The 102,931-nt window shown below is 42.3% G+C and overlaps 1 protein-coding gene across 3 annotated transcripts; it reads left to right on the forward strand.

Annotated features, from left to right (window-relative positions):
* Positions 1-416: 416 nt before the first annotated feature.
* Positions 417-102,552, forward strand: DENND4C (DENN domain containing 4C). 3 transcript variants are annotated; one of them, XM_054987136.1, is made up of 34 exons: positions 417-580; positions 1,838-1,935; positions 24,081-24,402; positions 26,236-26,488; positions 27,593-27,662; positions 33,846-34,015; positions 34,389-34,630; positions 39,575-39,641; positions 40,495-40,553; positions 40,856-41,000; positions 43,591-43,766; positions 52,342-52,442; positions 53,511-53,729; positions 58,224-58,369; positions 59,135-59,170; positions 60,279-60,409; positions 62,160-62,292; positions 62,522-62,728; positions 65,659-65,787; positions 67,820-67,964; positions 68,238-68,384; positions 72,603-72,725; positions 74,533-74,679; positions 82,106-83,268; positions 86,314-86,497; positions 90,983-91,092; positions 91,563-91,738; positions 92,157-92,336; positions 94,420-94,615; positions 95,128-95,373; positions 96,846-96,963; positions 98,627-98,780; positions 100,237-100,301; positions 100,586-102,552. In XM_054987136.1, the coding sequence occupies exons 3-34, from the start codon at positions 24,098-24,100 to the stop codon at positions 100,720-100,722; spliced, it is 5,880 nt and encodes a 1,959-aa protein (XP_054843111.1). In that variant the 5' UTR covers positions 417-580; positions 1,838-1,935; positions 24,081-24,097; the 3' UTR covers positions 100,723-102,552. The 3 variants fall into 3 exon arrangements, with proteins under 3 accessions (XP_054843111.1, XP_054843113.1, XP_054843112.1); XM_054987137.1 differs by lacking the exon at positions 417-580 and adding an exon at positions 877-947; XM_054987138.1 differs by lacking the exon at positions 1,838-1,935.
* The last annotated feature ends 379 nt before the right edge of the window (positions 102,553-102,931 follow it).

Here is a 102,931-nt window from a genome sequence, read left to right on the forward strand (position 1 = left end):
TGGATTCTTTTTTCTTTCTTATGTGAGTCACTGAAGGACACGGTGTTGGATGCTCTGTTCTATCATATACAGAAAAGTGTGTGTGGGGGGGAGGAATCCACCTTTTTGCAGCAGGCTCCTATTCCTAAATGCTTATGGACTCCAAAAAGACTTCTTCCTTAGTAAGCACAAGGAGGCAGCTGACTCAGATAACATTCAAGGCTTGCGGAAACGCTCCCTGCGAGTCTGAGGAAGCCTCCCCGGGCCGAGCCTTCAGGCGGCGGCGAATACCCCGAGGCTGGTTGAGGAGAAGCCGCGAACTCTCGAGCGCCTCCTGGCGACGCGCCCGCGGGCCTCGGGGCCTCTCCCCGCCCTTTCCCCTCCATCCCGCAGCCGCCACCGCCTCTTGGGCGGGCCCTGGATCCGCCTCCAGCCGCTTGCGGGGGTGAAAGGAACATGGTGGCCGCTTCCTCCCTTCCGAGGAGCCGCGACAGCGGCGGATCTGCTCGCGCTTGAGGAGGCGGGGAAGCCAGCGCGCAGGCAGCGGCCGCCGCGCTTGCGTGAGGCGAAGGAGCCCCCGCGTTTGGCGCCGCCGCTGCAGGTGAGTCACCAAGCGGGGGGAAGAGGGGGGGTGACAGGCAACGAAGCGGGGAGGCGCCTGGCTGCTTCCCATGACCTGCGCCGCGACTTTTCGGGTTTGGGAACAGGTAACCCCGGCTTCGGTCCGCAAGGGAAAGCGAAGCTGGGGGCGGCCGCGGTAGTTACTGAGTAAACACACACGCTTCGCCTCTAACCTTTTCCCCCACCTACTTTCTCCTCCCCTCAGCGGTTGGGGGTTGTTTTGGTTTTAAACGAGGACTGCTGCGTTGATTGGCGGCCCGTGAAATGCGTGGCCCGTTTTCTTGAGGGATATGTTTTGGAAACCCGTGAAGGCGTTACAGCCCTCTCCTGCGCACCCGTCGGCCTTAGTGAGTTCAGCGGGACCCGTTCCCAAGTAAACGTGCTGGCTGCCTCATTGCATAATCCTCTGCCTGTCTTCTCAGAGTCAAACCCCGCTGTATTCAGTGAGGTTTATACCTAGGTAAGCTTGTACTGGAGCCTTGATCTCGTCTAGCTTCTTGTGAGTGGCTTTCTCCTCCCCATACATGTCTTTACCTGCCCAGGTTTCTGTGTGGTGGTTGGAAAGAGCAAGCCACTGAGAGAAGAGGTCTCAGTGTTGTATTGGTTTAATGTTTGTTCCCAGCCCCCTTACATATACTTATATGCAGGGCTTTTTTTTCAGCTGAAATGCAGTGGGACGGAGTTAGCACCTCTTGAAAATGGTCACATGGCTGGTGGCCGCACCCTTTATTTCCAAACAGAGGGGAGTTTAGATAGCCTTCCGCGCTGTGGCCATCAGCCATGTGACCATTTTCACTGGGGCGATGGTCCAGCTGACCCAAAGTGATGTCATTGTGTGGCCCCGAAGTGTGTGCACACTTTGCGTGTGCGCATGTGGTAGCAGGGGCACCACTTCCCGCCAGGAGTTGGTCCCTGTGCTGACAACCCACTGAGTTCCACAACCTCTTTTCCCAGAAAAAAAGCCCTGCTTATATGTAACATCAGTGATTTTGTTTTGGTGCTAAATGACATATGGGCAAGTGATTACTATAACCTAGCCTCCTATAGGTCTTTGTAACTCTTCTCCCCAGTCATCATCCCTGAACAGTTGTAAGGGACGTGGTATGTTAATTACACACTCCAGACTCTTCTATGGTCAAAATCTTCCTGGTGCAAGTAAGCAAAGTTTTAATTATCCAGCTGGATCTAAATGCCTGGTAAAATCCATGCTTAGATTTTCTTCTGCCTCTCCCTCCAGTTCTTGGCTTGATCTGTGCCCAGCAGATGGAGGATTAGTTAGTTGAAAGGGGACCTCCCTGAATGCCAGCACAAAAGATACAGACAGCAGGTGTTGAGGTAAGGTTCTGGCAGCTTTCTACCTTATCTGCTTTGTTTCTCCTTCTCTAGCCCCTCCCTTTAGCTCCTGTGTGATTCCACTTAACTCTTGCAGGAAATTGGGCAAGGAGTCCTAATTGCTGTTTCTTAGAAAACAACAAAAACAGGCTACTTACTATGTTTGTAAGTATATATTACTCTCTGTTGTATTTTAACTAGTAGAATCAAAATGCGATCAGTGAGAATAGTCCTTGAAAGTGTACTTCTCTATGCAGTTCAGGGTTTCTATTTACAGCATGAGTCTGGGGACCTGGTTACGTGAATTACTATTGTTAAGTGTGCATTTAAACTACCTTGAGGCAGCACTTGGCAGCATTGCATAATGTTTCAGTTTACTTTAGAAAATGTGAGGATGTTGGTTTGTGGTGATTTTTTGTTTACAATCTAGTTGCCTTACCTTATTTACTTACTTTAGTTAATATTGTTATTGCTTCTGGATCAGTCTTTTTTTTTGTAATTTTGTTACTTGCGGTTGTGGATGAACTAGGGTGTGTGCTGACCAAGTTAACTGACTATTTCAGTACTTACTTTGCATGAATGTGACAGCTAGGTCCATTAGTAGTTTGGGAAAGTGGAACATCTGGATGTGTATATTCTGTCTAGCATTGGTAATGCTTCATGCATCTGATCAAGTGGATTATAGTTCACAAAACACTTATACCACAATAAGCTTGTTAGTCTCTAAGCTGCCGCAAGATATTTTTTTCACTGTAAATGTGGCTACCCGTCTGGAACGGAGACTACTAAGTTTCATGGTTGCACAATGGCTCAAAAAGCAGTTGTCAGCTCCCCCATTCATAAAACGCCCTTAAAATAGATGTAGACACAAGACAGAGGAATAAACATGCAATTTAAGAATAAAAGTTTATACATTGTTATAGAACTCTGTATCTTTATAAGAACATTAAGGACTAATGGTGGTGATGGTGACTGTTCTGTGTGTTCACCTATGAGAGTGTCCTTATTACACACAAAAAGGGTGAGTGGTCTTTTTAAGAACAAGTGGGCTGTATAGGTAAAGAGCACAGAACCATCCTTCAGCCCCTGGCTTTTCTCTATAGCTAAGCCCCAATATCAGAAGCAATCTCTAGTGGACTATGGAAAGAGATAGCTGAGGGGAAGAAGATGTCACACAGAGAAGGTTTCACAGGATTAATCTGCAGACCAGTTTTGCTATTAACATCAGACTCTCTCTGCAACTGGAGAGCCGGCATGGAATTATCACAGCTGCACCAACTTTAGCCCTAAATAACCTTATTTACATTGTAGCACATTCTTAATAACTGAGGAACCAAGATTTTTGAGCAATTCAGTATCGGTATATACATTTCCACATTACAATGTTAACATTTTAGTACAATTGAAATGTGTTAGATAATAAAAAAACTACATGGAAACAATCCAAGTCTTCCAGACAAGCATTTTCGCTAGATCACCCACTAAATAAACCATTAGTCCTCTTCCAAATAAAATTTACAATTGAACATTGCTGATATGGCATCTAAATAGTTTCATTTGTATAATACTCTGTTTTGTCAACTTTTGTTTTATGCTATGAGGAATCTTTTTTTGGTTTACGTTGTCGAACATTTAAGAATGTCCTGTGGTATTCAGACATTAGTCTCTTTCTTGCTTCTCTTTTTTGTGGGATCCCCTCCACATAACTGGGCATTTTGCATGGAGTTCCTGGCTTGAATCTTGTGTCATCTTTGCATATCAGATGTTTATTGATATCTTGAATAAGTAAAAATGTCTAGCAAGTTAGCTAGTTTTTATCTAGCTGTATAAGCCTATATGCAGCTCATTAGGGTTGTGTTTGTTATGCCTGTTTATTGGTTTGTGAATTACTAAGTTGTAGTGTAGCATTTGTTTTCTGTGCATCAGTATATTTGTTGAAAGACACATTTTGCTATTGGGAGAGCAGAAATAATTTTGCAGAAAGTCAGATGACATGCTAAACAAAGCTTAGTTGAAGCACATGTGTCATAAGTCTTAAATTGTCTATAGCTGGTACCAAAGACAAGATCCTTTGTAGACTTTCATAGATCCAGAGGAGTTAGTTGTGTTAGTCTGTAGTAGGTAAAGGTAAGACTGCTGTGCAAGCATTGAGTCATTACTGACCCATGGGGGGCCGTCACATCACAACATTTTCTTTCCAGACTTCTTACAGGGTGGTTTGCCATTGCCTTCCCCAGTCATCTATACTTGAGTACCCCAGGAAACTGGGTACTCATTTTACCGACTTCGGAAGGATAGAAGGCTGAGTCGTCCTTGAGCCGGCTACCTGAACCCAGCTTCTGCCAGGATCAAACTCAGGTCATGAGCAGAGCTTGGGCTGCAGTACTGCAGCTTACCACGCTGTGCCACGGGGCTCTTCTCATGCATGCATCTGACAAAGAGAGCTGTGACTCTTGAAAGCTTATGCTACAATAAAGTTGGTTAGTCTTAAAGGTGCTACTGGACTCCTTACTATTTTGTAGACTTTCAGTTTCTATTTGACACATTAAAACTTCGTGTTGTTTGTATTTTTATGTTTAAGTTTAGGCCTAGCCCAGTCTATGAAATCACATTTTATTGCTTTGAGTGGCTGAGGTACCTAACCTGTCTGGATATGTTCAGGACAGCTTAGAATGTACTGATCTGACTTTGCTTATCTTTCTCTCCTTCCACAGCTTTCTGTCAAATTGTGAAGTCTTTTATGCTACTAAATTTGCTGGTGAGGTGCTGTGCTGTGAGAAGCCTTGAGTTTTTTAGTTCTTGCACTCTTCAAATAATTTCCAGAGTGTATCAAGTTAACTGACTATGGGGTTGTCGTTCAGTGCAATATGTCTTTAACTTTACTTGTGTGTATTCTTACAACATCACGAACATAACATAGTGCGTGCACTATGGTCTAATATTTTTGGAAGATAGCTACTTCATTACTATTTGCTAAGGGTATTTGTTTGACTAAAAACCCAGTGACATAGTTCTTCAAAGTCCAGAACAAGAGTTAGTAGTATAACTGCCAACATTTTGTACTTAATAGTAAATCTGAAAAAGTAAACAGATGATGAAATCAGTAGGAATTGTTTCTGTAGTGGGGAGCTGTTGTAGATCAATAGTAAACTACATCTTCTACATGCTGCAGGTGGTGTGATACCTTGCAGAGCCACTGCAGTCTTTGGTGGGCTTGATTGACCTGCGACCTGATACAGTACAACAGCTTCATATGTCCATGCAGAATCTTCAGAACTGAAGTGGCAGGCATAGATTTGTGTGTGTCCATATGTGTTTGTGTATATGTGTACACGTTTGTAAGAGAGAGAGGTGTAGGAAAAGATTGGAAATGAGGAACAAATAGCTACTTTATTTAGTCAAATTAAAATAAATACTTTAGTGTCAGTCTAGGTAATGCATTTTTAGTACAGCAGGTGCTTATGTCTTGTTTTTGGGGCTGTAGACCTCATTCCTCAAGCAAGTGTGTCATTTTAAGTGCCTAAAGAAAGGCACATCTCTAAAAATTATGTATTCTTTTATGACCCCCATTTTTCTGAGTGCTAAGAAGGCTTGGAAGACAAACTTTTATTGGGTTAGTTTTCTTGTGAGGAGTAGTTCAGGAGGTCTCCTGTAGTTTTGACATATTACAGATATACAAGTACTGTGTGGTGGGGTCAAATACAAACTTCAAAACTTGTTTCCTCATGAGTGAGATGTAACATGCATTCCGGTAGCTTGCAGTCAGCCCTCAGAGGGTAATAAGCAAACACTCTTAAGAGATCAGGCTATAAGAAATCCAAAGAGAAGGTCATTTTTACATATCCAGAGACCATGATTGCATTTATTTATTTACGTCATTTATAGTCCGCCTTTCTCACTGAGAATCAAGGCAAATTACATGGTGCGAGTTAGTACAGTCAATTTCAAGGACATTTCAATAAACAATGTAATAGGATATATAAATGCAAATTTGCAAAGATTTAAAACCAGCAGAAATCCAATACGCAGTTGAAGGAATGTTGAAATGGAGCATTTGCAATTCTAAGACTGATATATTAAATAGTATAAAACTATGTAGTAGGACCATACTTAAAGCAACAGATAGTACATAATAGTAAAGTGTATGGTTCCTATCTTTTTACTGATGCATCTTTTTGAGATTGCTACCCTACAGTGCAGCCCTCCTTTCTGAGTAAAAGTTCCTCTTGAATAATTCAGTTTTGCATCATTTTAGGAAAGCCAGGAGCTTTCCTGACCTATTCAGGTAGGCCGTTCCATAAGATGGATATCACCATAGAGAATGTATGTGTACGGGCAAGCTGCTGATTTTGCCCATGTGCAGAGTAGCACCTGTAGAAAGTCCTGTTCAGATGAGCAAATCTCATGACATGGATCCAGGTGGCAAGGTCAACCATATCAAGGTTAAGGGTTGATACCCAGGCTAGAGTGAGGTTGTAGAAAGCGTTTCTTTGCAGCTGCCTTAACTTGTTTTTCTAGCAGTAGTGCTGGATCCACTGTAACCCCTAGGCTCTTAACTGACTCTGTACAGGTCAGACAGACTCCATTGGACGTGGGGAGTACAATGTCCTTCAAGATCTTTCCAATGAGCATCTGTCTTGTCTCGGTTCAGTTTCAGTTTGTTTGCTTTCAGCTATGACCACAGTTGTCAGGCAGTGACCCAAGTTTTCTGCTGCCTCTTGTTGTGATTTGGATAGTGAGTTGTTGATATTATTATTATTAATATTTATTTGATTTATAGCCCGCCCTTCCCAAGTGGGCTCAGAGTGGGTTACAACAAGAAGTAAAAATAGAGAAATACAGTAAAATCACAGGTACCAAACACAAACATATCAAGAAGTCCACCTGCTCACCACATATAAAAAGGGTGGAGGACTGGATCAATATCTTATGGCTGCTCATGTGTGTGTGTGGGGGGGCGGCGGCTGGTAATATAGCTCCCCCCCCCGGTAGGAGACCGGAAGGAGGCTCATTGGTGGGTTTAATGTTGGCCTCAACCATATGCCTGGCGGAACATCTCTGTTTTGCAGGCCCACCAAAAAGATGAAAGATCTTGGCAGGCTTGGGTGTCTTCCAACAGAGTTCCACCAGGTCAGGGCCAGGACCGAAAAAGCCCTGGCCCTGGTCGAGGCCAGTCGAGCCTCCCTGGGGCCAGGGACCACCAGCAGGTGCTTACCTGACAATCTCAGCACCCTCCTGGGCATATACAGGGAGAGGCAGTCCCTCAGGTATGCTGGTCCCAGTCCGTTTAGGGCTTTATAGGTTAAAACCAACACCTTGAACCTGATCCGGAACTCCATGGGGAGCCAGTGCAGCTGCTGCAAGGTTGGAGTTATGTTTGCCGTGTATGGAGTACCAACCAGGACACACGCAGCAGCATTCTGGACCCACTGCAATTTCCAGGTCAGACTCATGGGAAGCCCTGCGTAGAGCAAGTTACAGTAGTCCAATCTGGGGATGACTGTTGCATGGATCACTGTCATTAGGTCATGGGTTGAAAGATAAGGGGCAAGCTGCCTGGCCCGCCAAAGGTGGAAAAAAGCAGACTGCCATGATCTGGGCCAAGACTCCTGACTGTGCCCCATCAAAGGCCGGGAGCTGGATCCTCCCCCCAACACCCCACGGCCCAAGTACAGGACTTCCGTCTTCGTGGGATTCAACTTCAGTCTACTGGGATAGTAATAGGGATAGTATCCATGCTCCTCTTTCTTAGCTAGGAGGTTTTAGTTTTTGAACTTAAAAATTGCTACTCTTCTCTACAGTACTTTCATAGTGCCTTAAAAGCATCACTTAGAATATAGAAAAACCAATAAAACCATACTGCAAAATAGACAAGAACAAGAATTGTCAGAAGTATCAGCAGAAAACAATGCAAATGGAAAACTAAGGCACAACATACCATACACAATGTGGACATGAGATTATAAGGGTAGAAGACAGTGCAGTAAAAGGAAGAAAATAATATACAATCAACATCACAATAGACTATGATCATGTTCCCTTATAAATGTGTCGTCCTGGACCATTCCATTATATTGCAATTCTAAGCCCTTTATGTGTAAAGGGGAAGTTACAGACAGCTGCAGTTAACTTGTGGGGTAGCACCCTCAGAAGGCTTTGCTCAGATGAGCTAAACTGTCGTTGTGGAGCTTAGTGAGAAAGCAGTCCTGCAGGTATGTAGGTGCAAGATGTTTAAGGACTTGGTAGGCAATGACCAATCCTTTAACTTGGATTTTGTAACTGATCGCTTACAGATGGAATGACTGTATAATGGGTGTTAATTTCATTCTCTGCCTGGCTCCAGATAGTAACTAAGTTGTTGCACTCTGTACCAGCTGGAGGTTCTGAGTTAACTTTAATGGCACACCCATGTAGAATTACAATAGTCTAGCCTTGAGGTTACTATGGTATGGATCCATGTAGTTACTATGGCCAGGTACGGAGCCAACTTCTGGGCTAAATGAAGAAAGGATTTTTTGCAGTTGCATTAATGTGCTTATCTAGTAATAATTACAGATGTGAAGGCCTGGGAAAAATAGAAAAATTGGGGGAAAGTCCCCCCCCCCCGTTTTTTTTCTGAGCACTTTATTCTGACAGAGAATTTGGTGGAGCACTGAAAAAAACCCCTGTTGCATATTTTATCTTTTAGAATGAATGAAGTGCTTCTTTAGACAAGGTTTTCACACACAAAAGGTATAGCATGAAATAGTATGAGGCCTTCTTCAGTTTTTCTAATGGAAAAAAATGGAAATTTGGGGGAAGCACTGGAAAAAAATTTCTATGATTTTGTTCTCCCTTTGGAATGAGTGAAATGAAAAACAAGGTTTTACTTAAAATATATAGCATGAATAAAATATGTAGGATAAGCTCCAGCACTAGGTGGTAATGATTCCTATGTATACAGTAAACATATACAACATATTGAAGATTTTTTTGTTTAAATGTAAATCATTTTGGCAAAGATTAATATGCTGTGTGTTTAATGACTACATTATTAAAGTGTTCAGTGTTTTCAATGCTATAAAGTTTAACTTAATATCTTAGTATTTAAAGTTTAACTTAATATCTTAGAATCTTACCTATTGTGACCTCCTGAGAGTGTTTTTGTCCAAGTAATACATTATTTTGTTTACTACAGAACTTATTTCTTTCCTTCAGCATTTAGGTTTTATAACCTCTCAGATGGCAAAAATTAAAATATACATGATATGGAAATATAGGATGCAACAGTTTCCCACTTTTTCCTCAAATATTTTGTATACTTGCAATTTTATATAAAAATCAAAGACATTTATATTTTTAAACATCATAAATATGCCAAATAATACAATTGTATATGTAACTGATTTATAAGTGGTGTATTTTATGTAGTTAAATGAGTAAAATAAGTTTGTTTGTTTGTTAGGAAAGTGTTGTGCATATTTCCATTTTTTCCAAAAGAAAAGAGGAGAAAAACGGGGTTTTTTTTGGGTGGCTTCAGAATTTATGAAAGTCTTGCATCTTTAACAATAGTGTAGGGTCCAGTATAGCTTCAAGGCTTGCAACTGAGCTAGCAGGTATCATCTGAACCCATCAAATGTGGGGTGCTTAATGTCCTTCAAAACCCCACCCTTCCTGATTAGCATCACTTCCATGTTGTCAGGGTTCAGTTTCAGTTTGTTCACCCACAGCAGTCAGGACCTTTATAGCATCATTGGGGATGTCAGCCTACTCCAAAACTGTGAATGATTGCTTCTTAGAAATTAATTTGGAATCCCACAGGACAGGTCTCACCCTGATTTACAAATGGTCTCCAACAACAGTCATTTGCTGTTGTGGTCCATAACAAATTGTTTAAACTAACACAAAGCAGTTCCTTCAATCTCTACTTCTACCTACAAAAGCCTCAGGAAGATGTCATGGTCCACAGTGTCAAAGGCTGCAAATAAATCAAGTAACAGCAATGGAGGCACAGCTCTTGTCTACGTTAAAATCGATATCATCAACGAAAGCCACCATCACCTTCTGGATAGTCTAGTCTGAAATCAGACAGAAATGGTCTAGAGCAAAATAACCTGAAGTTGTTCTGCAACCTGTCTATCATATTGACCAGAAAGGGCAAATTAAAGACTGGGTGATAGTTGGCCATGTTCTTTAGGTTTTTTTTTTTAATCAATGGACTATGTTAGTGCTGAGGAAAGGTGCCTTGAGTCAGTGACTGATTTATGGTGGACATCAGGAACTCATAATGTGATCCTTTCATTATTTCAATAATATGGATGGACAGAGATCCAAAGTGCAAGTGGTGGCCTTCACAGATCTGAAGATGCTGTTGACGTCCATCACAGAAAATGGATTGAAATGATCCCCTACACAGACCAGATGGTGTTCTGGACATTTTATTTCCAATTGGCCTTCACTGGAGATATGTAGTTCTGCTGCATCTCCTTGTCAAGTCTGATTGATTGATTCAGTCAGTCACTGCTGAATGCAGTAGAACTACACACCCTCAAAGGAGGCTGCCTGTTGTGTTGGATCTTGACTTGCCTCTCACCACAAATGTGGCATGCTCAGAACTGTGATATGCAGAAACACTGGGGGAGTGGCAGACTGGCCAGGATGTCAGCTTGCCTGGTGGCAAGTGGGCCCTGTGGGCCCCGATGAAGTGGGCCCCCTTAAACATTAGACAATATGTTAAAAATCCCGCGATTTCAAAGAATCCCACAGTGGGAGAAAAATGGCAGCTGCCAGGGGACATTCTAGAATTTCCTTCATCCTAATCTCTATGGTAACATAGAGTGGAAAGCTAGAGTGCCCTGGCTGCTGGAGGGCTGGTGGCTGCCTACTGTTTCCCCCCTCCCCCAGTTCAGAGCTGCCTAGGGGGATGGCAAGGGACAGTAATTTTTTCACAAAAAAGTGAAATGTACTTTAGATTAACTCGGCTACTGCTGATCTAGCCAAAATAAATATTTTTATTTAACTTTGTGATGAGGTTTAAAAAAGAAAAAAAAAGCTTTCTGCTGCTAGGAAGTTGTAAAGGAAAAAGGAAAGCAGGTGGCTGAATCACAGGAACAAGTTGCTCCATAGCAATCGTGAACAAATGGGACTACTTGACGGGCAGGAAACAAGAGTGAGTTAAAGCCAAACAAAACAATCCTTAACTCAAGTGGTGTTTTTGGAGGCAGCCTCTTTCTTTTTTTCTTCTATGCTTTTCAAGTCAGACTTTCCATCTTGACATCACGTAGTAACTGTTGTCCTGCAACCTTTAGAAATTACTTGGATTACTTAGTTCTGAGTCACACATCATAACCTGAAGTATAAAATGTCTTTGCTTGTAGAGCTGCAATTTAGTAGATTAGTTGATGAGTCTAAGAATTATGGCTATGCTTGTTTCCGGAATGTTACTGTAAAAGGAAATTTAAAAGAATATTAAATGGCACTTTTGTTAAATTGCCTTGTGGGTTATCTCTTTTTCCTTTATCTCACTTAAGGGCCTGTTTTGTGGTTATACAATGTAATATATTTACATTTTAATAAATGTGCTTAACTGAATTCTTGGTATATTGCCTTGCAAAATTAAATGCAGAATCTGTATTTTGTAAGATAAAAATGTTTGAAATAAACAGTGGGGTTTTATTTTTCATAAATTTAGTGCTGTGTTAAAAAAAAACCTGATAAACTGATTTCCCCCTCTTTGTTTGATAATAGTACACAATCACCATGTCATTGTGGATTTTTGGGAAGCAAAAGTACCTTCTGTCATTTGGATGAATGTGTTGCCTAAGCCTGTTCTTAAAGGAGAAAAATAGACTTACGGGACAACATAAAAGGAAGAATTATTTCCTGTACCTACTTGAATTATACTGTGGTCATGTGCAAGAAGCTTGCTTAATGATTCTGACAAACAAAATGTCCCTTCTGCAGAAACTCCTGTCTCCTACAGGAGAAGTGCGGATATATTTTAAGTGAGCATAAAGAAGTAGCCTTTCTTGTGACAATCTTCTAAATACTTGGTATTTTTTGTTTAATTTGATGATTTCTGTCAGTTTTACAGTTTTTCTCAGCTGAATAACAATGTAAAGCTGAGCTTTGACTCTCCCAAGCTTATACCCTGGACTTGAATCTTGGTGGGTTTTTTGGGGCATGTCTCCATTTTTTTCTTTTACAAAAGGGATCAAACTGACTTTTGTGTCTCAACTTGTTTTAGGCATCTCTGATTCTGGAAAAAAATTTCTTTCTTTCTGTGGAATGATTCATATTTTGGTATGAATTCTCTGACAGTGTAGATGTTCTGCATAGTAAGGATATTTTTGCTGTTAAGCACAGTGTTTATCATGGAAACGGTCGAAAGCACATGATGTGGATGACTTGTACTTACCATCTGGTGCTTGATAAGGGTCCTTTGACATACAGACAGAAAATAGTAACAGGATAATTTGCAATTGTGTCTTAACTGCTTTTATTAAGAGTTGGTTGCTTCCTTTAAAAAACAGAAGATTGTATCCTTCTTTGTGCTCATGGTTTTTACTGCGTATAAAATAGTGAATACATGGTAGGGCTTCTTGCATTTGTTGTTCCAAGAACCAAGAAGTTAAATGAAGGAAATGAGTCATGAAGGCTCTTTTGCTTAGCACTTTCTTATCCCAATGCAGAACAAAAAGAAGTTCGGAAGCGAGTCCAATTTAGAAAAGCTTATGATGGAATACATTCTGTTAGTCTTTAAGGTGCCACTGGACTCTTGTTTTATTCTGCTACAGATTAACATGGTTCCCCATCTGGAATTATTATCCTTTAACAATAACCTATGTCTGTTGAGCAAACTTTTGTAAAATGGAGTAAAAGTGATGCCAAGGAAGGAGTTTGCATGTTTAGTTTCTGAAGCAGAACTCCATCATTCTCATTATTGTAGCATGTGCTGCTATCAGAACAAAAAGGTTAAACGTCGTAGTGCAGACATCAATATGTACGTATTGCTAGTGTCTTTTGTATATCTGTCTAATATGTAAAAACTTGCATGGCATTTTTTTAGTTTCACTCCATTGGGCATGGATGGACTAGAGCTGTGAAGTTGGGAAAGTAAAATAGGAAATGGATTACTGAATCGTTGGAAATCCTGTCTGGCTTGATGAATTTGAGGAGGTCCTGTTGCTAAACTGAAAAAGGTTTAACTGGGGCAGAAACTTTATCTTTAGATTTGCCCTCTTTTCTCCCCCTCCCTTTTTATTGGGGTACTGCATTGTTGGTAGTTGCACCTCAGTTGTTAAGATTACAAGTTAGTATTGATTGAGCCTCTGTTTTGTTAATTTCCTAGCAGAACTAATCTCTGTGTAAAATGTGTGCTTGTCTGCTTATCATAAATGAAGAAAAGTTGCATGAGAGGTGTGCATTTTGTGTATACCATTTTCTTCCATTTTGACTCTTTCAAGATTAAAAAACAGTGAGAGTAGGTAGCAGTACCTGTGTAAAGAAAAGGAATTCTGTGGCAATATTTTTCTCTTTTTTTTTTTACTGGCATTTGTTAATTTTCTCCTTTATGACTGTTCTCACCGTTTCCGGTTGCTGCTGCAATCACACCAGTGGAATGTTTTTACCATCCTTCCCTGTCTCCCCCTGCCCCCCCCCCAAATCAGAGCAACTTTTATTTTGTCTGTAAGTGCAGGGATCAGAAGCAGATTGTTGCAAAAACAGGGTGGTTGTTTTGGGCTGCTGCTTTTTAGGAATACTGAGTCTTACACGGGTAGGAAGAGCTTTTTGTGTCAGTGGAATGCTGCTTGTGCTGGATGTAAGCCCCATCTTTAGAGGAATGGATTCATAGGATCCAACACATGTGAGGTTTGTGCATTTACAGTGGTTTTTCTTCACTGCTCTGCCAATGCAACTTCAGAATGTGATGATTCATGGGAAACCAATCTGACTCGAGCTGCAAGAATTTAATTAAAAAAAAGAGCATATAGTCAAGTAAAAGCGAGACAGGTTTGCACGACTGCCATGTACAGATGGAAAAAATCTGTTTGGGAGTTGGGGTAGTCTGGTCTACTCTCAATTATGCAGTTATCTTGGAAAATATATTCCATTTTGACACTTAGTATCTTTTCCTATGGTTACAGGTTGCTTTTTGAGTATGTTTCTCCCCACCCTCATCTTGTTTCATTCTCTGTAGTTTTAAACCCAAATTCCAGATGCATAAAGCATTCTTAGATTGCTTTCATTTCTAAGGTGTTAACTCTCTAAATAATAGTTGTCATTTTTTTAAAAATAAAGGTCGTGCAACATGCAGGTAAAAATACTGCTATGGTTTATTTGTGCAGAATTTTTAGGTTGGAAATGTGGTGGTGCTAATTTCTGAAGGTAGAAATTTAAGAGATGATAATCTACTTTATATAGTTCAAACCTGTGGTTATGCTCATAGTGAGTAGGATAGTCTGAATAGAATATGGATCAAGGTGAACGCTAAGGCTTTGGGGCATACTGTGGAAAAATGCCCTAGGTCATCTTGCTGAGATGAAATTGACACAGACATCCTGTAGTTGGCAGGTTGAACCTATAGCACTCTTGTCCTCATAGAGTCCTCCTTTTGGATCCAACCCAGGATATTGAGATTTAGTTGGAATTTCTTGGGATGAGGGTGCAAAAAGGCCTTCGACGTTTTCACTTCATTTAGAGGACTAGCTACTGAATTGTATCTCACTGAAGGAAAAGTCTATAGGGAACCCTTGCTACTTCCTTTGTTTTTACTGCTACTATTCACTTCCTTAATGTAAATACGTTGTGTGATAGTTATACAGTTGCATTCTACGTAACAGTAGCTTTGATGGTGCTAGAAGGAGTTTCATTTTGCCCCATGTTCTTGCAAAATTGTGTGGATTGCACTGTAGGATATCGCCTGTAGAGTCTTTAGAAGTGGCCCATTTGGATTTTTCTATAACTTTCAGGCTGTAATGTCACCATATTAAGCACAATAACTAATAAGTAAAGAACATAAGGAAAATGTGCTGTCATTCCCTGTTCGTGTTTTTATTAGTTTGTGTATGCCATTTTCTTCCATTTTGACTCTTTCAAGATAAACTGCCAAATTTTCTAGTATACATTAATGACTTATTCTAGGCAGGAAAAATGAAAACTGAGATGGCTATTCTCAGTTTGGGATGTAGATGCCATGTCTACTAACTTACATTGTTGGACTAAAGATACTAACAACATCCTGAACTTGGTTTTTGTTTGTTTGAGGTTTAATCTCAGGACACTTTATGTGAAAAAGTTTGTTTCAAAAAGTACTGAAGTATCTATCTAAAGAGCTTAGATATGGTTAGTAATTGATTATGTGTAGAACTGGAGGATTGCTGAGGGAGGAAATCTCTCCTGTAAAAACAGGTATATACCTTGAAGTTGGTAAGCTTCACAATGGTTTATCTGCTTGTGATTTTCCAGAATCTAAGTCTCTAGCAGTTGAGAGAGGGTATGTGTATATATGGTGTTGGTGTGTGTGATATATGTGAGTGAAATGAGTACTTAAACGCTTTCAGCTGTTGAGCTTTTTGTAGATGCAGGCACTAACTTGTTTGTATTGATCTAGCATGGATAATTTGATTTTGGTCTTAAGAGTAAGTTTCTAATATTGATGATATCATGACTTATGAGTGCTTATGAATATTACCTGAAATTGGTGAATAATGTTCATTCATTTATGAAGATACTTGGCAGCATTGAGCTCATTAATTATTTTGTTTTCACAGTGCTAGCATTGTTTCTCAGGTTTCAGTATATGTTCCTAATATGGGTTTGAAAAGAATTCTTCACGCTGCCAGTTTGTATCCAAACATAACATTACATTTTCCCCCCTTTCATCTAGAAGGTGTGTGTATATATTTGGGTAAAAATGTATTTTGGAAACTGTGTGAAGTCAATCCAAAATGTATTTTAAAAACAACAAAGTCAACTGTATCTTCTAGTGTTTGTATGTTTTCATTGCAATAGAAATTGAATGAAAAAATCTGGAGAGAAATATCTTTAGTATTGTGCTGACGTATAAGATTCCAATGCCAAGACTTTCAGCTGAAACTTGTCTTGTGATTCAGTGGCTTATATATGAAGGGATGGAAATCTTCTGTGAAATTAAAAAAAAAACTCCATGAAGTGAACTCTCCTCTTAAACATATCAGAAAGTCAACATTTTTATTATTATCGGTTGTTTCACAGAATGCTTGATCCAAGAGTTTTCCACTTCTTGAAATATGTTATCCTTTCCCTTCATTTCCACTTCATTGGATTTAATGTGGTGAATTTGGCAGCAGTGAAAGCTCGAGGTACACTTAGCAAGCAAGCAGTGATATAGTTATAATAACATAATATAATAACATTCGATTTATATACCACCCTTCAGGGTGATTTAAAACCCACTCAGAGCGAATTACAAAGTATGTTATTATTATCACCACAACAAAACACCCTGTGAGGTGGGTGGGGCTGAGAGAGCTAGAGGCTGTGACCGACCCAAGGTCACCCAGCTGGCTTCAAGTGGAGGAGTGGGGAATCAAACCCGGTTCTCCAGATTAGAGTCCCGTGCTCTTAACCACTACACCAAACTGGCTATTATTGGTGAATATGGAATTTTTTAAAATAAAACTTAAACTTTTACTGTGATCTTTCCTGTTGGATCCTGCAAATTATAGAAGGTAGACTTCAGCATTTTCTAAGTAAATGCTTAGTTAGTCATAAAACTTAAGTACATATCCTTTAAAAACCCTCTCCTGTGTTACTTCAAGATACACATAAGCATGCAGTGAGATCCAGAGCAAGCACCGTGCTTGCACCCTTCCTCCCACCCCTCCTCCCCCTCACTACATGAAGAAGTAAGTGCCCAGACTGGGACAGGCTATGTTTACTTGAACATGGAATCTCCTCCTTCAACCCTGTATATTGAAATCACTACAGTGAATTGAAGATTAGGAGAGCAGACACTTGCAAATTACTGTAGGATCTTCTGGTTCTCATCAGAGACGTCCGCCAGGGCTAGATCAAGTTATTTGTTGCCTTAGGAGGAGATTAATGATGCAACTCTGCATCATACTTGTATCGCTTATAGCACCTGCCTCAAGCCAACATCTGATATTTTTCACCAGAGATTTTTGGAATGTGGGAATTTATGATGATTTGAGCAGCATTTTTGACTTTCATCCAGCTGTAGCTCAGTGGTGACAGTATTTCATTTACCAATAGGATAGATTTTTGTATAGGTGGGGCTTGTTTATATAGGGGCTGTCTATATAGGGGTTTTTGTCTTTGTGTCTCAGTGTGTGTTCCGTGCTGTCAAGTCACTTCTGACTTACGGCGACCCTATGAATGAATGTCCTCCAAAATGTCTGTGATCATCAGCATTGCTCACCTCTTGCAAACTGAAGGCCATGGTTGCTTTCTTTATTGAGTCATGTCATCTCCTTTTGGGTCTTCCTCTTTTCCTGCTGCCTTTGTAGTCAGTACATAGCCTGATCTGTTTCTCATCTTTTTGTGGAAAATATAAAATAACTAATATCCAGACCATATGGAAGCAGGTTTGTCAGGTTTTTGTCTCTGCTGTGAGGAATTAATGTCTGTGTTTTAATTTAAAACAGGTGTTGTCTATTTTTCTATTACAAAAGTTGTACTCTGTGTCCTATTAATCAGACATGATAAACCGACTATGGATATGTGTTGTAATAGTCTGGAAGGAGAGTTTTAAAAATGATGATTCTTCAATTGATTTGAAAAACAGTTTGTAGCCTTGGTTCTGGCAGATTGAGAAGATTATAAATGAGTTTGTAATAGTTGAGTATATTACTACACATAGTAAAAAAAAAAAAAAGTTCCAAGAAGCAGAGCCACAGAGGTCTTCAGAATGTGAATTTCTCACACAGATCCCAGTTTATCAGGCTTTGGGCTGAACTAGCAGGGAGTTCCTTAAGAATAAGATGATGGCATGATGATGAGATACCTTTTTAACTACTGGCTAGACAAGCAAATAAGCAGATTCTTATTTTTGTGACTACAGGGTTTGCTTTCTTAAAGTTAGCCAATAGTGTTAGGACTCTTTGACACAATTTTAATTTAACCTGGGTCTTAGCAGAGGTTATTGTCCTGAATCTTGGGTTGTATCAAAGGGGCCATAGCGTCGAAATCGCAGGAGGTCATAGCCCCTCTCTATACTGCCTTGGTCAGGCTGCTTCTGGAGTATTGTGTGCAGTTCTGGAGGCCTCACTTCAAAAAGGATGTGGACAAAATCGAGAGGGTGCAGAGGAGAGCGACGAGGATGATCAGGGGTCTGGAGACTGAGCCCTACGAGGAAAGGCTAAGGGCCTTGGGAATGTTTAGTTTGGAGAAGAGGAGGTTGAGGGGGGACATGATTGCTCTCTTTAAATATTTGAAAGGCTGTCATTTGGAGGAGGGCAAGGAGCTGTTCCAGTTGGCAGCAGAGGGTAGGACCCGAAACAATGGGCTTAAATTACATGCACAAAGGTACTGGCTGAATATTAGGAAAAACTTTTTCACAGTCAGAGTAGTTCAAATGTGGAATCAGCTGCCTAGGGAGGTGGTGAGCTCCCCCTCACTGGCAGTTTTCAAGAAGAGGCTGGATGAATACTTGTCAGAGATGCTTTAGGCTGATCCTGCACTGGGCAGGGGGTTGGACTAGATGGTCTGTATGGCCCCTTCCAACTCTATGATTTTATGAACTGGCAAATATTCTCAACTTACGCACAATCGCTTCTCCATGGCGCTGTCAAAGACTGTGGTATCAGCCCTGCACACTTAATGGTTTAACGTATAGCAGTTGTGTGAGCAATGGAGCATGTGTGAATACTATATCAAGAGTTCAGAAGTGTTGCTGCCAAGAGACACATTTTCTTTTGTCATACGGTATTATAGTAAGTCTGTATTCCTGTCTTGTCTCTCCCCCCAACCTTCCACCCCAGGAAATCAGTTTCTCTATTGAGGCATCCTGTGCACAGACAGGAAGATGTTAATTGATACTGATCTCTTTTCAGCTAGGAGCTAATGTGAACAAAATGCTTAGGATTTTCTCAATATATAGCAGTGATGGCAAGCCTTTTTGAGCCCAAGTGCCCAAACTGCAACACAAAACCAACTTATTTGTTTTAAAGTGCCAACACTGCAATTAAACCTGAATACTGAGGTTTTAGTTTAGAAACAACAACTCATACAGTTGTCCAAACTAATTAACATATTTTGTCTTAAAAGAGCTCCCCCCCTTGCACTCATTCATTTTCTCTCTCTCCTCCCCCCCCCCGCCCCAGTCACAAATGAAAGTAAAGGAGCAGAGCAGAAGGAATCCAAGCAGCTTACTGTTCCTTTAAAGCCCAGCACCACTCGGCTTGCGCTCGGAGGAAAAGGAATCATGTGGGTGGGGCCAAAACACGCGTGACCTCTCTTCAGGTCTACTGGAACGCTGTTCCTGTGTGTTCAGGCTCCAAATGAGCCCTGGGAAAAGGGATCACGTGAGCGGGGCCGAAACCCACGCCTCCAAATGAGCCCTAGCTTGCGTGCCCACAGAGAGGGCTCTGCGTGCCGGCTGTGGCATCCGTGCCATAGGTTCGCCATCGCTGATATATATAGTATAACATTTTAGACATAGATAGAGAGAAGGGAGAAGTATTTTAATTGTCAGTATTTTAATTGTCAGGCATGGCATTTATGCCATTAATTCAAACAGCATTTTGAGCTTTCTAGAACTTCACAAGTCTTGTTTTCTTCTTTTTATTTGGCCATTGCTATTTTTTGATGGTACAGACCTCCACAAAATCTGCTGTTTGCTTTGCTTTATTACCAGGTTTTCTCTTGTTCTACTGTTGTGAGAGGAAGAAAAATGAATGACTATTAACCCAATATGCAGATATGCCTTCCTGATACAATAGTGGCTGTTTATATTCATAATTCGCAACCGTAGAGCTGCTTGCAAAAAACTTCCTCCTGATAATTCTGTGCTGCTATAGTTTGAAGGACAGTTATAGGGCATTTAGGGGGGTGCAGGTATTGGTCACAAAGAGGAGAAGAGGAAAAGGTGAATCTTAGATGAGGCAGATTTCTGAAATCTTTGCATGAAGAAGTTGGTGGGAGGGGAAAGGTTCTCTCTCTCTCTCTCTCTCTCTCTCTTTATTTGAAATTTGTATTCCGCCCTCCCCGCAAGCGGGCTCAGGGCGGATACCAACATATTAAAAATACAATTAAAATACAATAAAAATTCATATTCATTAAAAACAACACATTTAAAACAAGCTTGAATTCTAGCTTGATGTCCGTGCTTCGCTATGGTATTTAACTACTTTAAATCCAGTTATAATATTTATGGGTATGTAATATTTTTTGGTTTGTGGTGGTTTTTTTTAGTTGGTTTTGTAGTATAATAGCATAGTAGCTGAGCTTCACAAAGGTGTTTGAATAAAGTGAAGTGTGTTGATGCCAAAAACTGATGAAGTGAATTTTGAAATGTAACATTTATTGAAGAGATTTTCAAAAGGTAAAGATAATAGTGCAATAAATAAAGTGAAAAATACGTACAACCAATTTTTTCGACTGAAGGACTTCCTTGTAGACCACATTGATGGTTTTCCTCTCCAGTGCCAGGATCACCAGGCTGCTGGGTGAGCTCACTCTGGAGCAGGCCACGTAGAACTGCACATGTAAGAAGCAGTCCTCCCTCAAGTCTAATTCCTGTCACCTTCAGTGTCTGACCCTGGGACTTGCTGATTGTCATAGCAAAGCAGACCTTTGGGGATACCTGCAGTCTTTTGAATTCGAAGAGGTTATCTGATGGTATGAGTGGTATGCGTGGTATGAACACTGACACTCCCCCCCCCCCGAGTACAGCCGGTGAACAGTGTGGCCTCGAAGACGTTCCTGTGGAGGGCTTTCACTCGCAGTCTGGTGCCATTACAGAGTTTGGGTGGGTTGAGGTTCTGTAGCAGCATCACTGGAGCCCCTACTTTGAGGAGAACCTTGTGGGCTGGGAAGCCAGGAGGGTTGAATGTGTTGAGGAACCACTGAGTCTACAGATCTATACTCCATTTCTGCCCCTTTGAGGGAGTTAAGTTGTGTTTTATTAATGATGGCGGCTTTGTCATTCTTGGGGGTCAGAATGGCACTCTTGCACAGCCAATCCATGGATTTCTCTGTGATAATGGCGATATCAGGGTATATCGTGGCTGTTAGGTCTGCTGGGGTCATCACTACTGTGCCCAGGCCTGCAGGGATGGTCACCTTTTCTCTTGGACTCGGGGTACTCCCTGTCCCCCATTTTTAGTAGGAGTTCAGAGAATTCCCCAGCGGACACCTTGCCTCTCAAGTGGACCCTCAAGTTCTTTCTCAGTGAGAGTTTCCTGATGAGGGGCCACAGATATGACGCCTTGACACACATGGTAACCTCGTCAGCTCAAGTTCCCCTTGGGACTACTGGCAGAGTTTGCTGGAAGTCTCCAGCCAGCAGCACGATGACTCCACCCATCACTCTCTTGTTGCCCCTGACATCTTTGAGGGTTATGCTCAGTACCTCAAAACATCCCTTGTGTGCCATGGTGCTCTCATTTCAAACAATGAGTTTACAGTTCCGCAGCACTTGGGACATGTTGCTGTGTTTTGAGATGCTGAACAGGGGTGTTTCTGCATGGATGAGGTTAAGAGGCAGCTTGAAGGTCGCGAAGGATCATATTTATTTATTTATTTACTTAGATTTATAGTCCGCCCTCCCCAACCAAGTGGGCTCAGGGCCATTCCTGAGTGAGCCTTGACCTTCCATGGAAGTGAGCGCCTCTCTACTCGTCTTCCAGGATTGCTTTGCTCATAGAGAGACTTTGCTGCTCTGTGCACCTCAGGGTGATTTTGCTCGTACTTGGCCACTGGTGCTTGGTATACTGCAAGAACAGGATGTGCATATTTCTTCGCTGCATCTCTGCTTCCTCCTTTTAGCATCGGTGTATCTTGCACGATGTCTGCTTCTTGGGGGCAGTAAGAGGTGATGGTTGCAAGAGGTGTGAGGTGGAGTTGGACTGAGGGGAGAGGTGGCGTGGTGGGCACTTTGGCAGGTTCAGGTGAGAGGTTTGCATCGAAATGGCCCCTAGAAAAGTCATGCACCATCTCCCCATTAACATTTAAAAACTCAGTTGCCGTACTGACATTTATATAAAATCCCTATTCAGGAATCTTGTACCGTCTTTCTTCAATGGTCTGCAGTTTCCTGGCCTGATTTTTAGCTCAGAACACAAGAGTTCCACAGCAGACCAATTGGAGGGTGGGAGTGCAAGGAAGCAGCAGTCTGCCAGCCACACAGGAAAGCCATGCCCACAAAGAGATTGGCGGCCCTAGTGATCTTTTTGGGGAAGACTGGGAGGTGCCTTTTACCTTAGAACACATTCAATGACTCCCAATAGCAACTGCATACTGTTTAGAATGTTGGGGTGAGAACCAATCAGACCCCATATGCAAATATGCATATGCATATATTCCCTGGAGGACACTCTGATCAGGGGACAAACAGCTGTTGGTGGTCCCTGGCCCCAAGGAGGCCCGCCTAGCCTCAACTGGAGCCCAGGGCCTTTTTAGTCCTGGCTCCCACCTGGTAGAACGCTCTGTCTGCTGAAGTCAGGGCCCGGCAGGACCTACTATCCTTCTGCTGGCCCTGGAAGACAGAGTTGTTCCACCAGCCTCCACCGGCCTGAAAGAAAAAAAGGTGGGGGTGTATAAAATCTTAACCCTCCCTGTGAAGGCTGTCCACCATCCTGTTTTAAATGTGTATGGATTTTTATTGTATTTTAATGTTGTTTTTATTGTATTTTGTATTTTAATATGTTGTTATCTGCACTGAGCCCGTTTGCGGGGAGGGCGGAATAGAAATCTGAAAAATAAATAAATAAATAAATAAATGACCTTGAAAAGCTGGCTCAATCATGGAAGAGTGGCCAAGCTGTCAGTGAGCGGGGAGCGGGGGGGAGCAGGCAGGAGCCTGCCAGCCACACAGGGAAGCTGTATCCTTATGGAAAAGCACGTTTTACCCTTTTTTGCCCCCTTGGGGGGTGAATTTCTTAAAATCCCTTCTTAGTGGGTGTTTCATGTTTCTAGGTCCAGGGATTTGAGCTGGGCGGATGATGAGTCAGTCAGGACACTTGACTTTATATATAGATAGATATGCTAGCTTCCAGTATTCCAAAAGCTTGATTTGGGGATGTTATAGCACAGTAGCTTGGAGAATGAGCTGGAAATCTTGGAAGTCTTTGCTCAGCTCCAGATGAAACCTACCTGGTTGTTTCCTCCCACCCAAGTATCCTGCCATATGAAGATGATGATGATACTGTCCTTGACCTAATGAATGGTTGCAAGAATTCAGAAAAAAATATTTGGGGCAATTTGTGCATTTAGGAAAAACTGCATTACCCCCCCCCACACACACACACACACAAAAGAAAGTGTTTATTGTCTGAAGCAGGGATTTTCCTTCTTGTTCCAGAAGGAACTTTTAAAGAAGCAAGTTGATGAATTATACAAACCTCTTGCTCGCATATTGACTGTATGCCTGAGTGATGACATTTGCTGGCCAGATAGTGAGTGGTCTATGATAACGGATTCAAAGCTGTTCACATTTTGTTTTCAGATGAGGAAAAATGAATTATGCATGATTTGTCTGAAATGATTGCTCTGAAGAATTCCGTCATCTGCCATTAGAAAACTGAGTTTGGTTGTTGGCATAAGTTATACAACTTGAAATTTTAAGAATATTTTTAGATTGCAGTTTAGCAGTGCTTTCAGAAATATAAATTACATTCCTTTTTGTAGCGACTAGAATGTAAGCAGATAAAACTCCTGGAACTTTGCTCTCAAAAGTCCATCTGTGTCTTCCTTGCATTCCTTTGGGATGAAGTGAACATCATAAAGCCAGATTTCATTTATGAGTGTACAAATATCCTTTGAGCACTGGAAGACAAATCTGTTAACATGTTTGCTTAGTACACAAAGGTAGATTTAATCAGCATTCTGGAAAAGTAAATTCATATAAAGGAATCTCTCCTACCCTTGTCTCTGCTAGTAGAAATGACCTACTGACTCTATTGGAAACAATGTGTGTTAATCTGATACTTGTTTTTATTATTTCCTAGGAATTCCAGCCCCAGCTATGATAGAGGATAAAGGCCCAAGAGTGGCCGACTACTTTGTAGTGGCAGGACTCACTGACACGTCAACACTTCTGGATCAAGAAGTAAATCGCTTTGAAACAAAGTCGGTTGGTCCAAAGGCTCCAATCACAGATCTTGCTATCATTATTAAATCGGCGGGTGAAACTGTTCCTGAGGGTTACACTTGTGTTGAATCGACGCCCACATCACTTCAAGCCAACTTGAACTATGGAAGTCTTAAAAGTCCGGAGCTTTTTCTTTGCTACAAGAGGAGCAGAGAGAAACCACCTCTTACTGATATTGGGTGAGATGGTTTTTAATTGATTTATAAGCAGTTGGACCATGGTGAAGTAGAAAATAATCTGTTGAGATGCATCAGAGGAGGTCAGGTGTTGTTTAAAAGGTTTTAATCCTTTACGGTGCAGTTTTAGTAGTCTTGTCTAATTCAAATTGTCGATGTCGGAAATAAATGTTAGTAGGGATTTTACATATAATTCCCTCCATTGCCAAATTGGACCACATTTTGAATGTTCAGTTCAGGTCAAAGAGCAGGAATATGAAATGGGAATAAGTGGAAAAACTCAGAGCAAATTGAAGAGAGCAGTAGATTAGCTATGGTTTAGCTGTAATGAAACAGGCCTTGGGAACCCAAATGCTGAGTCAATCTAGGTGTCATTTGAAGACAGAAAATACCTCACTGAGGTTCTGTTGCACTCTTGCTATTATATATGAGCCCTGCACTGAAGCTTCTAATGTTGAAAGTTCTGTGAAATGTTTGATAAGCATTAACTCTGCTGGCTTTAGTTTTGATCTTGGAGTAGTCTACCATTATTGGGCAGCAATATGCTGAGGGACTATAGAGAAACTTTGTGCCTCTTCCTTTCACCTTATCTCCAATCCACACCTGTCATTTCCTGTAACCTATTCAGATACTATGGATCTGTGTGGCTGTGTTGGCGGAAGAGTGGCCAGAATGCCAGCTTGCACAGCCTTCTCTGATGTAGTGAAAGGGCTTTCAGGGGTGATGCAGAGAGGATCTAGAGAGGGGTCTGTCTGTTCCATACATATCTGACAACAGGTATGGATCCTGCATAGAACTAATGTGCTAGACCTGATACTGGGAAACAACACAAGTGTGTTCTTACTGGTACACCTGTGCTCAGATTGGGACAGTGGCTTGTACCATCAGCATAATACCATGTACTGCAATGGTGGATGTTGTGCTTATAATTACATTTAGAAGAGGATCGTTAGAACAGTATCTCTGCCGCATATGTCTGGAAATGGGATGGCTGTGTATAGTTGCAGGTCTGGGCTTGATTAGCCAAATGTTACTTTGTGTAGTCTAAAGTGTACTTTGTTCCCAGGCTGTGGTGTTCTTACATAGTTATACCTTCTGTCTGCTAATTAATTTTATTTTCAAAAATCTTGTGTACAGTTGTTAAAGATTACCTTAACTTGATGGTGGACCAATACGTGATCATCCACAGAGATTTTTCACATCAAATTTCTTTCCTTATTTTTTGTCTTCCTTATCAGCATTGTATTTTATCCCATTTACCATATACAACTGCAAAGTTTTTTAAAGAATTTTGTCTCAAAACCCTTTTTTGTTTAACTGTGTTAACAAAAAAATGCTTGCATTTGCATTACTGAATTACATCTGTCTTTTAACAGCTCCGTGTAGGAAGTCAGGTTTTTGTAAAGTTTGATTTAGTCCAGTGCAACAGTACCCTCACTGGAAAACATTTAAATGTGGCAAAACTGACTTGCTTGTCTTGAATTTTTTTGCCAACTACCCCACCCTTGTTTAAAATATTTCAGTGTGTGCAGTATAGCATTCTTGCTGTATTATGTGTAAATGCAAAAGGACAAACCACAGCAGGCGTAAGCATTGTTAGGGTACCTCAGTTATCACAAGGAATTGCTCCATTTGTTAGTAAGTTTTGAACCCAAACTTTTTTTAAACTAAAGGGATAACGCTATCCAATGTTTGGAATTCCTCATTTTAAGGATCCTTGTTTTCTACCTAAGAGGGTGGTTTTTGAGAGGGGCTTATTGTATAGTGCACTGATGAATAGCTTAACATTCCATGTGTGAAATGTTCCTGTGTCCCGTTTTTCCTTCCCCCCTACAGAGTTCTATATGAAGGGAAGGAACGTTTAATGCCAGGCTGTGAGGTGATCCAGGCTACTCCCTACGGTCGCTGCGCTAATGTCAATAACAGTTCAGCCTCTTCCCAGCGAATCTTTATCACCTATCGGCGGGCTCTTCCTGTGCGACCCCAGAACTCCTTGGCTGTTACTGACATCTGTGTTATTGTAACAAGCAAAGGCGAAACTCCTCCTCATACTTTCTGCAAAGTTGATAAGAATTTGAATTGTGGCATGGTGAGAAGAATATGTTATTTTGAAACATTGGCCTTTCAGGACCTGTTGCAGCTGCTAAAAATGTCAAAGATGTGTCTGCTGCCCTCTTGCCTAGTGTACTTAACTCAGAGAACAGTTTACGTCACTGTAGTTTCCAGAGCTCTGTATTTTTTCCTTCCTTTGGTTCTGCTGCCAGGATCAGATCTGTGAGAGTGCCAATTAATTCTCTCTAAGAAGTATGTGTGGGGTAGGGGTGGGGGTGGGGGGAGTCCAGAACTTATAAGGCTGGGGTGTGGTGTAGATGAAGGTAAAAGCTGTATTTTTTTTCTTTGTCATCATGACGTACTTAAATGGAAGTGAAAATTTGACTTTTTTTGTTAAAAGATTTGTTTTCTTCAGTGCGGGCAGTATGTTGGTTAAAATGTCTTGGTGACTTTATATATACTGAAACATCAGAGTAGATCTTCCTTGTCTCCCCTCCCGCACCATCTGCAGCTGAAAATGCCCCTCGTGCTGTTCCTATAAGATAAAGTACTCCCAGAATGAGGGGCAAGTCAGTTCTAATGCCCCCCTTCCATTAATGGAAATATTGGGGATCCAACTCACAGAAATGATTCCCCCCAATATATTCCTCCATAAAATTATCTTCTTTTGAGGTCACAAGTACGCAGATCAGTAGTAGGGCTGGGATAGTCATGCTACTTTCCATAAACTATTTGTGTGTGTGTGTGTGTATATGCATTTCATAAGAGGAGAATGTATCTAGTTTATTAGTATTGCAAGAGCTCAGTTTCACCTCTCTTGTAGCCATGATGCAGAATCAAAATTATGTGCCTTGGTGATACCGACAGTTTGTCTGTATCCTTATCTCTTAAGGGCTTCATCATCACATGGTGACCTATATGTGTGCATGAACCATTACAGCTTAACCACAGAGAGGACTTTGATATTTCATTAAGCATCTTTTCTCAGATCTGCTCATAAGCAACTATCTTGCGTGTGTGAACTGGATCCTTGGAAGATTAGTTTCTGTTAGCACTAGAGGGTTAAAAATACAAGGAGTTCTTATGTAGTGTTCAGTATGTTCTTTCTCATTATGATATGACCTAATTTGTGTCTTTACAGTGGGGCTCCAGTGTATACCTGTGTTATAAGAAGTCTGTTCCAGCTTCTAACGCAATTGCATATAAAGCTGGTAAGGGATTTACTTTCATAAACTGAAGCTATATTAGCAGATGCTTAAGCTTATTTGAAGTTACTTTAAACTTTCTGTCTCTTAAATAAATGCACTCTATTAAAGATCTGTGATTATTCCACTTAGGATCCATCCCAAGTTTTATTAAACAAAAGTTTAACTACATATGTAAGTCAAAATGAGCTTTGTAAAATTAGAAATCCCAGCCTCATTATACCATGATGGAAGCCTATGAGCATGTTCACTCTGTTATGAAGAAGCTGAGAAGAGCAATCTAGGTTTATTGTCCTCAAAATGCTGATGATACCAGCTTGATCTTGGAGCCGTCGCTGCGGCTGTTGCCTACTCCTACATAACATAGATCACCTGGCAAGCTGGTGTATGTGTGAAGCAGGGTAGGTGTTGAGACGTGGGAATAAAGTATGGAATTCTGCCTGACCTTCATATAGCATATGATTGGAAGTGATGATAAGAAGGAAATCACCTAAATTGATTTGGTGGACTGATTAGGAAGCACAGCATATGCTGTGGTGTGTTCCTTACCTTGGTGAATGTAGGGAGGGAAGCCAACAGTATAGAAGCATTTGAAGGTAGTCTTGGTTAAAAGTTGTGGCTCAATTGCTTTGCATGCAGAAGTTTCTGTGTTTAAACCTTGTGTCTCCGTGAAGTAAATCTTACGTAAATGTAAAAGACCTTGATTTGAGACTCTGGAGAGCTGGAGTTAGAGTATACAATACTGACTTTGACAAGCTGGTGGTCTGACTCAGTATAAGGCAGCTGAATGTGTTCATCTGGAAATCTGTATATTATCTGACTGCTGTAAACACATTGACTGTATGAAGTAGCTGGGCAAGTGTGGTGTGTGCTAATGTTTTGTCAAGCCAAAGAAAGGATTGATAGAATAACTTAAAGTGTTCTTGCGAATTGATACTTATTCTGTGCACATGGATACGTAGAAGTTGTGACTCTCGATATTTGGATGAGAAAGTAGTGCTGAGAGGAAAGTTTTAAATTTTTTAGGCATGGGGAAGCATTCTGAGGCAAACCTGTACAAAAGAGACTGGCTTTATTTGAACCAAAATGGAACCAGATTGTTGGTGCTTAATATTGAAAAGGTTGCAGAGCAGCTTTTAAACTATCTCCTGTGGCAAACATGAGGGAACTAGGGAGCCTCCTGTCTGGGACGACTCATCTCTAAGATATGGTGGGGAATGTTCAAAAGTAATGTTTGTGGGAGCTTGCTAGAAATTGAGAATGAGACTAGGGCAGTAAATGATGGTTGTGTGAAGGAGAGCTCATAGGGCTACAGCCAGTGGCAAGGATTTGTGGATGGGGAAACAAGCAACAGGTGCCTGTATACCAATGATAGAATCCTCTGAGGCAAGATGGGGAAGTGGAGTACTTGGTGCTAAATGGCATCATAGATTTTGTGGGCATTTAAGAAACATAGTGGTATAGGGTAATTCGGTGGTATACAGTTAGCCCTTGATATAATCTCTAAAGTCAAGACAGGGAAGGATGTGTTGGGTGTGGCGTAGCTCTTTGTATCAAAAAGGGCATGTAGTCAAATAATCATGATGGTTGGATACTGGGCCTTAAAGGTAAGCTAAACATTGGTGAATACTATAACCTGCCTGATCAAAACCATGAGGGTGATCTTGAGATGGTGAAGGAAATACAGAAGGGCAGCTAAAGCAGAAAATGTAATAATGTGCACGGTGGGTTTGATTTAAATCTAATCGATTTAAATCACTAGTCAGTAAGACTAGATTTAAATCATGGTTTTCTACATAAAGACTCATTCTTTTCTACATAAAGACTCCTCATGCTTAGCTTCTTGAGCAGATCTATTCTACTCCCAACAATCTTCTATTCATTGCATTTTTTGAAACTTAGCACTTAAGAGGTAAGGGGTTGGTTCTGTGTTCAAAGATTTGCGAAGGAACATTGGGACTAAGGTCTTGTTCTCAACTCTGTATGTTTATTTTATAACCTTTTTGCTGTGAAGAAGAGACGTGTGTGATCTCTGCAAACACAAATTCACAGTTTTGAGAAATGTAAAACCGAGCATCTGTGATAATATCTTCTAGATAGAAAAATTGCCCAATAATCTCACAGAAATCTCTGGAAGAGCAGGACATTGTGAATGGATTAATGGAATTCGTTTACCAAAAAATTTAAAACATTGCATGAATATACAGCCTCACGGTACAGAATTAAAAACTAATCCTTATTTCATGATGATAACCTTTGGACTATAATGTATCTTAAATAGAAAAGTACCTTTAGATAGATTTTTCCTCAAAAACATTTTATTTAAAAAAAGTCGATTTAAATTAAAAAATCCAATTTTTATTTTTTTTTAAAAAAATCATTGATTTTTAGCCACTCTGATAATGTGTGGCTTCAGCCACTCTCACATTGATTGGGTAAATGTATGCTTGAGCCATCTCATAGAGACAAGGTTTTTTAATATCATAGATGACTGTGCATTAGAGCGTTTGATAATAGATCTAACTAGAGCTCTGCTCGGAACAAATTGTGAGGTGCAGATAACATCCATCATGTTTAATTTCAAAGGAAGGAACTTAATAAAAAATGAGGGGCCTAGTCAGAAGAAAGCTGAAAGGGGAATCAAGCAAGTCAAATCCTTTCAGGATGTTTATAAGCTATTTGATGGTGGAGAGTGCTGTCAAGTCATAGCCAACTTATGGAAACCTTTCTGGGGTTTTCAAAGCAAGAGGCCAACAGAAGGTAGTTTGCCATTGACTGCCTCTGCATAGAGGCCCTGGTTGTCTTTGGAGGTTTCCCATCCAGTTACTAACTACGGTTGACGCTGCTTAGTTTTCAAGATCTGACAAAGTCTGACTTGCCTGGGGTATCAAGGTCAGGGCAAAAGCTATTTAAAACCCCACTAATTCAAGCCCAGATAAAATGCATTTATACCTTATGGTTAGAGAAAGTACTACCCAAAACATGCCAGCATGACAACCCCCAAGTGAAGGCAGCCATAAAAGTTATGATGGCTTTTAACATGTGGAAGGTTCCTCCAAACGAGGTGAACAGGAAGGCGCACAGGTTCTGGCGAAACACATGCCAGTTGCCAGTAAGGTGAGCAAAAAGAGAATGTAAAGAACAGATTGATTTACAACAAGTATTTCTTCAAATATACTGAAAGCATGGAACTGGACACGATGGCAGTTTGACCACTGAGTAACAAAGGAGTGAAATGATTGCTTAGAGTTTGTTTTCACTGAAGAAAACATGAGGCAGATACCCACGTCAGAGCCACTGCTTCAGGATGGGTGTCCTAACAACTCAGTCAAAAAGGGCTATGAGAGATGAAGTTTTAACACTAATGAATAAATTAAAATTTCCAAGCTTCTGGCTCCGGATGGTATATAATAATAACGGCATGTACCTACTGCTCTTCTAGACAGATTCGTGCTCCTCTCAGAGCAGTAAGCAACATCAGTGGGGCACTAATATAGTTGGGGCTGAGAAGAGTGGCTTACCCAAAGCCACCTACTGAGCTCATGGTAGTGGTGGGATTCAAACCGGTAGAGTGCTGATTTGTGGCCCATCCACTTAAGCACTGTGCGACAGCAGCTTTAGGGTACTTTAAAAACTCACATGTGAAGTTGTTGATCTTCTAGGCAGCATATGCACCTAGTTGCTAAAATTGTCCGGTCTGCTGGAGGATTGGAAAGGAGTGAATATTACACCATTTTTACAGAAGGGCTTCAGTGGAAATCCAGGAAATTACAGTCCACTTAGCCTAAAGCCTTTTCTGGGTTAGTTAGTAGAAATTGTTATTATTTTTTTTTGAAATTGTTATTAATGATAACAGGCTGTGTGCTTAATAATTCTAAGGGGAAATTAGCATGGGTTCTGCAAAGTGAAGGTCTGTTTCATCAGCCTTTTGGAGTTCGAGAGGGTGATCTGGTAGCCCATTGTATACTTGGACCTCTGACAGGTTTTTTGGCCAGCTATCACAACAAAGTTAGTCATGGGTTAAGAGGATGAGCCCTCTTATGGATTAAACATTAGTTTGACAGGAAGCAGAGGGTAGGAATGTATGAATTGTGCTGAAAAATGGAGGGAAGTAAGCAGTGGGGACCCACAAAGACTAGTATTGGGGCCAGTGCTATCTAATTTATTTAATTTTGAACTGAGTGAGGAGTGTAGTGTCCAAGCTTGCCGATGAGACACAATTATTCAGGATGATGAAAACCAAAGTGGATTGGAGTGCTCCAACAGGATCTTTAAAATGGGTGAGCAGACAGCAACATGTCAAATGAATCACAGAGTTGGAAGGGACCATACGGACTTTCTAGTCCAACCTCCTCCTGCCCAATGCAGGATGAGCCTAAAGCATCTCTGACAAATATTCATCCAGCCTCTTCTTGAAAATTGCCAGTGAAGGGGAGCTCACCACCTCCCTAGGCAGCTGAAGTCAAATGAAGTTCAATAAATCTGAACTGGTGGGGACTGAGAGGGAAAGAGATCTTGGGGTTATAATAGATAGCTGTATGAAAGTATTGACTCCTTACTGTAATTCATAATCTCTATTTTTAAATTATCTTTAATATTGTACTGTTATTGTTGAAATGAAGAATTAAAAAAATGAAAAAAAATGAAAGTATTGACTCAATTTGGATAGCAGTAAAAAGGTAAACCCCCTGCTGAGGATTGTTGAGAAATGGATTGAAAATAATTGTAACATAGCAATCTTTGTTGTGGAGTACTGTATACAGTTCTGGTTATATCTCAGAGTTGCTGTAGAGCTAGACGAAGTGCAGAAGAGGAAGTGATGGAAATGATTAAAGGTTGGAAAACCTTTCCTATGAAGGAGAAACTAAAAAATCTGAAAGTTTTTCAATTTACGGGGGGAAAGACCGCTAAAGGAGGGGGGTATGATAAAGGTTTATAAATAAGGGAGCTCTGACTTTTGAAAGCTTTCACTCTTACATTTTTTTGTTGTTCTCTAAGGTGCCATGGAACTCAAATCCTGTTTTTAAAACTATAGATGAGGTGGAGAAAATTAATATAATTTCTTTTCTCCCATTAATACTAGAATTCCGGGGCACCCATTAAAGCTGATTGGCAATAGATTTAGGATGGATAAAAAGAAATGCAATTTTACTCAAGTTAATTAAATTATGGAATTCCCTTCCAGTGGATGTAGTGATGGCCGCTAGCATAGATGGATTTAAAGGGGGATTAGACGGATTCATGGGGGACAAGTCCAGCAATGGCTGTTAGCTGTAATGCCTAAAGGAAACCTTCACATCCAAAGCTAGTCAATTCTTAAATGCCAGTGCTAGGAGATAACATCCTGAGATGGCCCTGGCCTCTGTGCTGTGGTTGTTGGCCTTCCAAGGCACTTGTCTGGCTGCTGGACTATATTAGAATTCTGAACTATTTTAATCATTTCTGTGAGTGGAACTACAAGTGACAAAAGGCACAGATGGACATTTGTTAGCTTCCCTCAAGTTTTGATGGGAAATGTAGGCATCCTAGTCTTGAAGCTTGGCTCTCTGATTGCTGTCTAATGGACTTTTCAACTGTCACTTGTCCAACATTCCACCAAGCTGCCTACATTTCCCATCAAAACTTGAGGGAAGCTGACAAGTGTCCAATCTGTGCCTTTTGTCACTTGTAGTTCCGCTCTGTGTTGCCTTTCCATCCAAATAAGAGTCTCTAAGGCAGTAAACATGGAAACATTTTAACATTAAAACTATACATGTAATACCATTCATAGAATACGTATAACATCATTCAGTAAAGATACATAAATGTACATAACACTAAAACCAAGGAGGAGGTTGATATAGCAGGGCACTTACGTTATTAGCTGCAAATGTTCACTTTCTTGTTTGGAAAATATCAGCCTTAAATGGCATAGGCAGATATTACCTGAAACTTTATTTAGACTCCTTATGGCTTAAAGCCAAATTTTCATTTTAAAAGTTGACAACGTTGTAGCCATTTGAGAAACTGTAAAAAGAGTTTTTTAATTTTTATTTTGCCTGTTTCAAATCTTGTTGCCTAGTATGAATTAATAGAGGTTTACCAATTTTTTTTTGTCTAGGTTTGTAGATTGGGGGGGGGGGACAAACTGTTTTGCAAATTCCTTATAGGAGAGAGGATGGGAAAACATTTTTCTTTCTCTTTTAAAAGGCTTAATCTTCAGATATCCAGAAGATGATTACGAATCATTCCCTCTGTCAGAATCCGTACCTCTATTCTGTCTTCCAATGGGAGCTACTATTGAGTGTTGGGACCCTCAAACCAAATATCCACTTCCTGTATTCTCCACATTTGTTCTCACGGCTTCATCTGGGGAAAAGGTACATTTGAGCTTCTTAACGTGCTATTTTAGTATGTTGAATCTTCTATAACTGTAGACTGCCTGTTGCAGAAATGCTGTTTTGCAGTTTGTAAGGAGCACACCCTATACCATCCAATACAGAGTAAAACTTTGGTTCAGGCCTCTTTACTATTTTGGTTCTGTGTATGAGGCTGGATCAACATATGCAGCTGAATGAGGTGACAGAATGTGGCCTACCACTCTTGAATACTAACTCATGAAATATAACTCCTTGCAAGTAGAAAATTTAGCAAGGTGAGAAGTTCTAACCATCCTGTTTCCTTAATGCAGACTCTTTAGGCTATTACATTCTAGTCTGTCTCCATTCACATCTCTCTCCCCGGTTATTCCAGGTGTATGGTGCTGCTATCCAGTTTTATGAACCTTATTCACGAGAGCTGCTAACAGAAAAGCAGCACATACAGTTGGACCTCTTGACTGCAGTAGAGAGAAAAGTGGATACCTCCAAATCCATAAATTCCAACAAGTGCATCTGCCTATTGTCACAGTGGCCCTTCTTTGAAGCCTTCAGAAAATTCCTCATGTTCATCTACAAGCTGTCTGTGTCTGGACCTCATCCTCTTCCCATCGAAAAGTAAGTGAGAGCTTTTCCCACAGATCCTTGTTTTTTGTAGTTGTGGTTCCAAAAGAGAGTGATTATGGTAATGTATTATTTTGGTATTTTTTACTACAACATATAGTCTGTGCCATGAATTGTTGTTGAAAAAGTGTCTGCATTTTATTCTGTCACGTGTGTGAGCAGATGGATTTATGGTAATGAGTGATTCATTTCACTTCTCAGCTTTCATGCACTTATTTATTGACTCTCGCACAATAAAAGCAAGTCGTTTAACAAATCTGCATATTGGGTAGCATGGACCAGGGTCTCAAAGCAAAAGTAATGGCATTTGTAGGAAGTTCATTCTGCACTCTTTCTTCTTTGCCTCCCTGTACTTTTGGTCTCAAGTTATTAAATGAGTAGAGCCTGTCGCTTTCTGAGCTTGTGCATTTTTGTGGCTTTTCTGCAGACAGGAATGCTGGTGGAGTGACCAGTCTACCCAGACAAGGTTGCCATTCCCATAGCAATGGCCATTCCAGTGCTTCAGTCTCTGGGCTGAAAACACTGCTGTCCTAGCTTCTTCTCCCTCTCTGCCCCTCAAGTATGTGTGTGAACTAGTTGAAAGTAAGGGAGTAGTAAATATGGAATAGCCAATTGCTTCAGCAACTGCAACATAATTGTTACCCCTGTTTTGTGCCACTGTAGATACAGCATCCCTTCTTCTTACTGTCCTTAATCCTGGTTTCTTTAAGATACTGAGGAAATTGATAGAGAGGCATCAAGTATTTAAAAATAAATGTAAAATACAAATGCCAGATCTAAATATTAAATGATATATTAGATGGGACAGCATTTACTTATGACGCTTTTATCGGACTAACATTTTAGAGATTCAGTATTTTGATGTGGTGCGTGTGTGGATTCAATCATTTATAGCCTGCCTTCCTCACTGAGACTCAAGGTGGATTAAAAAATAGGAAAAGCTATTCAATCAGATAGCAAAGAATTCAGATAAATAATACAGTAGCACTAGGATTACAGAACTGGAAGGCAATGCAAACAAAAAACTGAAGAAAGGAGTTTACAAAGACAGAGGACATTGCCATAAACAGGCAGGTGATACAATTAACACTGCAATACACTACAATACAGGTGACTTCCTGAGCTATTCCATTACAAAACTCTTCCAGTCTCTTTGTAAAAATTCCCTCCTGAACATTTCTGTTTTGATGTATTGTCGAAGGCTTTCACGGCCGGAGAACGGTGGTTGTTGGGGGTTTTCCGGGCTGTATTGCCGTGGTCTTGGCATTGTAGTTCCTGACGTTTCGCCAGCAGCTGTGGCTGGCATCTTCAGAGGTGTAGCACCAAAAGACAGAGATCTCTGATCTCTGTCTTTTGGTGCTACACCTCTGAAGATGCCAGCCACAGCTGCTGGCGAAACGTCAGGAACTACAATGCCAAGACCACGGCAATACAGCCCGGAAAACCCCCAACAACCACATTTCTGTTTTGCATATTCTGTGAAATGATAGCAGTTTGGGGGCCTTCCTGACCTCGGAACAAGATTACTGAACCCCTCACGTTCAAGAGGAAGAACCAGGCTATGTATAGATAGAGTTCAGTTAATATATCTGGTTGCTAAATTAATGAATAGGATCCAGCAAAAAGTAAACATTTTAAGCCCCATTTATTTCAATAGGAGAAGAAATCTTGTCTTACAGTCCAGTCCTAAGAACGCTTTCTTGGGAGAAAACTCTTTTGAGTGTGCTGGTTTAGGATGGCACTGCCAGTCTCTTTCCGTTTAAAACACTAGAATTGAAGCATTTCAGTTCAATGCAATAGCACTGTGCTGCCTATCCCAAGTCCCTTCCACAAAGTCTTTGAATTTGGGTAACTGAGAGTTGTATCACTTTATTTCTACATGTTGACTGCTGTTATGAATAGTTTAAGATACTTGGAAAGAACTTCTGAAAAACAAAATGTAGGTATCGGACTGCATGTCTTTTGAGAGCCCCTGACTGAGCACTGAAAGAAAACATTAATGCCATTAGTTTCTTTCTGTTACAGTTCATCAAGAGCTCAGTGATGCAGAATCTAGCAAACGCTGGTTTGGAAGCTATAAATAAAAAAAAGAGAACTGGATGTATGAATGGCAGTGTACTCCTTCGTGGTGTTCATATCAGTGTGCAGTTGAATACCAGAAATAAGAAAGAGAGAGATCTTTAAAATTACACATGGAAAGTTACTCATAAACTTGAGGCCCTTTTACTGGTTTATGGCCTCTGAGTAAGTGGAGGTTAACATTCTCTTGCACCATCAAGCAACTAAGAGTGTTACATTTGTATGTATTAACAGGCTGCCAGATTTGTCAAGCATGATGACTGGCACGGTGATTCCTGATTTCACTTTCAATACATAGAGTTGGAAGGTATCCCAAGGGTTATCTAGTCCAACCCCCTGCACAGTGCTCGAAATTCACAGCTACCTCCTTTCTTCACTCCACCAATGACCCCTGCTGTATGCCCAGATGAAGGCAAAGAACCTTCCAGGATCCCTGGCCAATCTGGCCTGGAGGAAAATTCCTTCCTGACCCCACAGTGACGATTGACATTACCCTGGACATAGAAGAAAGGGACACTGGCTAATCCCTTCATGCCCTCCCTCCCCCATCTGCATACATTCATATTGGATCATAGAATCATTATTGCTGTCAGGTGTCCATATAGCCTCTTACTGAATACCTCCAAAGCAGGCGAGCCTCCCACTTCCTAAGGAAGCCTGTTCTGTGGAGGAACTGCTCTGTCGGGATTTTTTTCCTATTGTTTAATTAAAAACTATTTTGCTTTAATTTTAATTTTAACCTGTTGTTTCTGGTCCAGTCCTGTGGGCAACCGAAAACCATTCCACTCCATCCTTTGTGTGATAGCCCCCCTCAAATACTTGAAAAGGGCTATCATATCACCTCTCAGTTGCTTCCTCTCCAGGCTAAACATACCTATCTCAACCTTTCCTCATATGTGCCCTCTGGCAATCTTGAAGTATATAGGCTTTAAAATTGACAAACCTTGTTTTTATTCTTACTCTTTATGATTTATGGCACATGGAATGACTTTTGTGAAACAATTAAAAAACTGAGTTGGTGGGGGGGGAGGTTCCATTTTAAATTAGAAATGTATTTACCAAAGTGTATGCTAGCAGAGTAGTTTAATAAAGTATGGTTTAGTAAAGTGGGTTTATTCAGAAAGGGCACAAAAAACCAGGAATTTATATAGCAGCCTTTCAAGAACCTAAATAAAGAGAAGACATTGCCAAGTTCAGCACTGGCAAATATTTGTGCCCTGGTAATATTCTCAAATATTCAAAAATATTTATGAAAGGTTTGAGATTAAAGAAAATAATAAAATGTTGAGCTGATTATATCAAATCTCATATACTCTTTACCTGTTCTTAAATAAGCTTTGGAAATGGGAAATCAACTGCATGCTCACTTGTGAGGTATATATTCAAGTTTAAACATGGAAGTTGCAAATGGCACAGTCAACTTTTAAATGCCCTCGGAACTGGGGATCTGAAGGACTATGAAATCTCATCATTTCCCTTTCTATAGTCAATACATGGCCTGCTATAGACATGTTTAAAGGGCTTTTTACATACACAAATGAATAATTTAACCAACTCTACCTGTTCACTCTAGTTTATCAAAACATTTGTAATTGTTTTGTCGGCTGTTATGTGTTGTATAAGTAGTTGGAAATTCCCCCAGGGGTGGGGTGGGAACTTGTGTGTCTGTGCTAATAACATCTTTGCATAGTTCTTACTGGAATCTTGCATTCCCTTGTATTTGAATGTAACAATATTATTATCCTGACACTCAAGAATTTCACAGGCAAGGAAAAGGTTGTCAAAAGTCTGACACACATTAGGGTAGTATGCCGTAAGTATATGTTGGTAGTTTTATGCTTTTACAAAAACTTCACCTTTTACGTAACAGTCTAATCATCACTCTAGAAGCTGGCTAGCAATATACTGAGATCATGCGGAGTATGCAGAGAAATAAAATACAAATTGTGGTATTGTAGGGTTTTTTTTTAAATGTACAGGCAGGAAGCAGCAAATTGCTGACTAGCACTAATTCTTCACATCTGTGTCACGGTTTGAAAAAAATAACCATGATTATTTCAAAATAAAACTGGAGAATCTATAAGGTCTAAACATTATAAACGTATGTGACTGAGCACAATATTTCAGTATTTTGTCTAGAACAGGTTTTCAGAGTTTTGACAAGGTGTAACAGCTGTTAGGGTGCCAGATCCGATACCTCCCTGCTCTATTTGATTAAATAGAACCAGGTTTAATCTCCTTTCCTTGAGGTCCTTTCTTGCACGTTCCTCATGGTTTTGTGGGTCCCTTTCTTTTTGCCATCTCTTAAGGTACTTCTTATTTTCCTCGGGGGTTGGTCCTGAGAAGCAGCCTTGTCTTACTCACTTTCCAGAACAGTCCTTCTTGCTCACGAATGCAAATGATTCAGCAATGTGCTGAGCAATTCTTGAAACAGGAGGCTATAGAAGGCACGTGATGGCTTCCATTTTTAAAAACATCTTTTAAAAAATTAAATGGCAGACAGCTGAAATAGAAGCAAGTTTTCATCTTGCAAGTTTCTGGATTGTGAATTAGATGTACTATGAGTTGGACAGTTTGAACTGAGTGTTTATGCAGGCGCTTAACTTAAAGTACTGAAATTAAGCACCTTAAATGGCTGTTACCGAGAAAGCAAGTATGTTGATGGTTACAACATTTCAAAAGCTTGAAGTAACTGAAGTGTAAAACTTCTGTTGTGACTGTAAATTGGCTAATGGTATCACTGTATGGGTTTGTAGCTTTTTTGGTTTGATGTTTAAAAATATTAATGAATAATCAAGTGAGTATTGCTGAATTCTGATGTTGCTAATTCTGCAATCGTTTATAAAAATGTCTTTTCAGGCACATATCTCACTTCATGCACAACATACCTTTCCCTTCTCCTCAAAGACCAAGAATCCTTGTACAGGTAATTGAAATGTTCAGTACAACTTAATGGGACTAGCCTTTTCTCTGAGTAATAAAGTTTTGCTTTTCAGTCATACCTACTGCTGCTTTCAGTGAGTACGATGTTCTGTTTGTTTGTTTGTTTTTAATTCTGTGACATTACACATTTAAGGGATCTTGGAAGTTAGTTAACAATATCGAGTCTCTTTTCTATATACCTGACAAAGTTGACTCTCCTGACAAAGGGGTATGCTAGTGCTGTTTAACCAAGAAATTTTATAATACTGTGAAGCAGGAATTCTGCAATTTAAATCTGAGCTGGTTAGGGCACTTAGTAGCTGGCCTTAGACAAATCACTGTCTCAGCCTTTTCTGTCTTTTCTCTGCAGTATGGAGATACTAGTGATGACTTGTGTTACAGGATTGTTGAGATAATGTATGTAATGTATGCTTTGAACACTCCAGTATGCTATGACTTGAATCCACCGTTAATTTCAGCAAATTGAAAGGATGCTGTCTGGGAAGCACAACTACCTCCCCCAGATACTGCACTCCAAGCAGCCCCCCCCTCGCTGAAATATTCTTCCAGAGGGACAACCCTCCCCCCCCGCCCAGTAGCATAAGAGGGGTGGGTTGGTGGTTTGCAAAAACTGCCTTCCTTCTGACCTTGGAAATCCTCTGGTGGATTGAAACCCATAATAATGCTGCTGCTGTTGTTCTTACTACTACTGCCACCCCCACCCCCACCCCCATCGCTGGTAGTGTTTGAGAGGAGTTGACCTGCTGGCTGTTTAATGAAAAACAATTAGTTGAAGTGAACAACAGAATCTTGGCTATCCTGGATGAAAACTAACGCTGGTTTTTGCCTTTTTGCAGCTTTCTGCGCATGATGCATTAATATTATCTCAACCAGTTTCTACACCTTTACCACTCAGGTAATAATAGTAAACATTATAAGTATTTTAAGGATGATGTTGATTAAATATACTGTAAAAGTTTGTCTCAGAGACCTGACTGGACTGAGCTGAAGAGATTGAGCTACTGGGCTGGACAGCTAAGCTTGTTTATAGAAGACAGCTGGAACAGTGACAGCGCAAGAAATCCTTGCCCTGCAGTTGCTACAGAAAGGGATAGGACGAGATTGTGTGTGTTGATAACCGGTATGTTTATGTTTTGCTTTTTAAAATTATGTATAATAGCCATTGCAGTCCTCGGCCTTTTGTTTTCTCATTTCTAGTGGCGCAAACTTCAGCACGCTGCTGATGAATCTTGGACCAGAAAATTGTGCTACTTTGCTCCTCTTTGTGTTAACAGAGAGCAAGATTCTACTCCACTCTCTCCGACCTGCTGTGCTGACAGGAGTAGCTGAAGCTGTGGTAGCCGTAAGTGTGCTGTGTTCTCTTTTAGCCTGACCCATTGATTCTTCTGCGGCTCAGTAGCATCGTTGTTTTTTTCAGTAGGTGTTGTGGTTCTGTTTCTGCCCTATAATATTTTTGCTTTATGTTGGTTGCAATGTTTGTCCTCTGAACTGTTTTCACTCTGTCCTCTTAAACTTAAAAATTATGGTGCCATGTGTTGTTTACAGAAGCAATGGCCCATTCACCTCATTTATTTTTATTTATATTATTTATAGTTCTCCTTTCTCACTGAGACTCAAGGCAGATTACATAGTTTGAGTTAGGACAGTCAGTTTCAAGGATGTTTCAATAAACAATGTAATAGGTTCTATAAATGCATATTGGCAGTTTTAAAATCAGCAGAAACCCAATACATAGTTGAAGAAATGCTGAAACAGAGCATAAGTAGTTCTAAGACTGATACATTGAACAACATTAAGCAACATAGAACTATCCAGTAGGATCATGCCCAAAGCAACAGGTAGTACATAGTAGTAAGGTTTGTGGTCCCTTTCACTCTACTGATGCATCCTTCTGAGACTACTTCATTACAATACAGCCCTCTTATCTGAGTAAAGAAGCCCTCTTGAATCATTCAGTTTTGCATTATTAAAATGGACGCTTCTGAGATAAATAGGTGAAGAGCTAGGAGTAATAATTCTTACCCATCTTGGGATTGGGGAGGCATTCTTGGAGAAGCAATTTGTCCAGCTCCCCTTCCCTCCCCTGCAAAGTGGGAATGACTATTATCTTGCCTTCTCAAGGATTTTATATTAAGAATTTTTTGTGGCTATTAAATTATTTTCTCCTTTAAGGAGACCTGCATCAGACCAATTACAGGTAACTGTTCCTTTTTTGTTATTGGAAAGTTGAAAACCAGGACAGTGAAAGTAATTGAAATGGTTTATTTAAATCCTAAAGTCTATTAGCTGTCAAAAATATCCATTGTGTTGGATCCTGCCGTTGTGTTCTGCTAGTTCTCGTGCATTGTTGCAGCACAAGAACTCTTCTGCGCATGCAAGATGCTTTTACACTGATATCGGAGGAAGGATCATCATGTTGAAGGAACATACGGGTACTGATGAAACAAAATGGTGGGATTTGGCTCAGTCCTGGGGGTAGGGGTTAGGTCAATCGCAAGCTTTAAAAACGAACACTTTTTAGGTGACAGAGTATTTAGAAAATATCACTTATTAACTACAAACCAAACTTTTGAACACCTGCACGATGTCACTTTTATCTGAATTTTTTATGTTTGGTGCTCTTGAAGGAATTAATCTTTTTATATATGTTCAGTTTCCCTGTGAAGGGCTGTGCAGTTTTACTCGGGTAGGTAACACATGAAGTCTGAAACTGACTGTTGGCTTCCGAAAATCTAGTTTACTATATCATAGTGCAGTTGTATGGGAATAATATATTCTACTTATTTACTTAAATATTTATATCCCACCTTTCTTTGGGCTCAACATAGCTTAAAAATTGCAATTTAAGACATACAGAATAAAATAAAAGCCCATTGAATCCACCTGCCTGCATAAAAATATATTTCAGGTTTATTTTTAAAATAGTTTTTACAAACTTTATTATATTGTTTCAGTTTAACTGTAAGCAAACTTAACTAATGATATGGAACACCATTAGTTAGAAAGAAAAACACTCCATTGCCTCTCACTACTTTTGTGGGAAAAAAGGAATAGCAATAAGAGATGTTTCTTTCTTAACTCTGTTACTTTTCTGTATATCTGTAATTTGTTCATTTATAAGCCTGCAAGAAAGACTTCTTTTTTTTACTTCTAAAATTACTTGTACAAGGTGCTAACTATAAGCACTTTCTAAGTGAACATTATTATTATTTTTTTTAATAACAAGATAGTTTTTCTATTTTTATTTAAGGCTTTCTTTTCTAGTTGTATATATCATATATTTTAGACTTATTTCTATGTAGGTAGTCCTATAGGCAAAGACTGTTTACCTGATGCTGTTGCAATGCTGTAAGAACTCAGTATTAACTCTTGCTTTCCTTGATACTTAGAGGGCTGGCTAAAGTTTATCATTTTACACTTCAGTAATATAGTTGCCAGCACAGCATATTGGTATTATTTACCTGATTGTTTCTTTGGTGTAGTGGTTAAAAGTGGCAGGACTCTAATCTGGAGAGCCAGGTTTGATTCCCCACTCCTCCTCTTGAAGCCAGCTGGGTGACCTTGGATCAGTCACAGCTTCTCAGCGTTTTCTCAGCCCCAGCCACCTCACACGGAGAATGTCGTGGGGATAATAATAATAACACATTTTGTAAACTGCTCCAAGTGGGCATTAAGTTGTCTTGAAGGGCGGGATATAAATCGAATGTTGTTGTTATTATTTGCCTTTAAGCAGGATCAAATTTGCCCTGCACCAACCCCTTAAAAAACCCTAGATTTTGCTGTAGAGTTTTGAGTTAACTGTTGTTATGATTCACAATTGTGCAAAACTAAAGATCTGCTGGTGGTCATGTTCTGATGTTCCAAGTTTAATTGATGTTACACAGTTTATGTTGTCTTGATAATACATAGGTTTAATTTCATTTTTCCTTCAGATGATCTTTCCATTTCAGTGGCAATGTCCCTACATCCCTCTCTGTCCTTTGTCTCTGGCAACGGTGCTCAGTGCTCCCCTCCCATTTATAGTTGGAGTTGACTCACGGTACTTTGATTTGTATGACCCTCCACAAGATGTTGTTTGCATTGACTTAGACACAAACATGGTGTACATGTAAGTTTTTGTTTTTACATTTTGTTTATATCCTCTGTTTTATGTATGTATGTGTTAAGGTTTTAATGTAAATTTCAATGTAATTCATTTTATACCATCCCTGGCATTTCTAATACATCAAGAGCCCATTAGACTCATATAAACACGTCCTCTTGCGCACTAGGCCATCCATGTTCTTCATTCCTCCCCCCTTTCCATTTTAGCTCCTTGTGTGATAATCTTCTCCCCAAAACTCTGGGGACAGATTTATTTGCCCATTTTAAGCAACAGTCTGTCAGTGGACGGAATGTGGATTTTGGCTGCATTCATCTTTCTCCAGCACTTTCTTCGGGTGTGCCCCCACCCAGTTGATCGAAGGACTATGGGACCTGTGTGGGTCAAGGTAGCTGCAGTAAAATGAGGAAACAGGGATGACCTCACTCCCTTTTCTCCTCTCTTTACTGTCTGGCCCCAGCCTGTGTGGCTGTTTGTCCACTTAGGTCCCATGAGTCCAGGAGTCGTCTTCCAAGGGTTAGAAGGGACTGCTGGGGGAAGGGGAGTTGGGCAAAAACTTGTTACTCTTGATCTAACCCATAAGCTGCCTTTTCCCCCAGATTGGCCACAAAGGATTTTACTAGAGCATTTAAAACAATTACACTAATGAAGCAAGACTAAAAGTCAGAAAAAACAATGATCTACCTGTCCGTTCTATTTACCCGTCCTAAAACTGGTTTTACAGAGCTTTCTGAAGGCCACATGGGTAGATGCATTCTTGACAGCTTCAGGAAGGCTGTCGCCGGCACATGGACAGCTGCAGAAAAAGCCTGCCATTAAGCCATGGCTGTTCTCACCTACTTAAAGAAAGGGATAGAGACTGGAGTGAGCAAAGCTGCCACATGGCTTCATGCTGACGGAGAGTGTCTGTCCAGTATATGGGTCCTGGTTGTGAAAGGCTATAAAAGCAAGTACTACCTCCTAGAACTGAACTCAGAAACAAGTACATATCCAGTGAAAGTATTTCAGAATTGGAATAATGCGCACAAAGTGATTGATATCAGATAGTAATAGAGTTGCTGTATTAACACTTGAGTTCTGATCAAGGGCAGCTTCACATAGAGCATGTTACAGTATTCTAGCCTTAAGGATACTGTTGCGTGTAGGTGGCATCGGGGATGGGGGGACCTGTCTTTTTGCAAGCTAGGGGAGAGGGGGAACTTGGAATTCATGAAGCAAGTATGGTGCTCCCCACATCCCTCCTTCTATCCCAGAAATACAATATCCAAGTAATAAATTCATTAGAAGTTATTATGAACTGAAATCAGTTAAGAGATTTTGGCCACTAAAAGTACAAGAGAAGAGAGAGAGCGCATGTAAGAGAAAGAAGAGCTTGCCTCTCTTCCAGAAGAGCAAACTAAGCAAGAGCAGGAAATGTAAAGAGTGAAATTCTGTTCTCTATTTTAATTAGTTCTCATTTGTACACTGTGGACCAGCTGCTTCTGTACTATATAAATCTTAATATACCCAAATTTTGAAACAAGTTCTGAAGAAGTATTTTTAAAAGAAACCAAACGAAAACCCAGAAATTTTGAAAATAGTGACTTATTCAGTGTTTGTGTTTTATATAAAACAGTAGAACTTGTATTCAGGGAAACTAGAGATGGGCACGAACCGAAATACGAACCAAAGTTTGTGATGAACTGGGCTGGTTCGTGGTTTGCAAACTGGCTGTTCGTCAGGTCCCATTTCTGATGGACCGCCATGAACTTTAGGCTGGTTCGTTTGGTTCATTTTTTGGTTCGTCATTGCAGACAGCCTGGCGCCAGTCAATCAGTTTCCTAGGCAACAGGGGATGGACTTCCTGCAGACCTTCTGCTGATCCAGAAGTGACCCTCTGTTGGCCCAGAAGTGATGTTTTGTTGACCTGGGTGTGACGTTTTCACGAACCAAACAAACTGGTTTGTGAATTGGAGCAGGTTCGTGAAAGTTCGTGGTTTGTGAAAAGTGACAAACCACGAACCTCATGGTTTGTGTTTTTTTCCGGTTTGTGCCCATTTCTAAGGGAAACAAATGAAGTGGAATTGAAAGGGAAAGATGAACACTTTAGCTTCTTTTAAATATTTGTCAAACTTTTCTGAGGGCTGGCATCAGCTTATCAGATTTTTTAAAACCTCATTTTGACAAGGAAGCTGTCTGTCCGCTGTTAGTTTCACAAAAGAGTCTATCCATGGTTAGGTAAAGGGTATACTTTGGACCCTGTGCTCTCCTTTCCTTGCTCTCATCAACAGGATCTTAATGTCTAATTTTATTCAAATAGTGCAGAATCTTCCCATGCACAAACGGTGATCTTTCTGCATCGAGAAAATCAAGATGTAGTACTAGCATGCCACAACATTGAAGTCTGCTTCCAGTTGAGTAACAAATGTGGTGGTGGAGAGTGCCCTCAAATCATTGCCAACTTATGGCAACCCCTGGTGGGGTTTTCAGGGAGACTATCAGAGGGGGTTTACCATTGCCTGCCTCTGCAACCCTCTCATTGCTGGAGGTCCTCCATCCAATTACTAACCAAGGCTGAGATCTGATGAGATTAGTCTCACCTGGGCTATCCACGTCAGGGCTGAGTAACAAATGTATATGGCTTAATATTGCACACAGTCCTGGAACCTACTACACTTAGAGTGCAGGCCTAAGAATGGGACTTACTTCTGAGTAGATCTGCTTAGGCTTGCCTCTGAGGAAGCGAGACATAGCTCCTTCTGCAGATGCAGGGCTTTGTCCTGGAAGCATAAAATTACTTTAATATCATGGTGAATGAAGTACAGCCTTATAGTATAGAAATACATACCTCAAGGACTAGAGATTTTTAATTTAAAAGAGTCTTCTCCAAGAGTAGAATTGCAGAATTAGTAGAGTGGTAAGGAGTTCTGCATGATAGGACAAAAAGGAGCAGCAAGGCTTTTTGATAAAAAGCACAGGACGCTGCCAACACTGTTGTGTGTTTAAGTTTAATATTGCTTAATCGCATTTCCACAATGTTCGTACCTATTTCCCTCACTCTCATGTGTACTTTTTAAAAACTTCCTTCCTTAGTATCAGGGCTTCATACAATGACAGAGTAGGAAAAAAAACAGGAAAACATTGCAAACTTGGAGAGATCAGACTGGCCAGTAGATATATTAGGAAGTGCTTTGTAAAATGTTGTACATAGCTTTGGGTGCTGAGTTTTAAAGTACATGGGCTAAGTTCTGTCCATTATGTGCTCAATGAGGTATGTAAATTCAGTATATATTATAAATGTGTTCTGTTTAACAGGCATCTTCAGTTTATGCTGTGTTCCATGTTAGTTGTTTTTGTTGATTCCTCATTGTTTCCAGAGTGGGGACAAGCCTGAAGGGGAGGGAGAGAAGAATGACACAGATAGGGGCGGCGCAAGGGTTTACCACGCTCACGGCCAGCCGGCCGGGTGCCCCCGCACGCACGCACGCACGCACGCACGCACGCACACCGGCCTGCATGATGACGTCACATGTGACGTCATCATGGGAGCGCACGCGCCGCCGCTGGCCTGATTGCTGTGGCGGGCGGCCTCCGAGCTCTCCCACTCGGTTGCCTGCACCACCGCAGATGCCGGCCCGCGGTGGCTGCGCCTGGCCGGGGGCTTGTGCTGGCGGCGGCAGCGGCGCGGGGTGGGAGGGATAGGAGGCTGGTGCTTTGTGGCGCGCGCTCCTGCCTGCCGCGCCTCCTCCGGCGCTCCCTCCGGCACCCCGCGCCTGCGGCCACTGCCTACCTGGCCTCAATAGGCCTGCCGACCCTGGACAAAGACATACTGGACTAGGAGAAAACCAGACCACAACCCCATAGGCTGAGGACAATGGGTGGAGCTGACACCAGGCCCCCCCTCCCCAGCCTGTTGGGGGTGATCAGTGAGACAGTGGATACAGCTGACAGATCAACTGTTGACAGCAGCACTCCCCCCACCTATCTGATGGAAGTAATCAAGGAAAGTCCTAGGGTTGGATGTGGTGAAAATTGCTGTTCCTGCCTACCACCAGCCTCTTGGGGGCATGATCAACATGCCAACCCCAAAGGTGGCTGTAATGCTCCTTACCCCCAGTCCCTTAAGAGGACACCTCTTTTAGGACCATGCAGGGAGCCCATACCTGTATACCCTGTACTATGTCCCCAGCCAATACCTCCAATAGGAGCCAGAAAGCTTAGCTCCCCCTCCAGTCTTTGCTGGGATCATGGAGGATGCTGCCAGATGAGCAGCAGATGGAAGGGGTGCTGCCCAGCCTGCCTCCAGCTACCTTGGAGCCTGACAGTCAGGTCTGTGGGCTCTGCCCCCCTGATGTATAGTTAGTTCACATATAGGTGATCAAATGAAGGTGGGCTGCAGGGAACAAGAGCCCTCTTGCTGAGCCAGTGCTGGGCACAATTGCCCAGGGTCTTTTGCTCCCTTCCCCTGTTTCCTCTTGGCCACAGTAATTGTACCAGCCCAAGGCTGTGAGGAGGCCATGCTGTTGTCGATAAATGGAATAGGATCGTTAACTGCAGGGGTAGAACATCATTAGGCTTCCTCCCTGTTCTGACTTTTACTCAGCATTATCCTTTTTTTTGGAAAGGAAGAGTAGCTTTTCTCCCCAGGAGTGCAATCAAGAAAAATAGGAAGTCATCTTAAATTCACATGTAAGCTACAGGCATGTGCATTAATAATTTTTTTAAACAACCATTTTGTGTATAATCTTTGAGAGGGGATTATCTTCCTTTTGAGTAAATAATTATGCTCCCCCCGAAGTAAGATGTATCCATTTTACATTACATAAAGTCCAGTGTTATTGTGGCAAGTCTTGAAAAGATAAGTAGAGTTCTACTTGATGGGTATCTAGAAAAGAAAATCTGACATATGATGGGATGGCAAAAATCCTTGTTAATGGACTGCATCTCACATGTGAGCCTTAAATTACCTACTTGCTTCACTGTTACAGTCGAATAGTGACAATGTATTTCTGAAAGCCAAAACTGCCCCCTCTGGGTACCATAGAGTTACCTACAGAAAAACTGGAGACCCATGAACAAGGTACCTTTGTTTTATATGCGAATTTTGTGCTTGATACTGTAGTTTGTGTGAATTGAATGTCTTGGGGTGGAAATACAAATGGTGTACCTCTTGCTATGTTTAGGAGGACGGCATAGGTGTGCCAGTGTACGTGCCAGGGTATGGTGTGCCAGAGTATCTCAATAATATGGCCTCTCTATTAATGTAAGCCCATTGCTTTTGAATTTCCACTGTGTGTAAAGTCCTGATTGCGAAGAAGTCCTTGCCCTAAGGAAGGGGGATGATGGCATTCTCAGAAGAACAAAGCACTGTCACACAATACTTACAGATAAGAGGGCTTTCTGTGTGTATTGCTAGTGGTGATATTATAGTGTAGCGATAGAAGCATTACTGACTACCAGAAAAATGTTGAATAGCTTTCTTTCACAAGGCTTTCTCTTCATTATCTGCCTCCAGAGTCAATTAGGAGAAATGACAATGAGAATCTGTTAGTATGAAGATCTGATTTGGATGGCAGGCCAATCTTTATCCTTCTCTTTCTTTATTATTTATAGAGTTAATGTTGCTTTCAAGTTAGTGTTACGGTTCCCTGAATATATCTCTGGTTTAGAGGGATGTAATTCTTATACTGGCCGTAATACATTATCCACCCAGCCCCCAACTTGCTTGGCAAATCAGGATGCACTCAGCTGTCACTAGCTGCAATTAAACTCCTGTCAGGCACAAACGAAGCTTGTTGCTGAGCTTGTGCATGTCCTTTATTTCCTGATTTGATCAAGCTCCAATTCACAAAGGATGGCCAGATGCATGCCTCTTCATGAACCACAGCAGCTTGGATTCTAAATTTTGTTTGGATCCCAGTTTATGTGACTATATTTGGACATCATGGATAATGAGAGTTTAATCAAACTCAGAAGTTTTGCATCAAGTACCAATGGAGGAGAAAGAAGTGAGGGGCACATGCAGGGCAACAAATTGCATCTGTGCTTAACAGATTAATTACAGAGTTTTTAAAAAATTAAAACCCTATTACTTTTGAGATTTGAATGCAGGTTCATCACAAGTTATGATTGATTCCTTACAAATAATGAAAGAGAGTTGTTATAAATAATTTTTTTTATGTTGGAATACAGGCTCTGTTTCTATTTCTGTGCCTACGAAATAAGAAACATCGCATATACTACCATTTGAAAGTTGTTACATTAGTTAAATTATCTTGAGATGATGCTTTAGAAGATTTGTGATATTCATGCAACCTATAAACGGTAGTAGGTGCAGTCTAGTAGGAAGGGTTATTGAAAACCATATAATGCTGTCCATTGGTTTTGTTTTGTGTTTTTGAAAGCATACCAATATCTCCTTTTAACTGTGGCAAAACAGGTATATTAACATCCTGAAACAAAATGGATTGGCAATTACCAAGATTTGCAAAATTTTTAAACACCTTCAGTGCTTTGGCAGAAACGTATACTACATTCACTCCTGGACTGGGTATGAAGATGCACTTCTACTTATGAAGGGTTCCCCTAGTGCAAGGGTATCATAAGATCTAACATCCTACTTTCATTGGAAAGGGTGAGGAGTAGAGATGGGCACGAAATGAACCATGGAACAAAATTCCGTACAGAATGGCTGGTTCGTTTGTACCGAAACATGCGTTCCGTGGGAACGTGTGTTTATGGAACAAATGAATTTTTCCAGCCGTTCCGTAGCTGGGTTTGGAGTTTCAGAGACCCTGCGCCAGTTTCAGCCCATTGGCTGAACCCAGGGCAGGGTCTGTGAAACTGACAGCCCCTGCGCAGGAGAAAGGGGATCCCTTCCTTAGTTACTAGGATTGTACTTTGCCTCAATCTGTTTACTTTATCTTGAGAAACAAGCACTAATTTAGTTGCCCTCCCTGTAGTTGAGTATGTGATTCTGAACTTCTAAGCATACATCCCATCTTTCAGTCCCAGCTTCAGTATTGCAGACAGAGGAGCTGTACTCATATTTTAATACAAAGCTACAAGCTTTGTGTGAATAATTGTCTTCTTCATCAGTGGCACATGCTATTTTGAAACAGTTTGGATTTGTTCCACACAACTTTCCAAAAATGGTGATTATAACTTGTGATGTCATGTGTGGGTAGCAGTGTATTGTACATGTACATGGTGGAAGAAGACAAAGTACATAGAACAATTCCTGTAAGGAACAGCATGCAAATGAGCACTGTAACAAGTTACCTTGCAGTACTGCATTGGACCTTTATATATACATCAGTTCTCATAGTATATTTGTCAGTGTTTTTGAAGGCATGGTAAAAACTAGGGCTGTGCACAGGTGAAACTGATTCGGAATACCCCCAAATTCGGGGTTCGGGAATCGCTTTGATATGCTCTGTGAAGATTCGGAGCATACTGAAGCGAGGGGGGGAACTCCCCACCACCACCACCCACCCTCCCTGGGGCAACCCCTCCACCCCCCCTGGGGAAACCCCTCCAACCTCCACCCACTTACCTGGGTTATCAGCTGGGTGGCGGTGGCGGCAGCAGCACAAGGCTGCGTGGCCTGGAGCCAGCCGGCTCCTCTGCCGCCGTGCTGCCACCCAAGCCTGAGGGGTGGTGGGGAAGGCCAGAGCCGCCGCCTCTGGCCCCTCCTGCCCCTCAAATGGTTTTAGCGTGCAGCGCCGCCGCAGCCATTTGAGGGGCAGGAAGGGCTTTCTCCGCCTCCTCCGGCCCTTCCTGCCCCTCAAATGGCTGCCGCAGCACTGGCACGCCATGGCCATTTGAGGGGCAGGAAGGGCCGAAGGAGGCGGCTCCGGCCTTCCCCACCACCCTGCAGGCTCGGGCGGCAGCATGACGGCGGCAGAGGAGCCAGCCTGGAGCCACTGCAAGGTAGGTGGCAGGGGAGATGGGAGGTTAATGTTTAAAGGGCCCCACCGCTGCTTGCAAGCAGCGGCGGGGCCCTTTAAACAAGCCCCGAAGCTTTCTGAAGCATTTCCAAATGCTTCAGAAAGCTTTGCTTCGGTATTCCGAAGCTTCGGGGAATACCGAAGCATTCTGAATTGGGTTGCTTTGGGTAACTTTGTACCTGAAAAAAAATATAGCATCTAAATCAGTTGTTTGATTTTATGTTCTTATGTATAAATATTTTTTGCATTTTATCTTTACTGGATCTTTGAATTTTACTAAAGCCTATAAAGCGGTATGTCTTATGATGTGTAACAGTGTCTGAGTAAACTACTTCTCACTGAAGAAAATAAAACTAAAATGTAGGAACTCATAAATTGAAATATGAGTCAAGTTACTTGCTGCTGGAATAATGCCTAGACGAAACCTAAGCAAAGCTGTTGTGAGTTATTCTGGGACTGGATCCCGATTCAATTAAGATAATTTCATTTAATGTTTAATATCTTTTTCCACAGGTGTATTGGATGTGGGGTGAAAGGAGGGAAAGAAGCAAGCTTTACTACAAGTATTAAAACCTAAAATGCACTGATAGGTTTTCTAGCATTAAACATTAGCTCCCTTTTGATTTTTGTGTATGCTTCTTTCAATAATTTAGATCAGATGATAAGAAGAGCATGAACTGGAAACAACTTCCCAAGAAGCCATGCAAAAACCTACTTAGTACCTTAAAGAAACTGCATCCACAGCTGGCATTAGGTAAAATAAAGGAAAGCAGCGGGAAAACCGATCTATGCAAAAGATTAATATGCAAAATTAATATGGGGGAGACTTTTTGAAGTTGACCTATTTGTTTCCCCCTTAGTTTGAGAAGTCTGTGCTGAATTTTGCTTAATGTAAAGCAGCAGTTTTCGTTAGAACTTACGGTTGCAGGTTCTCTGCTTTATCACACTTTCCCATCAGGATGACAGGAAGTGTCAGGATGGTGATTTAAAAATTTTCTTTTACGGTGTGATTAGGAGAGGGGCACAATAATGCCAAGTTGTAACTCTGATACCCACATTGATTAAGTAGAGTATTTCTGTTTATAGTGAGTGTGAGACAAGCCGTATATGGTTTGGGACCAACATACCAGAAGGACTGCCTACTTCCTTATGAACCTGCCTGACCACAGCGGTCATCTTGGGGTGGCCCTGCTTGCTGTGCCTCTGCCTTCTTGAGATTAGGCAGATGGCCACCTGGGAGAAGGCCTTCTCAGCTGTGGCACCAAAACTCTGTTAGTCTCTCCCCAGGGAGATTTGCATGTCCCCTTCTGTTGCCGTTTTCCACCTGTGGTAAAGACTTATTTGTTTCACTTGGCATTCCCTCAGTGATTCCGCCTTCCTCCCCAGTCTTTTAACTGTTGTTTCTATCTTTTGTATTTATTCTAAACTCTGTTTTTAAATTGTATTTGTGTACTGGTTTTAATCGTTTTAGATGATTTTAATCTCTATTTTTAATTTGTAAGCTGCTGTGGTGGTCGTATTGGGGCAGAAAGGCTGGGTAAAAATCTTGTTAATAATAATAATAGCTGAATGTCAGGGGTAAGACTGGAGGCTGTTAGTAAAATTGAAATTCATAATGAGCTAAGTTCTGAGACCCAAATGCCTTTTTGGATATGTAACTGTTGAAATAATTCTCTATTTGTGTGAAGTGTTCTCTCTGTAATGTTTATGTACTGGAGCTTTCCCTGAAAGTTGAGCACATTTGAAAACCTTTCTTGTAGATTCCTTCAAATAGCAGCGTTGGTTTAAAGCAATTGGTTTAATTCACTTCTCTTTACCGCAGTGCACAGAAAGACACAAGAAGGCTCTGCAGTTGAGATGACACCTATAGAGGCAGATTTCTCCTGGCAGAAAAAGATGACCCAATTTGAAATGGAGATTCAAGAAGCTTTTTTGCGTTTCATGGCATCTATCTTAAAAGGGTACAGAACGTTTCTTAAACCAATCACACAGGCACCTTCAAATAAAGCTACTGCTGCAGATTCCCTGTTTGATCTTCAAGGTGAGTCTTGAAGAGATCATTGATTTGGGTTGTATTGAAGTTCTAATAGTATTCATTAAGGACAATCTCTGTCTGTGGCTTATAGTTCGTGCTGAGAGATGCATCCAGTCACTAGCTTTAAGCTTCCTCCCGAGTTGGATATAGGAAAGAAAAGCAATGCAAGTGGTGGATACCTAGCAGGTTCTTGTTCATCTACAGTCTTTAATGTAGTCCCACCCTGGGATTGTGCTTGCGCTGGCCTGCTCCTCGGAATAGGACTTTTCTCATCTTACAGGCTATTAAGGGGGGGCGACCTGCCCCGCAACTACTCTGAGCTGGATCTTCCCACTGAAATGGCCATGGGATCGGGGAGGTCGCCCCCTTTCTACCCCAGTTCATTTTTTGCTGCTGTGAAGGACAGATGTCTCCAAAGCTTGCTCTTTAGCTATTCGGCTTGGCTTGCTTCTTAGCTTGTAGATAGTTAATAGATAGTTAGTTTATAGTTAGTGTTATTGATTAGTATTTTTCCCCCCGAGTTCTTTTTCATTGTTAAAAAGAAAAGAGAGGAAGAATGGAACACGGAGACTGGGATCAGTGAGTTGCGATTTTCCCTTTGTGCTCATTGTTGTTGTTGTTTAACCCGATCCCTGAGGACTTAGAAGATGGTGGACAAATCACTTTTTAAGAAGTGTGCCCAATGTAGCACTAGATTGCTAAAACAGATGGGCACTCTTTGTGCCTAGCGTGCCTGGGGGAAGGTCATATAGGGGGAAGGCAAACATTGTTGTCTCTTCACCCCCAAGGCAAGAGGAGACTGAGCCTCCCAATTGAAGGCAACGCTTTGGGAGAAGGCCATGTCCAGCACCAGTAGCCCAGCAGCAAAGCTATCTGCCCCAGTAGAGTGTACAGCGCGAGCCGTATCAGAGCCAGCACACGAATTGCATCGACCTCGGATCTGAAACCAGAGATACCGTCAGACCAGACTGCTCACCCTCGAGGTTGACAGTGGAAGCATTCCCAGTCTCAAGAGACTTTGACATAAGTTCATTCGGTTGCTAGTGTCGCATTAATAGAGGACAGCTCCCAAGGAGCAGAAGGTGCAGCTAGAGTGCCAATTAGAAATGAGAATGCTTCAGCTCCATCACCAAAGAAACTAAAAGATAAGACCAAACACTTGGAGAAACCTTGGCACAAGTCGCGGAACCGTGCCAAGTCTGTTTGAGAGCTGGTACCAGAACCATGGGTAGAGAGAGCAGTCACCCTCTGGGAGGTCGAGCTCACAGTCCCCCTCATCTGGAGAGGAGGTCAGGATGAAATCGGATCTACAGATACAGACGTACCCTCCCATAGATCGGGCAGAACAGACACATCAGTGTCCACTGTGGTGCCCACCGTACCCAGCTGCAGGTTACCCTTACGAATGGGACTTGTATCTGCACGACTGGGACTTGTATCAGCCTTTCCCTTATACACCGTCATCCTCAGAGCCTGGTGAAGCCTTCTTAGCGCTCGAATCCAAGTTGGTATCCGTGCTTGCACACCATCACCTTGGAACCAAGGTCAGATTCAGGGTCAGAACCAGAGATGGAAGATTGGAGCGTAGTCAGATGGGGACCTTGGATCCGTCCCCAGTGGAGAACGTAGGAGACTCGGAATGGAGCTCCCCTAATATTGATTTCAAACTCTGCTCGGAGCAGATGCTCCGCATGGCAAAATCACTGAACATCGATGTCTTGATGGTGCAACAGAAACCTAGAAATAGCATCTTGAAATACATTTACTCAGACATACCAGATACAGTGGCTTTCCTAACAGCTTGTCTCCTAGGGTAGATGGCTTGCAGTTTTCAGAGGAGGTGGCAAAGGTTCTACTTAATGCTCGCAGACCAACTACCAGAAAGTCATACGCATATAAGTGGAATAGATTTGTTCAGAGGCCAAATGCCAGGAAGGTCAATCCAGATATGTGCCCTTTATTGGATATATTTGACTACTTGGTGTCCCTACAGGCCTCAGGGCTAGCTTCCTTGTCAATGAAAATTCATTTGGCAACTATATTGGCATTGATGGGGAAACAGTTTTCTCATACTATTTGTCAAAGTTGTTCTTGAAGGGTTTATGCAACCTTTACCCTCCAGTGGCCCCCTTGGTCCCACAATGGCCCCTATCATTAGTTTTGGCAAAAGTGTTGTTGAAACCTTTCAAATCCTTGGCAACTTGCCCTTTATCTCTCCTTTCTGCAAAGGTGGCTTTTTTGCTGGCAGTTACCTCGGCTAGGAGGGTCAGAGAACTCAGAGCACTTAGTATAGACCCTCCTTCAGATCTACCCGGATAGGGCAGTGATGTGTACTAGCCTGCAATTCTTGCCAAAGGTGGTTTCTAGGTTTCATATATCACAAGTTATAACTCTCCCTGTATTTTTTCCTGACCCTATCACTCCACAGGAGTGGACATTACATGTGCTGGATGTCAGGAGGGTGGTTCTCTTTTACAAGGACAGGACCCAATCTTTTTGTAAGGAGTCAACATTCTTTGTCTGCTACTCAGGTCCTAACAAGGGCAAGGCTGCATCCCCACGGACAATTTCTAGATGGGTGGTATCAGCAATTAAACACTGAGATAAGATGGCCAACATCCCTTGCCCCTTTGTTCAACAAAGTCTCAGGTGGCATTGGCTTCTTTCCTGCAAGGAATTCCAATTTCTGATATCTGCTATGCTGCTACATGGTCGTCAGACGAGACCTTTGTGAAGCATTATGCTGTGGACGTCAGCTCCAGGAGGGAAGCTGCAGTAGGACAGGCAGTCCTATAGTCCTTCTTCACTTGAGAGTTTCCTCCCACCTTTGGGTGAGTAGCTTGCTATTCTCCCAGTGTGGGACTGCACTAAAGACCATAGATGAAAACAGGATTGCACTTACCTGTAACTGTTGTTCATCTAGGTCTTTGTACAGGCACACATTACCCCTGCACCTATCCCACTGTAAACTCTCTGGCATTACTAAGGGAGTTGCGGTGGCACAGGAGAACTGGGGAAGAAAGGGGGAAACCTCCCCAATCATGTGGCCATTTCGATGGGAAGATCCATCTCAGAGCAGTTGCGGGGGAGGTTGCCCCCTCTTAATAGCCTGTAAGCTGAGAAAAGTCCTATTCCGAGCGGCAGGCCTGTGCAAGCACAGTCCCAATGTGTGCCTGCACAAAGACCTAGATGAACAACAGTTACAGGTAAGTGTAACCCTGTTTTTCTCTTCAGAGAAGGACTCCTGTGAGATTAATTAGGACTGAAGCAAGTGACCCTTAATATCTTAGATTACTTCCTGTGAATGAGGTGTGATCAGGTGTTGCTTATTCACAGGGAATCGTACAGAATGTAAAATGACAGTTGAGACATTAGTCCCTGGATGCAGCCAAAGGTACTTTGGGAAGTGAAGGGAGATGTGCTGTTCCAGCATGTAAGGTAAATGGAGGCATAGGAGGGGAGGGTGGGAGTTCAGAATTTTTACAGTATTGCCCAGAATAGTAGGTCAAATTACTGAAGAGAGTGATATTTATTGGAAATGTATAGAACGTACAATAGTTCCGCTTCTCCGATACAAAAATGACAGGAGGTTTTATACCCAACAGGCTTGACATAGTCACTAAACTTGGACTTGGAAATATTGGTGAATTTCTCTTGCACTGCATTCTAGCACATCAGCTTGGGGCGAAGGCTCACATAAGAGTTGGAGTTATGTGATAGTTCTCGTTCCTTGCTTGCCTAAAAATGCTTTGTAGTGCTGTTGTATTGTTATCATGGCTTAACACAACAAGCAAGATGCCCTATTCAGTAGCATTTAATTTTGTACATAATGTAGGCATTCTGTCAGTGTTGCCATAGAAATTATACAGTTCAAGAAAAAACTTGGGAAATGGTAGAAATCATTTATTGGGGCGTTAGGGGAAGGGTATGTGTAGAACATAACCATGTGCCTTGTGGTACAAAGCCCCATCGGCTTGATAACAAAAGCTGGACGTTCAGAAGAAAAGGGAGAAGTCAAAAGGTATAATTAACCTAGAATTTCTTCTGCAGAAGCTCCTTTTCAAGTGAATGAGACTTGTGGCATGTCTCATTCAAAAACTTACATCCTTTCTGGTTGTGTAGTCCCTTAAAAGATTTGAATTGAAATGTTCTCAATTAAAGTACAATGCTCGGAATGGTTTGGGGAGTTCTTTTATCACCAGAGTTTACACAGACAAAACGTTGTTATAACTTTTTTCAGTTTCAAAACATATTATTCCACTGTGTTCTTGAAAGGGCCAACAGATGGGATACTATCAACAAGAGAAATAGCATGAAAACCATCTATGTACAGTCTTTTTAGTATAAATAAACCTACAAAGGAGAGAACTTGCTTTTCTAAGCTCTTGGAGGAATGCCAAGGATTACAGTAAAAAGTTAAATAGACAAATGAAATAATCGGGAATCTTTTGTCTTATGCCAATACTTTTTAAGCAATTGTCTTGTGTTCTTTTTAACTAGGGTTTTTAAAAAGTAGAGATCGTGCCTACACAAAGTTCTACACGGTTTTAACTAGAACACAGATATTTAGCCGCTTCATTGAAGAGTGCAGTTTTGTGAGTGACAAGGATACTGGCTTGGCTTTTTTTGATGACTGTGTGGAAAAGGTAAAAAAATGCTTTTGTTTCAACAAATGCAGTAGTGTTTGACTCTTGTGGATTTGTGGCTTTTTTTGTCCTTGTTAGATGCTTCATGAATCTATCCTTATTTTGATGTTGAGAGAGATGACCTTGTACTTCTTATAGCAGATTAATTGCTTGCTTTGTTGATAGGATTTCTCAGCGAGCCCTTCTACTTCCATGTAGTGCATTGCTAAATTTTAGTGCAATAACTGTGGTTCCTAATAGAGGAGGATACCTGCTAGATTCTCATGTGGAACTTTTGGTATACTTTTGGGTTGCTTGGATGGTGTATCCCATATTCTCCTTTACTATGCCTAGAAGGCTATAATGTCTGAACCTGGTGATTCCACAGTTATCCCTTATCCAATCTAGTACATTTTTTATCCCACTCTTCCCCCAAGAAGCTCAGAGTGGCTGACATGATTCTTACCTCCATTTTATCCTCACAGCACACCTGTGAGGTGTGTCAGTCTGAGAGACTATGCATGGCCCAAGGTGAGCTTCATGGATCATGGGGTTTAGAAACTAGGTTCAAATGTGGCATTCTAACCACTGCACCACACCAGCTCTTTGGGTTTACCTTGGATTTTCAATCCAGTAGCTGTGCATGTAGAAGCTTGTGTGTGAAGGAGAGGCAGGCTGTTCGCTAGGCAAGGAGCAGGGGGATGTTTGGGGTGTGTAATAAAAAGTACATTGTGGTCAGTCATTTATATAAACACCTCTAATTCTATTTTTAACCCCTTTCCCTAGCTTTTTCCTGAGAAAGGATCAGAAAAAGGAGATAAGGTATTTACTTTGCGTATTGTTGGAGTTTTTTTTACGACTTTTCTGGTAATTAAGCATGCATGCTCATTCAAGAAGATGCGTTGGGATCTTTGACATGCTGACTCAGTGCTCCAGATCCTTGCAAGGCGACACTGTGCTGATTTAGTAAACTTTTTTGGCAATGGAGACAGGATACCTGAACGATGCGTCTTAAAGCCATGCGCTACAATTTTTCTTTGGTATTGCTTCCTGTATCTTCACGTTGTGGTGTTGAGGCACAAAACTTTAGAGCACAGGAAGTTCCTGTGCAGTTGCAGAGTTTACAGGCTTCTTGGGTCTTTTGCACCCACCCAGGGCTTTTTCGTCGGTTCTGGCCCTGTGCTGCCTCAGTTTCTCGCCAGAGTTCTGCACACACAGTCAAAATACTCCAGTCCAGTCTCCGAAGTGCTTCCCAGACTTCTTCGTGTTACGCTTAGAAAAAGGCTGCATCTGCTGCAGAATTGCTCTTTCCCTGGCTTTTCTATGACTTTTCTCCCTGATTATATACCCTGATTATTTTTTCCCAGAGAAGTCAAACTGGGGCTTTTTAAAGTGCCGAATGCTTTCTTTGGTGTAAGCCCTGGCGTTTGCCCTCCCCTTTTTCCCCGGATTAATTGAACAGTTTTTTTCCTGAATTGTTTTTATTTTTAAAAACAGTAATGTTGCAACAATGCCTTAAAAACAAAGCAAAAAAGCCCCCTTGCAACTGACTGGGTGGGGGTGGGGGGGGGGAGGCTGCAGTATGACTAACACACAAACTCGACAGCCTTGAATCCCAGTTGATGTTTAAAGCGTCTCTCTGTGCTTCCTGTATTTTTTAGTCCATTCGCTTTTTGGCAGTTCTTAAAAAAAATTAAACAGCAGTGTTGTAACCTTAAAAAAAAACTTGTAAGTTCCCTCAGCCTATGGGCTGATGAAACTGATGAGTCTAGTGCAGAAAAAATAAACGGACTCCACTTTGATTCATCCCCCCACCCCCCCAGGTGCAGAATTACAGAGGCCCAAAGTGGATCGAACACCCAGAAAATCCGATGCAAGTGTACATGTGGAAAACTCCTTGATTTAAAATTGGATTATTGTGTATTTGCAGGTTGATACTGATTCCACAGAGGACACACGGTTGATTGAGCTTGATGAGTCACAAAAGAGTGAACATACAGTGTTCATAATGCCTCCAGAGCCTCCCCCTGATGATGGACAGGAGAGGACACTAATGTACAGGTATTTAGCTAAATAACAAAGAGAACCAATTTACGGATGGGTACGATTGAGTTATGGAGACATGTTGTGCGTTCCAGAATTTTTTAAAGCATACTTTGAAATTTTGAAAAGAAGTGACTTGGACTTTTCATTTACGTGGAAGAAAGATAAACCCGTATGGTAATACTGAGCTAACTCAGCATTCTCGATGTAAGCAATTGTGCAAAATATTATGATCTTGATCTTGAGGACTGTGCAGCTAGTTCTGTGTGCCCAAAGACACTTTCGCTCTCTATTTATCAAACAGCACCCCCCCCCACACACACACACAAGCCACATAGCAAAGCAAATTTAGACCTGAAGAAAGTTATATTTTGTGTTATTTCCTGAAGGATCTGCTGTTCAAAGGGAATGATTCAGAAATTTCGCTAGGCATATACATGCTTTTGACTTGTCTGTGGTGGCTTTTGATTCCACATCTTTGGGGCTTTCATTCCAGCAACATCCAGTTGCTTCTTAAACAAATACAAGGTATTTGTATGTTATGCAGAAGGGTGATCTAATTTACTGTTCTCAAATATGGTACAGCATGCAGTCAATCCATAGCATCTTAATTGCATATGATATAGAACATTAGCTGATGATGGCTAATAATTTTTGTTACCTTATGGGAAATAAAAATAGTCATAAATTGACCAAGAGATATTTGAGTGAGTGTGTGTGCGAGCGCGTATATCACACACACAAGCCTAAGTTATTAGGTCCTGTGAGACACCTCCTTGGTGGGGGCAGCTGCTGAGTCACTGCCTTGGTGTCTCAGTGCATTCGGTATCCCCAGGCCTCAGACAGGAAGATCACTTGGAGGGGGGTTATGTCACCCTGGTATCCTATAGTGGCTGCTTTCCAAGAACCTAGGCCCCTACTCCTGTGGCCTGGCAGTTTTGCATCCTCCCAGGCTTTTTGGAGCCCCTTTTATAGCCCTCTTTGTCATCCCTCCTCCAATTGGCCTGAGCCCCCAGGGCATGGCCTATTATAAGTGAAGGGGTTGGAACATTATTACCTGGCCCAGCAGCCACCTGTATCCTGGCTGACCCACCCTTGAACTTGTGCTGCCACTTGGTTGGATCCCCTTGGTTTCAGTGACCTGCCCTCGGTCTCTTCCTCCTGCTGGTGTCTCCTGCCGGCTCCATCCTTCCTTGGTGCTGCCCTGGGAGCTGCCAGGTAGTTGCAGTTCTAGCTGAGCCGTGCCAAGGCTCTGGGCTCATTTCTAAGCCACGTGGGGCTACCTCCAGGCGCAGCTTGCAAAGGCACTGGTCAGTGAGGTCATCGGCCAGCACAAGGCTCCCTAACATCCAGGAATGCTGCTGGCTTGCCTGCTGCAGCTGGCTTCTGTGTTGGTGGTATCATAGCTGCATGGTAGGGCCTTCCAGCCCAACAGGGTTGTTGCCCAGTGAGTGAGACTCTTCGGGGGGGGGGGGGCTGGAGGTAACAGAGGTGGTTGTCACGGCCCCATTGTTTCCAGGATGGAGGGCGGGCATCACTCCAGGTCTGGGGTGATCCCTAGACAGGTCCAATTATAGCTTTTTGTGGCTATCTAATGACAACTGCATGCATTCTAATAACATTTTTTTCTGGAGGTTGCATTTTATATAGTACAGTCATGTTCTTGCCTCTTAGAAATAGGCTTTTGTTTATAAATAGAGTAGCTTGTCCTTTGTTTGCGCTGCTACAATGAAGATTGGTTCCCAAGCATTTACCTTTTTTTTTCCAGCTATAAAAACTTCCCTAGACTAGATTTTAAGTTCTTTGACAGGCCACAAGAACTCAAGCGTTCATTCAACAGGCACCCAGCTGGAGGTACTATTTCAAACAGCCCAGCGCTCATGGCAAAAAGGACAAAACAGGTTAGTTCCTTGTGTTTTTAAAAATCTTATATGACTATATAATATATGGGGCTATAAGTGACATGCTAGAGAAAGCATTTGCCATCTGACAATTGAATATTCTAAGGGCAAAGGCCTGAAAATAACATGCATAGAAAGCAGCACGCTATGTCTTCTGCATTGCAAAAAAAAGATGGGGTATGTTAAGTGCCTGTTTATTGTTGTTGTTAATTGTTATCTTACCTCTCAGGAGATAAAAGCAGCACATAAAATAGCCAAGAGATATTACACAAGCCCTCCGCAGTGGGCCAAGTGCCTCTTCAGTCATTGCTACAGCTTATGGTTCATTTGTCTGCCAGCATATGTTAGAGTTTTGCACCCCAAAGTCAGAGCTCTGCAACAAGCATATGATGTTCTTATCAAAATGAGGAAAACAGATGTGGAACCATTGGATGAGGTGAGTAAAGAAAGTTGCTATGCTATATGAATATTTAATAATATGTTTATTGCTTTTCCGGCCGAAGCCATAAGCCATACAAACACCAACAAAATATGAACTGTACACTTGAACATACCCAATTCACACAGACATAACTCGTCATTATCACTTTAAACTATCTAAGCTCATGAAGATTTTGTTTCTTTATTTCTTTATCACCGTGGCTAAAAAGGAAGCCACTATAGCAGAGGTTTGATTGTCAGGAAAGTTATCAGACAATAACACTGAGATTGCCCAAGGAAGGAAGGGAAGCTTTTCTTTTAACATAATAGGAATAATAAATCTCTCTCTTTCCTTACTCCACTTAGGGCAAAAAACTATTATATGATCCAAGGTCTCTAACTTTCCTTGTCCACAGTCACAAACTCGTTCAGAATAAGGGAGTCCAGAGTGCTATATGAAATGAGATGCAAATGCATATAAATCTGTAGATATTGTAGAGTCAGTTACTCCTCTCCACCAAGAATGACTTAATTTCCAGCAAACTTCCTGTGCTTTGGAATACATTCATAAGGTTTCTCTCTCTCCTCAGAATAAGTTGGTTAGTTAAATAAGAAATCCAGAAGTCGTTTGTATGATTGGCAGGCTGCAGCCAGACATCCACAGCTTAAATAAAAATGCACACAATTTGGCCTAGGCTGAGCTCCTGTGCCCCTTCTCATATAAAGCATGATCAAGGAATGGTGGCAAATGACTAATTATGATAACCCGTGATGTACAAATGCATGATTTAACTGGAGTTAGCCCCTCCACCACAAACAGAGATTCTAAACCCAAATTAAATACTAGTTAAGAGTTCAGCTGGGGGTGGATGAGTAGGTGGGGAACTAACTCTTGTTATGCCTGTTAAGTCTGCCTGTATTCATATGTTACTGATAACCAGAATGATTTTTCTTTCATCACTGTCTGTGCAAGACCGGAGGGAGACAACAGCCAAGCTTGTGTGGGAGCCTAGCGCAATGCTGGTTCGTGCACTTTTAAAAAAAAATCCGACTGCAGTTAAATTGGGTAGCCAATATCTTGCTATCTTGTTCTTCCACATTGTCAGCAACACTGAGGAGGAAAATTTAGAGAATTTTATTTACCTTATTTTATTGTTCATCTTTTTCACTGAGACTCAGGGTGGATTATGTGGCTGAACCATTGTGGATTCTACCAGTTTTCAGAAATATTGATTCCAAGTACTCTAGAGTTCATTATCACGCTCTTGAGCACAATAGCTCTCATTCAGTCGTGGGGTGTCTGAGTTTGATTTGAAAATAGGGGAACTATGATGCGTTCCCTAGTTACAGTCACAAATTCAAACTAGTTCAAGCCTCCTCTGGTTGTCCGACTCCTAGCTAATTACGCTCTTGGGCACCTATCCAGGAATATGTTGCGCTTTTACCAGGTTCTCAGGATTTTGGCCAGCACCTGTTATGAAATAAAAAATTCCTTTACCCAGTTTGTCTCCTCATTTTTCATCTATAAGTACACATAGATAACCAGATAAATACCTAAAGGTTCCAAAAGAAATTAAAAACGTTAATAAAAATGTCATCTCCTTGATTCAGAAAACAGAAATTGTTTCAGGGAAACCTGTAAACCTTTAAAAAACTTTTTTAAAAAAATCCTATCTCTGCTGCTTAGTTGGACATGGGTAATTTAATAAGCTTAGCTACAGTACATCATTAAACTAGCTTCCTTTCATACTGAGAGTTTCTTTCCTAGTTAAATCTTGCCTCGACTTATTTTAAATAGAAAAATTAGAGGAAGTTTTTCTGAAAATGCAGTCATTGAATTAATTAACATAGATCTGGGAGTGGTTCAGAGCATCAAGTTAGACAAGTTGGGAAGTAATTAAATAATATTGTTGTTGTGTCAGTTTTACCGATCTAATCTGCCCAAACTTGAAACGAGGCCATAGAAGTCCCATTAGCTAGAGCATGCTTTTGAAACTAGGGCTTGGAACAGTTATTTAAGATTATTTGTAAATGGACATGCGTGTGTTTATATCTATGGTTGCCAGCCTATTGGCGGAAGTTGGGGGCAGAGGTACGGAGGTGCCGTCCCATGATGGTGTTGGTCACTCTGGTTTGTATCTAAAGTGCCACTGGACTAAAATCCCGCTGATACATCTTGCAGTTCCTGAGTGTTCAACATTCATTTGGAATTTTCACTATTCACAGTGAATATTGCGTTTCCAAACATTACGTGTTCATTGTAACAAGCCTGAAGAGCTTGGTTTTCTTATTTTTCTTCCTCCTTTCAAAATTGACTTGAGCTGAAATTGGCCATTATTTTTGTTATATGCAAAATGGTGTTTCTTTGTTTCATGTAAATTGATCTCCCATAGTTAATATAGCACCATAGCTGAATTGGGTGAGAATACACTCACCAGTGACAGGACTGGAAACCTGTGGGTCTATACTCCAATGCCTTTTGTCTTAACCTATCATAGGATGTTAGAGATGCTTCAGCTTTTGTTGATTTTAGGTAGTGAGGCACATTATTTGATAGTGCATTGCCAGAGGTATACTGCATGGCATAGCATGTCTCCAGTCAGGCTCAACCACGCTGGCCCTGCACCATGCCCTCCCTCCTTATTTTCAGTACAGCATCTTACAGAATTAGACTAAACATCTCTTACAGTGAGTTTTTAAAACTAAATTTGTTCAAGTTTGAACAAATGATGACTCTGTTCAGCTCAACAGATCCTGAAATTTCTTGAAGAGGCTTTTGCTTTATTCTTGTGTGTTTTACCAGCTTAGCTTGTGCACCATCTACTGGTTGCATATATTGAGAAGACTTTATCTTTTATGTTCTTTTGCATCCATTGTTTTACACAACTTAAACTGCTCCATAATGCATCTAGAAAACGATTACACAAACTTTTCAATCTTTATTAGGTTTGCTATAGAGTTGTGATGCAGCTCTGTGGACTTTGGGGCCATCCTGTTCTGGCTGTAAGAGTCCTTTTTGAAATGAAAAACGCTGGCATACAGCCAAATGCAATCACCTATGGTTACTACAACAAGGTAAGCGAATCATGCAAAAGAAGTCAAATAAGCAAGTCTCAGTTGTGCACATTGCATTGCAGAATGACACTGAAAATGCCCAAATTACCCCTCTATTCAAGAGTTCCCTTGCCTGGATCTCTATGTGGCTGGCCAAGGACAATAGTCTGGTCTCCCACTCTTCATTGCTTTGTTTACTGGGTCCAGATCGACCCATATTAGAGCCTATCTTGGGTAATGTCATTAACCAGCTGGCTTTCTGACTACCTGTCCACACTCTATACTTAGTTTGGTCTCTCTTGTCCATCAGAGTGACTTGCCGTGAATCCCAGATGTCTCCGAATCAGCTGCATACTGAATCAACAGAATCAGCTTCCCAGCCAAATGGGAAGTGCCTCAGTAGCTGATTAAAAATTTCCTTTCTCTCTGGACAGTGTCAGGATCCAAATATCAGTGTGGCCGCAGAGGGAGCAGAGTAGGTTTTGGAACTCTCTCTCCCCTGTTTAACTCAAGTGGCTATCAGACCCATACTGATGAGGATTAGATCCTGTCTGTCCAAGCTCTCTCATGCATGAGGGATGTGGTAGTTCAAAGGGCATAATTTCGGGGTACAGTTAAATTGTCAAAATGCTGATGGGGTACAGGGTTGCGAAAAGGCCTGGGGAAAATGTCCTGTTTTTAAAAGACAGGCTTAATGTGTGGAAATCATTTGCTGAAGTTTTTCATGGTACAAAGATCAGTAACATCCCATTAAGCCTCTACTGAAAGAACTGGATCATTTTTTCTCTCTAGACAGATGGCAAACCTAATGGGGTGCCATGGGGATTTTCTGCCTTGGGCAACAAAATGTCTTGGAATATTTTTATTGGTTGGAAGTGAGTGAGTAAATTAGAAGGTAGAACGATCAGTGGAAGTATTGGCCTTGAAATGAGTTGGTGAATGAGGGACTTCCTCACTGTAACATTATCATTCGATAAACATCAAGTTGACTGCAGAAGGGGCAATACGAAAAAGTCAATCTAGGTGCTATATAACCTGTACCACTCTTAATGGAAGAGACCATCAAGTTGAAACCTGCCTGTTACGGCCCTTTCTTTCTCTTGGGTAGATTTTGCCTTTAATCTTTCCATTTACACCCTCTGGGTAGATTGCTGCCACCAGGAATATTATATTCCAAGATATTTTATTTAAATTTTCCCTTTAGTAACATGCCTAAGCGTCAGGCTCCTTCGTGGTTCTATGTGGCTCTGAGGATAGGAATGGGATATAGCAATAACAGATACTCTGGGATATAAAAAAAAGCAAAGTAAACTTTTATTTTTATAAGAAGCGTATCGGGTTCATGTTATTTCTAAAACTTGATGATTCAAAGAGTAGTTCTCAATTCTTAAAGTTACTTTCTTAAACTCAGTCACACAGATCTTTCCTAAGGCTTCACACACAGTTTGCCTGCTTTCTCCTGACTGAATGTTCTTTCACAACCATACTCAGATCAGGTTTCCACATAGGTTATATTTCTCTCAGTAATACCCTAAACATGCTCAGGCAGCACACAGCTTGCCTCTCTTTCCCTGACTGAATGTTCTTTCTCCACTCTCAGTCTCAAACTGCATTCACTCCGCCCACACTCTGTCACCAACCAATCATCTCACTCACTCATCCCTCTCTTTCACCCCCACTCTTCACCTATATCACACCAAGCATTTAAAGACACATGCACACATTTTCTTAAAATCATTACACTGCCTTTCTCCATAGCTAGGGAACCGTGAACGCTAGTTCCAAATAATGCTATGTGCTCTGTTCAAAGAGAATCTGAGCATCTATCCATGGTCCCTGGTAATCAATCATACTTCTCTGCAGTTGCACACAGGTTCTGGGATGTTCATGGATCTGTCCAGGAGAAGTATACATCTCCATACATATGAATATGAATTTCAAAGTGTGACTGATACTGCAGAAAATGGATTAGGTAGTGTGTGTGTGCATGTGCCTGAAAATAGTACATTTTGAGTTTCTGGAAACAAATTATTAAGCACTTTCACTTTTCTAGGCAGCTTTGGAGAGCCCATGGCCTAGCAGTAACCGCAGTGGCATTTTTCTCTGGACAAAAGTACGAAATGTGGTGCATGGTATGGCACAGTTTAGGCAATGCCTCAGAAAGTCTGCACGCAATTCACAGGTCCCTTCAGTACCAGGTAACCTCACCGTCACTAACTTCCGTGGGCCCAGTTTCTACAGAGCTAGGTTAGAGTGCTATCTTACTGTGTTAGGAAAATGCATAATTGTATTAAGCTGGCTTGGGGGTGGCCTCAGGAGAATTACCTTAAATGTCCCAAAAATGAATTTGAAAATGTAATCATAGAAATGAAGAGAATTATGAGTCCCTTTAAAAATGGTGGTCATGAAAGCTTACGCATTAAGGAATGTTCACTTTTTTGTAACTAATGCGCTGTTGTTCATATCTTCAGCTCCTCGGATGACCGCAGGTGGAAGTGATGGGGACACGGTGAGCCATGGTAGTGTGGATAGTTCTAATGATGCTAACAGTGGGGAGCACACACTCTTCGTCAGAGACTTAGTCAGGCTTGATTCCATTGGTAATCACTCTAGCACAGGTACTAGATTTGCTGGGTTTTACTAACTGCACACTCCCTTTCTAATATGTTACTGACTTGGTTTTTCCTGAAATCTGTCCTTCCTGTGAAAGGGGTGAGGAGGATAAATGGTTCACACATACAACTGGCTCCCTGGCAATCCCATGAGCAGCAGAATGGAGGAGATAGTTCACAGGATCACCAGGAAGGAAACACCATGAGCAGATTACACCCTGGTCTTGTGTTTTGTGTGTTTCAAGCCATAATCTCTCTGGCATTATCTTATGTCTGGAAAACATACTGTTGCCCCTGAAAGAGGTCTAACAAAGTAAGACTCGTGAAGCAGAAAGGGGGTATCTGACAGAGGGAGCTTCGGCTCTTAAAAGCTTATACCCTGAAAATCTTGTTGGTGTTTAAGGCGCTACTGGACTCAAATCTTAAAGGGGTTGTAACTCTGCTTAGGGTGGCACTGCACATCAAGAATGAACTTATTTTGTAGAGGGGCCATGGGGATTGTGAATGGTTGAGTTACTGATAGTAAGGCAGGTATGTAGTTTCAGGTCAGCTTGAACCTCCAGTAACTTTTGAGTTCCCTCATCCCACAGTTCTGTAATGTCTTTCATTGCCCGTGGGTGGACATGATAAATATTCTTGTACAGATATAGAGTCTGATCATAGTCATGCCTCCTGTTTGAATTGTAGGCTGGCAATAAGTACATTGTGCAATAATCTTTTAGGGTAAATGCTTATGCAAATTTGCATAATGGTATGGTAAGGGATATTAGAAAAGGGGGAGATGTCCAAGTAGGCATTTCATACTGAATATGAAATACAGTGTGTCACTTGCATGAAGTGGATGTATGACATAAATCTGCGGAAAGAGATGATTGTGGAGTTTTAGCATATTTTATATTTTTAGTGTATACTTTAAAAATGCTCCCTTCTAAATGATATTCTTTATGCACATAAAACACTTTATTAAAACATAGTGAAGAATGGCTGCCATCCTGCTTTGTAGCCTGTAGATCTAAATGTTTTTCCTCTTCTCTCCCCTCCTCTACTAAACTTTCTGATATCGTTCTTTTTAAAAAGTTTGAGTCTCTCCCATGTGTAGATGGCGTTCTGTATTTGTCTAGTAGATGACTAAAGATTCCTTCTCTCTGATCTTTGTTGCTCTGCTTCTTGCTCTGTGCTGTCTCTTGGTGCTGTCATGGTGTGGGGTGCAGACTTGTATGTCGTGAAGCCTTGGAGGCACATAGGCGTTATTTCTGCTCTTGAATGTTAACCACTCCAGGTAATTTCCCCACTTATTAATGGGTCTTTTGTCACTTGATGAGCAAGGAGTGGGAGAGGTTTTTTTCCTCTTAATGCTATAAATAATAGTCAATTGCCATGGCAAAAAAAAATTAACCATGTGTAATTAGTAATCAGTCAGTGTTTGCATATTATCTCTTGAATGGCACAAAATCAAAAAATGTGGTTCAAAATTTGCATTGTATTTTACTTTTTCACTTATATACTTTACTATATTCACCTTACATGCTTTTTTGGTTTGCTTCTGGTACTTCCTTATCAGGGATGTGCATAATGAAATACTGAACCAAAACTATACACAGAAATTACTGCTCCAGGTCATTACCCTGATTTTCCAGAATGGTAACACAAGTCCAGGATGCTTGGAAATTACAACATCCTCTCCTCTCAAGAATCCATGCCTCTTCCCTCCCAAGTTCCCCCCAGCATTTTCTTTGATTCTACTGAGTTCCTGGGAAATGGCTGTTCTCCCTTCCAGCCAATCACCTTTGCAGGCAAGCTGCAAAGAGCTATCAGTTCCTTCACTCCCTTCAAAAGCCTGGGAGTACCTTGCTCGGGGACCCATAGAACTGGAACCCTGGGTCCAGTTTGCTTAAAATCACTAGTCTTTAAGACAAACAACTTTCAGCTGTCCAGGCTTCATTATTCTCATTAATATCTGCTCTCTAGCAAATTAAAGTATAAATATCCCATTTTTATCTTGTCCTTCCTTTAAGGAGCTGAGGTTGGTGTTTCTGCCCTACACCATTCTGCCCCCTCAAAAACTCGTCAGGTAGTTAGCCGAGAGACAATGACTGTTCTGAGGTCAGACAATGAGTTTCATGGCTCAGTGGAAATTAGAACACATCACCTGAAGCTGCTCAATAGCTATCAAGAGAAGTTTCACAAAAAGAGTGTTAGTTGCCGATTTAAAAATAGATACAAATCACCAACGTCTAAATCAGACAAGACAGCAAGAAAGTACGGGTGATAAAAAATTCTGGCCCAAACCGGGAGTTTTAAGCACAGCAATGGAAAACTACTCCCATCATAAGCTTCAGTGCCCAAGGGTGGCATTTGGTACTGCTCAACATTATATGATCACTTGCTATGGTCTGTCAAACATATTTTACAGTCACAGCTATAATTTAGATAAGTATGCCTAGCTGTAACCCACAGAGAATCACTGCAAAGTTACAGAGGGATACCATAACAGAGTGAGCCTAAAGAGATGCAAAATACTTTCTGGCATTTCATATGCAGAACTTCAGACACTCACCTTTCTTTACAATGACCAAATTCAAGACACTAAGGTTGGCATCCCTGAACAGATTTCCGTTTCCGTTCTCCAGTTCTCCTGGGATGATAACACGAGTGACCCTTGCTGAGCAGCAGGCAGACACGCCCATGAGTCAGAACCCCTTGCTTCATGGGGAAGCCTTGCTTATCGTTGCCGCCACTGATGCGGACAACATATCCCTGTGAAACAAAGGAGTTCAGACCTCAGTTTAGCAGCCTGACACGTGAAAGGATCTTAATCACAAGCCAAGCACGAGCTTGCATTCTCATGCAGTTGCAAGAAAGGCTACTGAGATGTTAAGGTGCATTAACAGAAGTCCAGTATCCAAGCCACAAAAAGGACACATGACAGACAACTAGACAGACCGCTCTCATGACAGACAATTAGACAGACAATTCACTAGACAGGCAACTCTCACTCTGCTGCGATTTTGGTGACATATGGTTGAAAAACAATCACTCCAATTCCCCCCCCCCAAGAAAAGTCCTCCAAGGGAAGGGGTCTGCAAAGGAAGCCTCCCTCACTTTGTGAAAGAAAACCAACAACAGACCACAAGAAAGAAAGAAAGAAAGATGGCAGGCACGGAGTTTTCAGCAAAAAAGTAAACATTTTCTGTGAGTCATTGTAAGAGCAGGAAAATTAAATGAATGCAACAGGGTTTTTTAATTGCCGGTGGCCAGCTGGAGCTCTACTGGTAGGCCTCTGATTTATGGCTTCGTTAGGAATCACTAGAGAGAAGCGCAGCGGTGCAGAGAGGCACCTACTTCAGGGATCTGTAAATCAAACTCCTTTGTTCATTCTGCTTGAAACTTAGGGGGTCTTTAGATTAGAGGGCTGACTGTTCTGTGAAAATTTGATGCCATTATTATTATAAACAGCTGCATTAGACCATCATATACATTCCCTATTGAAAATGATCCAAGAACTCCAGAACCTGAAAAAACATGCAGATTTGAATCCAAAATGGTAACGCAAATAAGTAATCACAATACCCTCCCCCCGAAGTCTGGATCTGAAATTATAATGAAAGTTTTCTTAGTGCACACCCTTAATCATTATGTGTCTAAGGGACTCCAAAGAAAATCTCTTAAACTTAGTTGGGTTTTGTGGTTGTACGGAGCTACCAGAATTGGCAGCTACTAAAACCCCAATTTCTGCTTACACCAGAGGAGGGGCAACACTAATGAGAACAGGAAGTAACAGGATGTCTAACAAATAATTCAGAAGTGTGTATGAGCATGCGCATAGGGGTGGAATTAGCTAATGGAGGAAACAACTAACTTGTATCTGAGATGTATAAGAAACAGGAAAATTCATGTTCTCATGTGGTATGTAAAATGGGAATGATACTCATTCCTCTTTAGAGAACTGACCTTCATTGTAACTTATCGTAATGCCCTACTAAAAATACTTCATACAGCAGCTCTCTAAAAAGCCTTTACATTGAATTTCAACTGCTCTTGCTTTCTTCCAACTGACAGTTGGTATGTGTATATTTTTGTGTCCTGGGTATTGCCGGTTTTGGCTCTTGTGCATTTTTCTTTTTCATTTTTAATAAAAAAATATAAATGAGTTTGTGCTGTATTAGCAAATCTGACAATACTGTTAGATAAAGTTGCTACAGTGTGTTGCATTCTTCTCAACAGGTGGTCAGTCTGATCAAGGATATGGTTCTAAAGATGAACTTATAAAAGATGACGCAGATAGCATTCATACAACAGATATGCTTGTAGAAAAAGAGGCTGATGCTAAAGATGATTTAATTGGAGGTATATTATATTGATTATTTGGTTTTTTAAAAAAAATATTCCAGTGCAGTTCTATGGATGGATTGACTGAAGAAATTTCAGTCAGTGGAGCACAACTTTCTTGCCTCCTCTGTTCCATTGCATCCCAAAATGACTCCTGAAATGTAGCTGCTGAAAGTACCAGAGACCCTTCTCAGGAACAGCATGGGGATAAATCAGCAAAATTCCCCCTCTTCTGTCCATGGGAATCCTTAGTAATAACGGGCTCTGTGACTTAGTGGTTGTTCCCATCATCTTTCAATGAAAATGGGATACATATACAATATACTTGTGCATGAATCTCACTGGGAGACCTGAGGCTGAGCGAGGGTGACCGGCCTGACTGATCTTATGGGGTGGTTGTGAGGTTAACAATGGTGGGAGGACAACCATGTATTTCTGAGCTTGGTGGAAGGGCAGGAGAAAATGTGATAGACGGGTAAACAGAGGCTGTGCTTTCAGTAGTAGCACAGCAGGGTGAAACTTAGCCGCTGTGAGCTCTCTTTCTCTCTGTAATATATTGAGCCAGTCTGCAAAAGACTGTTTAAAAAAAGATACAGCATCAGGAGCCAAGATCCCCAGTGTAGAAATGTGTTGGATTATGGAATAAATCTTCAAAACTGTCAGTTAGTTTCACTAATAGTCTTCCTTTAAAAAAAAAAAGCAAGCTGTCTAAAGTTGGTTGGTGCTACCTTTTATTGTACACTTATTTCTAGAAGCTAAACATTGGGAGTTATGATAGACAGCGTTAATAGAATTATTCCAGAAAAATAGCACTTGTAAGGGAAATTAAAAATGCTATTTCTTTCTTGCCAGTTAATTTTTAATCATGTTCCATGGCCAGCAGGTAGTCAGGCCACTGCCTTGAAGGGAGTGGATCATTGCAGAGACCACAGCGCTTCACTAATTAAAGAAAATTTTACTTTAGGTCAACAGGGTGATGCTACATCTTAAGCATCCTATTAATAAATTCCCATTCTGCATTTATGCAAGCTCATTTAGTCAGGTTGCCAAATCTGACCTGTAGTTCGTTGTTAAGAGGCAGGAGTCCTGACAGTTTACTGTTGCTTCTGATGTTGCCCTGTGGGTCTCCTCTGAGTTGGAAACTTTTGACAATTATCATTACCTCCAGATCATTACACCCTCCTTAATGGTCACTTTTTTGTTTTGGCAAACAGTCCCGACCCCCTTTTTCTTCGATGGTAGTTGACTCTTGGATCTATTCGTTTTTGCATGAATGCAGACTTTTTCAAGCTCTCTTGCAAAATTTGAGGTCACAAGGTTACTAAAAATTGCCTGGTCAGTGCAGGGAGCAGGAACTGATCAGGTCTTTGTTTCCTGTTATCCTGTTTGAGAACTGTTTCTCAAGACCATCTTGTTCTGGAAGCCAGACACCCTTCCTGAGAGAGGAAAAACTGCAAGACTTCACAGTCTGTTGCTCTAAGTTAGAACTGTCCATCAGTCACCCACGTGAAGTTCCTCTTTCTTGATTTCTCTGTTGACTTGGTCCCAGAGGGCAGACATCAGGAATCCTCGTGCATTTTTTTGGCCATTATGAGCCATGCATTACCTTTGCATTTTATTTTATAACTTTAATTTGATTTAACTAAATTAATCATAGTTATAGCTGAGATTATATCACACTCATTCCTATTTAAAATTTTACTTTGATTATTTGAATAGACTACAATTTCAGTTTTCTCTTTGGTTGGGAGAGGGCTGTATAGGACATTAAATATGCTTCATTTGTATGTCAGTTAACATTTTCTTCATTTTTTGCCTTTTGAAGAAGTTGATGGTGCCAGTGAATCTGGTGAAAAACACGTCCTTAATTTAGAATCCCATAGGCCAACAGAAGTCCCAGTACAGCCTGGAAACAGTATTGTAAAGGTTCCCTCTGGCATTTTCGACAGTACTGGCCGGAAGAGCAGCAGTGGTGAGTGACTGAATATGTGTAGCACGTTGAGATGTAAAGTTTACATTTATATCCATCTTGTAAATATAAAATTGTGGCAGTGTTGGATGTAATGAAAACAGACAGGCAACCAGGGCTTTTTTTTCTGGAAAAAGAGGTGGTGGAACTCGGTGGGTTGCCCTCAGAGAAAATGGTCACATGGCTGGTGGCCCCGCCCCCTGATCACCAGACAGAGGGGAGTTTAGATTGCCCTCCGTGCTGCGGAGGGCAATCTAAACTCCCCTCTGTTTGGAGATCGGGGCGGGGCCACCAGCCATGTGATCATTTTCAAGAGGTTCCAGAACTCCGTTCTACCGCATGTCAGCTGAAAAAAAGTCCTGCAGGCAATAGGGTTGCCAGGTCCCTCAAGTCTCCCAGTGGGAGACTGGGATGCTGGCTCCTACCTCCTCGGCACTTTTCTTGTTGCGACCGTGCATGCGCGTGCTCCTGGTGTGCGTGATGACGTCACTTCCAGGAGTGACGTCATCACACAGATGACGTGTCACGTGTGCTAGGGAGGGCAGAGAGAGCGGGCAGCTCTCTCTCTCTCTCTCTCACCGCCACCACACCCCTTGTCCCTGCCGGCACGGGCAGCACGGGCAGCGGTGGCTGCGGCGAGAGAGCAAGCTGCGGTGGCCAGGGCCTGTTCTCTCTCTTGCAGCCGACGCTGGCAGGGACAAGGGGCGTGGCGGCAGCGAGAGAGAGAACAGGCCCTGGCCACCGCAGCTTGCTCTTTCGTCGCCGCCACTCCCCTTGTCCCTGCAGGCGCCAGCTGCAGAGGGGCGCGGCAAGAGAGCGGGCTGCGGCAGCAGCAGCAGTGAGAGCGATGTGCTCTTACAACCGCCGCCTGCTTTCTCTCTGCCGCCACCTGCTCTCGTGGCGCGGGAGCATGCCCCGCACCCAGGGGCACACCGCACCACCCGGGGAGGGGGTGCCCCAGGGAGCGCCCCTCCCCGCTGGCCAGGTAAGTGGGCGCGGGGGAGGGAGGGTGGGATCGGGAGATCCCCTGCCCCGAACGGGGGATGGGAACCCTAGCAGGCAACCAATTAGGCAAGCCTTTGGGGTGCCCAGGTTTAGCTTTGGAATGCATCAAGAAATAATAAAGGAGCAGATGCAGAATGAACTTTTGATCCAACAACTTTCTCTTTGTGGATTTTTAAAATAAATTGTGTTGTAAGTGAAGTACAGCAACCAAGATGCATTTAGCAAAGTGGATCTCTTCCAGTAGGAAGCAGTAGTAATATTTTTGATCTGAGGAGCTACCATCTTTCTGGGACATCACTTCTTAATAGCAACATGAACAAGTGATTGCTATCATTTTATGTAAAAGCAACAAGCTTGTACATAATGCTCACATTGCTGTGGCCAGTGCTTGGTTGAATTTTATTACATCTTCAGCAGATCTGTAACATCCACACTAACAACTTTTGAGGTTTTTTTAGATGTACTGGAAACCACACTGAAGAATGGAAGAGGCTATTGCTAAAACAACACTTCTTGAAAACTGTGTCTCATAGAGAGAACAATTCCAAATTGACACTGGTCATTTAATTCATTAAGTACATGAAGCTATATTATACTAAGTCAGAGATAGGTCTATTATTTTCTGTTCAGACTGCCTCAGGTAGAGATCTAGTGCATCGTTTTCTTTTTTAGATACCTTTGTTAAACTTCCTCAAGATTTTATTGTTCATCTACGGTCTTCCTGTGCAGTCCCACATGGGACTGCGCACGCGCAGGCCTGCCGATACCGGAGATTTTAATAGCTAAACACCACCAGGGGGCGCTCCCGCCTCTCAGCGCGCATGCGCGGCCGCTTTCCCGCCGAAACGGCCCTTAAGAGGCGGAGCGCCCCTCACATACCCTCAGTTTCTCTTTCGCCGCCGATCGTTGAGGTTTAACAGCTTTCTTCGTTCGCGATGTCTGAGAAGGCCTTGTTTAAGCGTTGCGAGACCTGCAATCGTAAGATGACAAGGTCGGATGGCCATTCCATTTGTTTGTATTGCCTTGGGGAAACTCACAACACTCAGGCGTGCAAGCATTGCCGCGCGTTTACCTCCAAGGCCCGGGCGGAACGGACGGATCGTTTGCATGCCTTTCTCTGGCAGCGTGCGATGTCGGTCGAGGACCCTCCACCGAAGTCTTCGTCTGCTCCGTCTGCGTCCTCTCGTCCTCCTGTACCTTCGGGTTCCAAGACGCCTCGTTCTCAGCCGTCTCCGAGTCGCTCGGAGTCGAGGTCCGAGAGGATCCCTTCGGGTCGGAGTTTGTCGGAACCGACCGCTTCGGTTCCGAGACATCTAGCAAGTCGACCTCCTTCGATCTCGTCGGCTGTCTCGGCTTCGCCTGCTCGTGGCGCCCATAGAGGTTCGACTCCGTCGGTTCCGAGGTCGACTCCGCCAACTCAGACCACCTCTACGGTTCCGATGACTTCGGATCCTGCTGTGAGACCGAAGGCCGTTCCTGAAAAGAAAAAGAAGAAGCATAAGCATTCCAGTAAGCATGATAAGGCAGTGTTGGAAGGCTTACTCACCTCTTCCCCGTCGGCTCCGGTCGACTCCGCTCCCGTCCAAGTGGAGCAGCGAGCAGAGGCGAGTGATCGTCCGCAGTCCAAGACTCCTCCGGACCGGGTGGCTCAGGAGGACGATGTCATTCTCCTCGAGAAGCCTCTTACCCCTTCCGGTCGGGCTCGATCGGCCTCGTACGAATCGGACTCTATTCAGTTGGCTCGGAGTCGAAGGAGTCGGTCCGCCCGTCGCTCTAGCTGTCGGACCCTACGGTCCTATCGGAGCCGATCCAGGGAGAGTCGACGTCGAGATGATCCTGTCCCTCGTTACTCTAGTAGGGAGAGTTCATACTACTCGGACCGGCATTATAGAGGTGCTTCGTTGTCTCCTTCATTTCGAGTCGGTTCCGATGTTGGCTATGACCCGTCCCGCCTCCCGTCGGATCGAGTCTCTCCACGACCCCGGGCCCGTTACAGTGTTTCTCCTCTGTCGGAGTCACCTGAAAAGGAGATTGGGCCATCTGATGAGGCCTCGCCTACTGATGATTTTCGGGCCTACAACGAGTTGCTCCAAAGAATGGCGAAAGCCCTGGACCTTGAAGTGACTTCCACTGAATCTAAATTCACTGATAAGATATTGCAACATATCTATTCGGGTTCTACTCCCTCGATTGCCTTTCCCCTTATTGAGGGGTTTGCTGATCTATGGAAGAAGCTGCAGTCTCGACCTGCGTCTGCTACCGCCACTAATCGAAAAGTGGAGAGCTTGTACCGAACCAAGGACGATGCTCATCCGTTCCTGGCCGTTCACCCTCCTCCATCCTCACTTGTCACCGAGGAGATGCAAGCTCGGCCTCGCCAGGGCTCGCTATCGGCTCCAACTGACAAGGATAGTAGAAAGATCGATGCCTTGGGTAGGAAGTTGTATACTTCGGCTACGTTTGGCATCAAAGTGGCGAATTATGCCGCAATGATGGCGGCTTATCAGCTGTTTTTATGGAAGAAGGTGGCGTCTTTTCTTCCTAAGCTTCCCGAAGATCAGCGCACTCTGCTTCGGGTCATTCAGGAGGAGGCTGTTCGTCTCTCCAGACACCAAATTAATGTTGGGAGAAGTATGGCTGACACTGCGTCTCGATCACTTCTCTCCTCGGTGGTACTGCGCAGGTACGCATGGCTTCGCACGACCGCCCTGCCAGTTGAGACAAGGAACAGGGTTGAGGACCTGCCGTTCGAGGGCACCACTCTGTTTTCAGAGAAAACTGACGAGTTCCTCTCTAAGAAGAGGACTGATCGTTTGACAGCCCGCTCGTATGGGGTTCTACACCAGCCGTCGCAGCAGCCTTCTCGCCCATACTATCGCTCCTTCCAGCGTGGCAGACAACACCGCTATCAGCCCTATCAAGGGTATGCTTACCAGCAGCGCAGGAGCTACCAGAGCCCACAATCTGCCTTTCCCAGACGAAGGCAGGGCCAACGTCCCAAGCCTGGTTCCCAACAGCATCAGGCCAAGGACCAGGACCAATTACATAAGCAATTCTGACAATCACAGGGACCTGACCCCACATTTGGGGACAGGCTTAATGCTTTTTTGGATGCCTGGTGTTCAATTTGTTCCGATGTTTGGGTTTTGTCTATTATCCAGTTTGGTTATAAAGTTGAATTTCTTGGTTTACCTTACCTACGTCTCCCTGTGTTTTCTTCTGACCCCCCTCGTTCAGAGATCCTGGGAGAGCTCTCAGCCCTATTGCAGAAAGGGGCTATAGAGGAGATTCCGGTTGCTTCAGCTGGTTTGGGGTTCTATTCCAACCTCTTTTTAGTGGAGAAGAAGGATGGTGGGCTTCGGCCTATCCTGGATCTTAGGGGTTTGAATAAATTTATACGAGTTCGTAAATTCAAAATGGTTACTTTACAGATGGTTTTGACCTTGTTGCCCCAACAGTCGTGGTTTGCAGTCCTGGATCTGAAGGATGCGTATTTTCATATTTCAATTTTCCCTGAACACAGGAAATTTTTACGTTTTGTCTATGGGCAACGTGTCTTTCAATACAATGTTTTACCCTTTGGGTTGGCCACTGCACCTAGGGTGTTCACCAAGTGTGTGGCAGTAGTGGTGGCTCATTTACGTCTCCAGGGCTGCCAGATCTTTCCTTATCTGGATGACTGGCTCTTGGTTGGTGATTCTGCTGACTCTGTGTCCAATCAGGTGTATCTCACCTTAAATTTATGTTTACGCCTGGGTCTTTTTGTTAATCAGAAGAAGTCCAAGTTGACCCCGGTGCGCTCCATCCAATTTATTGGAGTGGTTTTGGATGGTGTTCGGGATGCAGGCTTCTTGCCTTCAGAGCGTGCTGCAAAAATTAAGAGGCTTATTTCGACCCTTCAGAGGTGTCGTTTCCAATCTGTTCGCTTTATCCAGACCCTTTTGGGTTGCATGGCTTCTACTACGGCTGTGGTTCCGCTGGCCAGGTTATTTATGCGACCCTTCCAATTGTGGTTCAATTCTGTATTCTCACCGGCCCGTGATTCTCAAAATAGGAGACTTTCCGTCCCTAGGGGGGTGCTGTCCTCCCTGGAGTGGTGGCGGGATGATGCTAATTTATTTAAAGGGATGGAGTTTGGTTTTCACCAAACTCATCTGTCAGTTACTTCCGATGCTTCCCTTTTCGGTTGGGGGGCTCACTGTGCTGGCCTTTATGCCCATGGGTTATGGTCTGAATCTGAACGTGAGGAACATATTAATGTTCTTGAGTTGCGGGCAATTTTATATGCATTGATCTCCTTTACAGATGTCGTGCGGAACAAGTCCGTTCAGGTCCTGACCGACAACACGACGGCGATGTTTTACATCAACAAGCAAGGTGGCACGGCGTCTGTGGCTCTCTGCACAGAGGCGATGAGACTCTGGAAGTGGGCCATAGATCATGCTGTCTGGCTGCATGCAGTTCACATCCCGGGGGTACAGAATTCCATGGCGGACCACCTGAGCAGGCTCCACAGGGAAAACTACGAGTGGTCCCTCCAGGACAAGTATCTCGCCCCTATCTTCTCGGAATGGGGGACTCCGGAGTTGGACCTGTTTGCGACTGTGGAAAATCGCAAGGTCCTAGCTTATTGTTCCAGAGGAGGAGTAGGCCCAGAATCAAGTGGGGACGCGTTTCAGTTAAGTTGGTCAGGTCCCCTGTGTTATGCCTTCCCTCCGTTCCCGCTTCTGGCACGGGTCCTCAGCAAGATCCAGAGGGACAGAGCGTCCGTCATCCTGGTGACCCCGTATTGGCCGAGGCAACCATGGTTTCACTCCCTTCTGAGTCTACAGACTCAATCGATCCGTCTCCCGGTGGTTCCCGATCTCCTGACCTGCGGGGGGGTTCTTCACCACGACATCAGGAGACTCAAACTCACAGCGTGGTTGATCAGGCCGGGGCTGCCTTCTCCGAGGCTGTGACTAATGTTCTCTTAAATGCTAGACGTTTGTCTACCAGGCAGTCTTATGCCCTTAAGTGGGACAAATTTTCTGTGTGGTGTAGTCGCAGGGGTTTGGATCCTTTTGAGTCCACCCTTTCTGAGATTTTGGATTTTTTGTGGGAAGTAAAGCAAGAGGGTTTGGCCAACTCCTCAGTCAAGGTTTATCTGGCAGCCATCTCTGCCTTTCACCCTCCAGTGGATAGAAAGTCTGTTTTTTCCCACTATTCTGCCAAATTATTTTTGAGGGGATTGAATAATTTGTTTCCCCCTGTGCGGGCTTTGGTCCCTCAGTGGTCGTTGCCCCTGGTTCTGACTCGTTTGATGTCTAAGCCGTTTGAACCCTTGGCTTCCTGTCCGCTTCGTTTTTTGTCCATGAAAGTGGCCTTTTTGGTTGCGGCTACTTCAGCCAGGAGGGTTGGGGAGCTGGCAGCGTTATCTTGCGAGCCCCCTTATTTGAAATTTCACCCTGAGAAGGTCGTTCTTCGTACAAAGGTTGAGTTTTTACCTAAAGTAGTATCCCGTTTTCATTTATCTCAGGAATTGGTTCTGCCGGTTTTCTTTCCGACTCCGGCTTCTGAGGCAGAGGCGGCCCTTCATTCTTTGGATGTTCGTAGGGCCATTTTATTTTATTTAGATAGGGTAAAACCATTTAGGATTGACTCTAATTTGTTTATTTGTTTTGCTGGACCGAAGAAGGGTAACCGGGCTTCGGCTCAGACTATCTCTAGATGGGTGGTCCAGGCTATACTGACCTGTTATTCTGCTGCTAACCTACCTTGTCCTTTGCAAGTGCATGCCCACTCCACCAGGTCCCAGGCGTCGTCAGCGGCTCTCTTCAGAGGTGTTCCACTCCAGGACATCTGCAGGGCGGCGACGTGGGCCTCGGCGGATACCTTTGTGAAGCATTATGCGCTGGATATCCTAGATAGAAAGGAGACAGCGGTGGGCACGGCAGTTCTGCACTCCATCTTTGAGTGATGCTTTGGCGTCACCTCCACCCAGGTATTTAGCTTTGGAATCTTCCCATGTGGGACTGCACAGGAAGACCGTAGATGAAAAACAGGTTTTACTTACCATAACTGTTGTTCATCTAGGTCTTCCGTGCAGGCACACATGCCCTCCCTCCTTCCCCGCTAACTCTCTTGGTACTTACCTTGCAGGGGGCGGCGAAAGAGGAACTGAGGGTATGTGAGGGGCGCTCCGCCTCTTAAGGGCCGTTTCGGCGGGAAAGCGGCCGCGCATGCGCGCTGAGAGGCGGGAGCGCCCCCTGGTGGTGTTTAGCTATTAAAATCTCCGGTATCGGCAGGCCTGCGCGTGCGCAGTCCCATGTGTGCCTGCACGGAAGACCTAGATGAACAACAGTTATGGTAAGTAAAACCTGTTTTTCTGTGCTTTATTTGGTTTTCTGTAAGTAGTTAGTATATTGCCTTTTTTTTTTAACAGGGACTCCATCCAGCCCTTTGTTTATAACTCAAGATCCAATTGATGATTTAGTGTTTGATGACAATACTTCTCCCAAGAGGACTGGTGAAAAAGGGAAGAAGAGGCAGAAGCTTTTTTCAGAAAGGAGCTGCAGCTTTAGCACTGAAAGCAGAGCAGGCATGCTGCTGAAGAAAAGCAGTTTAGACTTGAACTCCAGTGAAGTAGCAATAATGATGGGAGCGGATGCGAAGATCCTTACAGCAGCTCTATCTGGGGCCAAACCATCACCACCCCATATGAGTAAATCTCACAATTTTGACAGTGCAACTAGCGATCTGCACCTTTCTTGCTCAGATGCCTCTAGGACTTCTGAGAATGGAAATGCTTGGGATGCAGTGTGTTGGTCATCACCTGTTTTGGAAGAGCCGGAAGGACAAGAGCAGCTTGAAAACGGGCATGACAACAGTGCAGCCAAAGCAGAGGATGTGAACCCCAATCCTCTTAATGCCTCTCAGCCCAGAGCTAGCCCAACAGAACCCAAAGAGACAGAGAACAAGAGAAATAGTCTGTGTGGTGTAGTCAAGCCTGTTGAAAGGGAAGATGTTCAAGTGGGCCTGGACCCTTTATCTTTACTGGCAACAGAGACAGTGGAGCCGAAGCTCTGTGAACAGGAAGAAAAGATCATGTCGCCAGTAGTTGCTCGCAATCTGGCTGATGAAATTGAGAGCTACATGAATCTGAAAAGTCCTTTGGGCAGCAAATCGTTCAGCATGGAACTGCACAAGAAAGAGAGTCACCAAGATGAAGCCTCCCCTAGTTCACTTGGTCCTCCTTTAGACAGGCGATCGAGCCTACCTTTAGATTCCACTCCACCACCCCAGGTTCAGAATGCCAGTCGTAAAAGTCCATCTGTTTCCAGATCCAAAACTTTTACTGGACGACCAAAGCAACTGGCCCTTTCACGTACCCAAAAAGAACGGTCCACATCTTTAACAGGGTTGGGCCGTTCTTCACCGCAGGCTGCATTTGGTTCGGTGGTTACAAGCTTTTCGGGTTTGAAGCTAGACCACATATTATCTGGACCTAAAATAGATGTTCTAAAGTCTGGCATGAAGCAAGCAGCTAATGTCGCCAGCAAGATGTGGGGCGCTGTAGCATCAGCATATAGCTATTCAGATGATGAGGCGAGTATTGTTTAAATGTTTCCTAAGACCAGGTGGCTTAATATTTATTTCTTTTATATCCTGCTTCCCATGGTGATCCATGGTAGAATAACCCCAAAATAACCCTAACCACAACAATAAAAATATAATGAAAAACAGACAGACAGGAGGAGGGGAGGAGGAAAGTCTTCAAAATGCAAATCTGCTGGTAGGTCTTCCTCCTTTCTCAGAGGAAGGGAGCTACGGTGTTCAAACTATGTGCCAAGAGACAAGAGCCGTTCAGCTCATGCCTGTAGCATGAGCTGTACTTCTAACAGGCTGATTCCGCACACTTTGGATAATGCACTTTCAATGCACTTTATCAATCGTTTGAGGTGGATTTTTTGTTCCGCACATGAAAAAATCCATTCCAAATGATCTATAAAGAGGATTGGAAGTGCATTATCCAACATGTTCAGAATCAGCCATTGAGGAGAAATAAACTCAGCTAGATGTTCTTCAACTGCTGTTTTCCAGCTAGCAGGTTCTTGCCCACTACCTCTTCTGTTGTCAAAAGCTGCCCACTTGTTTCAGGTATCACCAACAGAATGATTTTAGCAAGCTGTACAGGAATATACCATCTGTACATGAGGTTAAAGCTATTCTGTGTGATTCCAACATTCAAAGAAGAGATAAAAACATCCTTATGCAATTTAAGCCAGGCCTTTTCTGGCATAGAGCCAAAACACACGTTAAGAAATACCTAGGTTCAGCACGTGTTCTCTTACCTCAAGGTTTGCCGGGATCTGTAGGCGTTCTGGAAGCTTAAAGTTTAGCATTTACAGAGCAGCAAAAGGGGAAGGGAAATACAGGCGCCTGTATTTTAAGCTTTAAGCTTCCAGGACGCCTTTAAGCTTCCAGGACGCCTACAGATCCTTTAAGCTTCCAGGACTTTAAGCTTCCAGGACGCCTACAGATCTTTAAGCTTCCAGGACGCCTACAGATCCCGGCAAACCTTGAGGTAAGAGAACACGTGCTGAACCTAGGTATTTCTTAACGTGTGTTTTGGCTCATGGCTGTTAAAAAATCTTTTCCTGCAATTACCTCTATAAATCAGACTCAATCCAGATGCCGTGTATTTTGACCATGGGATCCTTTTGTATGAATGGTTGAACTGTTCAAACTCTATATAACATTTGTCAGATGGTGGCTTAATTTTAATTTGGAAATAATGATACAATTATTATATACTTTGCTTGCTTTAGTTTTCATGTTCTGTATCAACTTCCAATTTCCTGATCTTGCATTTGCAGCGTTCTGTATTTCCTTATCTTTTAATGTCTTCTCATGCCTTTTTCTACAATCTGTGCAAGGTCTTTCATCATCATCAGCTCAGTGCATTTTCTCTGCTCCTGACATTTTACGCTCTGCCTGTAGTATTCCCTGTGCCTGGTATGGCCTTTCCATATTCAGCTATCAGCAGGATGCCATTATTTGCAGATCTATTGCCAATATAAATAACAAAATGGAAAATCCTTGATAGCATGGGGGAGTGGGGGCTGATGCTAGGGAACTGGGGTGGGGAAACCAGCCTGAGAAAACCCCACAATTGCCATCCTCTACACAGTTCCCCTGAAGAAAATGACTGCTTTGAGGCATGGACTCTATGGTATCACATCCCTGCTGAGTCCCCCCTTCTCCAAACTTTGCTTAGTTGTTTTCCATATGGAAACAGGCCTATGTCGTTTCTCTGTTGCTGCTTTGGCTTCCGATACAGTGAGATGGCAACGGGGTTTTCACAGGCTGGTTTCTCTACCCCAGTCCCAGAGCACCAGCCCTGCCCCCGAGGCCACCAAGGCTTTTCCAATTGTTTTTTTTTTAAAACTGGCAATTGAATATTAAGCCATGTGTCAGGTTCTCTGTATTCACAGCATTTCATTTTTTAAAATCTCTTGCTCCTTTCATTACAGAGATACGCATTTCCACTTTATGCAACAAAAGGGGTAGATAATTGTTTAAAAAATGAAAACTGGGAATTCAGAGAACCCAAAACACAAATTGATATATTCAATTGCTGATTTTTTAAAAAAAAGTTCCCCTGGTGGCAGTGGGAGGAAATGGCTGCTGTGTGGATATGGGAGCAGGAAAATCTGAACTTCCCTATCTGCACACCAGCCATCCACACTTTGCTGCAATGTTTCCCAAAACTTGGCAAAAAAAAACAGATTTGGGGAATATTGGAGAAAAGCCAGGGGCACCTTGAGAGGTGCACAAATACTCCACAATATTGTAAGGAAGCAGGAAGAAAAATTATTTTCAAATATCATTGACCCAACAACCTGTGTGGAAAAAGCTCTGCTCTCATCATAAATGCTAAAGGACTTTCTCCAAGAGTCTGATCAATTAAATGAGTGTTCCTCCCCTCTACTGGGTCTGTTTACACAGATCAGAAGATATGCATTTCTCCCCTTGGATCAGCGGCTTGCCAAGCCGCTGATGGAAGCCTCTGGAGTTTACAATGTCCTTTTCTGTGCTGCTGTGCAGTGGCACGAGAAGGGGAATTTTAAACTCCAGCATCAGCGGCTTGGCAGGAATTTCTCTGAGCCCGTGCCGCTGTGCAGTGGCTTGGAAACGCTGGCATCAGCTGTTTGGCAGGGAAATCCCCACCAAGCAGCTGTTGGCGGGGGTTTAAATACCCCTTTTCGGCCAGGTGGGGTGTGTGGTAGCTTCCACCCTCACTTTGGTATGCTCCGAATCTTTACGGAGCATACCAAAGTGATTTAAATTACCAAATCCAAAGCAGCTTGGCACTTAGGGTTTCGAGCGTTTACGAAGCTTCTTCCCACTTCGGGTAAACCCGATTTTTTTTCTGGTGCACACCCCTAATCATGATAATTTCTAAATAAATGTGGAACTCCTCTTGTGGCAGTACTTTACTGTTATTGTCTTTGACATGGTGAAATGCTTTAAGGTCTTTTTTTCTTTTTATTGTCAAGACACATCAACAAAAAATAATGGCTTGGAAATACTGAGATACCAAACTTCTTTTGTGTGTGTGTTTTTCTATTTCTCTTTTTTAAATTGAAGGATGAAGGGAGTCGACCAGATTTTACCTTTCCTGCTGGCTTTGAAGACCATATTTTAGGTGTCAATCAGTCACAAAAAACAGGCATTGCAGGATTCACTACCAGTGAGCTTGCTCAGAGTACAACTAGTCTCAGCAGCAGCAGTAACAGTAGTGGAGATGCAGGAAAGCAACACTATCCAACAGGTATGGACATTCTCTTGTAACTAAAGTGGATTATCCTCTGCTTGAATATTTGGAAGTATCTGTGTGGTGTAATGGTAAAAGTGAAGGACTAGAATCTGCCCAGGCAAATATTGTTCCTGCCTCACCAACTCTGGTTTAATAATGTAATCTCAGCTCCGGTATCTCTCAAGCCTATTACCTTCTCCTCATTCACTTCCACAGCTTCCAAGTAATCCTTACTTAAATCATTTTGGGCTTTCCATATTTGCATTACCATTGCAGGCTGTTCTTTTAGGGCAGTTTCTGGATATGGATCTGAAAGCTTTTTAGCAGCCTCCTCTGCCCTCTTAAGGATGTTAACAGTTTTAGCTTGGCTGTGGTAGGATTTCCTGCTGTCTAGCTGCGGACACCGGGATTTTATGTGGCCTTCCTCCTGGCAGTGATAGCAAGTAATCACTCCTCTCTGAAATATTGCTGGAGTGTCCTGCCTTTCTGGGTTGGTTTTGGGAGGTTCAACTTTTCTTGGAGGACCCAGACTTTATTCTTTTTGAGGGTTGTAGGAAATTTCCTCTCATGTCCCCTTCAATTTCATCTAGCACAGTGGCAACCTCTTTTTGTGTCTGGAGCTTTTTATCCCTCAGGAACCATCTTAACTGGGAAGGGACTTGCCTGTAAAACTGCTCTAGCCTCATCAGGTTCTTCAGTTCCTGTAAAGTCTTGACTTTGCTCCCCTCAATCCATCTATTGAGAGGTCTGTCTAACCAACATCGCAGTTGGGAATAAGTCTCTCCTGATCTCTCTAAAAGCCCTCTCTAAAAGCCTTTCTGCTTTGCTCTGCTGTTAGGCCAAAATGATTTCTGACCCTTTCTTTAAACAGCTGGTAATCTGAGGTTTCCTCATCCCTCATCTCTGCATAGATTTCAGTTAGCCCTCCACAGATTTGTGGGCATAAATGCAGCATTCTAGCGTCATCAGGAATCTGTAAATCTTTGCATGTTCTTTCAAAACTAAATAAAATGTCATCTCCATGTCATCTCTCTTCCATGTCATCTCTCTTCTGATAATGGGGAAATTTCTTTTGTTCTACTGAAGAGATTCCCTCACTTCTAAATGGAATTGGTAGTTCTGCCCGCAACTGTATTTCTTGCATCTTTAAAGCAAACATATCTTTTTCATGTTCTCTGTCAGCTTCTCTCTGTGCCATTCTGTCTTCTGCCTGACTTTTGGCTAACTGTTGTTCTTGCTCTGCCTCAATTCTGTCTTTTTCTGCCTCCATCCTGGCTTTTTCTGCTTCTATTCTTGCCAGTTCAACATTCATTCTCATTATTTCCAACTCCTGACTAGGATTCTCCTCACCAGCCACTTCTGGTGCCTGAGTATCTCCTTGTGCCTCTTTATTCTTCCGTCTAGTGGCCATTTCCAACAGGAATTTTTCTGAATTTCTTCACAAAATACTGTAAAGTAAGATGATGTTGTTGTTTTGTGGTGGGAACAACTTATTGTGGGCATGCTATTTGTATCACGTAGCTGCCACCAATTTATATGTCACAAACCCTCATCTAACTCAGGCTTGGGCCGACCTTCCTCTACCCTGAGGTAAAACTTCTCACCAAATGTATGAAGCTGAATACTGGGCTGGGAAGCCTTTAGTAGCGTGGTTGAGGTTTAGCTTCAACCTTCTTTCTTGTCCCACCCTTAAGAACCATATAAGTGGTATGGTTGGTTACCCAGCCAAGTCTAATTAGGGGAAAGATCAGGGGTTTGTGCTTTGAGAAGAACTAGCACAGGAGGCTTAGGGAGATTCAAAATGAAACAGAAGGTTTATTTACAAGTAGGTAAAAGAAGGCATGTAGGCAGGTGTTTAAAACTGAAATAACTTAGAGGTTTTTGAACTGAATACTTCACTGGTGTGAGGCACAAAACACTTGGTGTGGTTCTTAAGTTGCTGGCTTATATGAGACACGGCCCCAGACAATCTGGCCAGAGCTTTGGAGGCTGTGACGGCATGGTTGAAACAGAGCAGGCTGAAATTGAACCCAGTGAAGACAGAGGTCCTGCAGCTGGGACGGGGGCTGCCAGATGTTGGGATCCAGCTCCCTGCCCTGGATGGGACACCACTGGCAACTTCGCCAGTGGTAAAGAGTCTGGGTGTGCTCCTGGATGCCTCCCTATTGATGGAGGCCCAGGTCACGGCGGTTGCCAAGTCTGCATTTTTCCATCTTCGTCAGATCAGGCAACTTGCCCCCTACCTGACGCCCCAGGACCTGGCTACAGTGATCCATGCAACGGTCACCTCCAGGCTAGATTACTGTAACTCACTCTACGCTGGGCTACCCCTGGGCCTGATCCGGAAACTACAACTGGTCCAGAATGCGGCGGCACGGGTCCTGACTGGTATACCTTACCAGTCACACATCACACCTGTCCTGAGCCAGCTGCACTGGCTTCCGGTTGAATTCCGAATCAGGTTCAAAGTGTTGGTTCTTACCTTTAAAGCCCTGAGTGGGTTGGGACCGGCATATCTTTGGGACTGCCTCTCCCTGTACGTTCCCCGGAGATCGCTTCGATCAGCGAATAAATATTTACTTGTGGTCCCTAGCCCTAAGGAAGCCTGCCTCGCTTCAACCAGGGCCAGGGCCTTTTCAGTCCTGGCCCCATCCTGGTGGAACGCTCTGTCAATGGAAACCCGGGCCCAGCGGGACATATTATCGTTCCGCCGGGCCTGTAAGACAGAGCTGTTCCGCCAGGCATTCGGTGATTGAAGGGGGCGGTGCCATGTCGGCCTCCCACCTTTGGGGTGGGGGAGGGTTCTCCCCACCACTGCACTTTGTTAATTTGTTTTATTATTTGTATATTGATTTTAGTTCTTGTTTTTATTGATTTTAACTGTTCACCGCCCAGAGCCCCTGGGGATGGGCGGTATATAAATTGAAAAAATAAATAAATAAAATAAAATGTTGGTGTTATCAGACTTAAAGATGTTAAAGTGTTCTTTCTGAGGTTGGCATTCCTTCACAAGTTAGGCACTCCCAAGTTTAACACCTACACAGCATGGCTTCCCCTTTTTTGCAGACCTCAGGGTACTCCACTGAGTCAAAACCCTTTTAAAATACTGGGCAGGAGTTATAGTTATGCCCAAGCTATAACCCTGTTCCTGGTGCCAAAGGGGAGACTCCTTTCTACCCACTTCCTTGGCCCACTATAATTCCCAGATCTCTTGTGTCTACACAGAAGTTAGTGCTGTCTTTCCCGCTTTAGTCCAAGGACTAAAAGTGCTTCTCTTGTAAGGGTATACTTTCTCTTTACTTCCTTACACTGAGGACTCTCAGGCTGACCCTCTCTGGTCAGAAGCCAGGCTTCAACTCCTTTCCCTCTTCAATTTACTCCAACTGTCAACCCCTCCTTCTGGTAGCACCAGCTGTCACCTCAACATTCCATCACCAACTGCCATTTCAGGCTAGCCACAAAGGGAAGGGGGAACATGTCAATCATCCTCCCCTCTTTACTGCCTAACAATCCCAGCATTTGAAGCTGAGTCCATCACAGTAAACACAAAGCTGTGTTTGTTTGTGTCATTTATACCCCACCTTTCTACTCAGTGGGGAACTGAAGTGGCTTACATCATTGTCCTCTCCTCCATTTTATCCTCAAAATAACTCTGTGAGACGGGTTAGGCTGAGAGTGTGTGACTGGCTTCGATGGCAGGATGCTTCAATGGCAGGATGGGGACTTGAACCTAGTTCTCCCAGATTCTAATCTGACATGCTGACCACTCTGCCTTAAATGTTATGGAAGTTGTGGATGTCATCCTGTCAGTACTGGTAGAAAAGGGTTCTTGTGAAATTCATTCATAACTATAGACTGATGATTTATACTCATGGCAGCCTCAACTAGGAAAAGCAACATATCACCTCTAGATGTCCATGGGCTTATGCTACAACATGTACTTTGGAGTGTAGAATGCTCTTGGTAAAATGGCTTGCAGGCTTTGCAAATAGACAGTTTCTGTGAATGAGAAAGGTAGAATGCAAACGTTCTTACAATGAGATAAAATGGCAGAAATCATCAGTCTGATTTGAAATGGTATGAAACTTTCCAAAAATGCCACTTCGTGTGAAGAAATTGTATAGAACTTCCCATAGTAGCAACCGGCAGGCAGCATCTCTTGAGAAATGCTGTACAGTTTGTGAGCTGAATCCGGCCATCTTTTCTGTTGGTGAAAAAGGCATCGGGCATTGAGGACCTTCATGGAATAGGAGCAAAGTGAATGAGATTGAATAATGCTGTCTGGATCCCACAAAGTGTATTTTTGAAAATAAACTCTTACGAGTGCAAATCTGCCAAGAGATTGAAACATTTTAATTTACATCTTAAACAATTAAAGTTAAAGGAGTGTTTGGAATCTCACAAGGATGATGTCATCAATCATTTCTGTGTTGTTATAGCAATTTTATATTTTTTTCCTCCACTACCTAAGTTTTAGATTTGTTGCATTTTTTTATGCAGGTGAAACTTTGTTCCCAAGAGGTATAAAGGGTGTAGATTCTGAAAAGTCTGAACATGGCTCTTCCCAGAACACCAGTTTGACCAGTATTTTCCAAAACTGTGCAATGGAGGTAAAATTGAACATTTTAAGGATGTATTTTGTGTACTTTGTAGGAAACTTTCAGTATCTGGTAGGCTCAGGCTTTGTTTCATTTTATACAAATGAAAACTACCCTTAAAAAACTGCCCACCGAAAAGATCCCAGATTCTTTCCTTGGTATTTTTTAAACCTACAAAAGGATTGTATTTTTAAATTCATTTTGAAAATGCTCTCTGTAGCTATTAAATGAAGAATTTTTAAACCAGAGTAGCTTTTTAGACACTGCTTACATGCAGTGTTTAAAAGCACTATGATGAAGATCAATTGTAAGGTTGATTACAAAGGCTTTTCAAAAACGAGAGTTGTAAGGTGGGTCAGGATTCGAAGGACAAACCCCACAGAGAGTAGAACAACTCAGAACTACAGCTAAGTTCCAAATGTTTGAGCTTCTTTCTCTTTACTCCCTTACCCTTTCTCTGTGTATAAAAATGTTTTTGGCAGGTCTTAATGTCAAGTTGTTCTCAGTGTCGAGTATGTGGAGCACTGGTTTATGATGAAGAAATCATGGCAGGATGGACAGCAGATGACTCTAATTTGAATACTACTTGCCCGTTCTGCAAAAGTACTTTCTTACCTCTTCTTAATGTGGAGTTTAAAGACTTACGTGGCTTTGCAAGGTTGGTAGACTTGCTGTAGGCTACATTTTTTTAAACGTTGATTATGTATTTGTGTGTCAGCAACAAATGGCATGTTACGCTGGATAGTAATTGGAATAATCGAAATGAAACTGTGTATGCCGCTTAAGTTGCTTCTGTTTTGGTTATATCTCTGAAGGCGTATAAGCTTTTACTTTATACAATAGCAGTGCGGGATGCATGTAGCTCATTTGTAGGCTTTCTTTTGGCTTGACATTCCTTTTTGCCTTATGATCTATACATTTATAAATTAGTTGCATGTCTCATTTTAAATAATATATAATCCTGGAACCTAAATGAGATAATGATGCAGTCCAAGTTCCTGGTCTGTTTGTGGTATAGGCAGATGAGGCTAAAACCAGTATTGTGCATTCTAACCTTTTTGTTGTTATCTTACTAGCTTATTTTTGAAACCAAGTACCTCTGGTGATAGTTTACACAGCAGTAACATTCCATTAACCACCGATTCTCTGGAGCAGAAGCCTGTTTCTGTCCCTGCAACTGATTTGATCAGTTTTGAAGAATCCTCAAATACCAACCCAACCATTGCTGAAGAAAACAGCACCGCAGCTGTGCAAAGGTACAGAATATAACGAAACAAAGAAATCTTATTGGGCTGTAAGAAACTCATTGGGCTGTAATTTTTCAGGAATATAAAACGCAAACAAGATTATGCGCATATTTAGAAACGAGCTTATGCTTGAATAGCGCTGTAATTAGCAGTATGTAAAACTCAGTATTATTTGAGTCACTTTTTCAGAGAGTCAGTGAATAGAATGGTTGAATGTAGGCTTTGGTATATCTGATCTGAAAATATACCTGAAAAAAATTCCTGGTATTTTTGCAGTATTTCGGGAATCCCAATCAAATCTGGGATTCTTGGATATACTGATATAAGCCTCCAGGTTAATTCTGAAAATATTTGGAATTAACTGGATCTATTATTCCTTACAGGAGAATCTCTCGGGGGGGGGGGGCTGGAAGGGCCATTTTTGGAGCAAATGACACTAAAATTGCAGCAGAGTAATAGCTGCCTGTTTTCTAAAGACACCTGATGGACCACATGAGAGAACTATTGTGTGATTGGACAGGCAGTTCAGCTCTTCCTAATGTGTGATTCCATTTGTCCGTGAGAATTGCCACCCTCCTCCTTGGCCCCAGAAACCTGTGAAAAACAAACAAACCCAAGCTGCAGCTTGAGCATGAAGAGTGCATGCCTTTTGCCAGATGGGTTTTGCTGGGATTCTCCAGTTCTGTTGGGGTTTGTTAGTTCTTTTAGGGAGGCTTGTTGCTCTTGTGTGTTTGGCTAAGACTTCTTGGTCCTGGAAAAAACATGGGATTTCACACACTCTCAGGATACAGTGGAGAGTAGCTGGGGGAACCTTGTTCAGGGGCCCATGGACTTGGACCCCTTGACCCAATCTTGAAATGTGAGGGGCCTTTTGAGGACAGGCAGCCCTCACTCAGGTGCAGTGTGCTTGAAAAACAGTCTCTCCACACACCCCTCCCCCAGAAATACTCCCCTGTAGGGAATAACGGACCTGATTCTTTTTGGAATTTGATATTTATTGTATTCCTAACATCAGAATCTGAAAAATTCCATTTTTTTTTTTAGTGCACACTCCTAGACGAAGTTGTGGACCTCTTTAGACAAGGTCTCACTTATTTCATTATTGCACACTGTATGCCTGGTACCCCAGTAAGCATTTCTTTAAGAAAAATCTTCAAGAAAATCTAACTTTTAAACAGCCTAAGAAGAGCTCTTATTCATAAGAGCAGTGGCCCAGTTCATCATCCTGTTCCATACAGTGGCCCATCAGTTGCTCTGGAGGGACAGCGAACAGGGCCAAGAGGCCTTCCCCTGGTGTGGCCTTCTGGCACTGGTATTCAGAGGCCCACTTCCTCTGTATAGGGAGGTTCTCTCTAATCACTGTGGGCAGTCGCTGATGATGGACCACTCCTCCATGAATCTCCCTTATCCCCTTTTTAAAGTCATACATGCTTGTGGCCATTACATCTAATGGTAATGATATTCATGAATTCCACAATTTAATCATGCATTGAATAAAGAAATATTTCCTTTTCTCCATCCTAAATCTATTGCCCATCAATTTCATTGAGTGTATTATGGGAGAGGGAGCAAATTTCTTCTGCACATGCATAATTTTATAAACGTCTATCATATCCCTTCCCCTGCATTAGTAGTCTTTTTTTCTAATCTAAAAAAAGTCCTGGATTTATAGGCTACTCTTTATTCAACTTGGTTACCTTTTTCTGCACTTTTTCTACATCTCTAATATCTTTCTTAAGATACTGCAATCAGAACTCCAAATGAGGCTGTTTCCAAAGATCTGTACAGGGGCATTACAATATCAGCATTTTATTTTTAGTTCCAATCCTAATAATACCCAGCAGGGAGTTTGTCTTCTTCAGTGCTGCCATATACTGGGTTGGCAGCTTTATCGAGCTTCTGGTGTATTACATACTCATTTAGTGCAGAAACCAAGGCTGGGGCCAGCGTTGAGCTTAGGCATTGGGTTCCAGTTTCTACCTCTAAAGTCAAATTGGTAGAGGTGTTCTTAATAGAATTGTTGTGAGCATCAGAAAGAAACTGTTTTACCCACTTACGTGTAATGTCAGTATGTTCATCTACTGTGTTCAAGCAGCAGGACAGCAGAAAAAAAGAGTGGGGACCTCAGACCTGTACAGCCATCAGTTGCAAATAATACATCCAAGAGAGGCGCTTCTCTGACTCGGAGCCACAGTGTTGGTGGCCCCCTGCAAAATATTGATCTCCTACAGAGGCCATCTCATTGCATTTCAACAGTTAGCCTTCCTAACAGTCTGCAGGAGGCCGTGGTAAGTTCTTGGTAATGGTTTGATTATTAACCTAACTTCTTGTTAGCTAATGGCTATTTAAAGAAGGTGCTGTCAGCCATCCTTTGTAAGTATATAGCATCTTTGAGCAGTAGCGCTCCAAGAATCCTTTCATTTCTTTGGGAGGCCGTTTCCCTAGGAGTCAACAGGAATTTTTGTAATAAGCATACAGAAAATTCTGTGGTGCTCCTGAAGTGGGTAAAGGGCAGAAAAGGTATGTCTGAGAGATTTACTCGTGCAATTTAAGCTTTAATTATAATGCAGTTTCCAAGCATTCTACAGAGTTACTGTTTTTGGTAAATAGTAGTACTGCTTTCTTTTTCTTTATAAAAAAATATGGAAAATCAACATAACGTTTACAATCAAGTTTGTATTATAAGTTTGTTCTGCTGCAAGAGTAACATGGTGTGCCAGCTCCTTGAGATTTTAATTATTAGAGAAAGCCGATCCAAAATTCGTAAGTTTGCAAGCTAACTCTTGCCAACTTTCTTCAGGATCCCTTAGCAAAGAGGCCAAATCCTTTACCTGTATCTGTGCCGTATTTGAGCCCTTTGGTACTCCGAAAAGAGTTGGAATCCTTGTTGGAGAATGAGGGAGAACAAGTGATACACACCTCAACATTCATCAATCAGCATCCCATTATTTTCTGGAACTTAGTATGGTATTTCCGTCGCCTGGACCTCCCAAGTAACCTGCCAGGGCTCATTCTAACGTCAGAACACTGCAATGAGGGTGTACAGGTAGGTGCTTTCCAAGGCCTGTATTTGTTTCAGCATATGGGGTGAAATTTTTAATGATATAAACAGGAAGAGAGTCTAACATACTGAGGGGATGAGATGTGTATGTGTGTGTATTTTCTCCAATATCCTACATCTCTGAACTACAGTGAAGAGAAATACCAGTGATACTGAATAGCGGCAATTGTCAGTAACTGTAAAAAACAGCATCACCTCAACTTAAAGTATTCTAAACTTGGTGAGGTGAATGTTGGTTGTTAAAAAGACCCGGAGCCTAAAAGGCTGATTTATCAAAGATGAGCACATGTTGTGAGCATACAAACATACTTAGAGCGTGAACCAGTCAAAGTGGCCAGAGAGCCAGTTTGGTGTAGTGGTTAAGAGCGCAGGACTCTAATCTGGAGAACCAAGTTTGATTCTTCACTCCTCCACTTGAAGCCTGCTGGGTAACCTTGGGTCAGTCACAGCTTCTAGCTCTCTCAGCCCCACCCACCTCACAGAGTGTTTTGTTGTGGGGATAATAATGACATACTTTGTAAACTGCTCTGAGTGGGTGTTGAGTCATCCTGAAGGGTGGTATATAAATCAAATGTTGTTGTTGTTGTTATTAAAGTTAAAGACTTTGGTTCTTGTGATTTCCATGGAAGAAAATTAAACAGAAACCAGTAAGAGATCAAATTGTTTAACTTTGGATGGTAGTATTCAACTTTTGGATGCTGGCACTTTAAAGAACTTGATCAGTCATAAAATAAAGTGTCATCTGAATGAACTATGGTTTGCCAACTGTAAAAATACGTGATCCTGGGGATCGTTGCTTAGATTCCCAGATGTGTAACAGAAATGTGGAACTGGGCAAAGGGGACTTGGAACATCAGTTATGGCTAAAGGAGAGGGTATCTTCCAATGCCATGTCCTCATTTGGTATTGACACCCTTTCCCATTGCCTTAAATCTTTGGAAGGAGAAAAATACATTACCTTCCAAGATTTAAAGCAGCCAGAAATGAGGTTGGGGTTGGGAGTAGAGGAGAGGTGAAATCTCTCCTTTATGCCACAGCCCTAATCCAAATTCAGGCAAACACTACTGCTGTTTTGCAATTCAGTTACATGTCTGGGAATCCAAACATGGATCTTCAGTGCCATGTCTGGAGTGCCCTAAGTGGTGAGTCATCAGGTGTTTTGGTGTAGGAACACAATGATTGTGGATGTGCCTTGTTGTTCTGGAGACACACTTCCAAGTAAATAGTCATAAGCAAGCGGATTACTCAATCTGTTGTGTAAATGAACTTCTGCACATGACACAAATCATTTTAGAGTTTGGCCTGATTTTAACAGGAAGGTACAGTCTGCTTTTAGACAGATGCTTGTAATTCAGCTAACACAGAATGGAACTAGAGTTTTGTGTTGAGTGTTATATTACTGGCAAAGATTTCAGTCTGTAGCAAAGTAACAAGAAAATATTTTTCATCTCCTCTAGCTTCCTCTGTCCAATTTGTCTCAAGACAGCAAGCTAGTGTATATCCAGCTACTCTGGGACAACATCAATCTTCACCAAGAGCCTGGAGAACCCTTATATATCTCTTGGAGGAATTTCAGTGAGTAAATATTCATGATGAAAGTGGGCCAAATGACAGAAAATGCTTGTACTGATGGAAAATCTTTGTTCTGAATTGCATCTCTGTTCATCTTTGTTCTTCTGTGCAGTCCCACATGGGACTGCGCAAACACAGGCTTGCCAACTGGAGAAGTTTTTATCGCTTCCATAAAGCTCCACTAGGGGGCCGCTTCTCCCAGTCACATCTCAGCCCGTTTTCCTGCCAGTCATGTGACTATGTGGGAGAAGCAACCCCTTCCCCTCAGTTTTCTTAGCTGCTGTGATGAGAGAACCTCGCTTGTGAGCGCCATTAATTTTTAACATTCAGCATTTTAATTGAAGAGAAAATTAATAAATTTTGGAATATCTTTACTCCTCCTTACATCTTCTGTGTTTTGAGAAGGTTTTGAACCAGCCAGTTTGACTTTGCATGTCATAACTGTAGCCCCTCACATTACCTTAGAGTGGGTTGTTTCATGAGGTACGCTGGATATGGTACTAAGAGCGCTTACACTGAGGAATGATTTTGACAGGCTCTGTTCCTCTGGCAGCTGTATCAACTGCCACGGTGGAGCGCCTGCTCAGCTCTGAGATGTAAATAATCCAGAAAGCTAGAGCCCGAGGCAGTGAAATCATCTGCTGTTAATGGGCATACAACAAGCTCCATCCCCTGGGCAATTAAGTCATCTGCTGTGAAGGAGCGCCCATCTGGGGCTGGATCAGTGAGGTTGGCGCCAAAGGTGAAAAGTACCATGCTCTGAAACCTCAGACATCTTCCAGAAGTTGACATTCAAGAGCTGTGACCCCCCAGGCAGTTAAGTCATCTGCAGCTAAAGGGCATCCACCAAGCTCTAATACTCTGGCAGTTGAGTCACCTGCCGTGAAGGAGTGCCCATCTGGGGCTGGATCAGAGAGGTTGGAGCCATGGGTGAAAAGTATCATGCTCCAAAACCTTTCGGAGCTGAGACCCTTCGGTCACAGTTCAAAAGAGCTTTGTTATTTTTGTTTTAATTAATGACAACAGAGTTTTTCATTCAGATCTGCATCTATTTGTGCAGGGGTTTTTTAGCACAATCAAGGGCAAATGGACGTCAGCCCAACCCATTGATAGATATGTGGTGTCTATCATCCAGCCATGCATCTAACGAAGGGAACTGTGGTTCTCAAAAGCTTATGCTACAATAAAGCTTGCTAGTCTTAAAGTTACTACTGGACTCTTTACTGTTTACCATCCAGTTGGCATGCCAACTGCTCAAGACCCCCTTCATCTGGGGGTTTCGCTTTGCTGGGTCTCTGGTCTCACGGTTTTCTGTGAGAAGTTCCTCTGTTTCACGTTTGTAAAGCAGTTCCTTGGCCATCTGTGCAGGCGCAGTCCCATGTTTGTCTGCACAGAAGACGTCAATGAACAGCAGTTACGGTAAGCGCAACTCTGTTTTCTACCTAAAATGCCGGCCATAGTTTTCTTGCCATTTTCTGTTCTATTTCTTCTTGTTTTTTCTTTCTGCCCTTTTATTTCTCACCTTCCCCTTGTTTCTTTCATTTTTCTTTCTACTGCACACTTCTGCACCTACAGAGTTACACACTTACACATATTGCACAACAGTCTTTACCCAAAAAATCTGCCCTCTTTCTGTCTTTTTCCAATGTGATTTTTTTTCTTCCAGACTCTACAGAGAAGAAACCTTCAATAGCTTCAGAAGAGCAGCAAACAATTAGCACTTTAGTTGAAAGTATCAAGCTAAGCATTCAACACAATGATGTTGTTAAACCCATCAATCTCCTTGTGCAGCAAGTTAAATGTGAAGCCAAGCGACAAAGGTAAAGGGGAGTGAACCCTCTTATACGGTCCTTGCATCCACAGGTGTGCACCTAAGGAATATTCTGCTGTTGACAGGGATAGTCCTTTCGCTGCATTAATTTACTTTGCAGATGCTTATGTGTGCACGAGGTTGGGGGTGAGCCAATGCCCAAACATACAGGGATAATTATGGAGAGGCATGAATAAGTATAAGAATGTGACTGTGGATCTGGCAACTTAACTATGATCAAGTGGTCATGCTTCACTGTATTAAAAAGGTATGTGGCTTAGTAGAAGTAGCCGGAATGAAGCAATGAGCGCTCTCATTTCAGGCCTTTTGAGGAACACTTTCCTGGGGATCTGCAGTTTCCAGATGACAATGAAATACTGGCGAATTATAAAACCATGTTTCTCTCACAAAGAAACAAAAAGTGACATACATTAATAGCAACAATCGTTTGGGGGAGAGGGGATGCTCAGGGTGGTGCACATCACGCTATCCCCCTCCTCTTCATTTTATTCTCACCTAAACCTTATGAGGTGGGAGGGAGGCCGGCATCATATAGCCCGATCTTGTCAGATCTCGGAAGCTAAGCAGGGTCAGTACTTGGATGAGAGACCACCAAGGAAGACTCTACAGAGGAAGGCAATGGCAAACTACCTCTGCTTTTCACTTGCCTTGGAAGCCCCTTGCTGGGGTCACCATAAGTCAGTTATGACTTGATGACACTTTACATACATACAAACCTTATGTGGTATGTTAGGTCTCTCAAATGACTGGTTCAGAGTCACCCAGTGAGTTTCATGGCAGAGTGGGAATTGGAACTTGTGCTTCCGGAAGCATTGTTCACACTCACCATTTCTGTTACCGTGTGTAGTTGAGAGATGCCTGTACCTTTAGACACATGCCTGTATGATTGTGGCCCACTTTTACTTTCATCACCGCTTGAGCTGTACTTACGGAGATCCTGGCTTAGGTTTTATAAGCAAAACTTCAAATCTATAGTTGGTGATTCACACACCAATCATAATGGGTCTCTGACAAAGCAGCAAGGGAAAGCTGCATGCTTGGAAGGAACACTTGAGAGCTGGATAGAAAGAACACTGGAAATATTTGAGAATCTTGGAAGTTTCATCTGAGCAGAGGAATCAGAGGAAGTGTCAAGCAGTCAGGTAATACCCAACACTAAATGCAGACTAAAGAGCATGTTACTATAGGCATCTGTCTGCTGAGATGGAGAGGAGCAATGGGAGGTCCAAAAGAAAATAGAACGAGGTAATGAGCTACCAGTTCTGAAATCTAGTGTATGGGGGGGTCCAACAATGAGACAGAGGTTCAGGCAGCTGAGCAGCAAGTAATCCAGAAAAGGTACATAAGCCAAGAGGAGAGCTGATGGAGTGCAATGGTTAGAATGTTGTGTCACAGCTTATATAAAAGGTAGACCTTGCTTTAACTTCTCAATGCATCTTTTGCAGGAGTTTTTACAGAGAGATCCTTTTTCTGTCCCTGGTGTCCCTTGGGAGAGAGAATATTGACATTGGTAAGCAGTATGGATTTATGGATATGATTTCCTTATCTGTGGCTTGGAGAAAATGTTTGGCCCTTTGGTACTGATCTGTGAAGTAATCCTTCATGAGTTTCTGGTACACCTTGAAAAGATGTCTCCGCTGACAGATAAATAATGTTTGGCGTTTTAGTTTCTGATAATATTTGAAAGAACTGCTAGAACTTTGGCAACTTTAAAACAAGGTGTTATTCCACTGGTGAGTGAGCTTGGGCTCCTTTGGAAAGTTTTGTCTAAAGCGTTGCTTTCCTTATTTGCAGAGGCCTTTGACAATGAATACAGGGCGGCATATAAAAGCCTACCACGTGAGGTGGTTGAAAAGATGCAGAAGATAGATGCTCCACCCAGCAGCAGCGTTGAGTGGTGTAGGAAGTGCTTTGGCGCACCTGTCATATAAAGTCCACAGAGATGTGGCAAACCATCCCCAAGACAGAGGGGTAAAACTGGCAATATGTTGATTTGGATTCAGACTGCACAATCACAACTGAAACTAGGATATATAATCTGGTTCAGGAGTCTGTGTGGCAACAACTTCTCTGCAGCAACTGCTTATGTACGTGTCAGGCAGTGAATTGGTGTAAATATGCCAGCATGAATTATTTGGTTCTTGAGTGGACTGTTCACCTTCATTTCTGTGCTTTTAACCCTTCTCAGTCTCATGTTTAGAAGAGATGAATGACAACTGGCATTTGTTTGGAGCCTTTCTCTGAAGACTTGAAGCAGTTGGGATATTTTATAATCTGCCTAAGAGCATCTTAAATTAATCACTCTTTCTACAGAGCGACCCCTGTTCAAAGAGGGATCTGTTTGTTGCGTGTACATACTTATTGTTCATTTGAAGTGTGAATGACACATCTCTTCCTTTGGGGTCAAAAGATCAGACTGTTATCTTTAATTAATCTCCTTGAAAACAATCGCTGTCCCAGTTAGTAGCAAAAACATAGCTGGGCTGTTCATAAAACTAAATATTTTCTCTGTTCATAGTTTCTTACATCAGAGTTTTAAAACTGTATATATCTGTTGTGTTCTCCCAAACAATGATGGGTTCCTTCCCTGAGTGAGTGAATGGCAGTTGCCATTCTGTAACGGACAAATTTCAGTATAGAATGGCAGTTCTGTCGGGGAGAATTTAAATGAATCCGGGGTACATAAAATGGTGTGAAATAAATATTGATCATATACATTTTTAGCATTTTGTGTATAAGAAATATATACATACATTTATAGATATATATATGAGGCAAAGCTTGAAGTTTCAAGTGCACTAATGCCTCATTCCTCCTCCTCTTTCTAACCTGTGGGACAATTTTTTGCACTGCCCAAGTTAAATAATTATATCATAAATATATTTATGCCCTCACACTTGAATATATCTACCAAGAGTGAAAAAGCTGATTTTAAGCCTTAACGATTTTAATATCCCTGGTTAAATTGATGTTGAGTAGCAAAAGATACCTTGACAGTAGAGATAGGCATGGATCCAGAAAGCATTGCTTGTGCTGTGGATGGTTTCGGCTTTCCTCCTGCTGCTGCCCCCAGCGTCCTCCCTAGACTGCTTGGGTCAGGAGTGACATGGGATGCTGCATAGGGGTTGCCATGGGCGGGGGACAAGGAAATGGCAGCAGTAGACTTATTGCAGAAGGCACCTGTGAAGCAATCCTGTTTTGGCTTAACTCAGATGATGAAGTCCTAAAAATAGCTGTCCATTGCCTTCTGAAGCGAGTCCACTAGGAGGGATTTGTAGATAAAGAGGTCGGACCCTGTGGCTTTGTTCCAGCAGGAGGGCTCAGCCACTTGAAGAAATCACTGCTGCTATGTAACACATCTGCAGGATTCAACCCAGTGACTCAAGCACACACCTATTCTCAGTCTTCAGTATATTCTGTCCATAGTAATCCTCTCACATTTCAGTAGTGTTAGTAGAGGAATATGTACTGGGTAGCACGGCAGGATTGCAAACATTCTAGTAACAACTCAGCCTTTTCAGAAAAGCACTGAGTTTTGCACTTGTCAGAACACATTTTTTGGCACTTTAGTTTCAATTAAACAAAGTTTCAGACTCTATTTACTAGGAATTTGTTTTTAATATGAATGCCGTACCTTTACAAAGCACAATAGGTCTCCATTATGTCACTTTAAATTTTCCTTCTCCCGTTATTCTGTTGCTCAAAGCATTTGGGGGTGGGGGGATAAGTGTCTGATATTTACCTGTAGAATGAACTGTTCTGTTTTTTGTCATCTCCAAACCTCTTCCCCAAATTAAAAAAAATTATATTAATAAAAATCCTTGAAATACACTTCTATATGGTTGTGCTTTCAATATTATAATGAATGAATAAGCACTATATTTTTAAGAAAGCTTACTACTTCTGTTTCTGCAGGATAGCTGGTGTGTCATCAGGAGCAACTTGTATTGCAGTTGCATGTAACTTTGGCTCTTTAACCTATCTAGAAAATTGTTTCAGCCCTAATTTATTCTTACTTTGCTCCTTTCAGTGAATCATGTTTCAACACCATCATTCTGTGTATTGCACCAAAATTTGAACCATCAACATTGTGGCTGTGTTGCAACCCATAAACTGTTTCTACAAGCTCAGTTTTCCCAT

The sequence above is a fragment of the Eublepharis macularius genome, chromosome 8 (genome assembly GCF_028583425.1).
Source record: "Eublepharis macularius isolate TG4126 chromosome 8, MPM_Emac_v1.0, whole genome shotgun sequence".
Taxonomy (NCBI): domain Eukaryota; kingdom Metazoa; phylum Chordata; class Lepidosauria; order Squamata; family Eublepharidae; genus Eublepharis; species Eublepharis macularius.

Coding starts and splice junctions, on each gene's coding strand:
- DENND4C (XM_054987136.1), top strand. CDS start 24,098: ATGATAGAGGATAAAGGCCCAAGAGTGGCCGACTACTTTGTAGTGGCA. Junction 72,726..74,532: donor TAAAGATGATTTAATTGGAG/GTATATTATATT, acceptor TGCCTTTTGAAG/AAGTTGATGGTGCCAGTGAA. Junction 91,093..91,562: donor TCCAAAACTGTGCAATGGAG/GTAAAATTGAAC, acceptor TGTTTTTGGCAG/GTCTTAATGTCAAGTTGTTC.